At 45.1% G+C, this 144,179-nt stretch overlaps 2 protein-coding genes and 1 long non-coding RNA gene across 4 annotated transcripts in view; 1 reads left to right on the top strand and 2 right to left on the bottom strand.

Moving 5' to 3' along the window:
• LOC147656379 (uncharacterized) overlaps positions 1 to 73,513 on the top strand; it is an 83,820-nt gene extending 10,307 nt beyond the window's left edge. The window contains exon 3 of the long non-coding RNA XR_015294600.1: positions 72,942 to 73,513. This is a non-coding gene — a long non-coding RNA (uncharacterized LOC147656379). The remainder of the gene's footprint in view (positions 1 to 72,941) is intronic.
• Positions 11,278 to 27,415, bottom strand: LOC100872145 (LIM/homeobox protein Lhx9). The gene is made up of 6 exons (XM_003697202.4): positions 27,122 to 27,415; positions 25,703 to 26,013; positions 20,993 to 21,163; positions 19,827 to 20,059; positions 14,821 to 15,056; positions 11,278 to 14,353 (listed from the first exon to the last, which is right to left on the bottom strand). The coding sequence occupies exons 2-6, from the start codon at positions 25,978 to 25,980 to the stop codon at positions 14,099 to 14,101; spliced, it is 1,173 nt and encodes a 390-aa protein (XP_003697250.1). The 5' UTR covers positions 25,981 to 26,013; positions 27,122 to 27,415; the 3' UTR covers positions 11,278 to 14,098.
• A 9,774-nt stretch (positions 73,514 to 83,287) lies between the features above and the next one.
• On the bottom strand, positions 83,288 to 126,673 carry LOC100872023 (LIM/homeobox protein Lhx9-like). Of its 2 annotated transcripts, none has more exons than XM_003697201.4 (6): positions 125,698 to 126,673; positions 111,990 to 112,278; positions 111,352 to 111,736; positions 91,052 to 91,563; positions 86,981 to 87,198; positions 83,288 to 83,635 (listed from the first exon to the last, which is right to left on the bottom strand). In XM_003697201.4, the coding sequence occupies exons 1-6, from the start codon at positions 125,743 to 125,745 to the stop codon at positions 83,420 to 83,422; spliced, it is 1,668 nt and encodes a 555-aa protein (XP_003697249.1). In that variant the 5' UTR covers positions 125,746 to 126,673; the 3' UTR covers positions 83,288 to 83,419. The 2 variants fall into 2 exon arrangements, with proteins under 2 accessions (XP_003697249.1, XP_012346857.1); XM_012491403.3 differs by having other exon boundaries at positions 111,990 to 112,281; positions 125,698 to 125,901.
• Between the last annotated feature and the right edge of the window lie 17,506 nt (positions 126,674 to 144,179).

Raw genomic sequence — 144,179 nt, 5'->3', positions numbered from 1 at the left:
TATTTCAGCGACGATTCCAGCGTGGACCCTAATTTGGTGGCGCGAATAGGGACGTTCCTGGGCCACGGGGGCACCGGTAATGCTCGGTGTTTTTCGGGTTAATGAGAGGACTAGAGAGATTTACGGGCGGATCTTCCGCTCAGAAATATGGGAAGCTCCGACAGCTCTTGGACCGCGGAGGTGGTCGGTCTATAAATGTGCCTCGGGGAACGAGGAGGACCCTTGCGAGAGGATGCGTGTCGTAGATTATTGGATCTCGTTAATAGTCGCCGCGATTTTGGGACAGGTATTCCGCAGGAATTTTATAATTCAATTTTCGGGAACCGTTTGAAACGACGTTTTCTGTTAGTTGAAACGACCGGCTTAGAGGTTAGGTTTATTCGAACTTGTTCCAAATAAGTTACTTCGATCTTCGAAAGTTTTCCTCCAACTATTCTACTCTCTTTCGCGATATTTCACGCCAATTAAACTTATTCGTTCTCGTTGGAAAAAAAAAATCTCGTTTTCTCCGGGAAATATCGCGAATTCGAAGAACGCATCTGTCATAATAAGGATCTCGAGTAGTCGCTTTCTTTGAGATTCGATGATAAAGAGGCAATCAACCGCGATGGATTATCGAGGCCGGCATCATATAAATATACACGCGAAAAAGTATGCTCGTCATGTTTGTCAACAAGCGTCCATGCGATACCGCATCGTTATCGTACCACGAATCCTGAAGAGGTTTCGTTCGAGGCCATCCCCCGGACACGGTCACCGCCGCGATTATTCTTACTTTTCTCTTCGTCGGTATTTCACGCATGGTCGGCGAACGAAACGAGATCTCGCGGAAACTGGGTTGCAAAAAGTACGGGAACGAAAAGAGAAACGATAAATAAGAACGATATCGTTTATATTCTTATATCGAACGCAAATTTCTTCTTCTTATCTTTAATTAATCGCGTAAGATCGTACTTGTAGTTCGTTCAAAAATTTAAGGTAGATAATTCTAGGACCTAGGCAAATAATGTACGAGTTTATTTCTCGAGTTACAAAAGATTCGATCTTTAATAACCGCTCTGAAATCGTCCCATCTTCTTCGTTCACTGCCTCTTCGTCTTCACCCTGAATGTACATCGAAGAAAGTGAAAGGGGCCGCGAAGGGTCGACCTACGAGTCGTCAGACAGCCAATTTCTCTCCACCGCCCACGCAACGAGCCCAATTAAAAAACGTCGATAACTCAAGCTCGGCCGGCCTCGGCTCGAGCCTCTATCCCGGAGGAAACGCTCGTTGGACGCTGACGAGACATTACTTACCCCTCCCCTGAACCAGCCCTGAACGGAACAAATGTTCGTACGTGGCGGAGGACCGGCTAATCCCGCCGCAATAATTACACCCACCACGGAATTTGTTCGCGGTTATCGCGAAACAAATGCGCCATCGGGCCCCCCTCGTCCTTCTAAGCGGCGCTAAAACCGAGGCCCTCGGGCCCGCCAACGTCCAGGACCCGCACCACGAGCGGATGAACCGTGGCTGAACTTATTTCCAGACTCGTCTCTCTCTCTCTCTCCTTCTCCTCCGCGTCGAGGGCCCGGCCTGTTTCGCTAGCGGGCCCGGCAGAGGCGCGAGGAGGTGATAAATCACCGCGCCATAAACAACCGATATTTCTCGTCCAATGTTTACCGAGTACGCTTTAAATGCCTTGTTAAAACAAACCTACGCCCGCGCGCCCTTTTTGCCCTTGTTGGGCCGCACCCCACCCGAACGCCCTTTCGACGACGAGGGCGACGGGTATATATCACGGGGGCCCGGCGTAAACCCCGTGACCTCGCGCGAAACCTCTCGGCGCCGATGGAAAAAGTCGGCGGAGAGTCTGCCCCCTCCCCCCTTCGTGAACGACGACGACGACGACGACGACGACGACTTCGCCCCGTCTCGCTTCCCACGCCCGATTAGGCCGACCGATCTTTTTGCGCGCACCACGTCGAATCGATCTCCCTCCCCACCTCTTCCAAGTATTGAGCAAGAGTTGCAAGAGGTTGGTGAAGAGAATTTTCGATCGATGAAGGGGAATTTTAAGGTTTATGAATTTTTGGATCGAGGTCGATGCGAAAATCGAGCGAAATCTTTTTCTCCTCGTCGGGAATACGTGAGAAATGGCCATTTTTCTTCCATTTCCCGTAATTGTCGACGAATTAATACAGCTGGGATGTCTAATATGCATAATCGGGAAGAGAAGAATGAACGGTATCCTCGGCAATAAATTACTTCCTCGAGTTGTGGTGCCGGCTTCTCCGCGCGTAATAGAATCCTCCTGCGAACGAAATTAATTCCTCGGCGTTCGCCTCGTCCTCCCCTCCCCCCGCCTCGTCCAACGCTATTCCGTATTATCAAGAAAAAAGGATGGAATAATCGAAACCGATTAAGATTGGGAACCGGACGCGCCACTTTGTTCCAAACCGCGACCAGCGCAAGCAATTTGAATGTTAATCGGGCGGCCGGCCTCGTTTACGAGTTGTTGGGAGGGGGGGGGGAGGGTTCAGTGATCGGGGCCCGAGTCCTTCGTGGAAACTTCGAAACTCGTAGGAAAAGAGGAGCCGATACGTGGGCGTAGCTCGTCGTAGATCATCGTTCGATTGAATTATGGCGCGTTAAAAAGCGCGACTGAATTCTCGAATGGTTTTTTCTCTCAATGAAATTCTCTCGACGTTTCGTTCGTTCGAAGCGAGAAGAATCGGGACGACGGAAATTAGCGACGAATCCCTCCTTCCTCGATGACCCCTAATTCGATTGCCGATAATTATTTTTAAAAAAAAATAACGCGAGAGTTTTTATTTGCCGATGAATATTTCGTGAAAGGATCGAAGATGGGATAAGACGAATTTCTCCTTCGCTCTCAAAATAAATTTTCGTTTCAATACGTGTAGATATAAACGTTCCTATAGCTATAAACGACGATTACTTCGACGACGCGATAATACGTCGTAAATTTAGAAACGAGGTTTCGCCCAGGCAGCCAGAAAAATAAAATAAAACTGGTGAATTGGATTCTAGAAAGAGTCGTTCCATTCTCTTGCCACAATTTCCTGACATAATTTCTCCTATACTGTCTCTCTGAATCAGAAACAGAAACAGTCCGTCGCCGTCGAGAAATACGTAGAAAGAGAGCAAAAGTTGTAAAGTGGGAATTCTATCGGCGTTATATCTGATTTTCGATATCCCCGCGGTCGGGGAATAAGCTGGAAGATATCCAGCGTCACGTAGCCGTATAGTTTAATGACGCCCCCGTGATTTATTTCGCGTTTCTCGCGGCAATAAACGGCCGATTAAAAAATGAGAAAGATTTATCAAGCTCGTCTGAAAGCACACGAGACAAAGACCGACCATTCATCGAGGGGAAGGGAAACAGAGAAGGAAAGAGAAAGGGAGAAAGAGAGAGAGAAGTGGCCTAGAGGCACACTCGTGGCCGGCGAGCTTCGAGTCCAGATACAAGTTTGCTTGAAAAACACACTGTAGACACAGCGGACATGGCCACTGGCGGGTTATCAACCGATCAGAAGTAAATCTCCCGACCACTGTCAGGGAGCGTTCGACAGGGCACGATAGTGAATTAACTGCCGGAATAAATGGTGCCTCCTAGGACGAGATTCCATTCACGAAATTTCTCCACCGGCCCCCGAAGGATGAAGAAAAAAAATCCGCCCACTTCTCGGAAAAATCTCACGATCGTCCTTTTTTTCAACCCTCGAAGAAGCCGCGGGATCAATGATCTTGATAAAGCAAAAGGCGGGACTTTGCTCGCTGACTCTCTGCCTCCCCCCCCTCCCCCTCTCCGCACTCTTTCTCGCTTCCTCCTCGATCCTGGGCGATGATTAATTTTATATATAGGTGCGCGTTTGACGAGTTCTCGAGTGGCCTCGTGCCTCTCGAGATAGATGAGAATCCGCCACGATCGCGCGCCACTTCTCGTGGAGTCGCGTGGACGAAGCTGAAGATACGAGGATGAAAATGAAAAGCGTGAAGTTGGAAATACGTATTTGGACGTATGCGATTCCAAATCGAACGCCCCTTTTCTTTTCCTTTTTCTTTCGTGAGTGTGAACGAGAAGGGAGTGATAAATGGAGATATCGAAGCGGGAATTTCTTCTATCGTGCTTAAACTGGAGACACACGGCTACACGGCTATAACGTTGCACGCGTGGATAGAGTCGTCGGTTCGAGATATTCAAAAGCGCGGAAACGGCGCTTAGGATAATCGCAATTTCGTAAGAATAGGATCGTCTTGAAGGTAAGAGAGATTGGAGCGGGATTGATACACGAGCGAGATCACGCGTTGGTGGACGTGGTATCTATTACGGTGGAAAAGCTCCCGTGATCACGGTAGCCACGTACGGAGGGAAGGGGGAGGGGGAGAGAGAGAGAAAAGAAAAAAAAAAAACCTTCAATTTGCATCGGCCGCCATTCTTCAGCTCCTTTGAATTCCGTCGCTATAGCGACCTTTGTCCGGATCGTGCCACAATGGCCACTATCTTCTCCCTCGGCTCTCCGCTTCTTCCTGGAGAAACCGTCGCAAACAAAGAATCCTCCCTGCACCCCCACGAGAAAAAGGGCAAAAAGGCGAAAAAGGTCGATACACGAATAAGCGATGCGCCGCTTGGATAATCCGAGAAAAAAGACCGCGAAACGTGAACTCGCACTGTGCCGCACCAACCAACCCCCTCCTCCTTCCTCCGACCGCTCCTCCTCCTTCTCCTCGCCCCCTTCGATCGTTCCGATACCGACTCAACGTGTGTGTACGTGGTACGAAGGGTGAGTACGAGTGTAACGAGTTTTTGGAAACGTGGCGGCCATCTTCCAATCGGAGGGATTATTATTTATTCTCTTTCAGTTTTGCCAACGAATCGATTAGGTTACGAAATTTTGTGGAAAATTAAAAATCTATCTTCAATGTTCAAATTCGAAGAAACGTCTCGATACACATATTACGAATTTACAAAATTTTTCTTTATCTTTCCTCCTCTCTCCAGTAGTAGTTTGTCCATCCACGTCATCCGTTCTTCGATCTTTCTTTCTTTTTCTTTCTTTCTTTCTAAACGGAAATCATGGATACGGTTCGTCAAAGAAAGAAAGAGAGAGGAAAAAAGAGGGGTTGCTCATGGTCGGGCTACGAGGAGTGCTTCAAAAGCTGGAAAGCTCAAAAGCCCCTGCACGGCTCGAAAGCGCAGCAGATCGTAACGGCAGGGCGTACGAGTGACTCGTTACCCCGAGGGAGGAAAGTCAGCCCGTGGTCCACCCTCGTGTGTGCAATCGTGTGTCGGCCGCGCGATTTACGCGGCCGATAGACCTTCCTTCCCCCTCTGTCGATGGACCTGGTAACTTTTCCCAAATATTCGGCCACGATGGAGAATAAGAGAGAGAGAGAGAGAGAGAGGAGGGTGGTTCAAAACGCGGAAGGAAGAGCAAGAGAGATCGAAAGGGGAGAGCGAGAGAGAGAGAGAGAGAGATAGAGAGAGAATGAGAAAGGAAACAAAGCGAACGGCGTGACTGCGGTGGCCAATGGGAGTCCCGTGCGAGGGGACATCGGGACCGAATCAGTTTATGCGCGACAGGTTCTGGAAAGAGAGAAAAAGAAGCCGAAAGCGGGAGAAAAGGGAGAGGAAGAAGGGAGGGTGGGAGGAGGAAGAAGAAGAAGAAGAAGATAGAGGAAGAGAGCCCAGGGGCCAACCAGATTGTGTATACTTTGCCAACTCTCCAACCTTCTGGTTCGCCGCCATGGAGAGACATTATTTACAACGGAGGCTTTGGTAGACAATGCTTGTGGGGTACCCGCGGCCATCTTTCGTTCCTTTTCTGTTCTCCATATGCAACAGCATCTGCCGTTGCTCCAACCGTCCTATCGGGCTTCTCTCCTCTTCACCGAGAAAAGGGAACAACCGACTCTCTCTACCTCTTCTTCTTCTTCTTCAGCTACACCCTCCGCCATCCGTCGATTCCCTCGTTCTACTACGAATTTCTACTACGAAGAATAAATCGAAATGAACCGTCGAGCTCGTAGCCGATCGCGAAACGCGTGATTTGGAGTATCCAAAGTTTCGAAGTCGAGCCATCCCTTGGAATGGTGCGGGATCTTCTGAAATTTCTTCTTCCTTTCGTTTTTTCCCTCGCCAACCAGTTCAAATAGCGGAGTATAATCTGTTATTGTCCGGCAGACGCGCAAGCTGGAACAGCTTGGGCTCATTCCGATTCAACGGATGCGCTATGATTAGCCGGGACACGGCCGCGCCACGGATGATGATGCTTCCTGCCCTGTATCACGGATCTTATCCACCGATCTATCCTTCAGCGAGACGGTCGTAACGTTCCGTTCAGCAGGTGTTCCGCCATCCCTCTCGACGGTTTTTGCTCCGCTCGGTGAAAGCTCGTCGACGGCGGCGGCCGCGTTTTATTACGATTCCCAAGTAATCACCTGGTCACCGTTCCTTCCACTTCCTTCGTAATTCCTCTCCATTGTGGCTCGTCCCTTCCCCAATTAAAACGCAATTTCTCATCACGGCCACGTGGTGGACGCAACGATCAGAAGGACCCTTGCTCGCCTCCTTCGTTGGTTTTTCTTCTTCCGCCATTTCCACGAGTGGAAGGGAGTGGAGGGGGGGGGGTTGGACTCCCGCAGCAGGTAGGTCCATCTCCTCTGACGACGACACGGAGGAGCACCGAATACTGGTTTTCTTGCGATATACACGGGTAACGCGTGCCTCTGTCACCCTGTCGGCGGCCATCTGCCGCGCCAGCTTCCGGCGAAGCGAGCCAACTCCGAGAGGCAATCGAATCGGCAGCGAAGCTTATCGCGAGGAGAGCAAAGAACGGGGAGAGGAGAAGAGAAGAGAAGAAGAAAAAGCGAGAGAGAGAGAGAGAGAGAGAGAGACGAGGTCCCCTCGGCTATCGGCGGAAGCGTAACATCCAATGCAATGGCGGTGGTTGGTAGCAGCTGGCTCTCTACGTGGCTGCTCTTCTTGCAGTCTGAAAACGAGTCGCGGTCTCCTCTCTTGCGCCAACTCGGTAGACTCATCCTTGTGCCGATCCCTCCGCCGGTGTACACGTACACGTATACGTCACTTATACACGTCCACCGGGCTTCTTCTCCTCTACCCGGAGGAGAGACAGTCGTGTATATATCGAGTTGGCAAGCAAGAGACGATTGCCGGACCCTGGCTCCCGCAAGAGCAGCCGCCCCAATAAAAACTCCGCTCCTCGAGGTCCTCTCTCGTTGCCTCCTCGTGCTCTCTCTCTCTCTCTCTCTTTTTCTTTCTTCTTCTCGTCCTTCGAGGAAGGAGGCGAAGAGGAGAAGAGGATTCTCCGCCTTTCGTTCTCTCCCTCGCCAGGAGGAACCGGGCGCGGTCCACGTTCCGACGTTTGACAGAACAAAAGACTATCGACCGAACACACGAAGTCGAAGAAGGCTTCCTCTTCCCTCGAAACTAGCCTTCTCGAGACTTTCCTCGTCCTGCTCCATTATCGAGCTCATCCTTCTCTTCCATCCGTCTTCCTTGCTTGCCTGTTGTTACTCGCTCTTTGATGTCTTGGAAACAGAGGGGGACACCAGTGCGCTACCGTCCTCCACGCGGTTCAAAGAGGAGAGAAGCGAGTTCGATCGTGTCGGCGGCACGAATACGCGCGCGTACAAATTACTGAAAATTGGTCCACTTTTTAACCCGGTCGGCCGCTTCGACACCGACCGGATACCGAGACCCCTCCACCTTTTCCACCGTTCCATGACAGCCGTCCCTTTCGTTCTTGTCGCACGCTTACCTTCCACGCTTACCTCCGAGAATGCGACGATTTGCGGACAGTTCTCCTGACTTCTCTTTTTCCCATTTTGCCGAATCATTTCGACGATCGAAGCGTAGGGCTGCGTGGACTAATTGGCGGCCTATTCTCTCCTAGACCGATCCTCGTAAGCGGTCGGTGTGGAAAAAAATCGGGCCAAATTCCGAGAACGAGCAGGAAACGGAACGATGGAGGGGGAATACAATTGAGGATTAATCATAGAGTAAGCAGCGTACGGATCATTAGAACGAGGCGAAAGATCGGCCCTCTTTCTTATTCGATGAGTCACGATCGCAAAATTTCATTTGCAACCCACGCGAATAACTACCTCCTCGAAGCATCCTGAGAAACACGGTTGAGAAATGGCGTTCGTCCTCGGTAGCCGGCGAATACAATTCATTCCACGCATAGTACTTTCGTTGCATCGTCACCTTCGTTGCTCTCGCGTGCCACTCAACGACGCTTAACTAATTAACGTAAAATTCGATCGGTCATGGAGAACCGTTCCACCTTCCCTCACTCCTGTCCGTGTGTACATGTATACATATGTACACGTTTGTGCGCGAACAACCCGTTACCTCGTCTCGTCTCGCTCTTTCCCGCGCAAAGAATATCGCCGCGGCGGCGACCGGTGTTAAAGGTCGGCCGATTTCCACGGACAAATGAAGTTGGCTCGAGCGTGTTAAACACCTGTAGAGAGATGGCGCAACCGGCCGCAAATTAACCGTGCACGGGCCATTTTCGCGCGATTCGTCGTTCGATTCGGACAGGGTTCGAGGAAGCATAAATTTTCGCGTGGCTTTCGATGATGGGGCGAGGATCGGATGGATCCAGATAAAAGTGGAAGGTGCTCGAGCCGATTTCGACCGCGTGACACACTCGAGGTTGGGCGAGGAGGGGTTATTAAGAGTTGTAAATCGATCTCGTTGGAATAATTTGCTTGCTTCCGTTCCGACCGGTGTACAGATTGCCGATAATCGCGTGGCTGCCAACGTACTGTGTAATTACGCGGGAAAAATTATTCGAAGATAATGCGAGAGTAATGCAAGGGGGAGGGCCTGACCTAATTAGCGACGCTCTTCTTTCTTTCTTTCTTTCTTTTTTTTATATATACACCTTCGATACGGCGTTTAACGAATAGAGGTGAGGACATTTAGCGGATGAGATACGCGTATGGGTTGTGAAATGAAGTGGAACAGGATGTAGGGAAGGCGATATGCCTCTCCTCTTTTCCTTATCCCTTATTATTTAATATATTAATCGTCGTTGTGGATTTCACCTGGTGAAAAAAAGTGGTGAGGGATGATTTTTTTTTTTCTTCTTTAACGAGAAATATAATGACACGACATTGACGTTGAAAATATGTAGATACTCGATAGCGTCTCGTGTATTTAACAAAATCTTCTATTCGCAATTTGGAGATATACCTATCTCCAGGTGTATTTATTGTATTAAGGAAATGGGACGAGATGTCCGGATCTACGCGAAGAGTTCAAGTTACTCGATATCTCCGGCCGAAAAGAAAGCAAAAAAAGAAAAGAGCGGAGATAAAATATATATCTGTCGGTCGGTGACGTTTCTGGACCACGGCAACCGAAATGTCACCGTTCGAAGCGAAGAGAAAGAGAGAGATTTCTTTTCGGAGGAAGCGATTGGCCGCGTCTCGTGGAATCGGGTTAATCAGCGAAAAAGAGGCACGGATCGAAATCGTATCGGCCGCTGTTTTCGAGGATCGTGTCGCGGAGAGATAAAGCGCGCAAAGGCGGACGTTGGCCGATCATCGGACGAAAGGGGAGGACCAGATTCTGGATGCAGCTGTCGCCTGCTTTAAAAGGCGAGCCAGCGACGACCGCCAGCTTTTCGACAAGACAGAAAATACGCGGAATTCATGGATGCGCGCGTCCCTCCACCACCGAGGAGGAGTTGGGATGGCTTCTTACGTCCGACCGTGTCGTGTCGTCCCCTTCTCGTTAACCGTTTACACATATGCCTCTCCTCGCTGTCGATGGACCCGGCTCGTAAATTAGTTGTAAATAGGGCAGCGCAACAAAAGGGGCACAAATTGGATCCCCTCTTTTCGCGTTTGAAAAGAAAAAAAAAAAAAAAGAAAGAAAGAACGAAACGGTGAACGAATATTAATAATTTTCTCATTGAATTTCTTCGCGGGCGAGAAATCGGTGTTAAAATGTGGCAAAAAGAGACGAGAGAGGGATTATTTCGGATAAATACGAATCCTCTTATGAAAGAAACAAACGAGAACGCACACGTATCTATTCCCGTTGTAATTAAAAATCAAAAGATCGATTCGATTCTCTTCGACTAACTGGTTATTTTTTACCCAGAGAGGTTAATCTTTGGTGAATAAATCATAAATCATCAGGCTTATTATTCATTTCAGGTTTGATATTTTTAAAAATGTAACGAAAAAACGGAACAATTCCTCTCGTTCTCGGTCGGCGAAGAATCGTCGTAAAAGTGCATAAAATAAATCCTCGATCCATTCGCGACGAATCCTTGGAGGTGATATTTCGAAGCCGGCGCGTACGGGCCCCGGCCATTGTATCCTCCTCCTCCTCCTCCTCGCGCTCATTAAATATTAACGAGAGTCTCAATTTCTTCATTTCGTTGATGAGTCGCCGCGCGCCATCCGAGAACCCGCATATAGATTGAAAATTAACTTATATGAGCGGCGGCGAAATATATGTGTATACAGCGCCGTACAGCTCGCTGCACTTATACGACTCCGGGGCCTACAATTTACACGAGAGGTCCCTATGTTGGTATAACCCCTAAGTAGAAGATCCTCGTCTTCTTTTTTCTTCCGCCTCTCGACCTTCCTCCCCCTCCTCCTCCTCCTTCGCCGCTTCTCCAGCCTTCTCCCACCCTCGCATCCTCGGCGGCCCTCCTTCCACGATTCTTTCACGCACGAACGTGAAATCCTTAAATACCTAATTTGATGCTAATTAGAACTCGCACTTGCTCTGAACGGGCGGATCTCGCCGCGTGTGGCGAAAATACGAGGGGAGGAACGATTGAACCGGTTGTCGCTTATTGATATTTCCAGGGAATTCGCGAGCGGGTTTCAAGATTTCACAGGATGTGAACGCGCGCGAATAAAATTTTACGTTTCATGGCGGTGTGCAGCGGCTCGCCTCTATTCGTACGGTTTGCCGGCTTCGAGGAGAGGCTTCGAGAAGGCCTCCTTTCGGGAAGGGATTGGGACTTAATTTGCGATTCAATTAAGAACGAGACTCTCCGGGGATCCTGTGAAACGTTGGATGATTTTGGGGCTACTTTGTGCGAGTCTTGTGAGAGCGGTTCCTTCCTTTCTTCCTTCTTTTCGAAACGATCGTTTCGATTTTGAGATTGAATTTATGGAGGGAAGAGGAATGAATGTAATGGTGATTCGAAGTAAGGAAAATATTAGCACGAGATGAATTTGGGCGGAGAATGGAAGAAAGTGATTAATGCACATTTTCAAAGTCCAGATGCGTACGTAACTATTTATTTATACGATAATAGTCGCACTCGAATGCTGCACATTAATTTTCATCTATACAGTTTTTATAATATAATTGTTCCACCCACGACGCTTTATTATTATTATTATTTTTTTTTCTTTTTTTTTTTTTTTTTCTTTTTTTCTTGTTTCGATTCTTTTTAAGACGCTGACGTACATTAATCGCTATGCTACGCATGCCTAACACGCGACTGACTGCCGCCACCTCGCCGACTGTGTGTGCACACTATTCCCCGCGATTCGACGCGTCGAGCCTCCATCTTCCGGGGGCGGGGAGGGGAAGATTTGTTTGTTTGTGTCGCAAAATGTGGAGAGAAAAGACCCGATCGCGGTAATTGACGAGATGTCGATTTGTCGAATGAGCGTGGAAATTTTCAAAAATTGGGCGAGGATAAATCGCGATATTTTAGAAATTCCAAAAGATCGGGACGATCTTTTTTAATATCTCGAAACGTCTCGTCGCTTAATTCGATAATCGATAAATATCATTTTTTTTTCCTTTTCTTTTCTAATTACGACGGTGTATATATATAAAAATTATAAGTTCTCGATCGCGCGTTACAAATAAATTTTCATCTTCTCGTCATAGGAATCCGCGTTTCTACTTTTTTTTTTTTTTTTTTTTTTCCCCTTTTTTTTTTCATTCTTCCGTTTACGAAAACGCTCAACGAGTGTATCACGAAAGTTCGTGTTTTCTTTTTTTCTTCTTATCTTTTTGTTTTTTCTCCCGATATCCATCACTTTGCTACACGACGATATAGGTCGGGATGATCCCAAGCCTTATTGTTTAACGTCGCTTGCGTCTGGCTAAAAAAAAAAACTTTGCGATCCGTCCGCCTAATTCTCATTGTTTCTAATATACATACTGCGTGTCGTCAGTGGTCGAACGAGTGTATCTCGTGTCGATCGAATCCAAACCCCCTGATTTAGACTTAATAACTCACTTTTCTACCATAACTCTTCCTTCGAATTTCCCCAATTTTTCGATCGAGACGAATAAACGTGTGAGAAACTCAAACATCTATGCGGTTATCGATAATAATAATAATTTCGAAGACATTGAATTCGATCGCCACATCGTACAAAAAAAAAGAATTTCGTGTCTTAGCGCTACTCGTATGTACTCGTTTTTCTTTTTTTTCTTTTTTTTTTTTTTTTTTTTCTTCTTTTTTTGGCACGAGGAGAGGAACGCCGTTTTACCACACCTGTCGCTCGTTCGTTCGCGATTCTCTAGCCCGTAAATCGCCGTTATCAAAAAGTGTCTTCGTGACACGGTACTCGGCTAAAAAGGAGGAGTGAAGCAGCGCGCGTAGTCGGGCCGGTGTGTGTATGCGCAAGATCGAGGTATCGAAGCGATAGGGGCCGTATCGATCCATCATGATCGTACATACTTTTATACTTCCGTCGAATGCGAGTTTAAAAAGGGAAGAGTTATCGTAAAAGGAATTTTTCCTCGATGATAAACATCTATCCTTTCTCCCTTGAAATGGCTCGTTCGTTACGTTCGAGGGAACAGTTAAGAGGCGGGAGAAAAGAGAAGAATAATCGTTCGAATAATCGTGTCTTCGAAATGAAAAAGATAAAAATTTCATTGTCGTGAGAACGGGTTTTGTCCCCGAATATCGATTACCACCCAACGGACCCAACTCGCGCTCTCGCTAGCGAGACAAACTATCGCCTATTAAGTAATTCTTTGGTAATTCGGATGTGCATGGAACTATGATTATTATCACTGATTACTTAAATATAAATCCGATCCAGCCGAAAACGCTGTGGCAAGCGTCTCCCGATCTCTGTCCTCCTGTTGCATTTCCTCATAGTCATAGGACCTCATTGACCGTTTCCTGGCGAGCGAGAAAGAATCGAATTCTTTCCTTCGTTTATCAATTTATCAGAGATTAGATTAGATAGTCTCGCTTTTAAGCTCGTTCACGCGCAAACCAAACGTCCGAAACGTTCGATAGTTGATGGATCGGCCGATCGTTTTTAGCGTTGCTCGCCACGTAAATCGAGCCTGGTGATCGATGAACGCTCGTTTGTTCTTGTTACCTGTAATTGACGTACGCGGATTGTTGTCGAAAGTATACGTACTTATATATGTGTGTGTGTGTGTGTGTGTGTGTGTAATCGCTGAAAGGCGTTTAACAGAATCAGCCTCGCTCAAACGAATGCGATAATTGCTAGGTTTTGACAAGCTCGTAAGGAAGAAACCGTTTCCAAGCTATTAGTAACCGCGAACATCTTCATTCACGTGATCGTCTCTTTCTTATTAATTAAGAAACCTAGGAACGAATTGAAATTGAAATCGCTCGGTGTTCCATCGAACAAACGACGCAATATTCTTTCACGGATCCTCCAAGATCAGGGAGCGATTCTGGGATCATGGTTGCTCGCCAAGAAATTGGTCAGAATGAGGTCTCTCTCTCTCTCTAAAAAATAACGAGTCCCCTTCGCCTGGATTTCGAGTCTCAGCGCCATCTCGGAGGAGGAATATTCGATAAATCGTAAATAGAAACTTGTCCTTCCTCGCGAGTTAACGTGAGGGGGAAAAACGTGGTCCGTTCCCTTCTGGAATCGATCCAGGAGAGGAGAAGAAGAAGAAGAAGAAGAAGAAGAAGAAGCTCCCTGAAAGTGGACGCTTCGAAAAGAGAGAGAAAAAAAAAAGAGAAAAAAAGAAAAAAATCGTGGAGGAAAGGGTGAAGAAAGAGCGAAGATCCTTCATCCAAGATGGCTGGAAAGGCTGCTGTAGCTGTCTTCCTCCATCTCAAGCCGTCGTCAGTAAAGATCGGAGAAGGAGACCTGAGAGGAAACGCCGGAATGTAGGTGATGAAGAGCGTGGAGCTCCTCCATCGAGGTCGACGGCATGCTGTTGCTGTCCCCCAGGATGCTGGCTGCCGGTCCTACGTTCGGCGAGCCGGCCGTGTTCGAGGGCACCGGTGTGCCTGGACACCCCACGTTGCTCGTCGTCGTGTTGCCCTCCTGCCTCATCATGTTCCGCCGCCATTTCGCGCGGGCGTTTTGGAACCAGACCTGAGCGGGGCAACCGAGAATCTTCAGGGCCTCGTTTCTTCTTCCTTCGTTTCGCGACGATTCTCTCTTTTTTTTTCTTTTTCTTTTTTTTTTTTTTTTTTTTTTTTGGCAATGGATCGACGAAGAAGACGCACGAATGAGAATCAAGAATGTGAAACGAGATGATATCGATCGATTCGAATCGAGGGAAGGAAATGTGATTGAAGGGAAATTGGAATATTAAGCGGTCGATTATACTAATTTTTTTCATCTCTCGAGATTACGCGCACAGAGATAGGAATTATCGATACGAACGATGCTCGACATTTTTTTTATTTATCTTATATCTTGATAAAGTAAGAAAAGGAGAAAAGAAAAGAAAAAAACGATCGGTCGGCTAATTATCGTTGGCTCGAGATCCGAGTTCGAACGTTCGATGCATAACTCGGGAATAAGGAAATGGGTGGGTGAAATTTATTTTATCCTACCTGAAGCACCCTCTTCGAAAGCCCCGTCTTCTGCGCCAGTTGCTTGAGGTCCTTCGCGTCCGGATTCTGATTTATAGCAAAATAATTCTTCATCGTCCGCAACTGATGGTGCTTGAAGCTCGTTCTCATCCGCTTGGTTCGTTGGCTCTGGTGCACGGGCCCCGGTGAGCCGACAGACGCTTCGTACGCCGCCAATGATTCCATGGACGAGGACAGTTCGGTCGGGTGGAGAAGCTCTGCAATCGAATTATTATCCCCCTTCGATATTTCGATAAACTTTGGATTTTTAATTGGGAAATGCGTTCCAATTCTTTCTTATAATTCTACGTTTTCTACGTGATTCAAGTTTGGAAGCTTGATCTTGATTTCGTCCGGTATAAGAGAATAATTGTAGCGGAAATAAAAAATTAATCGAGGAATTGAAATTTGAACGGTATATGAAAATATACGAGTGAAAAGAAAAATGAAATTTCTCTTGTTCGCGATAAATAAAGTCAAGATGGTGATTGAACGTGTTATTGGCGAGCATCGAATGACGGAACGAACGATCGATTCGGTTCTGATTTTTCTTAAGAAGGATTAACGAACGGCGAAAATAAAGATGAGAGGAGTGGAATGGAACACATGGACTTTCTCGATCCGATCGGCTTATGAGACACGCAGTTGACGTAAAAAGATGGAACAGCGATCGGGTGAAAAAAGGCAGGCGTCGATCGAACGATAGAAACAAACAAAACGGTGGATGGTAAACGAGAGGATTCCTCTTTGATCGTTGGTGAACGGTGGTGCTCGTGATCCATCAATCGGTACCAATCAACCGACTATCTGACCCATCTATCGAACGATTTGTTCTTCTGTTTGGCGACAATCGTGGAACGGAGATCTTAGAAAATGATCAATGCGAAAGAATTTTTCGATGGCGGATGGCGGCCGAAATTAGATCCTCGAGAGAAACTCGAGGAAGGTTATCTCTCATCGTCCATGCGTCTTTCGTCAAGTAACGTGGGATTTTGTAACAACGGAAAACCAGCTACTATTTATAATTCAATTTTTAAATTAGCATACAAGGCGTGCTCGTCATTTTGAATTCTTGAAAATTGTATCGTGCAGGACAGGTGCAGCGATAAATTAGAGAGAGCAAAAGTTGAGATAGGCATCGAGAGATATAATATTACTCGTATCTCCTCTTCTACCTGCTCCTCAACCCTCCCTTCTCCTAAATTAATTCGTCTCTAATTCGTTTCTATTCGACGATTCGAATGGACGATTAAAAATCAATTTTAATAATCAAAATATAATAAAATTTCCAGCTCTTCCATCATGTCGTCTTACAAGATTCCAACGACAATTAAAATCCTCGAACGAGTACTAGATATTCTTCATGCTTCTTCTTTTTTCAATCGTTAAATAACACAGATTAGAACTTGAAAAAAACTTCGATCGCACACTTTCATTCGATCTCCAGGATCTTCTCGTTCTCCGTCCAAGAAAAATGTAAAATGGGGGGACGAGGCGAATTTCCACGCGCGCAAGAATGGAAATTTCTTCGCGATCGGATAAAAGCGGAGGCTCCCCCCTCCCCGGGAGCGCAGGGGACGACATCGGTGTGCAACGGTTGCGAAGCCGTTGCGCGCCGGCGGAGCGAAGGAACGCATCCAATAAATAAGACGACGAGGGTAACCATTGAATTCAATCGGAGAGAAAGAACGGGTTCCAGGCGACGTTCGTGGACAGCCGCTGCGCGCCAACCGGGGACAGGGGGGCCGAGTGGACCACGACCAGAAGTAAATCCCCGAGCACGTATCCGCCATTACTGTTTATTGTCCCGAACTTCCATTCCCTGCGGACGCGACGTTGGCTCGCGATCCAGAAAAGAGAGGAGAACACCGACGTTGGAATTCGTTTTGTTGGCGAAAGGGTGAACGACACCGATTTTTCTCTCCAGGATCGGACGGAGAGCGAATTTTCATCTTAATTCCCGAGTTTAGAGAATTTTCCCGGATGCTTGGCTCGGAAGACTAGACCAAGATCGTAACCATTATGAAACTTGAAACGTTCGAGTCGTACGTTTCTTCTCTTTTTTTGAAATTTTTCCAATCTTAATATTAACAGTGAAACACGCTGGGTACGGATGAGAATGATGGATCGTTTTAAAGGAGATTACATTTCGAGTTACAGTTTGGGGACAATAAAACGATTCGAAACGATTGGATTTTTACCACCCAGAGGTTGGCCACCACTGTATCGTTCGAGGCAAGAAGCAGTTTATATAACCCGTTTATATCCAATATACGGGAAAAATCGAGCGTTTTCTATACTCTGCTGGAACACCGTGGACAAAAAGCGTCTCGAGTCACGTTCGACCTAATCCGACCGAATGGATGGGAGGGGAAGCCAGTTTCCCCGCGCGCAGGACTACACCCATTCATTGCACGGCCGGCTCGAGAAAAAGCGAAGAAAATCGAACGGCTCCGGCTCGATTCCCAAACGGTTCGCTTTCCCTCCAGAAAACCAGCTCTATCAATAAACGGGGGGCGGACGGAGGCCTGCAAAAGGAATACGCAAGTTTTTTTCATCGAGCTGGCCTGGTTCCCAAGCTCCTCCGAGCACGAAAAAGGAGGGAGGAGGAGGGCGGATGGGAGGGGGTGAGGGGGGGCGAGGGAGGGACGGGGTTGGAGGACGAGGGTTTTCGTTCGGTTCAAGAATGAGATTACAATTTGTCAGGTGCTGGTCCTGAGAGGGCGAAATCACGCGGATGGCACGGACGGAGAAGCGGCGAGGGCCGCCTCTTGGCAAGAAACTCGCGCGGCCGGCATTATAGTGTTCCGCCGGCCATTCTGCTGGCTGCGGCCACGTATTGGCCGCGGCAGCATTCTTTTCCTGCCAGATCGGCCAATCGATGCATCTCGCCACCGATACCCATCTGTCACTGTCCGAGGGGCCTAGCCTTTTCTCCGTTCGCGCGACCGGCGTGCCTCGAATCTCCCCGCTCAAATCCACCGCTTCGTCGTCAATCCTCTCTCTTCCGGTGCTTTCGCCCAACATTTTTCTTTCCTTTCTTTCCTTCCCTCCAATTCTTTTTATCCCGCGTTTAGTTCGAGAGAATCGGGTGTTGCGTTTTAACAGAATTTGCAACGTGCTTTGGAATGTCGCGATGAAAATTCTGTTGAAAATATTTTATCCGCGTGTGTTGTTCGGACGAGAGCAAATATTCCGATCGGAGACAGACGATTTTCAGGAATCAACCACCATCCCTTGGACGAACTTGTCGAGCTCAGCCTGCTGAGAAGGGTAATTTTTCAGGATGGCAAGAACCGTAACAGCGAGGACGAAGGTATTTTCGGAGGCGAAGAAACGTGGACTTATCGCGGTCGCAATTCCAACGATCCATCGAACGCGGCTGCCGACGTCCCGCAGACGAGAATAGTTCGAGGGATCCGGCGGCCCGTCTTGCAAAAAGTGTCCCAATTATATATAAAGACAATAAAACGCGAGGCGGGACCGGCGGATTCCCACCCCGTCCAAGGTTGGACGAGGCTTCGTGCCCCGATTTTATGCCCGTCGATCGTAAATTCCGAAACTGATCCCAGCGCGTCGATTATAAAGAAAGTAAGGGAGGAGGAAGGGAGAGTATCTTATACGCCGGGTATTAAACGAATTTGGCGGAAGGCGGATGATTTTGAGGATAATCGATGGTTTAGAGGGGAGAGTGAGTTTTCTTGTAGATTTTTCTGAACTAACATTATGGAAAATTTGAATCTTTGTGTACGAGGATCGGGTTATTAAAGTGGTTGAAGTATTATGAAATATCTAGGGTTGAATAGCGGATCGTAACGATAATTGTAATCGAAGCATTTGAGATCCGATTACGATCCTCGTTTGATAAGAATTTACGAATGAAGGAGTACAAATCCGAAGCAACGTGAGACATTCGCACAATCCTCATCTTTGTCTGTCCACTCGCCTCGTGTATTTCACCTTTCCCTTCTCTCTCGCGAGTTTTAATGGAAGAAGGAAGGTGGCCACATGTTGCGGCGTATCGAAGCAGGCCAATTTAAGCGGCCGCCAAAAGCGAGGACGCGCGTTGCCTCTCGAAAAGGAAAATGGTTGGAGCGGGTGTCACATGTCCGGCGCGTTGAGCACGAAAGTGCCTCGCCACTTGCGTCCATGGATCAATTAAACGGGCGAAATTTCGCCGAAGAATTGCTCGCGTGTGCGTCGATGAGGGAACACCTAACGATCGCGAACAATCTCTGCTCCGATTCTCGAAAAACCTCGTGCAAATGTTTGCTCACCGAAGGAACCAGCCCATTATACTCATTGCTCGGCAAATAATACAACTACCCCGGCCAACCTGCCCGATTCGAGGGATGGTGGAGAGCGAGAAGAAGAGGTCCAACCTACTCGATTCTCGAGAGATGGAGAATATGGAGAGAGAGAGAGGAAGAGAGAGCCTGCTCGCATCGAGGAGAATGTGAAACGAGAAAGAGATCTAAGAGAGATCTATTCTTTATTCGAAGGATGGAGAATATGAAATGAGAGGGATCTAACCTTCTTCTTTGCTCGAAACAAGACGAGGAGAGGAGAGGAGAATGAGAAAGAGTAATAGGGTTCGACTAGGGGGTGGAAAAGAGAGAAGGGGATGGGGTAGCACGTGTTCCCATGGTTTTAAGACCTACGTTTGAAAGCAAGCACCCCCGTTTACCATCCGGTCCAATTATCCCTCCGGCAACCCTTTCCATCCCTCTCTCGCGTTATTTCACCGCTGCCAATTACACGTATTTGCGTCCTCGACTCGGAGACTCGATTCTTGTGAATTCTTTATTGTTTCGACTACGGGACAAGGAACAAAGGGCGTTTTTCTTCGTCCCTCGCCTAGTTCCACGCCCGCTGCGATTAATCGGATTGTTGGGGTCGCGATCGAGGGCACGGATCGATTTTGCAAAGAATTCTCTCCAGAATTTTACGTCATCGTAGGAAAAAAAAAAAAAAAAAAGAAATCTTACCGAGAGCGCCAGCTGCCAGCCTCATGGTGACAGGTAGGTCGGAGCCGGTGACTTCGGACAGCTTGCGCTTCCTGGGCCGGCCCTTCTGCACGGCGCCGGACGAGGTGATGGGGCTCTGCTCGGCGGCGCTGTAATAAGCCGGAAGCGGCGACACCCCCGGCGAACCGATGTCCTCGATACTCGTTGCTGCGCCCCCGTAATCCCCAGCGCAGCACAGCAACTCGTAGTGGGGTCTTGGGACCGACCAGCTCGTCATTCGTGAACCTTGCTGTCGAGTATTTGAGTGGCGACCCTGCGTTATCCCCCGAGTTCGATGAACGGGCGGACGCGCGCGCGTAACACGCTCGCGAGAGGCGATAGACGAACGGGCCGGCCCGCTTACCGCTCGATCCCCTATTCTTCCCTTCCTTCTTTTTCCACCCAACTATTCACCACTCCTCCCCCCCTATTTTTCACGTTTACCACGAATGATAATGAGAAACAGGGATTCACGTTTCTTGATTTTCTTGACAAATACAGTGGAACTCCAACCGGATCCAGCTCGATCGATCGTTCACGAGGACGTAAAATAATTTTGGATTGCATCGCTCGCAAAATTGTATCTAAATATAATCCGCTATATACTTTGTTTCGATCGTTTATAAACGGAGTTCCATCGTATCTAAGATATTGCTCCTCCGAAAATTTCGAGTTTAAATTCCCTCCTTCGTTTCAACCGGCACGTTACACTCGATCCGTCTCTTCTCTCTCCTCGAAATAGAAATAACGAAGTATCGAAGCGAAGATCGCGTTTATTTCACCCGTCGATCGAATCGCGAGCGGCAAGCGGCACCGCGACGTCTTTCCCTTTACGAGAGCGCGCGTCGAGCTCGATTCTTTCTCTCTCTCTCTCTCTCTCTCTCTCTCTCTCTCTCTTTCTCTCTTCCTTTCTCTCTTTCCGTTCTTCCTCGTCTCGGAGAATCGAAAGAAAAAAAGAAAAAAAAAAAAAAAAGGGAAGGAAAACCGGATTCACCCGCGCCCGAGGGCCTGTCATTATTATTGCGAACGAACGATAATAAGTGTCGCACGTCGACGCGCCTCGTGTTTCTGTCACTCTCGTCATCAAACTCGTTGATAACAAAGAGACGGCCATTTCGAGGATGGTAATTCGGGCTCGTGTTTCTCACCTACAGTAGACCAGGCCGTCCCTCTGCCCGAAATGATCGCCCTTGTTCAGCGGGGTGCCGCATGAGGCGCATGTGAAGCAGGCCACGTGGTACACCAGATCCCTGGCGCGCATCACCAGCTCCGTGGCGGAGATTCCCGCTCGGCATCGGGAACATCTTCCGGCAAACAACCTGGGGAAAGATTGTCGATCCTCTTTCGATTAATGCGGCGCGGCTCGGAAAGGAATATCGTTCGTCCATCGTGTTTTTTAATATATATATATATATACGGTTAATTTAATCTCGAAATGAAAATCTCGGTTAAAAAGAATATATTTGAATCGAAATATAATGGACGGTATATAATATAGGCATTTTACGATGTTGTTAAATCGAGACGAGAGTATATCGTAATAAAGGGGGTGTGAAAGTGAAAAAGTGGATGAAATTTGAGAGTCTCGTGAGGAATAAATTTAAGTTGAACAGTTAAGGTTGAGTATCGTTGGTATTTGCGATTATGGTATTTTACGAAAAATAAGCGCGCCTCGTGATCGAAACGGAAATGATAAAAATGTTAATGGATTTTGGTCGTTGTAACGTTGTTATTGTTATTAAAAGTTACACGTATCGTTAAAACTTTCAAATCCTTTCTTCACTCCGATAACTTTTAACGAGTGTATGATATTTCGCGATATATTATCCTCACGCATGTCTGTTTACACGTTTTCTTCTTTTCTCTCTCTCTCTCTCTTTTTTTTCGCGTTAATCCCGCGCGTATTTACCTTCATTCTCGATATCGTTGTTATTACATCATTTTTGCAAGCAACGTATATAATCCGGCGCAAATACGCAAATAAATAAATAAATCAGAGCGTGGCGCGTACACCGGGCCGATCGAACATTTTTATAATCGAATGAGTTTCAGCATACGATAAACGGACGCCCGGTTAATGCAATTTACGATCGCTTACTTTTTGCCCGATCGCATCCACGGAAATTTCAATCTCGATTATATCGATCCGCGATGAAGTAGAACGATATCAACCGTGCCTGGTCGCCCACTGGTTCACAATAGTTCTCAAGAAACGTCAAAATTTTGTTGTCCAAAAAATTGTCAAAATACGCGAATCGCGTTCCATAGCAATTCTGAAATATCTATATCGATCCTTATTAGAAACTTTGGTTTATAATTTCTCTCGATGCTGTTCGCTTATTTACACCCTACTTTTTCGATCCCAAGAATTCTGAAACTTTCTAAAGCGTCCGCTTGGAGCAAATTTATTTTTATCTCGCCCTCGCGAACGAATAGAAATCCCTTACCTATCCCACATCCAGCCCGACTCAACGACTCAACAACTCTACGTCCTCTATCTGCCCACCAATCAACCCTCTTAATACGAAACCGTTTCGTATCCAGCAATAGAGCAACCGTAGGCGAGGCAGAGCCGAGTTCTCGTTCCGGGTTCTTCCTCGTTCGATCACGCGTTCTTCGTAGAATCCCCTAATTACGAAATCAACGATCCCGATCGTCGCTCGAATTCATCGATCCTCCGCCTTCCCTCCCCCGGTTCGCACGTGACCTCCGTTGTTCGTGACTATCGGCTCGAACCAAAATCGGAGAACAATGCAGCTGCCTGCCTCCGCCTGGGTCCGCGTTTTTCTTCCACCAATACACCATAACGTCCTCGAAGGGAGGCGGAGGGGAGAGGAGGGAGGGAGAGGTGGGATAAGGGTTTCCTTGGTGGCCTGTCTCCCTCTCTCTCTCTCTCTCTCATATCGGCGATCGAGAGGAGGAGGCGAGGTTACAGTTTTCGAAGCGCGAAAACCAAATAGAGACAAAGGGGTTGGCCTGGATATGGATCGTTGCATATTGCATGGGAGCCAAGCCCGGTGTATTCTTCTCTAACGAACCGGCAGCCTCGAGTCCCTGGGCCTTGGGCGTGTTGTGCACCCTCGTCTGGAATCTCGTCTGGATCGAGGATGACGAGGGGGTGGAGGACGGTGGATGCGAGGGATTATTGGTGGAAAACGGGAATTTTACTTAAACGGGAATTAAGGAAACGGTGTCGGTGTCGAGATCGGTTTTTTTGTCCACGCGTGAAAAGAAAAATATTGAACACGAATCAACGTGGAGCATTAAAGAATTTGCAAACATGGATGTAATTTCGTACATTTTTTTACTATACGTGTAGTTCGTCTATTGATTGAAATTTCTCGTGATCGAAGAAAAGAATTATATATAGCCGTTTTATATATATATAATCTTTCATCTTGGTCGTATCGTAGACAATGGTTGATTCGCTGATATCGCGAATGTACAAACACGTCCGCTTCGCGTACGAGGATAGCAGGATCCTTATCTTGCAGGAGAGGGTGGATTCTTTTGACGAGATGCCTTTGTTTGCGCGATATTATATTTCGCTGGGGAAAGCTTCCGTGAAGGAGAGCTTCCGGCTGTAAAGCCGCACGTTACGCTGCATTCGTTATGTCTTTCGTTTCTGGAGAAGAAATTCGTTTCAATTTCCCGGCCGTAACAACCCGGCTTGCTGAAAAATGCTACTCGTCGGACCCGGCTTTGTTCCCTTTAATTATTCCGTTTCATCGAGGCTCGCGCGCAACGCGTACGCATCACTGATTAGCGATGATTACAGGATCCTGGGACGAGGGAACCTCGCGACCTAATCCCTTTTTCCCGTCATTAAAAAGAAAAAAAAAAAAAAAAAAAAGAGAGAAGAGGGCGAAAGAAATAACAAGGAAACCGAGATGCTGCTTCGAGATAATATCGTACGAAGAAAGAGAATTTCATTCTTTTCGCACAATTTTCTCCTCTTCTTTTTTTTCTTCTTGCTCGATTAATTAATTCTCGAAGATATAACGATACAATGTAACGGAAAGGAAAAATTTCGTTTCTTCTCGCACAGTTTTCTTCTTCTTTTTCTTCTCGTTTGACTTCAAGATATGGTGCTTATTTTTATTTTTTTTTTTTTTTTTTTGTCAATTAATTCATACATCGGGAGGAAAGAAATCGGTTATTACTCGGTCGTTGGACAAGGATATACTTTCGCGGTGAATAATTCATAGGGGATTGAATATTTAACGCCGGTTTTCCGGAGGTCCCCGAACCTCGTCAATTTAACAATTTCAATCCGGTTAATGCGAAACGGAAACAAGGAACACCAGGAGGGAAACACGATACGGGAGAGGAGAAGGAACGATTCTCACGCTTTCGAGGAATTATGCAACGCGTGCTCCTCCAGCCGCCGTCCGCTAACTGCTCTCTCTGAATTTCAACGAGAGCGCCGTTTTCATAGGTTGAAAAACACAATAACAGATCCGTCCGCGTGTAATTACCATTTCCACAATGGCCGAGTTTAACGTAATTAATTTCATTCATCGAGATTTTGCATTTTTATATCTTAATCTAAACGGAGGCGCATAAGAGAGCTTTCTCGCATAAGGAGCGCAGGGAAAATTTGTTTCGCTTCGCGCATAACTGATTATCTCTCGTTACATCGGAACGCGAGGTTAACACGCGTTTAAATTTGAAATATAACCCTTTGTCTCCTTGCGAGGGAAAATTCAAACCGATATGAGAATAACACTTTCGTACCATTCTCCTCCCCGGCTCTTCTCTTCTAATAATCCTCTTAAATAATATCTTCTTGAATCTCCGTTCCCTCTCGAGGAAACAGGAAATCGTCAATTTAATCGTATCAATTAAATTATCGTACCTGCTTCCGGGAAGTGAAAATTTTCTCCAAAGACTTCGTTAGGGAGGAAGATTTTTTTTTAAAAATTTTGAAACGAAACGAAACACGGGAGAATTACAATATTTGAGAGTTTTCAATTCCTCGAGTTATTCACTTCTCGCGAGGAAAAGGGATCCTCGGAATGAAAACTCGAAAACTCTCGAGAGAATTCTTTTCGAGACGCGAAATATTAGGGAACGAGATTCGAAAACGCGCGCGTTTGATCGATCGAAATTGCAGCAATGGCGGGTGCTGGAAGAAAAACGGAGTGTCGCCCGGGCAGAGAATGGGGTGACCGCTGGAAATCGTGACCGCTTGTTTTTATCGCGCCGAACGTATCACCGTGGCAAGAATTTCGGGTTAGTCCTAGGACAAGGAACGGCTTAGACCTGGCCATTAGTAGACATTTTGTGTGGTCCTGGGCCGAGTTTTGAGCGGGGCGGACGCTCGTATGCAAATTCGCGGATACCCTAATAAATACTGAAACGGGAAGCCCGGGCCAATCGACGATCTTGCATTAATTTCGCGCGTCATCCCGCGCGTAATTCGACGTAAAACGCCACGATGAATGGCTGGATTCGATTTTGCTTCGAAAAGGAAGGGGTGGTTGTGTAACCACATTTCAACAGTAGGAAAAATTTCGAAAATATCGTAGAAATAATCTCCTATATTATTCAGAATTGCGCGATACGAGTACGTAGAAAACGTGGGATAAAATTTTTCATCGATTCGAAGCCGAGGCTTCAAATCGACGAATTACGTTATGTTACTTAATGTTATCACAAGTTCGTTATGCATCTATAGATGTAAATTCAAATAAAAATTTCGAGAATCGCGTCCAAGACGAAGCCAAGACCGGCCGAATCCCCGAAATAATCGCGAAAACACGAGCGTGTCCTGAACACGCTCCTTAGAAACGGAATTCCGCGCGGTCCAAGTCTAGTCCCCCTCCCCTAATCCTCTTACGACTACTTGCACCAACCTATAATAATCCTCTTTGCAGTAGATGTTGCCGTCCCTGGCGAAGCACGTCAACTCGGCGGCGAGGGGCACGCGGCAGTGGCAGCAACGAAGACAGCCGCAGTGCCACGCGCGGTCCGCAGCCCTTAGGTACCATCGCTCGGCTATCTCCCTGCCGCAACCCCCGCAACCGAGGACCCCGTCGGTGTTGTTGTTCTCGCCGCCTCCGAGCTGCCGGTTGCTGACGGCGCCATCCCCTGGCGGGGGCGTGCTGCTCCCGCACCCGACTTCCTTCAGCATCTCGAAACGGACCGCCGCGGCCACCGGCCCATTCTGCCACAACAGAAATCCCGCCTTCCTCATTTCTTCCTCGAGAAATCTTTCTCCTTACTTTTACTTAACGAAACTTCGCCTCGATCCCTTCGTGTCGTAAAAAAGGGACGATAAAGCGTGAAAGAAAAGAAGAAAAAACGGGTTGACGCTTTAAGCGCAGCCACAGATCCCATCGATTTTCCACGTATTCCACTCTCGAATCCACTCGTCTCCGATTTCACCGTGAAAATTCATCCGACGTGACTTTCTCTCTCTCTCTCTCTTCTCTCTCTCTCTCTCTCTCTCTGGCCATAGTCATCGCGATGACGAGGCTCGGAAACCTCGAAGGACTCCTCCTCCTCCGGAGGCGGCGGCGAAGATGAGGTGGGGGCGGAGGAGGCGGCCCGGCATTCATTCAGGACACTTCTCGGCGGCGGCGCACGCAAGAACCGATGAATGAAAACAATTCGTGACTGCTGTCCCGTTAATGAATGACTCCCGGGGCAGTGGCTCTCTCGGTTTCGAATCGGCCGCGAGCTAATTAGTAGAAGCTTGCGGATCGCCACAATAACTCAACGTCCTTTACGAGCGCGGGCCGCACGTGATTTCCGTAAGTTAAATGGAAGGTGACGTCGGCTGGAATCACCGTACACCTCGTTCCACCCAAGGTGACGCCGTTTTGCTGCCGCTTGTCACCCGCCGTATTAGACCGAACCGTGTGCACGCTGATTTACAACTGTTACTCCACTCTCCTTTCCCTTTTCGCCTCGCCCTTCCCGCTTTTCGATCTCGCTCCACGAGGGTCTCCACGATTCTTTGCTGGGTTTCTTTTTTCTTTTTTTTAAAAAGCGTGCCGATTATTCAGATCGCAGATCGAATTAATATTAATTTGTGCTGTATCGATACGCGATAACTAATAGTAGATTTCGCACGAGACGAGTTTTCGTATTTCGCGTTTTAATTTTTATATGGAATTGAAAAACGAAAGATTGGAGGATAACGACATGGTATAAATCTTGCGAATAATTTTACGTAATTATTACGAACGCTTGGAAAGAGATCGAAGTTGGTTCGATCTTCCCGACATCTCGATTAAACTCGCTAATTTCCGATTTCGATCCCCGCTTACCTGAGTGTTCGTAGTTCGACCAGCTGCGATCCACGCCGGTGGATTTCACCGACGCTACCGACGCCCTCGACGCTTCCTCCGCTCGCTCGCTCGCTGTCTGCCGTCGCTTCCCGTCAACCCGTTCCCACAACCTCGTGAATTTACACCTCGAGCCTGGCTATTTCCATCCGGATGGTAGCGGCGATCTTGAAGCAAACGAGCACCACGATGGTTTTCCAGGCTCGATAGGGGAGGGGGGGATTTGACGACGAAAGAGTGACGACGATCGAGAGTGACGGCGTTTCGATAGACCGTCGGGGGAACAGCGATGGATTGGAAAGTCGAGGCGAAGAGAACGATTGGACGATCGAAGCGCGCTTCGTTTCGAAAGGAAATTTAAAAATTTATTAAGGTTATTCTTTTTTTTTAAGGCTCGAGTTATCTTTAGATTGATTCGTTAATTTTACGTTCGAATCCAATCCTCTCGGAATCGAAATTTTTCCAGAGTATTGAATAATCTTTCGTTCAGAGAAGAAGATTTATCGCGTAATCGCGTAATAGTAATAGGCACGAGCATTGAGCGAAAGGTTAGGTCGTCAAATTTAAAACTCCCAACGAACAAAATCTGCCGCACAATCACCTCCCCTCAACAACCCCACCACGTCACGAGGATTGTACAATACAACTCGCACAATACAGAAAATACATTCCACCGTTATCGCTTAACCACTGATGTCACATCATCCCGAAACCTTGCCAATCTTGCTCCGATCGTCCAACCTTCTCTTCCCTCGACCACCACCATTATTATCCAAATTATCCACCTCTCCTCTTACGCCTCTACCTGTCTTCCCTTATCCTCCTCCTCCTCCTCCTCCTCCTCTTCCTCCTCCTCTTCCTCCTCCTCCTCCTCCTCTTCTCCTCCTCCTCCTCCTCCTCCTCTCCAACCCCTTCGAACTCGCTCTCTATCACCTTCTTCTCCCGCAGAGGATCATCACCAAGGATCGCCAGCTCGTGGAAGCGGCCACGACGTCCTCGCGTGGCGATACGCGGACGGAGCCGTGGCGGAAGACGCCGCGCCTGTTTGGAGCCTCGGCAGCAGCAGACGGCCTCTTTTTTCGCGAGAGGGAAAATCGTGGCGCGGCTCGCGGGTAGAAGGTCGGCGGACGAGTTGGTGGCCGCGAGGGAAGCTCGGCGACAGTAGGATCCTGGGCTGGCCGGCCAGGGCCAGGGGCGGACGTCGGCATGGTAGAACAACAGGGGTTGGCGTGCACCGACGCCACGGGGCCACGGGGTGGGGTCTCGGGTGGATGGGGGGAGGGTAGAGACGTCGGGACGCGCGGCGTTTGCGCCGTGCCGCGCCGCCTCTCCTTCCTCGTCCAACGCGACGCCTACCGCCTCGAGCCGTCCTCGTCGCCCGCTTTCCTCGTCTAGTCGACCACGAACGAAGCCGGATCGCAAGAATCACTCGGAACGACTCGCCTCGCGGGTGTCAATTATGTCATCGGGTTTGTGGGATGTTGCCACCTTCTTGAGCACGCTGCCCGTCAAGCTGGAGGGAGCTGACGACGCTTCTTGTTGCGCTCGTGTTCAGGGATAGGAAGCGAAGGGATGATTCCACGGTGGACTCGATTTCCTTCGGATTCCTGTTCTATATATATATGTATGTATATATATTGTACGTACGACGAGGAGAGGCGATTGAGACGAGGTAAATTAAAATCGACAACGATCATTTCTCGAATATCCGCGTTTGAAATAAATATATATATTCAGATTATTACAATTGATCGGGAGACGTTTTTCTTCGAGAATGGATCTTGGATCCATCGATTGTTCCACTCGATCGAATCGTACTATCCATGCAGGATGGTGGCTGCGAGATTAAAGCGATGGAGAGAAAGCGAGAGGCGCGAGGGATATATCTGGACAAACGGCGTGACAAACGGTCAGCGATATTAAAATGGTTTGCGGGGACACCCGTTTTTCGCCCGCGGCAACGATGGACTCCGAGGAGAGCGCAATTTGTAGCCTGTACGCGTGAGTGACGCGTGACTAACCATTCGCGTGTCACGTCATTTCTCTTTGGCTACCCGCGCCTCTTCCCATTCAGCGGCCCCTCCGCCCCCTCCGCTACCCGCACACGATTACAAATTAATTGAGAGTGAAACGCGAACGCGAGAGGTAAACGCTTTGAAAACGACGTCGACGGCCGGGGGCTGGGGGCGCTAATCATGAATAATGAATGCCGCGGCGGCGGAGGAGCCCGGTTAGAAACGGCCGATACGCGGGGATTTTCGAACGATAATCCACCAAGACGACGTTTCATTTTTCGTGTCGATACGTATCGAATATGGAATTTTCCAACGCGGGGGATTGATCGGCTCGAGAATCGTCATTGCATCGTTCGTTAAAGGATGAGAAGATTTCGGACGATGTCGAGTTTCTCCCGTTCGGTTCGATATATAAAAATGTATATATCTTTCGTATCGTGGGACGAGAAGTTAAATTTATTAACTTAATTCTTCCTTACTTTTGAATCTAACTTTTAAATCTAATTCTTTCAATTGAGCGATTTTTAGAAAAATTGGAGATAAACGAACGTGTACGTATTTTCTTTCTCGTATTGTATAGGATTCTCGAGTAATAGGATTTATCATTATTTATTATTATAATTTTACGTATGTAAAATCCACCGTGTTGTTCGAAACAGGAAGAGGCGGAAGAGAAGAGAATCGAACAGGATCGAATGGAGAACGGTATAAGATATTTCGTGCAGGCGCGCGTGCACCTATTCCACCTGCGCCAGATTTTCTCTTCCCCGTTTAATTGTAATCGAATCGAAGTTAGACGTATCGTAGCCCGCGACCAGTTTCGCGATGGCCTGAAAACGGCCGGCTATATTTGGCCACGAAAACGAGCGGCGGAGGAGGAATACTCGAACCACGGAGGAGGAAATTCATCGTTCACCGACGGAACCGTGCGCGTCGCTCTCCCGCCCTTCCACCCGCCATTAAACTCGTCAACCACGAATCCTTGCCGATTTTCCTTACCTCGACAGCTTCTTCGTGCTTTCACGCCAATTACCCTCGATGACTTTCCTCCACTTCTGCCCGTCTTCGTTTACGGAAGTAGTATGGAACAATGTACAGGGAACACGATCGAAGTCGCGAAGAGATCGATCGTGCGTTTCTTTACAACGATCGAAAATAATGCGAATGAAATTGTTGGAGGGCGCGCGTTAGATTTCGATTCGTATCGAGGATGGAAAGATGGACGTTTTCAATTTTTAAATCTGTTGCGAAATTATTGTATGAAAGAACGTTTCGAAAGATGGATTTTCGAGCAAAAATTACATTGCTCGTGTACAATTTGAAAGATGAGATGAAAATAAACCAAAGATCGAGAGAGTGAGCGGTATTTTTAACGAGGCAATCACGAGTGAAATCATCGTACACAAAATAAATATAGTTGATAACCGTAAACCAGACCGCCTAAAATTCATCCCCCGTTTCCCTCAAGACTTCCTCTCGAGTCTTATCCCAACCTACTTCGAGGATGCGCCGCACTCGAATCGGGGAAGAATCTCTCTCATCCGTGCCATCCGTCTCGAAAAATCTCAATCCCTACTCGAATCGTGACGAAGGGGGTTGCGTTCTCCCCTCCTTCTCGAGGAAACTAAATAGGAAAAAGAAAAAAGAAACGAGAAGAAAGAAGAAAAATCCCACCGATATCCGAGTGCTCTCAATCAACGGCAGCCTGTCGCAATCTTGGAGATTATAGGAGAGGAAACGTAAGACGGCTGAGGAAGCAACCCCGTGCCGCTCTCCGGGGATGCGACGTCATATCGATCAGGGTGGTGTTTCTGCACGGCCTAGCGGAGGGACGACGACGACGACGACGACGACGACGACGACGACGAGGTTGGAAACGGTATTAACGAAGAGGAAGAAGAAGAAGAAGAAGAAGAAGAAGACGAGCACTAGGTCTATCTCCTCTCCCTCCCCTCCTCCAGTTACGTCTCTCTCCCCCTCTTCTACTCCCCCATTCTTCTCTCTCTCTCTCTCTCTCCTTTACTCTCTCCCTGCTCGTCCTCTCCTGGTGTCCTTGTCCGACCTGCTGGAGGGGAAAACGAAGGTGCACTAACCCCAGATCCGAGCCTCTCTCTCCGCTAGGCGCGGCCTTCCGACGCCCGCTCGATAGAAACCCGACCGGTCCCAGCCAATGGGAGGAACGCGAGAGGATAAAGCCGTGGCCCGATTGGTCGGCGTGGCGTTCACACTGACACCGCGGTGATGGGAAACGGGCGAGCCAACGGCGCGTCGTGGAGATGGAAACTGGTCCCACCAGCATCCGCGGATCCGGGGGATATTAACCGTGCCGAGAACGAGAGTCATCTGGCGTATGCCGCTCGAGGCCTCGGCGTGGATCTCTCCGGCTTCCTACCGAGGAGAAAGATAGGGCGAGGAGAAAGATCGGCCAAGATCTCGAGACTTGGAAAGGACAATTCTCCTTCTTCTTTACAGGGGTGGACGAGGCTTCGTCCTTGATCTTTGGCTCGTTTTTCGTTTCTCTTCGAATTTGCTACGTGTTTGCAATCGAGAAGAGGAGAATCCTTGGAGAGGGGAGTCTGTCGATGATTTAAATTTGGCGCGCGATGGATAAGACTGGAGAGAGCACGACTCGAGTAACGATAAATCTTGGAACAAGAAAGATATTTGATCGACTGATTCTGATCTATTTAGCGATGCATTCTTTGCAAGTTTGACAGAATATCGAAACTCGAATCCGATTCGCCTTGAAACTCGTTCCATTAATCGCAACAAAAGAAGCGTTTAATCAACGTTGTAATTGAATCGTGGTGTAATTGTTCGAGGACTTTGTTAACACTTTCTTCGTGCTAATTCGAAAACACATGTCCCTTAACCTCGTACTCGTTGAGTAACTCCAAACTCGTAACTTCGAATTTCAAGGTGGTAATAATCCAGGATTAACCAGGATTTATTTCCTACGCAAACTGATCCTTTTAAAATCAATATATTTATACAGTATCAAAATTATATACCCTATTCGTCATTTCTCTCGCGATATCGTCGCATATAATAACTTATCCAAACAACGTACCGATCGAAAACCAGGTGCACCTCGCTTACAACAGGACAATGGCGCGTAAGCGTCGTTGTATAAGAATACTCGAGCCACCCCACTCTCGTAATCGTACTTGCACGCTGTTGTTCTTAAGAGTTGCGTAGAATAACATTCGGAATTAATAGCGACGATCGAAAGAGATTTTCGAGAATATAAATTGGATCGAAAGTAAAGTCTGTGGTAAACCGTACGGGAAGGAAAAAGAATGGGGAAAAGGTTCCAGAGTCGGTCCCTCGGAATCTCTGAGTAAAAGGTCCGGGCCCGAGGGCAGGTTTAGCCTCGTTCCGATCCGCATTATGTAAAATACGGTTCCCCGACTAGGTTATCTCCCCCGTGTAAGAGTAAATAAGTGCAAAGATATAACGGTTAATTTCCGTGTTAACCGCGTTTTATCGCGACGTCTATCCGCGGCGAGCCGCCCAAGCAGCAGGATGCCGCCGCTCTTTCCACGTGTGTCCCTCTCTCTCTCTCTCTCTCTCTCTTTCTCTACACACGCACAATGCATGCGCCCATCCCTCAAGGATAGCGTTCCCCCCCTCGTGTGTATGTGCACGTACACACCTGTCCACCTCGCCTATCCCCCTCCCTTCCTTCGATCGCGAAACATGTGTGTTCCACGCGGTCTCGCGTGTTACCATGCGCTCGAGCTTGCATCTCGCCGCGGCGAGAAGAGCGGGGAGGGAAAAGGAGGGCGGCGGTCGAAACGACCAGGACCACGGAGGAGGAGGAGGAGGAAGAGGAGGAGGAGGAGGAGGAGGAGGAGGGAAAACGGCCGGTGCGTGCGCGCGTGCATCGAGTGTATTTATGTGCGGCACACACCGTCACGTGGGGGGGAGGGGAGGAGGAGAAGGATCGTAGATTGCGGCCGGGACACGCCGGTGTTGGTGAATGAGGCTGACGTGGATAAATGGTGCGTTTCCCCGCGGGAGACGTATAACCGGTGATCTTCCGGGCCTCTTCGTGGACTCTTCGTGCAACGGCCGATCGGTGTGCACGAAGAGAAGGAGGTGGAGGAGGAGGAAGAGGAGGAAGCGAGTCGCCACCACGCTCCGACCGTGACGCCGCGCCGTGGTACCGGCTGCTCGCCCATGGAAGCCCGGTACCACGCGGATTGAATCGTTAATAACGGGGGAGGGGAGGGGGGATGGGTCGATGATAGCGTCTCCCGATGCTCGTGGGAGAGCTCGAGATCGAAGAGGTTCGGAGCCCGAGTCGATATAGGTGGCCGCGTCATAAGTGACGTGGGATCGTTTCTTTCTTGTCGCGATCCGCCTTGCTTCGTTGCCACGACTTGCGTTGCGGAGCTGTGAGAGAGAAGGAAAAATTTGTAAATAGGCTAAATCTTGCGAGCTCTGTTTCTCCTTCGTAATCGTTGTGTCGTCTCGCCTCGGAAGGAGATAAAGAGAACCAGGTTCCTCGAACCAGGCCGGGTAGCAGCGAGAAGAGATCCGAATCTCCTTTGCTCGTCCACCATAAAAATTACCGTCCTTCCCGAATCGCCCGAGCACTCGCAGCCGGTGCATCGACCGTCCACCTCGGCTACGCGCACCGCCTCGCGTGTTACCGCCTTAAATCACAATTAAAAGGCAGGGCGAGGCGAGGAAGCGATGCGTGCCACAACGCGCACCGTTAAGGCGCGTACACAGGAAAGGGCCTCTCGAAGCCACAGTTCTCGGGTTTCATTCAACTCGGCGCAAACTTTCACCGTGGCTGTGATACGAAATCTAATTAATCGATCCCCCGATTTCTTTGAAAAGGGAAATGGCGAGGAGCCGCTTCGTATAAAACGGAGGAAATTTCGCGCGGATCGAGGAGATAGGGATCGTGAGTTAGTTTCCGATTTTTTCCCCTCCCAGGATCGAAACTCGTCGTCTCATTGTTCCCGGCCTGATACGGGGCGTCCTGTCGGGCGAAACGGGGGCCGACGCCTGTGGCAACGATCGGAGGCGGAGGAGACGCGCGGTAGGAGGAATAAGAAAGCGAGGCAGGTCAGGCGAAGGCAGTGCAGGGTTATCTGATCGCGAGCGCGCGAATATCTTCTCGGCTTCCGGCGCCCAACCCGTGATTACCGCGCGTCGATTGTCTGCAAATGGAAGCTGAAAAAAATGCATCTCACAGTGCGCGGAAAGGAAAAAGCGTGTTTCGCGCCGGAGATATCTCCCCTGGAATCGTCCCAATCGTATCGAAGAATCGATGTCGAATTATTATTCTCGAATTCCTCCGCTTCCGAGTTCCTCCGAGATTCTTTTCCACGCTGCGTACGTTCGATACTAATTGAACTTTGATTTTTCCTTTTTCCTCTTTTGCGTGTGCGTGATCGATCCTAGTGCGTGGCGACGTGAAAAACGTTGAATCGTTGAAGGATATTGTTTCTCGAAGGGGCGTTCGGCGACGAGAGCAAGTTGCAAGCGATGAAATATCAACGGAATCTAAGGAAGGTTTGAAAAAGAAGGCGCATGCACGTCAGAAAAGTGGAATCTAGATGCATAAATCCGTGCTTCGAATAAACCGCGTTCTCCTATTGCATAAATATAGATTAGTCTCGGCCGATATCAGAGTTACAGTCTGTGAGCATGTCGAGTTTCAGTAAGAACGGGGCCTTCCAGAGAAAGAGAGAGAGAGAGAGAGGAAGAAAAAGGATATACGGGAAAAAAATACTAAAATGAAATAAAATAAAAAGGAGAATGAAATTATCTTATATAGCTATCTATATAGCTTCGATTAATTTCGATTCGAACGAAATAACGCTGCTCATTAGCAACAAAACGAAATTCTTGTCTCGTTATTTACATTCAAAGTGTCTGATCTATTCCGCCTCGAATTTTCGAAATAGTGCAATTATACAACCGGTAATAATTCGCCTGGATTATACGCCTGGAAATCTTCCTATCCAAAACCGTTTCGATGCTCCCTGCCTATGTTTTACCAAAATTTGTGAAAATATCGGGAGGCAAACTCCCGCCGTTCGTTTCTTCTCGTCGCTCGTTAGTCACGCTAGAAATTCCGGCAAATTTCGACAGGTTAATGATTATGGAGGGAAATCGAGCGTGCACGATTAATTATGCGAAAATTCGAGTCGTTGGAACGTCTAATATTTCTCTTTCGCGAGCCATTAAACTCGCCAAACACTTTGAAATCGATCCTCGTTTCGGCCAAAAATATCCGTCATCCATAATTTTGTTCGTTTTATCGCTCGAGGGAAAAAACGAAAAAAGAAATCTTCCATCTTATCTACCATCGTTCCATCGAATCACGAGTTCCTTTCGTTCGCTCCTATTATCTCCCTACCTACGAATGGAGGAAACGCAAGATCATCGAGTAACCACAGCTCTGAAACCATTGTCGAGCTGCGAACAGATTATATATTTTCTTCCTTTTTTCAACAGCGTACATCACTCGACCCAAGTGCGACCACAACGCGCGCCATTTATCACACTGAGACGTTTACTCGATGATCCGCGCGAGGAAATCGATCAACCAACCCTTTCCTTTTCCTTTCATCGCCCGAATCCAACCCAATTTTTCCCCCAATTTTTCCCCCGTGAAAATAAACCCCCGAGAAAGAAGAAGAAATCGAAGAAAAAAGAAAAAGAAGGAAAGGAAAGGATCGTGATACAACCAATAAATACTCGTTTTCTCGTTTCGACCAGCTTTTCGCCATATTTATGACTGCGAAACGACTCGATCCACGTATTCTCTAGGCGCGGGTGTAGCCCCGAAGGAATGAAATCCTCGTTACGTTCTCGGTGTCTAGCATCCGGCGGCCGCGCGATTTATTTGAGCTTCCGTCTTTATCGTTGGCCAGGATCACCGGGTGAAAGAGGATATAGACCATAACCACTTGGCGCGTTGGCTGCCTTCCTTCGCCGGCCTGTGGATACTTCCCGTATCCTATTATATTGTGCGCGAAAACCGACTTGGCAAAAGTTGGAGGGGAGGGCTTGGAACAGTGGGGAGAGGAAGGGATAAAATAAAAAGAGAGAGAGAGAGAGAGAGAAAGAGGGGACGAAAAGGGGATATAAACTGTGAAGACTCATTAAGAGGCTCGATGATAAAGTGAGTTATGGCACACCCGGGGAATCGCGCCATTCCGCCACAAGTGTGATTGTAACAGTGTTTCTGGCTTGCTGCACCCGCACCTTCGTTATTTATGTAAGCTCGCGCCCCGCGAAAATCTAACCGGCTGGAAATGGGAACGCGTATACGTGTTATCGGCATAATAACGTGATTCGTGTTTCTTTGACTCGTCCTAGTTAGCGATGAACGGAATTGTTTTGCAAGTGTGATTTACGAGGCTCGTGTTACTTCCTCGCCGCGATAGCCTCGAATGGTTATGCTTTAACTCTTCGGTTCTTTCCTTTTTTTCGTTTTTACCAACCTCGTGAATCGCTCATTAATGCCTCTAACACTGTGCTTTGAGATTAGTAATTAGCGAAAATATATTGTTTCTTCTTTTTCTTCGCACTGAAAGAATGGAAAAGAGGAAGTTTCAGGTACCGGGCTACCTGTTAATGGACTCATCAGTAACGCCACCTAGCAGGATATTCGAGATTAGATTCGAGGACGCGCTCTTGGAAGAAGAAGAGCTTATATCTTCTAGTTGTAAATTCGATTTCTCTCTCTCTCTCTTTTAAAAGAAAAAACACTTTAGAAGAAAAATTCTATCGCGAGTCAAAATCAGTTTCTAGTTTCTGTCTCAAGATTCGAAATTTCGCATGGACGATTCACTCCTCTTCCTCCTTCTCCCCCTCTAATCGAAAGCATATCCCTTCTATCGTCCCTCTGTTTTGTTCACCTGGCCGTCCCCACTAGGAAGTCGAAGAGGTCGTCGTGAAACGGGTGACGTCTTTCGACGTCAGACGATCGGAGAGGGAGGGAAGGAAGGCTTGGATAAACAAAGTCGAACCAGCACCCCATTCGGCGGGTTGTCAAAGAGGACAAACGAGGCGAATGCCGCGTGGCGAAGGAAAGTTGATGCGAGGCAGCGCGAGTGGCGGCTTCCCTCTGATGTCCTTAGCCAAACAATATCGTCGTTTGTATTTTTGGTTGTTCCACAAGGGAGGAAGGGGGTGGAGAGGTGGCTCGTGTTATTTTTCGTCGCGGCTGGTCCCATCGGCCCCGATTGTCTTGCAATTACGGTTTAATTGCAACGTTTGTTATAAGGGGCGGGGTTTTGGCCAGGTGAGTGCAATTAAAAAGTGACCGGGTACGTACGTATTAATGATTTTATTAAACTTTCGCCCAAGAGTTTATGCAATTTGTTATCGCGCGTTAATCGTGTTTACCGTGATTTCGTTCCAATCGCGACGAATCCACGCGGACTTTATCCACGCTTGGTAGGTGGATTTATTTTTTCGAAATTTTTTCTCCGCTCTTCTAAATGAATTTTAACAAAGTTTGCCGTTTCGATTAGTTTCGTTTGTTATCCGCTAAAAACGAGTTAATCGACTCCGAAAAAACGAGCTATCTGTGTCTTATTTTCTTATTCGATCGCCAAATTGATCGAATCGGATGAATTTATTGTCTTATTGTCACCGTTAGATTCAACGTTAATTCCAGACTTCAGTGCAACTTCTATCTATTTCTTATCGTCGAAGTGTATTCAGACGGTTTCCATCGTCTTTTGTACCATTCGCGTGTTTTCTATAATATTTTTCCTCGAATAATTCCTCGGCCACTTTTTTCGCCCTCTTTCCTCGCCAAGACTCGCGAAGGCTCGTTCGTCGATGCACGCTTGGCCATTTCGCGGCCGCAGAATCCAGAAAGGTTTTACCTTTGTGCGAGTTGGCTGGATCCTCGTGCATAATCGTGAGCCGTGGAATGGTTCCGGAGCGTCATATCCTTCGGCACGATTAAAGGACCGACGGCTTTAATCCCGGACGAGAGCGTCCACGGGGAACGGTGGGAATACGATTCCAGCATAAAGCGATGACTTTATGGTTATTCGACGTACGATTCGCTGACGGGTTCACTTTGTGGAAGACAACGGGAGAGACGGTGGAGCAGGGAGGAAGGGGAGGAAGACGATGACGAGGAGGAGAACGAGGACGACTCACGAAGGACGACAAAACGCAGCAGCCGCGCCGGTTTTGCTACCTGAACGCTTGCTCCCTGAACGAGCTTTCTTTCATGTAACGGGTGACGCGATGTGAATTGAAACATTTTATATATATATATATGTATATATATATATATATTTTTATACGTACGTATAATACAAATATGTTTATATCACTGGGTTCGCAACATTTTGTTCAATTTTTTGGAATTTTTATTATTCGATGAGATTAATTCGACGAGATAGAAGATTTTTATATTTCGTAATGGCGGGAGTCGATTAATTTTATCGCTATTTTGGAATAATTGAATTAAACAAGTTGTGCTGTTATTTCGTTAGTTGTAGCTTTTAGTGTTATTAATTAAGATATTACACGATAAAATTGCAAATTTTGTTTAGATATAATCCGTACCGTGGATAGATTTCTCTTCTCATCAATTTTTATGTTATTTAAAGATATACGTAAGATACATATTTTATATCCGTTATTAAGATATATGGGATAGTCGGATCTAGAAATCTGTTACAGCAGGATAGTTTCCGTGAAATCCTTCTCCGGCTGCGTAAACTGACTGTTAACTGTACTGCAACGTTTTGCAACGGAGGAATATTTCAGAAATAAACTGCGAACTTCACCGTCAGATGTAGCCATGAATCAAGTCAAACTTCGCCGTTTCTCATTCCTAAAACGAACTTCGCCGCCACACCAATGATCCGATCGTTTCCTCTCGCCCTACCTGACATCACAACCTACCTCTCCTTAAGGTGAGGTTTTTTTATATATCTCCTGATTTCATTTCGCACACGATATACAACGAGCGGATAAAAAATTCATGTGAATTTAAATTTTTTGTTAAATTTAATCGATATCGGGTAAAAAATGTTTACAACTTTCACCGCGTTTCCAATTCAGCTCCACGCAGGATTTTTGAAACGGGGGGATCTGCTTTCACTACTTTTTATTCCCTTACTTAAAAACTTCTCTTCTCTCGACGCGCAAGAAAATTGACCCGTATGATCCAATCTTAATCTCTGAGATACGAATTTAATAAGAAACTTCAAAATTTCAAATTCATCGTTTATCATCATCTCTCGTCAGAAAGAAATCATCCTTCTCTTTCAAGAAATTTCTCCTCTCTACGTTATTCCTCTCATCTCCTTTCGCGATCCTTTTTTTTTTTTTTTTCGTACAAATCCCAAGATTCACTAACTTTATACCCTAAGAACCAAAGGATCTCCGTAAAACGGGCCTTAAATCAGCATCAAACGATCCACGAACGATCCTCGATCGCCGTCCCTTTCCGCGCCAACCCTGCCGAAAAAACGAAAACACCCTGTATAAAGGCAAGAGGGGGGTGGAAGGAGGGGTAGAGGCGCGCGTAGAGGCGTAGGCAACGAAGAAAAACTCCGTGCTGGGAGTTGATGTGTGGCCATTGTGACGGAATTTTGATAACGACAGGGGACGCCACGGGGTATCCCGCGGCGCTACCCGCGATTTCGACGTCGGACATAATTCTCGTAAAATTCTCGGCTTTATGGTAATGTCCGCCGTCCCCTGGTATTGCCGTGGCAGGCCGTCAGCTTCGAATTTTCTCCACGGACCGGCTCGATGATTTTTTTCTTATCACGATCGGCCCGGCTGCCTCTCATCCTCATCGCTCCACGATAATGCCCTCTGCCATCGGCCCCCTCCAATCGTTTTATCGAATCGACCAACATTGAGATTTCAACTTCTCCTTCCCCAAACAGCAGATATCTCTTGTAGCTTCTTGAATTTTTATCGCCTCGAAATTTTGTTTGTTACGCGTTGCGAAGAATTGTTTTACGATTATACGGTGTAATGTATAGTAATAAAAAAATGTCTCGCTTGTTCCAATCCAATTGAAAAATTGAAATATAAATCGTAATAAAATATATCTGATTAATCTATCTTTTTTTTTTTTTTTTTTTTTAATGTTTTGATTTCATCATCGCGTCGTTTTACACGATTAAAACTACGGAATAATTTCAAATCAAACTTTTTTCGCTCTCGAAGAACGAAATTTTCTTCTCTCCTCTCCAATTGGCAAGAACGAAATAACTTGGTCGCTTGGATCATCGATCGACGATCGAAAAAAAAGAAAAGTTCATCGAGTAGCATTCAGACGTTTCGCTAACAACTTCACCAATGTAAAACCTCGTTTTCACACGCCGCGGCGCACACCGATTTACCGAATTTCTCACAAGGTCCCGGCTGTGGCCGGGGCCGTAACAGATAAGATCTCGCCAGGGTTACACGTAACACTGGAAAGTCCGCGTTCCTAGCCTCCTTCTCATCCCTCCCTCGTTTCTAACCGCGGAGTATCAACTTCATCTTTATCATCTTTGTTATGGCGTCGCCGCGGGATGTCGACCCTTTCGGGTTTCTAACCTCAACCTGGGAGAAACTAGGAACACAGATAAGCGGGCGCCAAGATTAAAGATCGCGCCACTGTTGCCTTTTGGACGCGGTTCCATTTTCTCCTGGAATGGAGAAGGATCGATGGAAGCTGTTTTGTTTCCGCCGTTCACGCATCTTTTAAATGGAGGTGATAAGGCAAAGTTGAAGCAAACGTGTCGCGAATTCGTGGTGAAGATTAATGGCGAATTTGGTTCTAGTTTCTTTTCATCGCTAGTTGGAATAATAATTGAAGATTTTCTATGGTATGTATTTTTTTTTCTTTTTCTCGTGATTATATATTGTTCAAGGGGGGGGGGGGTTAAAGATTGATGTTTAATCCTAGAATTATTAAAGTAGCTCTACTGAAGATATAGGGATGCAGAAAGGAATAATTATTTGTTATTTTTAATTTTATTCCGGGATTCTTTGTGTTTTGAAACGCACGTATCTCTCGAAATCACGGATTATGGATCACCAACTAGAAGCTTTTAATTTCACTTATGATGAGTGGAAGGTTGAAAAGAACGTCTCTAAATTCCAGATGGAATTTGAATAAGAGATTACACACCATCACGCGTATCTCTCGATGCCTAGAAGATATCTTTCTCTATATATTCTTATTAAGTTTCTTCTCTCTTGGAAAAATATTATTCTTTGGTCTCTTGAGTATTTTCATCCTCAAATTACATTCCTTGCTACGCTTTCCTTGTTAATCCGTCGACCACCTTTGTCGAGACAACGCTTCGTCTTCTAACGTCCTTCCTCCTAACATCTCGTTCGTTTCTTTCGAATAATTCCATACGTTCTGTCGTAACGCTCGTTCCCATCCACAAAAGTACATCCCTTTCGAATTTTCCTCGAACTTGCTCCGATCAAATGCCCGATTCTACGTACGTACGAAAGTATCTCGAAGCGAATCGATTTTCAATGAAGACGTTTAAACGATAATCCCGTGCAATTTCTTGCTTCTTAAACCCCCGACTTGCCTCTCCTCCTCCCCACCCCTTTCCCCGGTTCACGTGTATCCCTGCTTTTCCTTTTCTTCCTTCCCTTTGTAAGGGAAAAATCGCAGGGCTGATTAAAAGGCCGCTTAGTATGCTCGAGGCAGGGCCACTGATAAATAGCTCCGCTTCTTTCGCGTTGGCAAAAAGCTGGGTAGCGCCACGACCCCATTCATGCCGCATACGAAACCATATGTGGCGTTGTCCTCGCCACGTTACACTTACACGGGATTCCAGACCCGCAGGAGTCTGTTCTGCAGAATTTACATTCCCGCTCTCTGATACTCTCTCCTCGGTTTCTCCGGAGTTAAATTCCGGATTTTGTTTCGGATTCCTCGCAACTCCCGATTTAATGTAAAATTAAATCGTTATTTTCTTTTTTAAAATTCGCGTCGATTGTCTTCACCCTATTCGCATCTTCTTGTTCTCTCCACGGTGGAAGTGATCCAAATGTATCGATTACGTTATAGTATTGTTAATACAATGTAATTAACGCATGGAACGTGTTGATTGACCATTTTTACCATGAATGTTAATTTTCCAGAGAGAAAGGAAAACTTGAAATCAAAGTCGGTTTGATGATTCTTTGACGCAATATACGATTGAAATAAATTAGGGAAGTAAATTTTTGCTCGTACTTGGGAGGGGAATGTAAAAGGATTAAAACGTTTTCTCTCTCGCGAAATAATCGAGAGACTGGTCTAATAATAACCAGTTTAATTTTTCAGTTTAATATTTGTTTCTTTTTTAGTAAGAGATATCTTTTCTATAATTATTATTTATAGAATTGGATATATGGAATTTAATTTTGTTTTTAATTTCAATATATATATATATATATATATATATATTAATTATTCTCAGACCAAGTATATTATCGATTATCTTAAGATGGGATGGGTTAGGTTTAATTTCTTATTGTTTAGCAATTTATTATATGAAAATGAAATCTTTTAGATCAGATTAGATAGTAATTATTATTATTTTAAATCGAATTGGTGATTCGGTTTTATTAACAATGATATGTTTCGTAACTTGTTTTGGAAGTTAGTGAAATTTAATCTTAATATAATATAGCTTTCACAAAAAGAGCTCAAATATTTTGTTTTCCACACTTTTTACCAATAGCAATAATAATAATAAAACTTTCATCAAGATTCGTGATGCCACTGAAAAATTTTCTCCCGAATCGCAACGCGAAACTCTTCTTCGAAGCGTTAATTTGCACCGATCTCAAAAAAAAAAAAAAAAAAAAAAAAGAAAAAGAAAAAAAAGAGAGAAAAAACGAGCAGAAAAAGCAAGCGGGGGAAAAAAACGTATCTCGGTTCTCGTTTCTTGCAACCAGCACTCATCCCCGACCGTGTGGTATCAGAAAACAAAACGCGGGGTACAGAAATAGTGCGTTTGCCGTGTGTCCGCGTTGAAAGCCGCGCGAGCGTTTGATGCGTGGAAGCGGAGAGGGTTTGAAAAGCGGCACGGGAAAAGGCGGGTGAAAAGTTGAAACCGGGCTGAAAAATTCATAGGATTCAGTGTGGCAACAAAGAGGGCGAAGAAAGAGGAAACCACCACCGCCTTTCGTTCGTTCATCCGCCAAATTGAAACGCGAAATGTCCGAAATGTCGCGTTTTTATTTCTTCTCCTTCTTCTTTCTCTCCGGCCGAGCCTCGACCGTCCACCCCTGCCCTCCCCTCGTCGTGGACATCGCGACGGGGAAATAAAAAGAACGAGAGGTCGGATGAGAAATATGATAAAAAAAAAAAAAAAAGGGAGGAGGAGAAGAGAAATAGGGAAACACGAATATGGAACGCAGACGATCGTTTCGAAACGAACGTTGGATTTTACGCGCGCGTTTAGCCGGGGTCCAATAATTAAAACGCGTCCACCCAAAGAGTTGCAAAGCTGTTTAACGACGTGCGTGCGCGAATAATTTTTTGCTGCCGCTGTCCCCTTTGCGATTCGCTGCTTATTTAATTTCACGCTACGTCGATTTAAGATGTTGTTCGATTCTGGTGTTTGGACGAAAGGATTACTCCTCGATGAGAGTAAAATTGTAATACGCGATCAACACTCGATGAAACTTTTTGATTTAGAAATTGTAATATTGTTTTTTTTGTGTATAATCGAAGCGAGAAATGGAGGGGGGGAGGGGGGGAATGACGAATCGAAGAAGAGGACAACAATTAGATATCTTTTTCTCTCTACAGCGAAACGGTGGAAAGATTTAAAATTATTATACAAACGATCAACAACAACAACAACATCCTTCTCTCTCGACGAAAAACAATGCAACAACGGGAAAATTCCCAAGAGGATCTCACGAAACCGGATAAACCACATAACATAAGAATCTCGTGTTCCCTTACTTTGTAATAATTGGAAAACGCACGAAACGAAACAAGGCGAAAAAAGAAGAAGAAGAAGAAGAAGAAAGAAGAAGAAGAGGAAGAGTTTACGTGGCACAACAATGCTTATCTTCCCCCATGCAGACTCTCCTCCTCCTCCTTTTCCACCGTTCTTTGCAAAATATCCCCCTTTGCAAAATGCGATTACGATTCCCTGGACAAAAAGAATGGGCGGCCAACGGTAACGCGTTTGCGCGGGATATTTGAAATTCCTCGACGAGGCGGATCGCCTCTCCCCCCATCCACGCGCGATTTCTTAGTTAAACGACAAGGGGATAATTCGTTCCGCGTAGAGATAAAAGTTTAGCGAAATTGTTGGCTGTTCCAGCAGGAAGGACAGATTTCCAATAACGCGGAGAAGCACGATGGTCGATAATCTCGTTCGGCCAGTCGTCTTCCCCCCCGCACTCTCGTTCCTCTCGCCGATTTCTTAGATCTTAGACGGATGCCTGTCTCTACACACAGATACGATAAATCATCTCGTTTCTCGAGACGACGTTCGGGACGAGCATTTTTATTTGACAGCGGCAGCCATGCACTTTCCAAAGGTTCTACGTGCACGGTGAATTAAGTATCGGTGCCCGGCCTCGGAGAAGAGGTTGTCAGAGGTGTCCCCGATAGAAACGACGAGCTTATTAAAAAGCTGTCCTCGGGAGTGGGGGACGAGATTCGTGGGAAGAGTTTTTCTCGCGTGGAAATTTCGTGAGAAACGCGCTCGCATTTTTTTTTTCTTTTTTTTTTTTTTTTTTTCGTTTTATCGGCTCGCGATGGAAAATGTTATCTGCTCTTTCGAGACACGTGGAAATTACGTTTACGACTCGATCGTGATCGATATTTTTTTTTTTTTTTTTTTTTTTGAAATATCGAAGCGAAGAAGTGAAAAATAGCTTGTGAAAAATCTACGTGAGAGATACTTTCTATCCAAAGTATCCAGAAATTTTGTAAAAGTGGAGAAATCAGTCCAGCTTCTCTGATTCAGCCTGAAATTTCTTGCCACGTCTCGAGGCGAATTCTAAACTTTCTTCCCAGGCAAAAACACGCCTCTGCCTGTAAAAACGTATCGTGGAAAACGTGGGCAACAAATCACTCCATCATCACGAGTCTCTCCAATAGTCTATCCACTCCGTCGATGTCATCGAGAGATCGATTCTCCGTCTTTCTCTCAAAAAAAGAAGAAGAAAAGAAAAGGAAGAAAATAAAAAAGAATCAATAAGAAAGAATCAATAAAAAAAGAAAAAGAGAGAGAGAGAGAGAAATCAGCGTCCAAGCTACAGACGCGTTTCCGTACCGAGTTCTCGCCCTTTAATTAAACGACCCGAGAGCGCGATGAGGAGGAGAAAGAGGGCGCTAGAAAGGTGGATAAAAGGAAGAAAAGAAAGAAAGGAGGTAAAAAAGAAAGAAAAAAAAGAGGGGGAAAAGAAAAGGAAGGAAAAAGAGAAAGAAAGAAAAGAAAGAAAGAAAGGAGAAGACGGAGAGAGGGTGGGGAGGCGCGAGGAAGGAAAAGGAGCGGAAGGAAAAAAAGAGTAGAAGGAAGAGGAGGGGCAGAGCAATAATTACTACCGGGCTCACAGTTTCCAGGCCCGATGCCGGCGAGCAGTCGTGTAAAAAGAGAGAGAGAGAGAGAGAGGGGAGGGGGGAAAGAAAAAAGAAAAAAGAAAAAAAAATTTCCAACGCCACCCACACCGCGAGTCGAGGGGCCAGAGGTTAGTTATTCATGCGTCAAGGCGCCACCGCCACGAGTTATTCGAACCAGACCGTGCGTCTCTAACGCGCTGCTACGAAATTCTAAGCCGTCCTACTCTCTTTCTCTCTTTTTATTCTTGACTCCTTACCCTCCTTTCGACTCTATCTCCACTTGGACGAGAAATAACACCGATAACTCTGTTCCGACCAGCCGGAACTTTCCTCATCTTTTGTCGGGGTTGCGATTTCTTGATTTCGACCGAGTTCTTGCCTCGTTTCGAACAGTTCGTATTTTTTTCTCTCCTTTTCTCCTCTCCCCCCTCCTTCCCTTTGGATTTTTTTTTTTATTCTTGGATTTTCTGAATCGTTCGAAACGCGAGATGATGATTCAAAGCGTGGGAAGATAAGAATCGAGCACGTAGAGAATTGTTGAGAATTGCGAATAGAACTTGATTTGCATAGTGTGTTTTTCGTTTCGAAATACGAAGGATTTAATAACTCGATGAATTATTAAGAATTAATATAATATATGGATGGATGGAAATGGTAAAAAGATATATAATGCAAAACGAATAACTTAATCGATTCAAATTAATTCAAAGTTGTACATTGCCGATTCGTAAAATTGTACAATCATACAAAGAAATATATATAATCCGAAAGCATTAAGTATCGTGATAATCCTTGAAATTCCACGATTACATTTACATCGTGCAAAAATTATCGAGTTATCATAACGTTGAATTATTATCTACAAATTAAATACGACGAGCAACATTTCCACGTTTTTCGCACGATCAAAAACTTTACCTCACGCAATTACATTCGTCTATTATTCTATTTCCACATTTACCAGATCGTAGAATCCAGAATCTAATCATCGAACCGTTAACGACTCTTTCCTTCGCACGTACGCCGTTCAAAAGTAAACGAGTCGAGAGAACGTTCCATATCGTTCCATGTCGATTCGAGAAACAATCATCGTCTCGTTGAGCAAGGAAATTCGTTGCGATATCGAAATTGTGACCACGAACGATAAAGCATTGGCCACGACGTATCGCGTGAAGCTGTGGTAATAGACGCGTCTTCATAAATCTCTCTCTTTTCGACGCGTTCGAGAAGAAGAAGAAGAAGAAGAAGAAGAAGAAGAAGAAGAAGAAGAAGAAAAGGATTCGAAGGATGGTGAAAAGGGAGAAAAAAGGGGAAGAGGGAGGGAGGGGGACACGCGTGGTATAGGATAGTAAATTGAAATAATTCTCGGCCAAAAGAGAATAGCCTTTGGCCAGGCGAGGTGGAATCAGGGGTGCACCGGGCTGGAAGCCATCGTGCAGGGGCATCCGAGGAGGAAAACGATCCCGTGGCTCGCCTCGAATAGGCCTCGTGACGATGTAGCCGTAAATCGAGGCGAGTTGATGGCGCATTGATTGCCTCGCATCTCATCACGCTCGAAACGTTTCCCGACGATTCCTATTTAACCGTCCCCGCGCTACTTTTACGACGCGATCCTGCCCGCGACTTGCCCACACCAAGAGATCTCTACTACGAAAGAGGGCCTTTCGAGAGGGAGTTAAGGGTCTTTAACGCTGGATCAATTTAGAGTCGGCCCGCCTTCCGCTTTATTTCTCTTATTAAAACAACGTACCATTTTCTAAAAATCGAATACGTTTGGAAAATACGAGCGAGAGATAAGACAGATCTGCAATCTTGACTTCGAAAAATTTCAAACGAATTTCAGTAACAGTCAGAAAATGAGACGACAAAATCCTAACGAGTCGCTGATTCGCGAAAGCTAGCCGTTAAACCGCCAGAATTAAAAGCCAACCAACAAGGCGATCTCCCGGTGGATCACCGCGATTCACTCGTCAAGACCTCCCCCTTTTTCTCGATTCCTCGTGCCCCGTTCTCTCCCCGTGGCGCGGCGCGTTTAACTGGATCGGGCGGTTCGATACTCCGTGGCCATTAGCCCCGGCCCGTAATTTACGTATTTGTTCTTCGGCTTGTAAATCTTGCTCCTCTCGGCCCGATCCTTCCGTCCTCCCGGTTCGAGGCGCCAACGAGCTTGGCCGGGCCAGCCAATATGGATAGGAATGCGTTACTATAATATTAATAGTTTATTTACCGGTGCCCATACGTCACTGTGTCCCACGGCCGGCTTCGTGTATTAGTTAACGTCCGTTGCTCCGGGCGACCATCACTAAATATTCCCTGGCTCGCGAAGATGCTGACAAGGGGGTCGAGAAACGTGTGTACGCGCGTCGTATCCACCTTCGTACATTCGGTTTCATACACGAATGCGCGTGTGTGTATACCCTTTCGTTTGTCGGGAATAGTCGTGTGGAAACGGTGAGGACGTGTGCACGTTGCAAGGTTCTAGTGTTCGACGGGTAATATTGATGGCGGGACGCGGGCACGGTTAAACGATCCGGAGAAGAATCGGCATGGTAAATAACCTGTTCGGCCTCGTAGGCGATTATTTATGCCCGCTGCGGTGGTAATTCTGATCGGGTTTTCGTGCGGCGAACTTCAATGTTGGTCCGGACCTCGTCAACGAGGCTACCGGAGTAGCGGCTCGAACAAGCGATATACCGTGTTTCTGTACAAAAGTTCTGAACGCGTTTGTGTTGTGTGCGAAATCCAAGGAGGGAAATCCATTACAATCCATTTAGGATTGTAAAATTCTGAACAGAGGAGATGGCTATTGAGGAGAGAAACAAATCTCGAGGACGATTGTTTTAAGCGAGAATGATTTCACTTCTATCGTTTATTCTCGAAATTTTTCTTTAAGAACACCAGTTCTATTGTGCATCGAAATAACATCACGAGTAAGGGAAACGCAAGGATCAAAAATATATATATATATCCCGAAGGCAGAGTCTTTTTCGAACGACAAAAGAAACCGTGACCCATATTACCGCCGCTAGAGGGCAGCGTGGAGTTGCACACGGTGGTGGTAATTCGGTCTCGTCAATTTCACAGCCTTAACCTGTTCTTATCCCGCCGACATTGTTGCAATCTTTTGCTCTTCTACGCGATTCGTTTCGCCGCTCGAAGGCGAACCACCAGCTCGATGCTTCGTATTTTTGTTTAGCTATCGTAGCCGTGCAAAGGCCCGAAGCGAATGGGCTCGAAATCGTCGTTGCGTGCTTCTCGAATAAAATGGCGGCCGGTTTCCCGAAAACCCTTTGCCGGCTGTAGGTCCATTCCCTGCCGTGCAGTTTCCCGGAATACGCGATTGATAATTGACCGCCGCCTAGGTGGGGAAGAAACGGTCCTTCGATAATGATACACGCCGATACGTTCAATTACAGTGCGGTGCATCGCGTGTGCACGTCTAATGTGTCGCTTGTGTCGGTGTAGGTACGCGGTGCACGATTCCGGTTAGAGTAAACGCGTGATTTCTAATCGCAGACAGACAAAGCCCGTGACGACTTTTAAAATTTCAAACTCGAGTGTATATACATATATATATATATGGATTTTGAAATTTCTTTATTTTATAACGTGATTGAAGGATCGAACGATTATCGATATATATGGATAAATATCATTTCACGAATTTCGGTTTCTGTTAACAAAATTGATAAAAATTGACAAATAATCGATGGACATTTCCAAAAAGAAAATTAGAACGATTACGCAGATTATCCATTAAGTAGTAAAGTTAAGAATCGAAACTAAGCAACAATGAATGGCTCGTGTTCCACGAATATTGGGAAACAAATTACACTCTTACCGGACGTCATCGAGTTTTCGATCCGTCGAGAGAAGATATCGTCGCAGAGTGGATACGCTCTGACAGTGGCAGGACGGTAGGACATACCGATGACTGTTGACCGATTGTCGAGGTCCAGAGGAACCCGGACCAGAGGATGGAATTTGCCGAGTAATAGCTTCGAGCCTCCGACTATTAAACCGCCCGTTTACCGTCGACTTCCCCCTCCTGCTCCTCTCCTTTCACACGGGCAAAGCCATGCTAGGATTGTCGTTGCCACGAAGCGCCACGAAGAGCAGGTAGTCGTGGCCACAATCGGTGCCCTCTCACCTCCTTTCGTGTCACCACGGATTCGAGTGGAGATATTAAAAGGCAGTTTAAGAATGACTGGACGATGACTCATGACACTTGTGCCGTAGACGTGGATCTTTCGAGAGAGAGAGAGAGAGAGAGAGAGGGAGGAGTGCAACAGAAGGAACAAGAGGAGGAGGAGGAGGAGGAGGAGGATCTGTACGGGACTCGTTGACATCCTCGAAGGATTTGCCAGTCACCCTCGGTCGGATCTGGACGATGACTAGGACGATTCGAGCGAGGGAGAATGCTTCGTGAGAGAGGAATCCTGCGTACGGAAGCTCGATCGCCGATTTTCGGCCGCTTAGGGGAAGGTTCTTATCGAAGGTCGAGCCTCTTCGCCTGGACAAGAGGAAGGTAATAATTTATGTTTGCCCGAGGATGGGATAAATGCTTCAATCCATTGCGCCGTCACTGTCGCGTCTTCGGATGAAGTTGCAGGAATATTTTTACGTAACCACTCGAGATGGAAGAAAGCGAAGTGGAGAGACGTGAAGCGAAATTAACTTCGAGCCATTGAAATCTGAAAATCGGCAACCGTATAATTCAGAGAGAAGTGTATATATATATATATATATTCGACGGGGTGAAAGGATCGAGCGGATGATTATCCGCAATAAGCTCCCTCCTCCTCTTCTCCACGTCACGCAAAATCTGCTCTTTCCCGAATTGCCAATTCACAGTTCACAACGATTCCGAACGATAAAACGAAGCGTCCTCCCGGAGAATCGAAGGGAGATTCGGTCGAAGATGGGGCTATCGCCGGCTCGAATCAGTATCAGTACCAAGTGTCCATGCTGCGGTAAATGACCGAATCGAAATGGTCCATTTGTAACTCGGCCCGATCGCCTTCGACCCCCTCCCTTCTGATCCGCATCGCGGCACCCCTTTTTCTCTCCGCCGCTCGAATCAAAGGGAGCCGACCGTTTCTTATCTCGCTGCGGGGTCAAAACGTCTTGGGTGGATCTCGGACGAGCCACGGAACAATGACGAACTATCCGCGCTGGCCACCGTGCGCCATTGTTCTTTGTTGCGACCACCGGATCGAATCGACGATCCTCCGATCTGCGTCTAGGATTTCTTTTCTTTCCTTTTCTTTTCTTTTTGATTCTTGTCGCGGTTGATCGTGATCGAGAGACGCGGATCCATAATCTTCGATGTTTAATTTTTTTCTTTTTGGGACTCGAGATCCTGATTCTTTAATTCGCGACAATTTTTTGTTTCTTCAGGATTAACGATTCGATTCCTTTAATGAAATCTAATAACTTCGACTAACTAGCCCTCCAACAAATTTCCAAGATGACAATTGTATAAAAGCCCAGAAAAAAAGACACAGAATATCCAACGCGTTATTCTTCTTATATCTCGCAGGAAAATATCGTCACGAGCTCTTCCATTTTCATCTCTGGGAGAACGATTTCAGACAAAAGAATCTCCCTTCACCGGTCGACCCGGCTATTCCTATTCCAGCAACTCCATTTTGCCCCTCAGAGCGACAGCTCGTGGACCGAACTCGCTGCGTGGACCATATTCGGCGGCAACAATCGTGGACAGAAAGTGACACCCTCGGTTGGAAGCGAATCGGGTCGCGCGCTCCTCTCACCGACGACGCTGCCTGCCGCCTTTCATCCGAGCGAATCGACCACCACTCCCCCCCCCCTACTCGATCGTCGCGCTTGTCGTCCTATCGTGATCGGATATTGGCCCCTCTCGATCGATCGATCACGAATGCCGCGCGCGCGTTCTCTCCTCGATCCAGTTTCCTCGAAGTCGCGCCGATTCGTTCGAAATCGCGCGCCAGGGGAGACTCGTCCTCTTTCTCTTCCTTTTCGTCTTTCTCGCTCGTCTTTCACTCGCGAAATTGTATTATTTGGAGCGGTTACTACCGGACGCTTAGACGAGCGAGTGGCACGGTTTGTTGAAGTGGAAACGTACGGTTTTATCGTTGAATTCGAGTAAGCAATTAATCTGGTTGTATTCCAAGTGTGTTTTAAATTTCTTAATCGATCGTATATACGTGAGTTTCGAGAATTTTAAGTAAGAATAATTTGTTCAAATCGTTGTACGCACGTTGGAGAAAGAGCTATTATATCTTTATTTGGAGTTATTTAATAGTTATATAATATTTGGAATATAATCCGTGTGAACGAAGAAAGAAAATTAGAGATCGTAATCATAAACTCGTAAACACGCTTGAATAATTGAAAAACTGTTACGAGTCATCCCGAGTCATCCGGATGAGAAAACCGAAAAACTTCATGAAAAAGAAGAGAAAGAAAAGAAGCATCGCGAAGAGAGATGGAGGAGCAAAAATTAAAAAGAGAGAACGGCGACAGTAGTCGGTGAGGAGGCGAAAGCGCCAAAGCGTCGAAAACTCGATCGACAAAAGGTGTCTAACGAACGACACGCCTCCGCTTTCTCTCGTCGCCACGACGCCGTCGAATCGTTAAGGCCATTATGTCGCGGAATTAAGACGTGAGCGCGGATCCACCGCGCCAACATTAATCATTTCGAGGATTCCGTTGGAGAGGCGCGGTGGCATCCGCCATTGTGCCATCTCGTACAATCTCAATGGCGTGTGATTACCCGCCGCGGGAGGAGCTGAACACGCTCGATGTTATTATCGAGGGAGAAATCGGCCGTTCGAGGTTGCGCAACCAGCAGGTGGTGGCGCGTAACCAAGAAAGTGAAGGCGTGTTCGATCGATACCGAGAAAGGGTGTACAAAGGGCGAGCAATATCGGGACTAATCTGTACTCGAACTCGAGGATTTTTTCGGGGAAGAGACGATTTTTCTGAGATAAAATCTTAATGGAAATTACGCAAGTAGATGGTAGACAATCGTTTCGTCTGGTATTTCGCAAAGTTTCCCTTAAAAGGGAGGAGGAGGAGGAAGAAATCTCGCAGAGGGAATATCTTCTTAAAAAAAGAAGTTTGCTCTTTGGGGTATCAAAGGATTAACTAGGAGGAGTAAAAAGAAGGATAAAAAGAAGGGACGCTTCCCCGTTGAAGAAGAAAAGGAACGAAACAAGGTTTCTTTGAAACTCATAGAAATTCAGTATTCTTCCCGTAACTTTTGTCCCTTTGTGCGCCGGGCATTATTCCGAAGGAATCTTTGAATTTTTCATAGCAAGAAATAAGAAAGCTTTCTCTCCAACCGATTACGTATCCTTCTCGCATCCCAATCTATTTATCCATCCTTCTATCGATCACTTCGTCCAACACTCTACGATCTACCTCGTCTACGTCTTTCCAATTTCAATCTACCATCTGACGAATTCGTAAAATCGTAAAGCTCGTTACCAACCCTGCTATAACGAGATCCACGAGGGGGATCTACGATGACCTAACGATTTATTATTACTTCCTTTTCTTTCTTCTTCCTCTCCCCCCTTCCCCTTCTCTTCCCTTTTCACCGTTGCGTTAACACGATTGTCACTGTAATAAATTACACGAGAGTTGCACGAGATCGAAACAGCGCGGGTTCGACGCGAAAAACGAACGAGCCGAAATCGCCTCGAGACACAACGAGATCCGTTAATTAGCCGTTCATGAAGCGTCGAACAACAATATTGTTATTGGAACGAAACGAGTGGCGTAAGATGGACGTGGACGAAAGGTGTTGGTGGAACGAGGGGAGGGAAGAAATGGTTATGCCCTCTCTAGCCGGGATCTGCTTAGACTGATTTATAGCGAAGGAATGATGAGGCATTGCGTGATGTTAAACGCTGCCTTTATGACCCGCTCCTGATCCTCTCACGCTGACTTTGATCGCGCATCATTAATCAGCTGGGTCGCTTCCTCGCTCACCTGCTTTCGACCCTCCGTCGAAATCGTCCCAGCTCGAGAGATCCAGTTGCGCCACTTTTCGATCGGCCGACCGATTTCTTCGCATAGAAATCGATGAAGATTGCGTACGCAGAGTTCGCGCCGTACCATTTTCTTTCGTGAAATCGTGATTCTGCAATTTGTCTGGAGGTGGCGCATGTTATTTACACAGATATCGTATTTCAATCACATCGTATTTCTTCAATTAATTATAATATACTGTTATTACGTTAAATACAATTATCAACGTAATAGGCCTAAATAGAGATACGCGCGCGTTTAGAATCGCGTGTAATTAAACTTTAATGCGGCGCGAGGTGTTGCTGTTGTTGTTGAACAACTCTTCTCGTTACAATTACTACAAGTTTATTACGATTTAAAAGTACGCGTTAACGTGTGTTAATTGATCGAGATTACTCCTCGCGCTATTATTTTTCCGTTCCCCGTGAAACGCAATCGTTCGATCAACAATTCTATAAATCAACGTTGAAAAAAGAAGAAGAAAAGGAAGAGCGTCGTAATTATCGCCAAATTTGATATACGAATTAAAAAAAAAAAAAAAAAAAAAAAAGATTACAGCGGAACAACAACGCGAAACCAGTCGCGCAACCTCCTTGATCGCTCAATCCGCGCAGAAAAAATGAAAAATCCGTTTAATTAAAATGTAAAGTTTGCGCCAACAAGCGCAAAATTCGCCGTGCACACGAGCGGCCGGAGAGTGTACGTGATCGACAATTAACACGGCAACCACCACGGTTATATCGTGCACGCAGCGCACAGGCTATCGGCCACACCTGATCGCAACCTGCGCGTTAAGTATCGCGAGTGTTATAACTCGGCGTGGCCGACACCTTGCCAACCGTTCGCTCGGAGGTAGCGACGATTATCTCGATTACCACGGCGCCCGCTCCTTAAACAAGCAACCCCTTAGGCCTGTTTGCAAGCCGGATTAAAACGTGTGTTTGGCCAAATACTTAGTCGCGGCCGAGCAGTCGTAGACTTGTTTGCCATGCTTGTAAGCCACGCGTATATCGCTCGTCGATCTCGTTCAACCGTGGCCCGATTTATCAATGAGGAATCGTGGACTAACTCGCCTCGTTGTCGGCTTTTCGAGATCGCGTTCGATTTGAGGGGGGGAGGAGGATTCGAATATATATATATATATATATTTATTCCAAGGTTTTTCGTTAAGCTAAGTTTATCTTGCGATTCGTGGAAATTTGCTCGATCCTTTAATATCGTATATAATGTTATTCGTGTTACATATATTTTGCAAATTTTTATAAGAAGACAGATTTTATTTGTCTCAAGATTAAATTTCGAGAGAAAGGATTCTTAAATTAATCCTTTTTACATTTCGTTCTCTCGATTATATTATATATTTACCAGAGTCGGTGGACGAAGGAAGAACTGGAAAAACATGTAGAACCAATTTTGGAAGATATGAGTAGCCTAGACTAGAAGATTCCAATGGAGAAAACTGGTTCGAGAGAAGAACGAGTTGAGAGAAGGAAGATTTATCGTCGAGGAAAGAATCAACGTCTCGGCGATGATAGGTTTCGCGGAAACAAATGGAGGAGGGGTGGGTTTGCACGGTTAGGGTTGCAGCGATTCGTCACAGATATTATTTGAAGGGGATGTCTCTTTCTTCCCTCCTCCTCGTCTCGAGGCAGCGGAACAATACAAGTCAACACGGCTGCCTGCGTAATGAAGTACTTTCTGGAGGGGCCGATCCCGCCTAACAGGCCAGAGAAAGAGGCCGGGGCCGGTAATTGGGGGGGTAGCCCACTCTACCCGCAACCCCCACGAGGGACCAGAAACCCCTAACATATGCTACCCTCGATCACGACCCATCCTCGCTCCCCACCCCTCTGCTCCGTCCCACGTTGGCGCTTCGTCTTAATCCTTCGTCCTGATCTCGATGATCCCGTTCCAATCCTGTGTGTGTGTGTGTGTGTGTGTAATAGATAAATAAAGGAGCGAACGAACGGCCGAAATCTGTTTCGTGTCGAGTGGGGAGACGAAGTGAGCAGCGAATGGTGTCAAGGGTTTTCGAGATTTCTAGTGGGTTTTCAGCGGGGATTCGAGGTGGATTCGTTGAAATTCCGGATGCGGATATTCAGGATGACGAGCAAGGATGCTTTCTTTCTTTCGTTTAACGTTTGTTCTTGCTTTAACTTTGCAAATCTCGAATGTGATCGAATCGAGCAATTTTTGAACTGTGTATTCAATTGTCCGAATCTCCGTATGAAAATAATGAATAATAATAATAATAATAATAGAAAAGAATACGGAGGAAATTCTCAATAATAGGAATTAATTGAAAAAAAAAGGGTCGTCGAAGTGAAATGAGCGAGAGAACAGTCTAGACTCGATTGTATCTGAATTTCATTCGCAGAGAGTAAGCGTAATATCCATTCACCTATAGATACAAATCTCTACTCCTTTAATATTCTTAACGATCTTAACGAACCGATTACCGATCCTTCAATCAGGGAAATCTCAGCCAGGCCGGAAGCCTGGTGGACTTTCAGAAATCATTCATCTTCGTTAACGCCGGCCGTGCCGTTTCTTCCCAACAAGTCTATCCGCGTCTCATCTTTTTCTCGCAATTATCCTTTCCCTCTACGAAATACTATTTCGAAATAAAATTTTCCATAAAATTGACGTCTCTCTAACGAACGATATATGTCCGCCCGTTGGAAAAGCCATCGGCAAACACATCGGGAAGAGGTAAATCGGGGAGGAACACAAAGGGTTTGTTTATTTTTCCGTATCGACTCGTAGAATCTCGAATTCAACCCCTGGCAATTTATCGCGCGCCCCAACCCTTCCCTGATCGCCGCCATATGAAGACATCAAGGGAATTTATGCGCACCGCAATCAATTGTCGCCCCCCGTGTTTTTTTTTTCTTTCTTTCTTTTTTTTTTTCCCCCCTCCGCGTGATTTCACCACGCCGTATGTCGCGCCTCGTGATCCTCGACTTCGTCAATTATCGTCCATTGTGTAATCCGGTTTCACGGTTAATCGGTGTGAAAGGATTTGTTTTTCCGGTGGTGGAGCGTTTATTTTTAAACGGTTACTTTTTTTTCTTTCGTCTACAATTTTCTCTCTCTCTCTTTCTTGTGAATTAACTTCGTTTATAATTTTTTGCCAAAGTTAGCCTCTTAACTTCAACTTAAAAATCCACTTTTCCCGAGAATCGAAAATTTCTTCAAAATAGGAAAGAAAGAAAAAAGAATGTCTTTCAATCGATCCAGGAAGCAGCCCCATTATCCCGAAAACGTGTACACAAGTTTCTCACCTGTCAGATCCACGTGACCGTCACGGCTTTTTTCACGCAGCCCTTTCCATCCCCCTTTCCATTTTCCCTCCTGGCTACGTCCACGTCGTATTTCCACGTGACTTCCATGTGCTCGTTAGCGTCGGCTTTGGGTGAAATCGAGAGCGTCGACGTCACCGTCGCCAGAGAACGGAAAGAGAGGAAACCCCCTCCCTTCGAAGGGACGAGGATCGAGAGATCGCGAGCAAGGGTCGCGTGGGTGGCGAAGAGAGAGAGAGGGGAGGGTGAAAAGAGAAAAGAGGGCGAACGTCGGCAAAGTTCCACCCTAATTGGGGTGGAACAACGACGACGACGACGACGACGAGGACGATGACGACTGGTGCCCGGGGATAAAATCGGAGCTCTGCCGTCCTCTTCAACCGCCTCTCCTTCGTGACCGATTGCGCGGATTTTCAATTCTCTCCGCGACTCCTGGCCACGGAAGAGCCACTTCGATCTGCGCGAGGAACGGAACGCTTGTCCCCCAAGATCTTCCTCTCGAGGATTCCCCGCTTTTTCGACTCGGAGCCGAAGGAGTTGCCCCGGCGACAAAGAATGGCTGTGCGACGAATATGAACGAGAGTTTTGATGACTGTCGATTCTCGATTTTCGTCGAAAAGGAAGGGATTGCGCTTGGACAATTTGTGACGATGAGAGAATCGATGGTTTGATTCTTAATTTTTTTTTCGTTTATTTTCTTTTTTTTTTTTTGAAATTGTGTGAAAAGTTTTCGAGTCAACGATGGCGTAAAGCGATTGATAGGATCGATGATCATAGGTAACACTTTTCCTGAAAGAAATAAGAAAGAAGTGTTTTTTAAGGTTTTCTTTTTTTTTTTTTACGAAATATCTATAAAGATACATCTGCTTTTATCGCTCGCTTGAAGTAATAGGTTAAAAAAAAGTGCAACGTTAGATTTGAAAGGGTTGGAAAATAGAAATTTATTTCAACATTCTAACCCTTGTTTTAATACATTTGTATTTACAATTATATAACTCGTTTTAAGTATTGAAAATTTGTTCAACAATCAGCAAATTGTTAAAATCAGAAATCGAATAATATGGAAAATATTCCCTCTTCCGATGCGAGGATTAAACGGTTTGTCAATTTACATCACGTAAAAAACACGCAAAAAAAAAAAATCTTCGTCCAAAATTGTTCATCCCCTTCGTTTTTTATCCGTGTTAAAAAAATCTCGATGAAGAATCTCCGCAAAGTGGAACGGACGTTCGTTATCGACTTGCACGAGTACGATTTGTTTGCTTGCAACCGTGTTTGCACGCCTCGTCTGCAAGGGAATAGAGAGAGAGAGAGAGAGAGAGAGAGAAGTAATAACGAGCAATTCGAAAAACAGTGATTTTTGGTTGCACCGGAAGCTGCAAAGCGGCACAGCACAAAGTCGCTACCGATTTACGCTTTCGAGTGAAATGTTTGCACGGCTTGCCAAGCCAGCCGTCACGGAAATGAGCATAATATTTGGCCGCGTAATCAATCAATTAGCGCGGGCAACGAGCATCACTGGCGCGCATTAGTTTACCGCTGACTGGCCACCGCCCCCCGGTTGCGATCAATCGAATAAACAACCCCTCATACGATTCGCTCCACCGCTGCTTCGAGAATCGTGCAAACACTTTGGAGACTGTGTTGCCGCTGGAAACCGCGCCGATCATATCCCAGAATTGTTCCCGAATTGTTTCGCCAAGCGGGGCGAAATTTTCTAACCTCAATTCGAATTCGAAAATAAATTATTTATTTATGTAGATTTTCCAAATTTAACGATATTTGATTTTTATTAAAGGAATAGGAAATCGAAATTATTTTCATTTAAAAAAAGATCAATCGAATTTAAATCCTCGGAATAAAAAAAGATCCTCGGATCAATTAACTTTGAGAATTTGATCTTTGATTCTCTGACAAAGCTCGGAGCTTTGAATCGTTGAAAGAAAATTGTCGAATAACAATGAGAGAATCTTTTTCTGTTGATGTTGCAGCTTCTTCAAAGTCCCAGCTTTTTTTACCGCTCCCCGGGTAAAGAGAAATCGATAAAGTCATCGAGATCGTTCATCATCTCGTAGTTCATCGTTTTTGTCCAATGTCAACGTGTTTACTCTCGGCTGTCGGTTCGATGATCGAGCAATAATTGCGACCGATTCGAGGCGCAAATCGTCACGGATGACGGAATACGTACGATCCCTCCCCTAAATTCGGCCTACGTTACAATCCATCGTAAACCAGGGTAGTATTTGCTCTCAAGAGAATTACTTTTGCTCTTGATATCAAATTTGTACTCTCGAGAGTAAAGATCCAATTTGTAATTTGTTTCCACTATTTATGATAAACAAATTTCGTGAATAACAGTGGCTAATTCCTTTCCAAGATTTCGAAAACGAATTGCAAAGATATCTCAATAGGAGATGTCAAAGTCGGATGTCTGCTTTTTTCACTCGCGATTCGAAAACGAACGAATGACGAGCTCCCCATTGAAAAGTAATTGCGTTTGGGACAGAAATACTTGTTTGGTATTCCTGTAATATTGGTTTCGTTCCTTTATTTCTTCGCTTAAGTGCGAAGTGAATATTTATAGAATACGAATACGAATACTCGATCTAAATCATTTCCAGCGAATGTCAATAAAATATCGTATTTATACGATATATACGTTTGAAGACTGGTTTGGATTAGGTAATTTTTTAAGTTTGCAAATTTTTCGATTGGAAAGAAATGAATGGAAGAATACTCGAGAAGTGGTGTCAATATTCAATGATTGACTCGTACTACTATTTGCATACGTATCTTCAAACGTACAAGTATTCGCTGTTGTCTTTTTATTATTCACTTTTCTACCTCTCGAGTATTATATTCTTCATCAATCCTCAACTATCTACACATTCTATCGCACTAACCCAATTCGCAAGCGTATCGAAACCATACTCCATCTCTTCGTTAACAAACAATTAAACCTCTTTCCCCTATCTTTCGCGAATCATTCCAGCAGCAACAATATTTAAAATACTTCTCCAAAGAATCGCAACGAGCGTCCAACCCTCCGCAAGTATACCAGCTCCTCCAACCCCTTCGTCATCTCCCTCTTCCTTTCTCTCTCTCTCTCTCTCTTTTCTCCAAAACGTTAATTCACGCACGTTTGTTTCTCACGGAGCCGAGGCCTCGCCAAGTCCCTACGCTTTGAAATCCTCCAGTTCGGTGTCCCGCTGGGACATAATAACGCGCACATCCATTCTTTCGCACGGCCGATAACCCAGCCAACCATCCACGAAGAGAAAACCTTGGGCGAATCGTGGACGCCCAAGTTGTGCCGCCTGTTACACCCCCGCCTCCCCCGCAAGGCTTTTCCCTTCCCATTTCCCTCGGCAGTTTGTTATTCCGAAAAGTCTCTTTTTAGCCGTAGAAACTCGACACAGCCGGGGCCGCCGCCGCCGTCGCCACCTCCTCCTCTTCCTCCTCCGCCTTCTCTCACCCCTTCGAGTAACCTCTTTTCTCCGCCTCCCTCTCTCTCGCCTCCTCCCCCTTCTTCCATACCTCTCTCGCCTTGTCGCTTTCTCCTCTCCACCCTCTGCCACCCTGCCTCTTCAGATCCACTCACCCCTTTTTCCTGTGTAGATTTCTACTACCCCGCTTCTACCCTCGCCCGGTTCTCACCCTTCGCTTCCATACAGGCTAACCTTCCTTACGAAGAATGAAATTACCTTCGTTACGCGAAACTCGGTTCGACCCAACCCTCCGATTCTTCTCTCTCTCTCTCTCTCTCTCTCTCGCTCTCGCTCGCTCGCTCGCTCTCTCGCTTCCTCCTTCGCTCCGTGCCACCCCTTCGACCGTGCCTCCTTCCAGAGAGAAACGTATGTACGCGTGTTGTATACAGCGTACCACCCACACGTAGGAGATTCTTATGTGTACACGGATGCCGTGTACACGTCGGAGGGACGATTTTATTGCGCCATTTTTCCCACCCCGAACACACGACCGCTCCTCGGGGATGGCACGAAAGTAATGGCTCCTTCAGAGACCCGCAACTCAACGCCACGTGACACTTGGGATTTATGGTCAGTCGTGTGATGTTTCTCTCCTTTCTTTCTCTTCTTCTCTTTTACTTTATTTTCTTTTACGCGGTTTTTCACCGTTTGATTCATTCCATTCGCGATTCTCCGGGTTTATTTGGATACACTTTGCTCGTCAAAGATTTTATTTTGTAGAATCGTAGCCATGTTTCTTTTGGAATTTGTCGAGGTTTTCCCGAAGGAGGAATATAGAATATTCTTTTACGAAGAAATATCGAAATATTCTTTCAAAATTGTTACCGATTATGTCGTTAATTATAATTCAGAAAATATAATCCCCAAGCAATATAAATCCTAGAAATCGATTGCCTCGATTTCACAGCCGAGTCGTGTTCCCTTCTCGAGATGCGCGCGATGAATTATCACGAAATAAACGTGACCCACGTGTTGGATACACCTGGGCCGAAGTATCATGTGCCGGAAAGAGAATTATTATCCGAGAGGATGAATAGAGTTCAGTTGATAGAAGATCAATTGTGATGGCTAGGGGGATCCTCATTGTCCGACGGAAAGTACCACGTCAAATCTGAGATTTGCTACACGATGCTTCTCTCTCGCATGCTGGGGTGAAGTAACGAACCTTCGAGGGGATGATAATCGTTTCCTACCAGCCGAGGTGTATCGATTCACCTCCTCTCTTCCTTCCCTTACTCGACCATTCGTTATTTATTTCTATATTTATTATTACAGGTTGGTTGCGTTACAAATCTGCATAGTGTCTTTTATCTCTATAAACAGACGTTCAAGCGAATATTGATATCGTTGTATTTGTAATTGTTGTACCATCGTATGATTCTTATTCAGAAAAATAATAAAACGAAAGTAAAGTATATTGATACAGAAGAATGCGTTGAGTTTATAGCAATTTTCTCTAAATAGCGATTACTCTAAGAACATTTTGAAGTAGATATTAAAACGCTAATAAAAAAAAATAAATTGCGTTAGAATTTCGTAAGCACCGATTAATATAGCTATAATTTCAGAATTGTCAAATCGCTCTGTCACGAATCAGAATGATATGGACCGAGCCAGTCCAAAAATAACCGCGTACACATCGCGTGAACCTTCAGAAGGGAAGGAAGTTCAGATCGCGGGGTTGTTCTGCAGTCGTTTTTGAAAATAGCTTTTGAATTCCGCAACGAGGCCTTTCCTTCCCCCACGCGTCATTAACCTATGGAAGGAATAGAGAGAATACGAAGAAGGAAGGAAGGAAGGAGTCGACAGGGTGGAACTCGTGTGCTCCAAGTTGGCGCGGTTCACACCCCGTGGCAGACGGATCACGTGTCAACCACGCAACGACGTGGCGCCAGGGCTCATCCCGGCTCCCTTTTTCGGCGACCTTTGAGGCCGACCGCAAAAATCATCGACTCTGTGAAACCCTAAGCAAGGCCTAAGAGCGTGCGGAACGATCGCACACGTGCTCCTCCTCGCCTCTCCTCCTTCCTTTCCTCGATCGGCGTCGACTTTCATTGTTACCAGAGGAGACGAGACAGAGGGAAAAAAGGCGGTGGAACACAGGGTTTCGTGTTAATGTTGGCTGCGAAACGAGATCTCGAGGTCGGCTTACGAGAATGACGAATGGAGCTTTCTGGGCTTTCTTATATACAACTTCCAACTTCACTCTGTTTTAGTTCCTTCTGATCTATTGTGGATTTTTCCTCCGTGTATCTCTTAATATTTATCCGTCGGTGAGTAGTATTTTTTGAAGATTAATTTTAACGTTCCTTGGAAGATTAGCACGTCGAACGAGAAAAATCGTCGAAAATCAAAATCTCCTTAACCATCCTCATTGATCTCAAGGATACATCAATATTCTTGATGAAACAAATACACACACATACACTGACGCGTACATCCTGAACCACACGAAGCATGAACGTATGGTGAGAGGGTATGAGACGAAATATCCGTGATCGGTAAAAAAGTAATGTGGGTCGGTGGTGTAAAAAGGCAAATAGAGAAAGATGGTGGAGGGGGCGAAAGAAAGGGGGACGTAGGAAGAAAACGCAGTATAAACGGCGCGGAGATATCCAGCATTTTATGAATAATGGTCGCAAGAAACGTTGCTCGGCGCAAGCCGAGCACGGTGGGCGTTTCTTCGTTTTTTTTACGTTTCACTTTTACGATCCATTCGCTGCCGACCAGCCCTACAGCCACCACGTCCGCCGGGCATCAAGTGAACCGACACGACATCGATCCCTCCGCGTCCGGGTTCTAATGATTTCCTGCGATGAAATATTTATTCTAATGCAAAACGGACGGCCCATTACATCCTTTCGTTTCCACTCTAGGTGTACACCTTTCTTCCTCGTCTTTTTCTTTCCTCCGTTATGATTGGTACGGTGTAAAACCGAGTATGGCGATCTTCCTTTGGACGAAGATGTAACTCGTTTATCCGCAACAGAAGATTTATCGTTGCTTTTAATCGCAGGCATGGAAAAAAGTATCATTTTAAAAGTTAATCAACTCCTCCTCTTTCCCTTTCTTGCTATTGTTACACTCACTGCTAAGAAAGAATTTTCTTTCTTTCTTCATTCTTTAACTTTCTTTAAGATCTAAATCGCAACACGGTTTAAAAATCATTCCACGAAATTTCCGTGAAAAATTCTTAAAACAGCTCGAAACTCATCGGTGACTCGAAATTTTAGAAGGAATCCTAGAAACATGAGGGGCATCAAAGGGCAAGGTGACCGATCGAGGAGGGCCCAGCAGGTGTTCCAGTGCCGATTTTACGGCAACCCTTGACCCCCGGCTAAGCCGATCGGAATAAGTTTTCCGGCCAGGTTCGCAATATATCGCCTCGTATCCTATTCCGGGCCACCGATTTATGCGTGGTCCCGATCGGACGAGTAACGATCTGTAAAGAGGTTTGTAAAGTTGGCGGGTAGCGAGAACCCCGTGGCGTGGCCCTCCCTGTGTGAGATCGGCCGGTCATCGACGAGGCTCGCGCCTCCTCTGAAACTTTGTTCGGGTACCCGCCGATTTATTCCTCGCGTTATACTCGACACACCTGGGATCGAATAGTTTCGCGGTGTCTTCTTTTTTTTTCTTCTCTTTTTATTTGCAATTTGTTTCGGTTTGTGGAGGTTATACAGGTTTCGAAGAGATCGTTATTTATTGACTTCCTGTTCCGAGTATGTTGGTTTTTGGGAAGGTTCTGATAAAATTGAGTGGATAATTTCAAGTGGACAGGCAATTATCATCGATGTAAGTTTCAACAGGAGAATTCATTTTGTAATCATGATGTTGATAATAATCATTCCCGCGTTCAGACAGGATATAGTTGTGGCCCCCAGCTAATAACGATCTTAAAACTCGTTTCGTTAGAATTACATAGAATCGAAGAAAAAACATTTTATTTTTATACCCGCGAGCATCCTGTCCAATTACAAGCATCGTCGAATTCTTTTTCTCTCTCCGAATCCCTCCACCCACTCGATGGATCGGACACGAGGGGCTCGTGTGGGCAGCACACGAGGGATGATAAGGAGCAGATCGGGTACGATAGCGCTTTGTGTCGCCGGGAAGCGACGGAAGATCATCGATCACGGGCCGGTGAATATGAATGGTGGCCGGGCAGTAACCGAGCCGGCGCTACTCTCCTACGGAGAGAAATTTGCAAGAAAGAGACGGGGACCACACGCAACCCAAGCATTCGATTCGACCGGGCTCCCTCGATTCCGGGTTGGTTCGTTTTCAAAGGGCGCTTAACAAACGCTGAGCTTGATTTTATTAAGGGAGACGCGAGTTTTGGAGAATCGTGTAATGATGCGAATTATGGGCTTTATTTTGACAGAAAAATACGCGAGAAACGACGATATCGTTGGATCGGTAGATTTAAAAGATTGAATGTTTGAAGGGAATGATCAATCATTTCGAATCTTTCAATTTCGATCCCTCCGTAGACGAGTGAAATCGCCGCTAGATCGCGAAAAGACGTTCCCTCCATGATCGAGAGCGGCGTGGAGGCCGTGTTTGGGGATCATTACGGCGCGAGTCGGCCGATTCCTCTTCGTCTCGGTTTAATTAATTGGCCATAACTCAGGAAAACCGTAAATCTTCGATCTCTCGCGTATGCGGGCCCACGGCGAGAGAATGGGCCTCGTAGGTGGCGATTGTCTCGGGGCCCACGCTTCGCGACGAGTGGGTGTGCAGAAATGGCCCGCCACTTTTTTCCAACTTTCTCGGGGGTACCGCCGACTTTTCGCCACGGATCTCGCAAATTTCGTAAAGGAATTCGATCGAAACGCCTTCCCCGTCATCGCCTCGATCAGGCTGCGCTCCGATTCCGTTCTCGTGTAGTGGATTATGAAACCACTGAACATCGATTCATTTTGGATGTATTGATAGGAAATGTATTGATATTTACATTTAGCTGTTATTCTTTCCTTAAGTATACTTTTTTTTTTTTCAAGTGTTCAATCAAAACGTATCATCAGATCATATTATATTAGAGAAGGAAAATTCCGAATTTTTTGACAGGTCTGTTGAAAAAACAACGCTATTAATTTCGATACACCATCTTGAAAATCGAGAAAATTAATTTACTTCGGTATTAATTCGTTTATTCATCCGCGCGATATACACGATGGATCAATTTTTTCAACAAAAATAAAGAGAATAAAAAAGAAGATAGTATTTGCACGATGGTAAAATTGAATCTCGTCCTAAATCACGAGAGACACTCTATCCGCCCCCTTGTGGCCTGATTATCGGGCAACCGACACGATCGAGCGAAGCCGAGTATCGAACTGGGTGGTCCCCAGAACGCGGGTATTCCTGTAACTTCCTCCTGAATGGAGCGGGGCACGTCGCGTTTTCGGGGCCATCGTCGGATTTCGGATGTAGGCGCGACCGCGTCTCTGAGAGCGAAGTGCGAAGGTCCGGTGACGAGCTAATGAGCAACCAACTGCCGCTGCCATGTGGCCACCAGGCATCGCCTACGACGCTGCCGTTGCTCGTGCTTACGGGAAATTAATGTACCTCGAGAATTAATGATCCGGCCCGCTTCCTGGAACGGGAGCACCGGCCCAGATTCGGCCCCGCCGACGTTTCGTTCGACCGATCATCCGGCGCATAGCAGTTTTCGGGCGGGAAAGCGTCGAGAGGGTTGAACAGGTTAGGGGATTGGAGACGAAGTTAAGGAGAATACTTCATTGAGGATTTTCAGACCGATTTCTTTCGATTTTTCCCATTTGTTGTAGGTGGAAAAACGTCGAAGGGGTTGAACAGGTTAGGGAATGGAAGACGAAGTCAAGAAGTGAAGTTAAAGGTAAATTAGTGACAAGCTGAATTTAGTTTCATCGACGTTTCGTTCGATGACAGACCGATTTCTTTGTAGCTTTCGATTTTTGTTATACATGGAAAGGCGTCCAAAAGATTGAACAGGTTAGGGGATGGGAGATGAAGTTACGAAGAATGTTTCATTGACGTTTCGTTCGACGATAGATCGATTTTTTTGTAGCTTTCGATTTGGGAATGGGAACGAAAGTCAAGAAGTAAAGTTAATTAAAGGTAATTAGTGACAAGCTGAATTCGGTTTCGTTAGACCGATTTCTTTGTACTTTTTTCGTTTGTTGTACGTGAAGGCGAAGAGATTGAACAGGTTAGGGGATGGGAGACGAAGTTAAAGAGAATGTTTCATTGATGATAGACCAATTTTTTTGTAACTTTCGATTTTTATCGTTTGTTGTACATGAGAAAGGGATTGACCAGATTAGGAAGTGAGAGAGGAAGTTAAGAAGTATAATATTGATATCGAGGATAGTTAATGGCAAGGTGAAAGCAAAGAAAGGCAGATCATTCTCAAATCGTATTTATTGATTATTTATGATAAAATAAGTATATAATGTTTTTCTTATATATAGATAAATAAAAATATAGCGACTAGAGGGTATATCGTACTATCAAATAGACGTAACGATTATATTCTTTTAAAATTTTAATAAAACAAGGAAAATCTGTTATTCAAACAACAATTTATTACCGGTAAATAAAACGTCATGAAACGTCGTGCCTCGAAGACACGAGAATCTACGTTCGTTTACCGCAATACCGAGCTCGAACCGCAAACAATCGTCGCGTGCTGAGGATGGAAAAGAAACGAGGGCAAAGGGGAGAGTGTTAAAACGGAGGGAGGGGGGCGAGGGAGAATGGGTTAAAACGGCTGTCAGTTCAGAACGAAACAATAAACGCGCGAGCCGGGTTAAGGCAATAATTCCGTGGGTTTTGTTCGATTTTCAAGGATCTTCCATGCGGTCGGTTCCTCGGACAACAAATCGAGCGGCTGACCCGTTTGCATATGTATGCAACGTGTGTAACGAGTTTCGCGATGATTTACGTCCTCCACGGTCCCGTGGAACTAATCTGTATTTGTTTATTTAGCCAAACACTCTCCCGAGACGATCACGAGCCTCCTCTCTCTCTCTCTTCGCAGAATCCTTCGCCGCTTCTCCAACCATTTCCTTCTTCCCTCTTTTCCTCTCTTTTTCTTTCTCTCTCTCTCTCTCTCTCTTTCTTTCTTTTTTTCCTCTTCTTTTCCTTTTTCTTTCTTTTTTGGTTGCAGATCTACGCCGTGATTTAGGGTTTCGGGTTTCGATGCACTCGCCGGTCTGTTGTGTTTACCATTCCGTTGAATTTATTGCCGGAACACGAAGAAGATAGCCGGGGAACGAGCGAGAAAGCAATTGGATTTGCACTCCGATTCCGCGAGCCTACGGCCGAGCCGAACACGCTTCGTTTTCTTAAATTAAACATTCCCGATAGGCATTCGTGACCCCCGGTGAACCGCAGTAGATGTTTTTTTGGGGGTAGGGGGGTGGGGGGGGGGGAGAACAACGCATGACGAGATATCGACGCGGCTGCGTTGTTCTTTCTAATTTTCGAGGCTATTTTGAAACGGAGAAAAACGTATTTTTTTTTCTCTATTTTTCTCTGTTTCTCGGACACCTCTTTGTCTAGGATTCGTATCATAAGGATTTTTTCTCATCTTTGACAGAGGAGGAGATTCATTGGTTGAATTGAAAATTTACTTTCGCTCGTTCGAACGAATCGCATTTCGGATCACTATTTGGACACGATTAAATTATTATTATTCGTGGTGTATTTTATTTATTTATTCCGATCGAAGGAATTCGAAGTGAATAACAAAGTGTAGCTTCGTTACGATAATTGTAAAGGTATTCGCGGTTGAACGGTTGTATCGATTGTATCATTCAGATTTGTCCTAAAATGCGTATAATTACCAAATAATCAAAGTGCTCGTGTCTCGTGGTAAACAACTCTCGACACGGTTCCGTGTAACGCAGACGATACTTGTTAATACTCGAAGTGATAGAATATCGGTGAAATAGCGCAGAATATTATAGGCTCGATGGTACTTGAGATACAAATTATCCTCGCTACGTACGTGCACTTCATTATTTAAACTTCGTCTAAATATAAACAAGGACTCGAAAAAAAGTAGAGCGTACGCAGCATCGAGCCGCCAATTTTCATTCTCACTTTATCGCTCGAGCACGATGATCCTCCTCTCTGGAAAAAAAGAAAATAATAATAACGACTTTTGAAACTGTTACTTCGTCAACCTGTCTCCTCAATTTCCTCAAAATTCATGAAACGAACGGTTCGAGGATCAAAGAAGAAGAAGAAGAAGAAGAAGAAGAGAAACGAGAAAACAACCTGATCAACGATCTCTCAATCACGAGGGATCCCTGGCAAAGTGGAAAAGGGGGCCACGAGGCGAGGGAGGGAGGATGGCGGGTGGGATTATGTCATTAAAGCGGTCACGGTTCACCGAACTGTCATCGAGAATCGGGCGCAGCTCGTGTGTACGCGACGCGTGACACCCGGTAGTTGCACCTGTGTCATCGTTGTTATCCCCGCTTTGTCGATCCGTGTACCCCGTCCGCCTGAAATAACACGCATCCGAAAACACACCACGTGCGGCCGCGCACGCACACGATCCGCGTGCGCCCGCGTCGCTAACGAGCCTCCGCTCATCTATAAGCTGCCAATTAACAGGCTATGAGTCGCGGACGAGATTGGCTATCAATTAATTTACATTCCGCTCTCCTTCTCTCTCTCTCTCTTTCCTTTTGCTCTCTCTCGATTCGTCCACCCTCTTTGAAACGTCCAACAACCGGCGTTGTACCCCCTGTGTCGATCGAAGGACAGGACTCGCAGGTGGCCGTGCATTTAGGCTCACTTAGGGAGGAGAGGGGGGGATTGGTCGATGAGTATCGTTGGTTGCTTAGATTGTTCGATATGCGAGGGTACAGGTGGTTGTGTGAGAGAGGGAACTCGGCTCGGTTCGATCGATGATTCTGATGGCTCTCGGTTGGGGATGTTTGTTTGATTGGATCCGAATGGAATAATTGTAGCTGTGAAAATTTGCAATACAATTTGGAGATTCGGTGCTGGTTATTCGAAGTAGGCCGAAGAATTGTTTTTCAAACGTGGTCGAACATCGTCGAATACTTTTTACAATTATTTATTTATTCCTCGATATCGGAGGAAGAAGTAAGTATGATAGAAAGAGTATAGTAGTAAATTTTCAATTTCTTCAATTTTACTCGAGAGAAGAATCTTAGGGGAATTGCATAGTATAAATTTCCGTTCTTCCTTCACGCGAGAGAAGGATGATGTTCAAAAAAATAGTGCGAGGGGGGAGAAAATATTTACAATTAATAAAAAAAGAAGAGAAAGACAAGAGAATCATCCCCTTGAAAAAGAGTGGCACGAGTTGCTTAAAAGGCCGTTTATTTCTCAACTTACTTTACCACCCATCAATCATCGGCGAAGAAAACAGGCGTCCGCCATTCCTCGACGTCGCCCACGATCCCCCGACGGGATTATATCGCGGAACGAGATGGAATATTTGAACGGTTACGTCGGCTGAATTATCGGGAGGTCACCGTTGTCTTGGTCACGCGTGAACGAAAGAAAAGAACGGTCTCGCCTTGCCGGCGACAGTCGGGCCAATATAATGCGTTTCAATTAATTAGCTAATAAGCCGCCTCGTTAGAGATAAATGGCCGCGGCGTTGGTGGCGCTCGATCGCGTCCTATGCATCCATCTTCCCTGGTCCCGGATCGGAAAGGCAACGGTACACCATATACTTAACAATATCCCGTTATTTTAAGCTTTCTAAATTACACGTGTAATTTACCATTTGATCCGAATTTCTTTCTATTACATGGATATATATTGTTTAACATTTGTAACACCCTTTTCTACTTTGTTACTCGATATTTATTTTTCTGAACGAAATAGCACACATAGCAAAATTGAAAATGCAACAAATTAGAACTTTCGAGTGATAAATATTCTTTCAAATGACGAACAAACGATATTCGAAAATTTCTATCCTAGGAGAGCGAACATACATATATATATATATATATTACTCGACTCTCGTACAATATAATTTATAAGTAAACAATCCCGAAGCGGAATGTCGTAGCGCGTTGTGTTACCACTCCATTTTCTCCCTTTGCCGCAATTAACACGTTAATTTGACTGGCAGAGGCGTGCCGAATCCCGGCACCGTGATAAAGGAGAAACGAACGAGAACCGACCGCCCCGCTTTCTTGCGTTCCTGTTATAATCCCCGTTACGATATCTCGGTATCCACCGACCGGTTTTTCTCCACGGAACCATTTCGATTTTCATACGTTTCTATTGCCCCGCGCTTATCGCCGAGGACCAGCGAGCACTCGTAAAACGCCGTATTTACGTAACGTCCGGCGAATATTATTAATCGTTAATTAAACCGGTACAAAGCGGCTCGATAAGATATCGTTTGAACAGTGGTGCACTCAGAGGGGGCTCCCTCTTTCGACGGGGCTTTGCGCAAAACAATTAAATTAACGTGATCGTGGTGTGTCGATGGGGGTAGGATAGTGAAATTTTTTTTTCTTCTCTCCCTTTTTTTCTCTCGATGGAATAATGATTTTTGCTCGTTCTAGGCGAAAGTTTAGCAAGCGTCCAAGAGTGTTTTGGTGTTGGTTCGTATTTTTTTCGAAAGAGTGGAGTTCCGTCGATGGATGGAAGACGAGAGTTATTTTTTTTTTAGAGAGAGTATCTTTTATCCGCATCTTGTCAAGTAATTGACGATTAAACCTTGTTCGATTACCTGTTTGTACTTCAAAGCAAATTTATTTTCTAGTAACGTTCGTCCGGAAAGAAAAGAGTGGATTTGATAGAGAGGGAATGGAATAATCGTGAATGGTGGACATGGATGGACAAGCAAATTCTTCGCATACAGAACAAAGCTAGTATTAGCCAATTATCGAAAGAATTTCAATAATTGTTGTCAAGAAAGTTGGAAAAATATAGTCTTATAGTTACTAAACTTTCGAAGTAATAAATCAAACATCGTATCATCGAAAGTAACTTTTAAAAATTAGAAAGTGGCTTAAACCTTTAACAAGAAGACTACCTTTCGATCTTTTCAAAGGCTACTTCTAATAAATCAGTGATGGGAAAAATTTAACGGTTATAAATAAATTTACCTCGATATTTCATTGTTCGAAACACAATAATAATCGGAAATAATTGTGATGCAAACGTTACACAAAAAACGGATTAATTGTAATAAATACTCGAACATTTTAATACTTTTTAAGCGATTACTTAAAAACTAACTTTATTCGAAATCTTTAACCTCAGTTTCAATTTCAACCTTCAAAATTCCTCTCCTCTTCGAAACCTGCAACGTCTCAATCCCCACCTCATCATCTCTCACCAATCTCTCTAACGTGACGCGCGTGTTCGATCAAACGCCAGCCCCGATCTCGAGCGTAATAATTTGCGAATTCGAAATCCCCTTCCCTCCACGTGGAAACGAAGGCACAAATCATTCGAGAGACAGCGAGGAAGACATCCCCATACTCGTCCACCCGCCCTAAGTCGCGACGCAACTCATCCAACTAATCGTCCATCCGGCTCGCGACGCGACGCCGAGCCAAGGCGAAGAAAAAGAGGAGGAAGGCGTGCACGAATTTCGCTCGCACATGTACCGTGGCGTGACATCTCGCAGCTATTACGCTGACTCGAGGAGGCAGGTGCAACATCGCTCACTGTCCCCCGCCGATATATTCAAATGGGCCGCGATCCTCCCCCCTCGCCTCCTCCCACGTCTACGCGCGCACCAGACGCGCTCCTCCTCTCGCTCGGTTTTTACTTTCCATTCCTTTCTTTCCCTCCTCCTTCGACCTCCTCTGTCCGCACAGGCGTTCGTCGCGCCTCGCCTCTTTTTCGGCACGCTCGTGAACCGCTAATTAGCGCGGACTTTGCGCGCCGCGTGGATCCGTGGAATCCGTGCAGTTGTTTGTCACCCGCGCCAGCTTCCCGTGCAGGAAGCTCCTTCCACCCCTCTTCCTCCCTCTTTCCTTCTCCGTCCCCTTCTTCTTCGCTTTCTTCTCCCTTCGTTTCCAACTAGATGCAAGCTTTTTCGCGGTTACCGTGCGTTACTCTTCCAAGAGTCAGGGGAGAGGATTTCTTTTCTTCTCTTTTTTTTATACAAAATATGTTGTAGTACAAATTTTTAAGAGTAAATTTTAAGAGATGAGTAAAGAGGATTGATCGGACGATTTGTATTTCGTTGGATTTCGTTTCGTGTTTTATGGGGAATATTGGAATGTAAACAAATTAAATGTACAATCTATTTATTCGCATTTTAAAAAGACATGGATATTTATAATATCTGCATACATCGTCGAACTTTGGAAATATTTTGTCCATTAAGTGTCTAAAGAAAAATTCCATTTTTGGTATTCAATTAACTTTCATGGATCCATTTATTTCTCTTAAAAAAATTTAAAATAAATTATTTCTGTACAGGAACCGTTTTTCGTGACGACAAGTTCCATGGAATATTGTTCCTTGCTCGTCCGGCTTCCCCTAAAGGACGAAGAACGACCTCTTTGAGATGGAAGGAGGAACGGAAGACGCGAAGGGGAAACGGGAAGCGCGCCACACCAGCTTTTGATATTCCTTTAGACCGATCTTCACGCCCGCGCCTTGAAGTTTGAATTATTGGCCGCGAAGAGCGGCACCCCTTGTCGAATGGTATCCGAGCGTGATGCGGGGCGTCGAAAGTGCGGCAAAGAGAGCTTTCGGTGACTCGGTAGAAGTAACGCGGAGACCACGGATGGTTTCGCATCCTCAGAAGAGAGGCTCGACGACGACGAACTCTTGGAAATTGTTCAAGCCAGTAACGTTTATTAGTTGTGTAACTCGATAGTTATTCTTGAGGTTTCGAATAATTGGGATGATTGAATAGTGGATGAAGAAAAGAAGAATAAAAAAGAGGGATTAAACTTAGGTTAAGAATTAGTTTTATTATTAGATTGTGCATAAGTTTAAGTAAAAATATTATATATTGATACGAATATTTATAAGAAAAGATATACACAAATAAATACTTAAACTTATACACATACATATATATATGTATAAAATTAAAACATAAAATATATATATATTATATATATATATATATATATATATATATTATGTTTTAATTTATTTTTCTATTTGTATTTCATGAATACGTTTATATTTCTATGTATTTTATATATTTTGTAAATTGTACAATCACCAATTTTCAAAAATAAAATTATTATTACAAAATAATGTTTATTTTATTTAACATGTTTAAATATCCTTACATATATTTTACATACGCATACTTCTCTGATCTCATATATCGTAAGTTCGAGTAGTTCTAAAAGATGCAGCTTAAAAAGAGTAAAAACAATAAAAAAGGTATGTATAGGTAAGTATATACTTTAACTATATAAAATTAAATAAAATGATCAAAGAAATATCTGCTTCTTAAGAAAAAATCTTAAAAACGTAAGTATAAAAAAAGGTAAGAATAAAAGAGGTAAGTAAATTATAGATTTCAAAGTGATACCTCTTTTCAACTTATATTCTCCTGTTACAAAATCGGCAATTTGGACAAAAATTTTATTCATACAAAATTTCGACTTTTCATTAGGAGAATATAATTCCATAAGAGGTGGCACGCGAAATTTTTCCCGAAAGACTGAGGCTAAAAATTTTTGCCAAAAATTCCGACTTTTCATTAGGAGAATATAATTCCACAGGAGGTGGCACGCAAAATTTTTCCCGAAAGTCTGAGGCTAAAAATTTTTGCCAAAAATTCCGACTTTTCATTAGGAGAATATAATTCCACAGGAGGTGGCACGCGAAATTTTTCCCGAAAGACTGAGGCTAAAAATTTTTGCCAAAAATTCCGACTTTTCATTAGGAGAATATAATTCCACAGGAGGTGGCACGCGAAATTTTTCCCGAAAGACTGAGGCTAAAAATTTTTGCCAAAAATTCCGACTTTTCATTAGGAGAATATAATTCCACAGGAGGTGGCACGCGAAATTTTTCCCGAAAGACTGAGGCTAAAAATTTTTGCCAAAAATTCCGACTTTTCATTAGGAGAATATAATTCCACAGGAGGTGGCACGCGAAATTTTTCCCGAAAGACTGAGGCTAAAAATTTTTGCCAAAAATTCCGACTTTTCATTAGGAGAATATAATTCGAAAGGAGGTGGCACGCGAAATTTTTCCCGAAAGACTGAGGCTAAAAATTTTTGCCAAAAATTCCGACTTTTCATTAGGAGAATATAATTCCACAGGAGGTGGCACGCGAAATTTTTCCCGAAAGACTGAGGCTAAAAATTTTTGCCAAAAATTCCGACTTTTCATTAGGAGAATATAATTCCACAGGAGGTGGCACGCGAAATTTTTCCCGAAAGACTGAGGCTAAAAATTTTTGCCAAAAATTCCGACTTTTCATTAGGAGAATATAATTCCACAGGAGGTGGCACGCGAAATTTTTCCCGAAAGACTGAGGCTAAAAATTTTTGCCAAAAATTCCGACTTTTCATTAGGAGAATATAATTCCATAGGAGGTGGCACGCGAAATTTTTCCCGAAAGACTGAGGCTAAAAATTTTTGCCAAAAATTCCGACTTTTCATTAGGAGAATATAATTCCATAGGAGGTGGCACGCGAAATTTTTCCCGAAAGACTGAGGCTAAAAATTTTTGCCAAAAATTCCGACTTTTCATTAGGAGAATATAATTCCATAGGAGGTGGCACGCGAAATTTTTCCCGAAAGACTGAGGCTAAAAATTTTTGCCAAAAATTCCGACTTTTCATTAGGAGAATATAATTCCATAAGGAGGTGGCACGCGAAATTTTTCCCGAAAGACTGAGGCTAAAAATTTTTGCCAAAAATTCCGACTTTTTATTAGGAGAATATAATTCGAAAGGAGGTGGCACGCGAAATTTTTACTAAAAATGTTAGTTTGTCAATTTCTGCCAAAAATTTCAACTTTTTATTAAAATGTAATTTAAAATATGATATATACTTACCTTACATACTTACATTTTTGTACTTATCTTTTTACAGCTTCTATTTTTTGTCATATTATTTTTTTTTCAGTTTTTTTTTATCAGTTTCCGTAGAATTAGATATACTTACCTTTTTCCGTTTTTTTAATTTTCCCTTATATCTATTAATTTTCGGAATAGAGGGATTGGAGGAATATCTCGGTTTTTTTATTATTATTAAAAAATATTATAGATAAATGTTGAATGATTTCTAAAGATGTGATATTTGGATATCATTAATTTTTTTGCGATTGGAAGTGTAACTGTCATATATAGTTTGACATAATTTTTTTGACTAAAACTATATATTTTTTATTCTGGAATTGATACAATTTAATATTTCTTAAATAAAACTACTAATCACTTATTGCTAAAAATCCTTAGTTTAAAAGATATTTAATTATTTTTAATTATCTTATAAACTAATGTTTTTTTCTATAAGTGGCCTAGTAGTTTTTTTTCTAGGAAATGACATGTTACATCTTCCAATATATCAGAAAGTATAGATTACGATTTAAAAAAATAAAATTTATGTTCCTATTTTCTTTATCCGTTCTTAATAATATTAATATTATTAATAATATTGTTATATATATTATTAATAATATATATTATTAATAATATATTATTATAAATAATATTAATAATATTAATATTAAAATTAATAATTTCAAGATATACTTTATTCGAAATCATTCAACTTTTATCTAAAACATTTTTTAATCCTCTCAAAGGTAAGCGTTATATTTCAAATCACTATACTACATACAAAATAAATTAACACGTACATTGAAATCAACTAATTTTTATTTTTCTTAATTTACAAAACGTTTACAAAATTACAATTCAATCATATACAATATCCCAACTTCGAATTAACACCAACTACGTACCCAAGCATCAAACGTAACTCTATCTAGACCACTTCTCCTCCTCAACATCCCACCACTCGTTCGCCAAACTTCATCCACCAACTTTCTCTACTTGCGCGGCCACGTATCTTCTCCTCGTCGCGAACCGAGAAAAAAAAAAAGAAAAAAGATAAATAAAGAGAAAGAAAGAAAGAAAGAAAGAAAGAAAAAATACAAACCTACGCAGGAGAGATGAAACGAGGGCAAAGAGAGTGGAAACGAGCGAAGGAAAGAGCGGGAGCGGCGGAAGAAGCGGGGGGAAAAAAACTTCGTCGCCTCCCGAATCCTCTTGTCGAACGGTATTCGAGCGTGTCGCAGGGCGTCAAAAGTCCTCCTCCAAGCAAAGGGTTGCTGCGGTGCTCGCCGCGTTCAGAGGAAGCCTTCCTCGAAGAGAGGAACACGTACAACACGAACACGAGTGACTCCTCGCGGTAGATCCGCGCGTGTATGCGATGAAGTCGGGATTCAACGAGACGTTTGGAGAGGACAGGGAAGAGGGTGGCAGGAAGGGAGGTGGATATGCATCGGGGCGTGGACAAGGAGACTCCGGAGACCCGCGTAGGCACTAAAAAAATCAAGGAGAGGAGTTTAATGAGCGGGTAGCGGCGAGAAATAATAACGTGACGAGGTTTATATACAAAAAAAAAAAAAAAAAAAAAAAGGAAAGAAAGAAAAAAGGAAAGAGAGAGAGAGAGAGAGAAAGAGACGTGGCTGCGTTGTCGCGCTTCGTATTTTCGTTTTTACGGTGAAATAAGGCCTCGATAAATTGGGAGCAGACTACTCTCCTCGTTTCGTTACGTTTCGCACCGGCGCAACTGGAAATAGTAGAGTGCACGTCGTTGGAATTGCCGTCGTCGAGAGCCTCCTTGCGGATCTTCAAACCAACGGCGCGGCTAGGTACGAGTGACTTGAAATGGGAATTGTCGATAGTTTTCGTTGGCTGGCTCTTTCGGGTGTCGTATTTACGTGCGTCGATGTGGATGTTGAACCGTGGTGGTGGTAGTGGTGGCGAAAGAGTGCATTTTGAATTGGAGACAGTCGGCTTGTTCAGAGATCTTTTCTTTCACGCTGCTGAGCTATTTTTTTTTCTTTTTTTTTTTTTTTTTTTTTGCGGGTATAATTATTATTACCGAGGATTACGCGTTTTGTGTATAATGTTTTGAGAGATTGGATTTGTCGAGGCTTGGCTCGAGTTATACGTTAATTGGTGTTTCTTTTTTTTTTTTCTTTTTAAATGAAAGTTTAATGAAATATATAAGTCTAATCAACAAAAATTGTACGTCGATGTTTCGGATAATTAATTATTTAACAGGATTTAAGAGTAAGAATAAAATTAATAAAACGAATGATAGAACGAGTGATATTTTTTTTTGTAATATATGGTATATTTTGAAAAAAAGGTTGATACAAATTTGAGACGAAAAATAAAATCTTTAAATCTAAATATGATATAATTTGTGATTTAAAGCAATCGTTATTAAAAAAAAAAAAAAAAAAAATCGAAAAGCATCGAGTCCAGGATAATTCGATGTTCGAATCATGTGAACTTTTAACACCTCGATGCAATTATTCATGTAACATGTAAATGTATCTTTGCCTATATATCACATTATCCCACGTGTTCACGATCATTATTCCCCTCTAACCTATAGTTACGCATAATTTACATCCAAACATGTGCAACTTGTTACTTGCAATTGGTTCCCTCATCCGGACAAAGTGCATGCAAATCTCGAGACAAGGATGGAAACGATCCACGTAACCATGTTTCAATCACGGTACACGAGCTAATAAAGCAGTCTTCCTCACCTTTTTCCTCCCCTCCCACTCTTTTAATGGATCCCAATGACAGGACGATCCTGCAACTTACTCGTACATTCCCGACCGACTCCTCGTCCACGTATCACGCGTCGAAGGAACGTGTTTATTATCACTGATAAACACGTGAGCAATCTTCCATCGAAAGAAAAAAAAAAAAAAAAAAAAAAGAAGGAAAAAACAAAAAGTGGCACGACAAACGACATATAATAATAAATGTATCCCCCTTTTAATTTCGATATCGATATCGGTCTTCACAAATTCCCCCGAACTCACGAACTCGTATTTTTAGAAATCGAGCTCTTCTCTCTCTCTCTCTTCCTCTCTCGAGCCGCCCGCAGCAAGGTAAATCGAAAACCTGCTCGATCCTCGACTCACGACAAATCGTTTCGAAAGCGAGAGGAATCCCTTGTATCGAGGCGAAACAATCACCACCGGTATTTAATATCTCAACTACCCGATATTATTTATTCTGGGAGTGGAGGGGTGAAGGGGAGGGGGGCCGTATAAACGTCAGAGAAACGTTCCATTCAGGTTGCATTAATTAAAAAGCATCCGAGATGGCCGAGACGTGTGAATTACAAGGCGCCGTTGCTTGCGGCCCATTGACGGGCCCAAGGTTAACGTGGAACAGAGGCCTGCTCCGAGGGTTCTCACATTTTCTTCTCACGTTGGAAACAATGGGCGTCGCCACGTCGTCGTCGAAAACGGTGCACAGAGATGGAACAGAGTGGACGCGTTTCGCCTCGTATTCGGGGACCGTTCGTTCTCGTATCCGATCAGCCGTGATCGAGGGACGAACGAGAGATTCCTAGATCCCTGGGCCCGATCCCGGGCGTGTCCTCTGACCGGTTCGAAGATGTCGATAAGACGCGAATGATCGATGCCGGGCAGCGACAGGGGACAGCGAAAGGGGGCCCGGGGTTGACAGTGGTTCGAGCCACACTGTGCTCGGCTACGTCTCATTTAGTTCGTTAAACGTATCGTGACTTCTTCGTAAGCTCTGGCCGAATCCCCAACATCTTTTACCGGTTCACCGGTGGGCAAACGTCCAACGTGTCCTCGGATCGTTTGTTAAACGAGCGCTCGCTTTCCGGTATTTTTGGATATTCTTGAAACGTTCCCATAAACGGCCCATTGGAAGGGGATATTTTGGGTGGAGGGAATTCGGTGTTTGTCGCAATTTTCGAATTTCTTACATATCGGACGATACTCCGTCGAATAGGAAGAAGCGTTTCTTTGCGGGACAGAATATCGTTATAAATATAAAGCTTTTTCTTGCAAAAAATGAGAATGTAATGTGTGTGTGTGTGTGTGTGTGTGGCTGTTTTGTAACATTCTGTAGTATATTAATTCGTGAAAAAAGTTTTTTACGATTACAAATCAATTACGATTACTTCTTCTCGAAATTTTAACTCGTATGGCTCGATCGCTTGCTCAGCGGCTGCGTAATGCATGCGCGTTGCGCTCTCCTATTATATGCCTTAGTTTTTTGCATTTCCGTTATCCTTGCAACTTCTTGATGCACGAATAATTAATATTCTTTTCCGACTGTTGAGGAAACGAGCGCTTTTGAATTATTGAAATTCTACTAATTCGGAATGTTGGCAAAAAGATTTTAAAGAAAGAATATTTTCAACGTTTTCTTTTATTCGCATAAAAGTGAAGCAAATGAAACGTGTTAATATTTCCACGTGTAAAACACGTGAAAAGAGATTGAAAATTTTCTCTTCGAAACACGCTCGGAAAATAGAGGAAATGCCACGCAATCCAAATCCCTTCTTGTTTCATCCCAATATCTCGATCGGTTGCCGAGATACAAGGATTCAAAGTTTCGACGATGTAAAAATTATGAATGGAGACCTACATGTTTTCGTGGAAACGCGTACTACGTTTTTCCAAGAATCGCGTCTGTCGCTTGTCTCGACTTTGGGACAGGTCGGTGAGGCGAAGTGCAAGCGAGAGGTCCGAGTAAGAGAGAAGGATGAAAATAGTAACCGAATAAAAATTATCCTTTCCTTTGCACGACGATATCTCGGGAACCGAAAGTCGTATCGGGATGAGTGAAAAAGCGTTTTAAAGAGAAAGCTTGCGCGCTTCTAATGATCGTCGATTCGTAGATTGAAAGTCGTTATCTTCCGAGTTATAGCGGTTCAAAGATTTTCTTGTTTTCAATAGGGTTTAATTAAGATTCAACGTAAACGATGAAAAATCCTTCTTCTCTTCATACGACGATATCTCGAAAACCGGAAGTGGTATCTGGATTTAAAACGAAAAAGCGTTTTAAAGGGCAAGGTTATGCGTCTCTAATCGGATCGTTCATCCGTTGCCCAGAAGTTTTTATCTTCGGAGTTATTTTGCTCGAGAATTTGCTCGTGCCTCAGGAGTATTAGTCGATTTTTAATTTTAACCAAAAAAAAAAAAAAAAAAAAAAAAACTAATGACAAATTTGCATCGCACAATTTTTATTTTTTAACATCTGCATAAAAATCCAATCTATCTATAACTCCATTCTTATGTCAAGTTTTATATTCCTTTCGGATACTCGAACAATAATAACGATCCTTTTGAATATAAAATTTATTTTTACGATAACTTAATTCATCGATGATTAACATTAATTAACATAACTCGATTATACTCGTCCAACTAATTGTTTCGTAATAATCTTTCCAATAATCTGATAAACATTTATAACCAATCCATGAAATTAACGATAAAACGGACAATAAAAGTTTTTTGTCCGAATCAGGTTAAAAATGATGCACCAACATCAATTTCTTTCACCTTACGAAAGAATAAGTTCTTTAATTTCAAAAAATTCACTTTTTTAAATTAAATTTAATACTTGGTCGATAGAACAAAAGATCTTGTTCGATTTTAAAATTTATTCTTCCTCGAAATTCGGCTCGAACCAATTTAAACAATCACAAAATATTGTGAAAGAATATTTCAAAAAGTCTTCATCGTCCCACAGATCTCAAACAAGCGAAAGGAAAAACTGTGACACGCGCGTTCAAAGCACAACCCATCGTGGCCGCCATTAGAATTCCCGTTAGAAAGTCGGCGAATTGAAAAGAAAAAAAAAAAAGAAAAAGGAAAATGAGAAAGAAGTATGCTCGTTGCGCGCATAAAGTTAACGAGAAATTTCTTTTAGCTTCAGTTCAGACACGAGTCGAAGATAATTTGCGCGCAACGATGATCCATGAGCCTTGCGTAATTCGGATTGGCGTGCAACGTGTAATTTTAATTTTAATGTCCGCCACTCACGGGATGCGCGTTGCTCCTCTAGTTACGCGTAACAGGGTCGTTAAATCGGCCGCCAACCTTGTAAAACCTCGCCCCTATCTCCGGCTGCGTGGCTCAACAGCGGGAGACGATGGTGTGTCGTCGTTGCTTTCGTGGCTCACTGTTTCCTGCTTTTCCCTCGCTTTCCATATTATTCTGCGTACGTTCCAAACAAGCGTGTGTATATACCATGAAATCGTGTATACACTTGTTAAAAGAAAAAAAAAAAAAAAAAAAAAGAAGAAGAACGTTCGTTTACACATAGCTTGAATCACGTTTACAGGCAAGATTTGAAAAAGTAATTTTTTTTATTTTTTCAACCGAGGTTGCGACGCGTACGCGCCTTCTTTTAAATTTGCATTTCGTCGCAAAGATTTCAATCTCGCAACGAATTGAAAATATGTAAAAATTGTAAGATCGATCGTCCAGGATAGACAGATAGATAAGCGTGGAGAAGGAGTAGGAACGTTTTTTTTTTTTTTTTTTTTTTTCTTTCAATGAAAAAAGTCGAGAGAGGCAGCGTGTATATTGTCAAAATATATTCAATGAAAAAATCATCTTGTAAAATTAGACAATCGTTCCATTCGTTACAATGATAATAATAGGAGTGATAATAATAATAATCGTCGTCATCATTATTACCTTGCCTAACACAGAACCGCTACCGAATGCAATTAGAATCCCTACAACCTATAGCGGTGCCTTAAGAAACTCGAGGAACGTCCTTTATTTACAACAATTACGTGAAACTTTTTTTATCCGCTGGAGGATTCGCGGATCGACGACGAGCTTTTGTTCTTCAAATTCCTTTTTCCTTCCTATTCTTTCCTTCGTCTTTTCTTGAGCAATAATTATTATTGTAACACTCGCACACTCGTTGTTCGATCAAGCTCCGCGCCCCCGAATTTATTTATATATATATATATATATATATATATATATATATATATATATATATCGTATTTACTCGACGTTAAAACCCAACGTTTCGCGCGAAGCACCAGCTCGCTCTTTTTTTTCTTTTTTCTTCTTTAACCCCGACTCAACAACTTTCTCCCGTGTTTCAACGTCACCCACGAGCCGATAGCTCGTCGTCGATGGATCGAATCTTCGATCGACAAAATTTCACTTAACGATACGATACAATTCACTGATCATCGGAATTATTTAAATCATAATAATAAACGCAAATGTAATTATATTTCTCTCCGTCGATTATCGTGATGGAAACGTTGGATTTTCACACAGCACAGGTAAAGTTCGTAACACTTAACTTAGGCTTATCTCAAAAATACGCTTATAATAAATAGACATCGATAACTAATTACAAACGCTTCCGAGTTGAGTCTTCGAGGCGTTCCGATCGAGCTGTGCGTCCCGCAGAGCGAGGTTCACGTAAATCGTGCGTGCGCAATCGAAGCGGTTCGACGATTATATCCATAGAACGGAATACTTGTCCCTCAAAATCAAAAACTGTCCTCGCCTTGCAATAAATACACCGCTTTCGCGATCGATCCCTCGCCTCGAATGCCGCTCGATCCGCATGGACAACATTCTTATCGAAGGAGAAACGTTATTTTCGGGTACCTTCCTCATCTCTCTCTCTCTCTCTCTCTCTCTTCTGCAAACATGTCATCAATCTCAACGTTGCTCAGAAAATCGCCTCGATGGAATAATATCTTCGATTGTCTCTCCTCTCTCTCTCTCTCTCTCTCTCTCTCGCTTACTTGGACGAATAAATTATTCGCAACGTGGTCTCGTCGTTGACACCGACAGCCGTGTTGTACTAGTGCATCGTGTCGGCGTGGGTTCTCGTCCACGAAGAGGAGGGGATCGAAGAGTGGATCGCGAATCGTTCGATCTGGCGGAAACGGAATTTCGGGGATCACGCGCAGTCCAAGGACGCCAAGGACGCGGGGCTGTGGGGGCCGCCGAGCATGAATGGGGGGCTCATCGGCGGTCCACCGCTTCCTGTGCTGTTCCCATAAAGCTCAAGGTCGCCGAGGGAACCGCTGTCCACGCTCCCGTCGCACTTGTCCGACTTCCCCTCCTGCTTCAACACCATGCGCCGCCATTTTGCGCGGGCGTTCTGGAACCAGACCTGCCAACAACACGTATTCAATGTATGCTCCTGAAACTCCATCTGATTATTCATCCGGATTATTATATTTATTTTATTTGTTCAAGAGGGGTCCATTTTTGTCGATTACTTCAACTTTTATATTCATCTCGAATCAAAGTTTTAACGTACCGTGATTCTTCGATAACAATTCGACAACTTTCAAAATCGCATTGGGGGAAAGAAAAGGTTGAAGTTTCGAATTCACGAAGCAAAAAGAAAATACTCGTTTCATTTCCATCCGCCGAATTCTCTTCTCTTCTTTTTACCAACTCAAGGAACCAATCCCCCAGAAGGGGAGGAGGAGGGACCGCGTCATTGCGCCTGACGTCCGAAAAGAAACGCGGAACAAAAGGAGGAGGAGGAGGAGGAGGAGGAGGCCGAAAAGCTCTCGATATATCTTCATCTTGGGGGCCAGGGGAGAAGGAGGGGAGGGGGGAACGCAATTTAAATGGAAGCACGGCCGCGAAGGTGGGGCCCCGGCTAGGATAGCTACACATCCTCGACACAATGCAACAATATATAATGGCACGACACAGCGCCTCGAGGGCCCCCTGTTTCGCCTTCGCCACGCCACCGCACACCCTCCCGATAGATAAAGGACGGCGGCCTCGATCCACCGCGCTTGCCATCGCCTGCCACGTCGCCATTTTCAAGATAGTCTCCTCCCCCGCGGACTGAAAACCGACGGCGGAGAAACTTGCAACAACGAGCTGGCAGGGCCTCCCCTTCGAGCGAGCTTCGAACCGCGCCGACACTCTACCGACCGTTCCTCTTCCTGCGCTCTCCCAGCTCTTCCTCTCTCTGCACGCGTGTACAGCCCGCGTGTGTGCGTGCATCGGTGTGCATAGAGACGGAGAGGAGAGCGGAGAGGAGAGGAGAGCGGCGACGAACGCAGCCGCGGCGAATGAGCGAGTATTCGTGCGTTTCGCGATCAATATCAAGCAAGATGGCGACCAAGAACCCTACGCCGCACCGAATACAATAGGCCGGCTCTCGCGCCTCCTCCCCTAACCCACCCGGCCTTTTCTCTTTCTCTAGATCTTCTGCCGGCTGCTGTGCCGGCGCCATCGGTCGCTTCTCCTCTCTCTCTCTCTCTCTCTTCTTTCACGTGGATAGATATCCCGCGTGAAGTGGCTGCTTCACGTGGGTGTGTAGAGATGCATTTTCGAGTGTCTCGTTTCTTTCTGTTGTGGAGAATGGAGAAGTCGGGGAGAAAGATGGAGGAGAAAGTTGGGTCGGCTTTGGGTTGAACGAAGTCAATCTCGATGGAAGGTGGCGAAGAATTGGTCGGCAAGCGTTTGTTTGTTCGTTCGTTCGTTCGTTCGTTTGTGACGATGGAGATTTTGAAAGAAATTGGAGTAGGCGGTAGTGAATACGAGTCTTTCTCCATCCCTTTGTCGTTTTTCTCATATCCTTCGATACGATATAATAACACTCATCGTATCCAAGTCTTATTATTATAAAACTCTACTAAAAAGAAAGAAATACTTTTGTAAAATAAAATCTTTAAAAAATCTTCCATCCGAGAGTCACTCCATTCCTCCAAATTAATTAATTCCCCAAACGGAAAAACTCTTGGAATCTATAATCTCGCGTCCGTGTCCCATATAACGGCCAGAAGCGAACGGGTCGAAAATTATCCAGTAGCCGACAATTTCCCGTCCCTGCTGCTAGATCACAACGGCTGGATCGAATCCTTCGAGCACCTCTTCACAGTAAACTCGCGGCCTCGTACGCGGCCGCCCCCGAGGAGATAGATTTTTGGCCCGTGTAATTTAACGGTAGTGGGTTAACGAGGGCAGCGCGGCGCTCGTTACGACAAAACTTGGCCGGCCGGGGGATTTTGAGTAGCGGCGGATTGACGGAGGGCCATAATTACGGGGAAAGGCCAGAGAGGCCTGGTCGTCGACGGAAATATCACCGTGGCCCATGCGGTTCTTTTACCTCAACGCGCCGCCGGCAGCACGCACTAATTGGGAGAAGCGCGCCGTCTCCGGCGCGCGCGCGCGGCTCGCCCGCGCGTGAATATTTTTATAGGAGAGGCGGGAAGGAAAGGGAAGGGAAAAAAGGAGGAAAAACGATCGAACCACCGGCTATCCATCTTCCAACCGCGCGTTTTTCCTCTCTCCATTTTTCTTTCCCCCCTTTCTTTTTCTCTCTCCTTTCCTTTTGCACGGAAATCTCTCCCGCTCGAGGATGGGGGAGCCACCGACGCGATGGATATCTGTCGAGGGTGAACGTCGGTCGCGAGACTCGTTTAAAAATTAAAACCTCCTCGAGCCCCGCTTTTACGGCGATTTGGAAAAGCGAGGAGGGGAGGTTTTCTGAGGAGGAAAGTGAGGGTGAAAGGCGTTTTGGTTGGCGAGATCGTGAAAGTTCGATCTTTTTATCCCGAATCGAAACTCGATACCTAATTTGAACTGTCTCGACTTAACAACTTACTTGAAACCCTGAAAACTTATATTCCAATTATTGTTACTCGCGCAACGATCTAGCGGGAAATCTTATTCTCGAATTGTTCGAATTTTCAAGAAAGTTGGCGAAACGAGAGATCCCTTCGAGAGACCGATGTTGAGAAAACAATCGGCCTGTTTATCTTCACGCGGCGCAAAAAAATGAATCACCGAATCGAGGCGTGGGATCTCGAGGTAGACGTCTTCAACGATTTTCCTTCGTCGTCCCTCTTTTCGCGTTACCAACAATCTCTTCTATCTTTAACCTACCGCCGCGTGTTCCACGTTTTCGAGCGCCGCCGAAATAAACGTAACACGGTCGCATAAATTCCAAAGACACCGCGCACGGATCGAACAACACGAGAGGAGGCGCGGTGGCAACGATACAATCTGTCCGGAACGGCTGTAACCCGAAAAAGGTCCCCGGGGACGGTTTTAGCTGGCCTATGAAGGGCGTCATGCGTCATTGACTGTGCGCACTAATTGGAGGAGGCCTGTGCACAACCCGCCGCGAATACTTTCACCGCGAGCCGACCCTCTAAATTTCCTTTTAATTGCGCATCGAGACGATTCCACGCCTCCTGAATCTTTCGTCCGCTCCTCGATCAACCATGGATCGTCTCTCCTCCCCAACGCGATTTATTCCATTGTCGCTCGATCGATCTCTCGTCTTTCCTCCAATCATTCGACGAATGTCTTAAACGCGTTACTGTCAGGACAAATAGAACCTACATCGAACGTAGAAGCAGACTTTTAAAAGATATTTAAACCGAATAAAAATTATACTTTGAACACTCTCTCAGATTTTGAATGTACGAGAGAACGAGATAAAAATCGGGGAGTAAAAAACAAGAAGGAATCGCGAGCTTACCTGCAACACCCTTTTCGGCAAGCCAGTTTTCTGCGAAAGCTGCTTCAGATCCTTCGCGTCCGGATTGTGATTGATCGCGAAGTAACTCTTCATCGTCCTCAACTGGTGGTGTTTGAAACTCGTTCTCATCCTTTTTGTTCGGCTGTTGGAACCAGGTATGCCGGGAGTAGCAGGCCCCCCCCTACCGAACGGCATATCTATGTAGTCCGCGTTCAAATCTGAAACATAAATCCCCAACATCCGGATTATGCGTCTTAATTAAACACCGGTGTCGCGGGCTATTTTTTGAAGCCGCCCGTATCGGCCGCTATCGGCCAGGGGGATCTTTTTCCGCCGCGACGGAACGCGCGGCCAAGGGTTGGGACCCGGGGCCCATGGATTTATGTCCCGGCACAGGCGCCGTTCGTCTCGCCGATACCGCTGTCAATATCGCTCCTCACTTCGCCACAGATCGTTTATCGCGCCACGAGTAATTGTTCTCGCGGTTCGAGACCAAAGAGGAGAGTTGATTGGATCGCTCGATGGGAATCATTACTTTCCTTGTTACGTTTGCCGAAGAAAAATTCTATCGAATTATATTTGGTGAAATATCATATCGGTGGAAACCTCTTCGAAACTGTTTCACCTTCGATTATACGTGTGACGTCTTCGTGATAATTCCATCTATCTTATCTCCTAAGAGAAACGGGTGGGAATAAAGTCGAGGAATAAAGTTATCGTGGCAACAATTGCCCCGGCCGGCAATACGAAGAACCGTCGGAAGCGGCAACGCGGCTGGTCGCGACTCTAGCGCTGTTTGATGTGTATCACAGCTCATTAGCTCCTCGAGTGCAAACAAGAAGGGTGATAGCGTATGCGAAAGACCAGTGGATACACGGCCAATTACAACTCTATGCAGCAAATAGTTTGCAGGCACGATACCTCATTCCGGTATATCTATCCTGTCCCCGAGCCGTCCACACGAGAATAAAGCGACAGTCGTCCGGCCAGATGCCGGATCGATAAGATCGAGATCGATCCTCTATCGCGTGGAAATCTGCGAAACCGTTCACCTCTCGTCGAGAAACGGCCAGCGTCTCCGTCGTTTCTTTCTTCTTCCCCCCTCCCCTCCCCCCTCCTTTCTCCTCCCTTACGTTGGACTCGTTCCACGAAACCATCGCGCACTTGATCTCGGATCTCGCTAGGAGACGATCCTCCTAGGAGAATTTCTGATTACTTCTAATTCTTCTCGCTTCGAATAATTAGCCGTTTCTCAATTTTCAACCGAAGTTTCAGAAGATTCTGATTCCGCGGAATCGGATGGAGAAAAATGTTATTTTCAAAACGGTGGAAATTAATTTCAAGCTCTAATCCGGGAGAAGGCGACCGAGTGCAGGCAAAAAAAAGAGGTCCTTTCGAGCGTTCCCTCTATCAAATTATTTTATTCCCGTCGATAAATTCTCCACCGAGATATCCGAACGGACGAAACAAATAATTCCCAGTCATCCGTGGGTCCCCGGCGTGTCGAGGCATCATCGTCCGAGCCAACCTGGAGAGGAGATCTTTTTCACTGAAAACGGCCGAGAACCCCCCTCTCGCCCCGAAAAAAAAGAAAAGTGGAATAAAAAATAAGAGGAGAAGAAAATGAAGGACGGAAAGGAAAGAGGATGGTGGAACTGGTCCCACCAGGGTAAAGGCCGGTGGTTCGAGCGCCTTCTCTCCACTTCTTCTTCTTCTTCTTCTTCTTCGTCTTGGTCCAGTCGTTGTTCCCACGGTCGGTCAACAATCGAAATTAAGTTCTCCGAAGGCGGAGAAGGAAGCTGCCGCGGCGAGCTGCCCACGCGCGACACGTACACGCTTTGTTGGGATTGGATTCGTGAATTTATGTCGCGGCGACAAATTTTATCAGGGTTCGGTGGCAAACACCACGCGCCCACGCGGGGCCGTAAATCACGGCGACGAGAGGCACACACCTCCGAAGGAGGAGGAGGAGGAGGAGGAGTTCGTCGTCGTGTTACGTGCGCGATCTCTGACCGCGCGCCTCGTACTCGAGCGTGGACCGACCCCCGAGGATGGACCCCTTGTAAAGAATTTTCGTGCACGCGATCGCGATTCAAATTGTTTTGTTCTTTGTGATCTAGCTACACCTCTTTGGAAATTGTTCTTGGAGGATGGATGAGAGGGGAATTGGCTCGAGTTGATCTACGTTTAATCGCGCCGATGATTTAGGTTTTCTTTTTTTTTTTTTTTTGGAAATGGTTCTTAGAACGTGGATGGAATTATTCCAATTGTAGATTGATTGGAAGAGGGGAAGATTGAATAGAATTGGTCAGAATGGACGAGTTTTAAGTCTCGGGGATTTTCGCGATCTAGCTATACTTCTTGAAAAATTGTTAAAAGATGAAAGAGGATGAAATTGATTATCGGAGTTATTATTCGAATTTGATGTACGTCAATGATTTTTCTTTTGGAAATGGTTCTCAGAACATGGAGACGGAATGGAATTATTCCAATTGCAACGAGTTGTCTCCGTTGAGAGGATTAAGAATTTTCGTGCACGCGATCCTTGCCTCGACGCGACGAGATTGAAATTGTTTCGTTGGCGAAGGTTGTTCCTCTTCTTGTTCTTGAATGAAATGGTTGGAAGGACAGAGTAATTGGGGTGTGTGTTTATTCCGAAGCGATTAGAAGAGGTTAGGTGGACAACTTGTCTCGCTGTTAATTAGGAGAGATGTCGGTGAAGTGGAATGAAATGAGAGTAGATAACGTTTCTGGTAGTCGGTCTTGGTTTAGATGGGGGAATTAGATTCGCTTTAGTTCTCGGATAGAGAACGGAGAACGTGTCTTAAGGAATTTATTTGATAATTTTTTTGGAAATGGGCAAAGAATGGATCACATCGTGGACGAAAAGAGTTCGAACGTTCGATAGAGATGGATAGGAAGAAAGGATTATTCAAAAATTAGGGATGCAAGGAATGTTTATCGTTTTAAGATTAATGCAGAGTTCATTAAATTGAACGAGTTATCGATGATACCCTTTTTCTTCTGCGCTAACAAAGTAATTTTCCTATTAAGCAAAATTGCTCGTTCGAGCAATTCACGGTCCAAAAATCGTACGGCGAATTGGCGGAGTTACACGTCTGGTGCTTTCTAATTGCGATTATTGCGTGATACATTCTAGTATAATACACGCGCAACGTGTTTCCATTCCGATTTGCATATGTTCTATCGGAACGTTTCACCTTCAATCACGATCGAATGCACTGGAACGAATGCCAGAATATTAATTCGCGCGTGAAGAATTTTTTTCTAAAATAACTTTTTGAATCGTCGCACGACAATGCGTGCAACGCTTTTTATAAATCTGGCACGCGCAACAACGCACGAGAAAGCAAATGAATCACTTCGCAGCCAGAACGAAGTGTTCAGAAATCGTGCAAATCGTTTGTACGAGTATCATATATACCAAGGGGCTTAAGATTTTTCAATTTACCTTACGTCCCTGAAATACAAACGCAAGAAACAACGTAACAACGTAAACTTTCTTTCTTTTTCTTCGCAAATTAAACAATTATATCCATCATCCTCGATCCTTCCCCACCACTTTTTCTCATAAGTCTGACTCAAAGTTAACCCTTTGCAACAAACCAACGACTCCACACGATTTCTCGCAGCACCCGAATTTCTTAGCTAACTTGAAATGATTTCGCACACAATCAAACTTTTACATTTTAACATTTTATCCATCTTTACGTATAAAGAAAGAAGAATCGTGCGATATTTTAATAACATTTTAGTATCTCACATTCGTTATCTATTATTCTTATTTCTCACCTTCTCTTACTGCATCTCAATTTTCATCCCTATTTTCCTTCTCTCTGTCGTCGATCTCTCAACGAATAGAAATAATTTCGTTATAATATCCTAACTAAATAAAACCGAAAATATAACAAAAAAAAAAAAATCTAACCACAAATATAAAGATTACACGCGAAGAGTTCAAAAATCAAACGTTAAATAAATATCGTCGCCTCTCGAGTTACTTCGGAGGACAAAGAACTTAACACTTCGAATCGAAATCCTGTCGCTCACCTATATTGGCGGTCATAGCTTCGAGATCCTTGGGCTTCCTCTTCCTGGGCCTGCCCTTTTGTCTAGGCGGCGGGACGACAGCGGCCCCGTTGAAGTAGGGGACCTTGGGCGGGGAGCCCGCGTCCGGGACGGACGGCGTGGACGGCTGGAGCGGTACCGGGCTCACGTGGCTGTGGGGGTGTTGGGGGTGCATGGAGTGGTGCGGGTGGTGATGGTGATGGTGGAGGAATTCGGGCGAGGGGAAGGGTTGGCCGGGGTAATGGGGGCCGGGGGGGTAAACCGGGACCGGAGGGCTCTGGGAGGGGTGGAGCTCGGCGCCCATCTCGTAGTGCAGCCGACAGAGCACAGCGCCGTCCCTCATCCCGAAGTGATCGCCCTTGGTGAGCGGGACCGCGCAAGCGGCGCACGAGAAGCAACGCACGTGGAACACCAGCTCCCTGGCCCGCATCACCAACTCCGAGGCGAGGATCGCCGCGTGGCAGCGGGCGCATCGCTTCATGCTGCCGAACATCCTGGAAAAAAGAACGAAACGTGAATTGGAGAGGGAAAGAAGGTCGAGAAGTCGTTTTCAAACAAAGTTTATATATATATATATAAATATTGATCTGCAGCGAGATTCGATTTTACTCAAGCGGCCCATCCAAAAAACTCCAATTTACGAGGCGATCGTGGAAATCGAACGGTTCGCAAGAAAACGAATCAAACGGTGGGTGATTCCTCCTGGAGGAGCAGGGCGGACCAATTAAGAAGGAATCGGGCGAAGGATCATCGTGCAAAACGATGATACGCTTGAAATCGGTCGATCGAGGCCATAACAAAAATAACCAAGAAATTATCGTAACTGCGGGGCGCAGGCGGCGCCCATTTTTTCCCCCATTCGGTTTAAACGATACAAACGCGGAGGGACGTATCCCCCTTTCAGATATCCGCCGTGTCCCCGTAGATAGGGTTCCGTTAAAACGGAACGGACGGGGGGGGAAAGGAAAAGGAGGAGGCGGCCGCTCGGCAGCCACCGGCGGAGGGGAAGCGTGCACGAAAACGGTGGATCGAGGTTGGAACGACACCGCATGCGAGCGGACGCACGGTGAGAAGAGAATTCTCCGGTTGATATCGCCGAGGCGTGCGTGGAGGTGAAACCGCGGAGGAGCAAAAGGGCGGAAAGGGAGGAGGAAGGGATATATACCGATGCAACGGGCGCCGTGACATCGCTACTGCATTAGCGGCACCCTGCAGTCTCCATTACCGAAGCCGGCCGACTATCTACCCGACATCCACCACGGCTACCTACCTACCTAAACCACCTATCTCACTCTCCACCTCCTCCTCCCAAATATATTACGTCCCCCGTACTAAACAACCTAGATAGAGACGTGGCCGATCTTATAACCCCGATCCCGCTTCGGATCCACAACTTGTACTTTAACAAACGCGCGACCACGTTCTCCTCTTCTTTCTTTTCTTTTTTCACCGAGATTTCACGAAATATTCGAAAAATAGGGATAATTGTGAATAAGAAGATCGATGGTTTGAGGATGTTTTCTTTTTCTTTTAGATTTGCTCGAAAAATTGGATCGCGACAGTTTTGAAAATGAAAATTTATAAAAGGGAAAAAAAAACGACTTTTCCTGTATTTTTCTCCTTTGAATCAATAGTTGTACGATGGACGGGGAAATTCAGGAGGAAAACAAAAGGAGGATGTGGCCGCGCGAAATCGCGCAACGTGGAGCAACGATCTAGGCAATTGGAAAACGAAAAAAAAAAAAAAAAAAAAAATGGGGAATAACGATCAGATATCGTGTATAACGGAAAAGCAAGCAACGAACCCCGCGTAATGAGTTTCGTTGTTTCTCCGTGAAACACACGACTCGGTATTCTGGAGTACCAGAAACGGAGCATTATACATATCCTGGTCTTATTCGTATAAAACAATGAAACGAAATTAAACGATACGTTAAACGATGAGTTTAATGGAACTCGTCTTTACATCCTCAAATTTTTTTCAATTTTTTCTTAGTTTTCAAAAAGAGAGAGAAAAAAAAACTTCGTTTCTCTTTCTCCTGCCTGGAATTATTCAGATTTCTTTAAATTAAAATCATTAAAAAATTCGTTTCGACGATCAACATGTTGGAAATTCCACTTATTATATACGATTACCCAAGAATACATCGTTAATTGTTCTCAGCGCACGTCACGAATCCATCAAACCAATTAACCCCTCCCCCACCCCCCCCCTCCGATCTTTCTCTTTGACCCCTTGACAAAACAAACTCGCGAAAACATCGTTCTAGACCTCTGCCCTTGGGCAGCCAAATTAATCCTCTTCCTCGATTTCACATCCAACTGAACAGGCTCCTCGAATCGAGTTAGAAAAATATTGGGTCCCGGAACGAGGCCGACAAGTAGACTCGATTCAAAGTCCCATTCATACGTCGACGGGAGTTAGCGTGAAGCCGTGTCAACACCTCTTCACAGGGACACGAGGCTGAACGAGGCTCGTGACGAAAGTAGCCAGTCATTCGGCACCCAGTCTCGATGGGTGCCAAACGAATTCCAACGAATGGCGTTCGCGTCCCTTCGAGGGATTCGATCTCGAGTCCCCTGCTAAACGCCTAAACCTAATCTAATGGATTAGCCACGACGAGAATCCACGGATCTTCGAGGGTCTCTTGACTCGAGACACATTGTTATCGTTCCTGATCCTATTGACAGGCCCCAATCCCTGCTACACAACGAAGGACAATGGCTGTGTGTGTAGTCTGGTTTTCGCCCAGCAGGCGAGCTATGCGTATTTCCGACTAATCGGATCCGTTCGAGCGGTAATCGACTGGTCTTCTTTCGAATTCGTACGCAACAACGTTCTCGCCCGTAAGTAAACCGAACCAAGCTGTTTCCCTCTCCCTTTCTTCTCGAGCTTTTGTTGTCCAAGAAGAACGCTTTGTTGCGTAGAGTTTATAATATATGTCAATTCTCTAAAAATCTAAATAATCTCCTTTTCGATACGTATATTTTTCTCTACCATTTAATTTTAATCATCCAACTCGCTCGTTTACTCAGCTATTCACGTGCACTGTTTCCCGAAAATTTTTCCTACTGTTTACTCCACGTCTCGACCACTCCGTCTCAACGAACCCATGATCCAGAAGAACGCAACTAGCCGGAAAACCAAGGTTTCAGCATCGTTAACCCCATTAGCCCCTCGCCCCTTGGGGTCCCATACATCTTTGCCAGGTCCAAACACCTCGGCGCAAAAGCGTCGAGAAGCCGGCTGTGATGTTCACACACCGAGGATAAAAATTCCCCGGGGCAGGAAGCAAGGATGTTTCGCCGATTCCTTGTCTTCACCACCTCCCCACAGCTCACCGCCTCCCCACGAGGGCTGGCCCACCGATCGATGGATGGATGGATGGATGAATGAATGAAGAACGAAACGAGCTCCGCGACCGGGAATAACCTCATTCATCCGTCCTTCTTCCACGGGCCACGGTGGACGCCCGCAGAGTTTTACAAGATGCGCCATATGCGATACATTATTGCACAATGCCGCGTTATTCTAAGCGTGGCCTAAACGGATCCGCCACAAAGAGTCGGAAATCTTTTATGAAGCGCGACGGACCGCTCGCCGCGCGTTCGCACACTCGCTTCATCCTTCGCCGATACTCTCCTCTCTCCCTCTCTCTTTTCCACAAGTTTTCTTTTTCTCTGTCTCACGTTTCTTTTTCTTTTGCGTTCTTCCCTTGCCTGGCGAATCCTGGCGAACTGCTTTCTTTTCGACCCGTTTTCTTCCCTCCCCTTCTCATCCTCTTCGAGATCGTGGACACGAGCCCCCGAAACAGAGAGGATTTCTCACGTGCCGAAATCCACGCGTCTTCGTCCTCCTTGCACCCCGCGGTGTTTATTCCTCTAAGGATGATTCTTCGTAGCGTGTAAAATTCCGCGCTTTCCTTTCTTTCTCTCCTTTTCCCTTCTCTTTTTCAAACGTGAGGATTTTGTTTATCGAAGAATTGTATTTGGAATGCTCGCACGTCAGACGAGAGACAAATTACACGACTTGGAGGAGGAATTATTCAATCGTTGTCCACAATTCTCTCGCGTTGAAATTGATCGAAGATTAGATCGATTCGTAAAAGAGGCGAAATTTTTCGTTTCGAAAACCTTTGCTCGAGATTCTTGTGGCATTTGTCGAGCTTCAAAAAGAAGGAGAGGGAGAGAAAAAGAAAGGTGCAGTCAAGCTTCTATCCGTCCTCGTATATTATAAGGCGGCGGCCGGTGACAAGCCGCGGCTGGATTAAGCGGAGCCGCGATGCTGTAAATTATTATTTCGAGCAGATAAAAGCTTGTCCTCCCCGACTGGAATCCCCGACTGGTGTAATTAATGAGTCCACCGATAAACGATCCGCTTCTGTCCTCCCTGCGAATCTAATCGGCAAGATTCGACGATCGCCGGCTACCGTCCCCGCGAGAAACGTGACTTGGGTCGTTGAAAGGGAAAACGGCGACGAATTGCTACGTTTATCTGCGGATATTGGCGGTTTCTTTTAATTTTGTTCGCTTTGGTTTAATTATTTCCAGGGCGAGATAATCTCGTTCGTTCTCCGTTCGCTCGATAAGTGTTATTAATGTTCTAAATATTTTTAAAAATATATTTCTCGAAAAATTTATTCGAAAGTGTAACGAGTTTTTTCCCCGATCGAGTTTATTCGAAAGGAGTGAGTCACCGAGGAAGCTGGACTTAATTAAAATATAACATTCGAGCTATCATTTTCTTCATCCTCATCGTCGAAGAGAAATAGATTATAACCTTTCTTATTATTATGTATCGTACCGTCTCGTTGTATGGTACAACAAAAAAATACTAATTAAATTTTCAGGATGAGAAACATTGTTACTCGGCTCGAAGCGTCGTATTACGGTATCCCTAATCTCACCGTCGAAAATCTTATTCCCTTCTTTTCCAATTTTACGCGATCGACCTGTTCGAACTTCATCTATCTGCATTCGTCCATCAATTTCCTTCCTTATATAAAAAAAGAAAAAATCCCGTTTTCGAGCGCGTCTCGTTAACATCGGAAGGCTGACAAGCAGCGTGTATCACTTTATTACGGGAGGAGGTTGAAGCGGAAGTGGCGGCTACGGCCGCTGAATGATCTGCTGAATAATCTTCTCGTAACAGCGGCTCAAGCCCGCCTCGGCTCGCTGCATTTTCTCGCTGATTTTCTCGCCCGCTTTTATTTTTATGAATAATGTAGCAACGCGAGGATATACATCGTCGTGGATCTCCACTTCCCACGCAAGTGGACGGCTCGCCTCGATCCTCCACCATTGGGACACGACTCGATCGATATTATCGATGATTTTATTTTGAGAAATAGGATAATAACAACGTGTTCGACTCTACGAATAATTAACATTATTTTCTCTTTTCTCTTTTTTCGACTGACGTCAAATCGATGATAAGCTTCGACAACAGTTGCAAATTTAATTTCACGATTTTAGAAATTTTAAAAATTTCACACGAATCGTCTTGCTTGCTCCAACTAACCGACACTTTGATCTTCGAAGGAACGAGGCTTTGTGTATTCCATTGGATCTATTCGGAAATTTCGAGAGAAAAAAAATAAGAGAATCCGAGAAACTCGTTGAAAATTGTACGAGAGGGGGAACAATGTCGAGGAGATACACATGGAAATCCGGATCGGCAGCTATTGTGCGGGGACGCGAAAACACGCGACTTCTCGTAGATGGAATATCTTCTTCCATTTGCGACAGGAAACGCGGAGGAGCTGGAACCAGCGCCTGTATCGTAACAAGCTCTCGATAAGAAAATTTCCAACGGCGCGCAGAAATTTCTTCTCCAAGGGCGATCGGCATCGTCACGATGGCGAAGATCGTTTGCCGGATTAGACGTAAACATGTCATACACTCGACGATATCACCGCCAATAATGCTACAAAGCGAACAAGTCGGCCCCGTATCGCCGCTTCCGATCGTGCCCTCCCCCGAGCAACAAAGCAACAAAGAAATCAAAAAGGAAAACAGTGTTTGTACTCGTGCACCGTGAAAACTTCGCTGTGATGTATGCGATAAAAGCGTTGGCAACGTTAATCAAGCAGCCAGATATATGGATATTTTTTACGAAACAATCGTTGAGAAAACGGTGCGGATTGCATAATATGTAATAAAACTATATATAATTGCCATCCGTGTATTGAATAACTACAATGTGTTAATGTGTAATATTTATTATTTATTTCTTCGGTGTGCAGATTCATCTCGCAGATTCGAGTTGCATTGAAATTTTTATTTCTCGAGAACTGATTTTAATATCTTTTATCTATTTTAACGTAAAACGCGATTTTATTCCGTGAGAGCTGACTGTAACTATCAATTGTTGTGCAATCGTACGATATTTTATATCTCCCATCTAAACTCCAACTAAATTCCAAATTCATCCCTCGAAGCATCGACGTTTCTGAATTGTATCGTAATAAAAAAAAAAAAAAAAGAGGAGAGAGGAGGGCAGAAATTCACCATTGATGGAGAATTTGTATCCGGATTGTCGTTTCGCAGCCTTTCGCGGCTACCGTCCATTACATTCGCCTAACGAACGTGAATCGAGCGCGAGAACCACACGGCCGTTAGTTACTCTAAGGGTACAAGTGGAACAAGAGCGAATTACGAATTGATCCTGGCCGAAAATGGTCAGTGTTATCCATTTAAGATATATCCAACGCCCTATGGGGAAAATTTATGTCCACCGTTTCTTCTCGTTTTAGGAAATATTAGCCTCGAGAGTTGGGCTAGCCTCGGCTGAGGGCTATGCGCTTCGATTTTTACCATTAGTCTCGAGTCGAAGCAGCCTTGATTAACCGTCCAGGCATCCATCATCGACTGGCACGAAGTCACCAGTTGTGGTGTGCCAACAAAAGAAAGGGAAGCTAGAGAAATTATTTATTTATTCTTTCATATTTCCCCGTCTTCGAGATGAATTCTCTTCTTCTTTATCTCTATATTGACTCTTCTAAAAATTTGTTACCCTTATCAACCCTTCGAAGAAATTCGATGTAATATTCGTTTCTTTATTCGAGTCGAAATTCGGCCTCTCCTTCCTCTTGGCAACCGTTGCCAACCCTTGACCATCGAGCATAAAATCTCGCTCGCCACCACCATGTAATAATCACGCGATTATTACCCGCGAACCGGTGCCTATCTCCCGAACAGTCTAATCGGTTATATTGATCTACGAAGGACGCAGGAAAAAGGACGCAAGAGAGGGGGCGGGGAGGAAATATAAAGTTGGCGCGGGAAGACGCCTCGGCTGATACCACGGCGCGGGGTATCTAGCCGGAGGGTACGTAGCTCATCTCCGCCGGTGCAATAAATACGTACGATTACAATGTTATGCGGCTGTAACTCAACCGCGCCTCCGCTTCGCTAGCGGTGAGCGCAGCAATTTACGACCACCGTTCTCGCACGCCTCAAAACATCCACGGCCTTTTCAAATACATATTTTCGAATATTCTCGTATTCTTCTTATTCGCCAAGATTTTAACCGCGTCGCGACCAAAATAACGCGTTAAATTTCTCGCCTTGTTTCCGCCCGCCGAACTCGTTATAAAATTTATCGAGAATCGATCGAATTTTAAATCGAACTTTGAATTTTAATAACAAAAGCAGCTCGAAATTTTCCCGATTCCGATTAAAATTTATCGAACCCTTGTCGAAGGAAATTACGAGGAAATCGGCGTAACGGCCGGTTACTAGACCTCGGGCAGGGACAAGAGGCAATCTTCATCTGAACACGTCCAGGCGGGACGCCACACACAGGGAACAGGAAGAAGAAGGAGGGTAAGTCGTCGTGGGGGCCCCGGGTATCGCGGTAACCCGATACTTTTGCTTGGGGATGGTTTATGTGGTGACACTCGCAATTCCGTGGTGGACACACGACTCGTGGTGACCTTGCCGGCCCCCGCAAGACGGACCCCCTGCCGGGCTACGCCGAATCCTCTTACGGAGTAACGATGAGCAACGGCCGCGCCACTCGTAAAAACGAGCCGTGTGCAGAGCCGAGTTTATACGAAGGCGAATGCGTGTACGAATCAAGAAGGGCCACCTCGCCCCCGAGGGTATCGACGAGGGAACAACGACACTGAAATCGTACACTCTGGATTCCCTCCAACGACACTTTTGCCGAAGATTTTCCAATCGAGAGAAATTTTTCTAAATCGCTTGGAACGTTCTCATTGTCGATTGGAATTGGAAAGAATCGTTAAGAGAGTTATTCCATAAATTCTCTTCCAGGAGAAGAGATGAGAGGAGAGCTCGAGAAGGAATTCGAATTCGATATTTTAGTTTACGCGGAAATTTAAACAGGGAGGACGATCGGTGTGCGGAGGAGATATGAAAAAATTAATACCCGGACGGCAAAGGACAGGTGAAAAAAATCGACGTGACGGTAGTTGTAACACGAACGGCCAAGTGACTCTTAGCGGGGCGCCATTGCTGGCGAATCTGATAATGGCGAGAAGGTATATCGTCGCTCGGAGAAGCTATCATTCGTGTTCTCGCTGCGTCCGTTCGCATCCCGCGGCTGATACATGAAGTGTCCTGCGTGCAGGTGTCGCTGGACAAATACCGGCTGGTCTCGGCTATCTCGTGCGGGATCTACGACATCGAGATATCGTGGCGGTCTCTTTTTTCAAACCGTCTCGCCAATGATCTATTTGTATCGTGCGTATGCTCGCATCGACTTGGATATCTTTATCCTTATCGATATCTCGATCCGTTTCGCTGATTTGCCGGATGAAATCTTTCCTTCTTTTTTTCATTTTTTTCTTTCTCTTTAGTTGTCCTCTCTCGAGATCCTAAACGTTTATCACGTATCCGATGAATTGAAAACGAGGAGTTAATCGAAAATTGATTCCATGTTAAAACTTATTCGAGCTCTTCCAAAAGTTTCGAAACGAAAAAGAGACCAAGAACAAGAGATTTTAGATTTAGACGGATAAAAGAGATAAGATTTCGAAGCGAGCACTAATTATCGAATTGGTTATCTTCGAGATCCTAAACGTCTACAAATCTCTCGACACCCAATATCTCGGATCGAAAGTTGACAAATATATAGATACGAAAAAATATTCGTACGGAAATATCTCGATCGTGACTCAACGTCCCCGCGAATAATACGTTTTTTTAATCAGCGTCATTCGTTCTTTCCATCTCCCTTCAACCACCGTTCGTACGTTATCCTCGACTCGAACAGAGGGCGCGCAACGAGGATCTCCCGTTCCAACCTCCTCCACGCCACGATACCTCGAAATCTTGTCCAACCAAAAAATCGATCGCGCGACGATCCCTCCGCTACCAGGAGAAGAAAACGTCGTTTAACGAGCGAGGCAAGCCGATAAACTCGGCGAGAGAAGTGAGGCCAGCTGCCATTACCGCCGTTGGAATGCGGTGGTCCCGAGGATATCTTCGAAATCGGGCCTTCGAGCACGCCGAGGCGGCATCCGTTCCTTTCTTCCTAATATCGCCTCCCCGTTCTTACGTACTTGGCCGAGGGAGGACTGATTAGGCATCACATCAGGGAGGAGATAACCGAACGTCCATCGAAGATCTTCCCTTATCTGGGCCCAGCATCTAACCGTCCCCCGGAATTTCGACGTCTCTTGGTTACGGCGGGAGAGAACGGCCGGCCAGGGACATAAATATGATAGAGTCACGACCTGGACGCACGTAGCGGCGGACGAGAATGGTGGTGGTGTGTCGCGGCGGGTAACATAATACGCTTGCACAGCCTCTCTTGCCCACTTCTGGGGCATGCATCATCGGTAGCCGTCCCGGTGTCGCAGTATTTCTCGGCCCCTTTCTTAGATCGTAACACGGTGGACGCACCGAGTTATGTCCCCCTGCCTCGTTATCGTCGCGCATGCCCCTCTCTCGCCTGATTAAACGCAACGCGTTTTTTCCCCGAGCTTTGCAAACGCGCTCGCTTCCTCCTTCCTCCTCGAGCGTGCATCGATTGTGCTCCTCATAGGTGGAGGAGCATACGTTGTCACGTTACGTTTTGGTTTATTGTGACACCGGGAAACGTGTTTTCAGTTTTACTCCCTAAAGGGAGCGCCGTGTTTGAGGGATCGATCGACGGTGTTTGCTGTTCGAGGTTCAAACATCATAGGCTAGGTATATTGCAGCTGGTCGGGAAAATAATCGACGAATTATTATGTTGTTGGATCAAATTATTCCGGTTGGAGATATTTTTTTAACGGCGATACTCAGTTTTCTATCGCGAATAATAACGCGAAAAATAGATATTCGAGGTATTTTTAAATGAACCGAGGGTGTATATAAATTTTCGAAAAAGAAGTGTCTCGAGTCTGGTAGGCCGTTTCTTATCGAAAGAAATTGAATCGAACGATAAAAACTTGTCGAGCCCGTGGCGTGTCGGTTTCCGAAAGAGAGTGGTTTTCGTCGTATCTATTTTCGTGAGGATGTTCTCGCGCTCCTCCTTTTTCGAGCAAGGATTCTCGCGCGTACGACGACGCGAGCAGGGGGTTCGAACGGGTCCGCAGTCTGCGCGGCGCATCTTAATTATGAGGGGCTAAATTATGAGCGAGCTCCCGGCGCTGAAATATTTGTGTGTTCGCCGGCCGAGGGTTATGGCTCAATTACCACTCGCTATTTCCTTTGCGAGCCGTTGATTTAAGGCGACCACTTCCTGCGCCCTCCAGAAATCTCAACGACACCCCATCCTTTCACTCGCTCCCCAATATTTTTCGAACAACCGCTTTCTCGAATAAATTGTGGATCGATGAGAAAAAATTCTCCTGTTACGGAAAAAAATATTATTATTGCAACAATAGAGTTTTTTTTTTCAAATTATATATACACATATTCGAATTGCAATTATCATCCCCTGTAATCGTTTCGAGCAGACGTATTATTTATCGGTTATAGATAGCTTTCCGGCTTTCCGCACAGGTTAAAAACACAACGATATTAATCTTACCAACGAATCGCTCGTTACTTAGATAAGAATTATGAAGGATTTCTAAATTATCGTCCGGGGGGAAAAATCAGCGGAATGCGCGTCTAATTTACGAGTACGTAGCTTTACGGTTATGCAAATCGCGAACATACCTCCTAGAACACACCTTAATCACGTCGCGCGTGTCCGAGTTTCTATTCGTGGAACGAAAATTCGCCGGTGGAAATTGGCTGAAAACAATGTTGCAACGTGGAGACAGACGAGTGCAACAGCCGCCGAATTGCGGCGGCTTCACGCGAGCGCATCATCGAAGGATTGAGACGTTTAAACGCGAGATCGTAATCGAAATTTAATGCGATCAGATAAGGGGTTAATTGCAGCCAGGCCACTTCGGTAGTCCCATCGAGAGGAAATCGTAAAGCATAGTCGAGAGAGCCTGCACGCACTCTCTCTCTCTCTCTCTCTCTCTCTCTCGTCCTTGCGTCGTAATCTAAACCACGCGATCTTGTCCTCGCTCCAACCTTCGCCCAAAATCGTCGAAAGAATTTTTGACGGGCGAGGAAAGACGCTGTGAATTATTATTACGCGCGTGCGTTCTCGGTGAAAAAGAGTCGTAATTGGAAAAGTATTGGGAACGGATCTCTATCTCGAAAATTCTATTCTCTCTCGTATAATTAATTTTTTAATGTTAGTGCGGTTGTTAACGATGATAGATGGGTGCGATTTATCTCAATTATATTTTATTTTAAACAGCGATAATTTAATTTAACTCTGAAAGTATCCGCTCGTATGGATATTTTAATTTATCACGAAACAATCCGAGAAATGCCGGACCTGTCGATTCGAAATATATTTCGATTAATTATTAAATACGAACACTTATTTTCCTTATGAATTCCGAAGAGAATCTTTGGCCGATATTATTTTTTACATTTTGCATATATTTCTTTCACGATAAATTTCCCACAAATGCACCAACATGCCCAATTAGTCGACTAATTACATCTCCCTAGACCTCTAACTAAATCTCCAACAAACATTGAAAGAGTCGTAAAAGCTCATTTTCCAAAGATTCCCAGGATCTCGGAGTTCACGAGAAAAAGAAGTTCACAAAAAAGAATGAAAATGATCCGGGGGAAAAGAGAGAGAGAGAGAGAGAGAGAGAGAGAGATTTGTTAATTAGAGAATCGAGGAGAGAAGACAATGTCTGAGCGTGGACAAGAATTCACCGAATTCGCGAAATGGTTGGCGCGCACGCGACCCCCCTCCTCCTCCTCCACCACGACCACATTTGTTAATATACTCGACGCGCGGAGATGCGCTTTGAATCGCGCCTGCGAGAATGAATCCTTGCTTACATGCGAGCCGTGGCCACGATGCATGACCACCACCACCAGCCTCCAGAAAATCCAGGAAGTCGAGCTCACCAACCTTCATTCCGCGATGATTTCCTTAACCCTCTCTTTGTTTTCTTTTTTTTTTTCTCTCCCCATTTTTTTCCTTTTTTTTTTCCTTTTTTTTTTCTTCTTCTCGTTTTTTTTTCCCCTCTCTTCAGTTCCTCTCTTTTTTGCGCGCGTGATAATTAGGAACGTTGTAATGCTTGCCCCTTATCCAAGCTGATCTGGAATAACGTCATTTAGAGGAGGCAAATTTTATAAGAGTTTTGAGGCGATGTTGCGGTAGATATGCAGATTTTATGATGGATGGATTCTTCTTGCGAAGAAGAATAGATTATGAAGTTTGAATAAAATTATTTTAAACAAGAGTTAGAAGTTAGTCCAAGAGGGTAAAAAAATAACGTCCTTCCTTTAAATCGGTTATCGAAGAAACGGTTTTGCAACAATCGCGATTCGATCCTTACGTTTATTTTTATTATCGTTTCCTTTTTTTTTTTTGGATTGAACATCTAAAATTGAAGAAAAATCGTTAATAATAATAATATCGGCGATCCAATTAAAGAAAATTTCGAAAATTCGACGTTAAGCGAAAAAGAGTATCTCGATAACGTTTACGGAATACAGAGAATGTTTACATCCTTCAACTTTCCGATTTCGATAATTCGAAGAGAGAAGGATATCGAAATAAATCGAGAGAAATAATCGGGTCGCGAGCGGAAGATTAAAATTAATAAAATACAGGGTACTCGAAAGCGTCCAAGTATGATAAAATGAGAAGGTTGAGAGGTAAATGACATTAAATCGTTCGAGTCCCGAGGAAACGGAATTCATCGACAACTGGTCACAGAATACTCCTCTGAACCGGTTCAAATATATATCTCGTCGTTGTACGACGAATAAGTGAATTTTATACGATCGTGTTATCATCTTTCATCGTGAAAAATATACGAGTCATCGAGCCGTCTTATTTAACATTTTAATACAAGTATCGATACGTTAACGACGGAAAGGCTTTTAAATCGATCTCGCTCCGACTTATTAACTCGTGTTAATAAAATATATTCGTTCGAATTTCTCACGAATGCTCGCTCGGCCGAGAGAGAGAAAGAGAGAGAGAGAAATATATATACACGCAATTAACGAAACAAATTATTCGTATAAATTCGAAAATTCCGGACAAAGTATTTATAAACACGCGTATTTATAAACTATACAATTTTTCAATGATCGTGGTTGAATTTGAAAAATTCGTGCCTCGAAAATTCGTCCGATTCGCGGAACACGTTCGCGTGGCCGCTCGTCGAAGTTCATACGTTCCGCTGTATGCAAAGAGGTTGGCAATAAATTATGCGTGTCCCAGCATCCCACGTGGCGGTGCTACGAGTTTGCTTGATAAATAACGAGTCGCCTGGTCCTGGACACCTTGCTTGACCCCTCTCTCTCTCTCTCTCTCTCTCGCAAAAAAATATTCATAGGAAGAGAAATGGAAATACCGAGTGGATGATAAATACCGAATTATTTTGCGAAGATATCTCTCCTTCCGAAAAACGCGAACAAATTTTATCCAAGTTAAAAATTGCTATCTCCTCCTGATCTCCTTCCTTCCTTTTTCCTCTACTTTCACCCCTCCTCGCAAAAGCGAAAGAGACGGAATTTCAAGAAAAATTTCAAATCGATCGATTTCCATCCATCCACCGAATTTTCTCCATCGAGAAAACTGGCCACTCCTCGTTAATCCCTCCACGTTTTCCTATCGATCGCCCACGTAACCGATCTGCACGGCTCCCGGACGAATTCTCGTCGGCGTGGGCAACGAAATTCCAAACGGTCCCCGAAGCGAGACGGGGGCCCCCCGAATTAATTACCATCCGGCATTGAACTTGGCCGTGAACAGGCGCGCGTGCTGCGGGGAGCAATCATCGAAGGATGGCCGGCCGGCTGGCTGGAAAGGATCCATGCTCGCGTCTGAATCTTGTTGCGGGTAGTTCATTAGTCGCATTAGAGCAATTTATCAACGATCAGGGGGCTGGACACGCTTCGATTACCGGCTCGTTCCTCGTATTAACGGCTCGGACAACGGGGCCCCTCGACAAAGATGGTGGCCGAGAATAGGAACAGGGGAGGAGGGGGGGGGAGAGCCGCCGTGGAGTAATTTCAGAAGGAGGAAGGAGAGAGAGAGAGAGAGAGAGAGAAAGGAAGGATCCAGGAAGCTCTTAGAGCAACGATCTCTTTACGCGCAAGCAATTTTTACGACGAAGCCACCGGGCCGGGCCGAGCTAACACGCGAGGTGACCAACCACTTTCGACCGCGTTCTACCACGTCTGGCGTTGCGCTCATATTCCGCTCGAAAGTGGCTCGTTAAGACACTTGGCTCGTCCAAAAACGGAGGAAGGAATAAGATGGATACGTTTGGGATACACCTGTGCTTTCCTAACTCCGTGTTGACGATCCTTTTCCTCTTTATTTCTTTTTCTTTTTTCACTTTGCTAATTATATCCTTTCGTTTGACGTCGAAATATCAAGATCTGGTTAACCGTGGACGTTTTTTTTTTTTTTTTGAAAGAATCGTTGGCAAAGCAGTGGTGAGAGAAGGGAATATATCTTTTAACTAAAATCTTTCAACCAATCCTTGGAATGTATTCGCGATAAGAATCACTTCTTGACTCGTTTCGATCGGACAATTTTATTAAAACTTCTCAACTCTTAACTCATCTCGATCGACAGAATCGATTGTCGAACACTTCCTACGACCAAAAATAATAACAACTGTTTGGCTCGTTCGGCTTCGAAGAAACTCTGAAACTCTTCAACGTCGTTCGAAAGTCAGCGACCACCAATTTCGTTCCAACCGCACTTGGACTCCGTCCGTCACCTCGGTTCAACGGTTCGAGCCGATCGGTTGCATCGAGGCGACAAAACCTGTAACCCGATCCTAGGAGGAGAGCGTTTCGTAGCGTGGCGAAACGAACGATTGGAGCGTGTTAGACGGTCCCGAAGCCGGTCGAAGAACGAGTCCGGGCCCCGCTGCTGGAAATAATTCCTTCCGATCTCGGGCAGAGCTCGCGGTGTTGCGAAAGGGTGTCACGCGCCGGGTAAAGCCGGGTTCACTGGACGGACACGCGAACGCGCGTCGCCTAATAACAGCAACGACAGGCCGGCGACAACGGGAGATCGTGCATGCGAGCCACCGAGATAACAGAGTTTCGGGCCCGGAGTGTCGTGACGGGATGTCCGCGCTATTCCATCTTGCCTGTCGCTCGCGTATGAAAGGAAAACGGTCGCCCTTCCTCGTCTCTCTCTCGCATCTTTGCTTTCGAGAGATTTTGACGAGTCGAATGGATTTGTGCGTCCGGGGAAGCAGCGTGTCAGGGGTTGTTCGATGTTTATTGGAAATTTCGGCGAAGATTGTTTAAGATTGTTTCTTGGTTTTTCGAGAATTGAGAAGAGAAAATTAAAAGTTCGGTTGGAGTCAAATTTCCGTCCGAGTATTTAACAACGATTATCCATTTTACACGTAATAATAACGATTGGAAGCGATTAAACAAGAGATTGGCGGAATTCATAGCAATTTAACCTTATAATTATTGTTATTACTTCTTCCGCGTAACAACAACAATTACCGTAATTCAAATTACCAACAATTCCAGCAATCATCTCTTTATCGTAAAATTAACTACGAAATTTCGCAACCATTGAAAAAAAAAATTTGAATTCGAGAAACTTCGCATTGAACACCCTGATTTTCTAATTATCAAACGATCCCCCTTTTTAAAAATTATCAACGAACGGATAGATCCTCGATCCTTTCTCCTGAAAATCCCACTTTCCTTCGCTCGATCGAAAGCGGCCGATCTCGAACAGTTTCTCCAGTTTGGAAAAGAGCAAGGCAACTCTGACTCGTCAGAGGGTCGATCGATCTTCCTTCGCTGAGGCGAGTGCTCGCGTAATCGAGTTATTTGCATCTCGGGCACGAAACGACTCGGTGATCCAACGCGATGATCCGAGCGCGTGCAAAAAGAGAGAGATAAAAAGCGGCTGGCTCTCGTCTTACACAATCGCATCAACGGGAAATCTACGTTCTCAAATTTCAAGGCTTAATTTACGAGTGCCGCGGGAGTAAATCACGGGGAAGGGGGGAATCGCTAGCATCGCGCCAGCGACAAATTTATTCCTTTTCCTCGCTGGATATCGCGTAACGCCGACACACTATCCCCGAGGAAACAACGTTCTTATACAGGCTGACAATGGAAAAGTTACGTTGCCAGGATAATTGTTGTAACCGTTGGTACCGGCTCGAGGACGCGTTAATACGTGTATTAATTACGAATGCACGCCATATGCTGCGTGGTCAATGAGAGAGAAATTCTTTTACAAAAATTCAATCGAACGGATAAGATAAATTGATTTCGAGAAATATTCGATAAGAGAAGAGAGAGCGATGTAAACCGGTTTTGAAAATTTTCAAAAGAGAAACGAATACGTAAGAAACAAATGTAAATCGAAGTAAACGATTGCTACGAATGATCAGCGTGCGGATTTCAATATTTATTTCTAAAGTAAACTCTAAAATAATTATCGGATTAAAAGAAGAGTCGAAAATTAAAAATTCGACTTCATCGATAATTATTACCTCGCCCGACTCTTCTCCAACATTTCTTCGAAAACTTTAAATATTCCCGTCGAGATCGCGACTTCTCCCTCTCCTCTCCCCTTCGTTCTAATCTCGTCGCTGTGTCCTCGAGGTCCGCGCGATAAAACCAGCCCCCTTATCCCGGAGGATCTCGAGCGTGGCCTGCGAGATCGGTCGGCGTGATTTTCGAGGCATACCACCGCGTCCACGAGCGGGCAGCAGAAAGCGTGCACGCCGGGGACGAGAGCGTAAGAGGGGCTCGGCTGGGTGTCTCGGCTACCGAAATTGCAACACCGGCCTCCGCCGCTTTCAACTTGTGTCGGGCGTTTAATGATTTATGTAATAATGAATCACGCTTATCCAACATCTTCGCGGTCATGCGTTGAACCGTGGACAACTGTCTGAAACTCAACCGGCTTAGAACGTATTTAGAACGCGAGCCCGGAATTAAATTATCCCGTGATTTCGCTTTGAATCGATTGAAATTTCAATTGCGGATTCGATAAATCAGAGAAGAGGAGACGAGATAATAAAAACGTACGATATAATAAGGAATATTGGGAGGATTGGGACGTGCGAAAAGTTAGGGAAAGAGAAGCTTCTCGGGTAATCGAAGGAAACGAGAAAAGGGGGTGACCGTGGTGGCGTATACCACGTGTATATATCGTCCGTCGCTCGTGAAATGTAGATCGGCGGTGATTTACTTATCAAGAATCGACGCTTCGCCGGAGGTAAATGGTCGAGTCGTGACCATTAGTCGAGTGTAGTCGAGGACTGGCCGAGTCCGCACGTAGAGGACAGCGCGAATCGAGGCGAGCGAGGGAGTAGGCTAATATCCGCGCCGTGTGAGGCCTCCGCCACGGCCCAACACGATGTTCCCTGTCCCTCGATCCTCCTCCTCCTCCTCCTCCCCATATTCCCTCCCGTGAACCTTTAAATTATTTTCGATCGCGATACCGCGTCCCTTAACTCGCTTGATATTTTCATTTCTGATGCATTTCTTTCCCCCAAATGATTTATGGACTGCTCGATTCGTGGTTGGATTCGTGGCCAACCAGAAGGTGATAACTCCGTGATCGGTGTTCCTTTCTTTTTTTTCTTTTTTTAGAAAGATCTCGTTTTTGGGGTCGTCGTGTCGGTGCTCGAAGAGCTTGGCGATGATGGATTGGCGAAAGTCGAGCTGAATTATTTTCGTGGACGAAACATCGAGATATTCTTCTTTATCGTCGTCCGTGCTCCAATTCGACGACGTACGCCTGTTTCACCGTTTTCTTTATTACCGCGTGCTACGTATGGCAAAGTATGGAGTTCCTGGTTCGAACATATTTTCTTTCTTCTCCGCATCGGGAAATCTGCCGCTTTCCCAAATGTATCGCGAACACGGAAGCGCGATTGGAAAAGGCTGGCGAACAATTTTTCATTCCGAAAGATCACCTCCCCGCTGAGGATCTGAAACCGGCGCGAAACAGGTGGCAAGACAGGTGATTTCCGCGAGCGCGAACGTCGAGGGCGCAATTGTTTCTCGGAAATGGGAAATCATCGAGGACGTGAAAGAATTCGTGGCCAACTTCGTCTTTTCTCGCGCGTCTTGGATGCCAATCTCGGGAGGGGGGGAGATTCTCGTGAGAATGTATCAAAATTCGAATGATTAACCGATGACGTTATATCTACTTTTTTTCGTAGATAGAAATCGCCTAGATTGCGTAACTTGTTACACAGATTTGCATTCGTCGCTTATAACCACGATAGAGAATAGAGAAAGTCGACTAATTGAGGAACCATACGAGGATAGAAATCTAAGGGAAAGGACTCGTGCGCTCGAGAAGAGGATGATCGCGCGAACAAGCGTTTTCCTGGTTCGAACACCGTTTCGGGATATTATAGATGTTAGATAAGACGTATAGGCTTGCACAATTTATTGCCATCATCCTTCACGATCGATTAATCGTCTACACGTATTCTTCGATATTCTTCTACTTTTTTTTTTTTTTTTCAAACTAACAAATTTCACGTTTCACAATTTTTTCACAATTCCACAAGGGAATAATATCTTCTTCGATTAGTTTATTTCTTTATGACGGATGAAATAGCCTCGAATCCAACTTTTCAAAGGTTGGAAAGTCAAGCGCGGTTATCAGAAATTGTTTTGTACGATGATAAAAATCACAACACGAAACCGCTCTTCCCCGGAATCCAGGTTCTCGAAATGGCGTGCGATTTCGAAGGAAGGCAAGCTCGGCTTACATGAACGCTCGCTAATATCTCATTGTTTTCCACGAGCCGCTGTGTCGCGATAATTTTTTATTGCTCGGTGCGTGATTCGTCTCCGAGCCACTCCGAGTGCAAAGGTAATTCACTGTCAATCGCGTGCACGTCGATAAAAATACAAACGCCCTTATCGTCGCGGCGTTAAACAGATCCTTCCATCTCGTTGCGCAAGCGCGGTTGCTTCATTTTCAAATCACTCGATGGCCTCTCCTCGAACGGCCAATTTCGAATTATCTATCAGAAATTGCCGCTTCGCGGTCGACTTGCCCCGAGTGACTCGAGGCATATTCTTCGTAACGCGTCTTATCGAAGGTCCAGCTTAGGAAACTTATCTTTAATTTTTGTAAATAATATCACGATTGTGAATTCGATGAGAAAACGAAGAGAAATTGAAACATCGTGCGTTCGAACATCGTGAAATGAAACGATATGAAACTCGACCACGGAATTTCCTTGCAGAAGCAATGTTGATAAATATACAGAGACAATGTACTTTGCGTACGTTTCGTTTAATTGCTTGGAGGAGAATATCTTCATCGATGTGACACGCGTAATTTATTTAATCGAGTTTGGATCGAGCAAAAGCGTTAGAAAACTCTCTCGACTGTCCTTTATAAATCCTTTACGGGAATTTTATTTTCCGAATAATCCATTAGAATCCTCGTTTAATTTCAAAATCAAAGATTTAACGAGATTCTCCTCCATCGAGTCATTTCTGAACACTTTTCTCAAGAATCCTCAAAATCAAATTGAATTTGTCCCAAAATTGAATTAAACCAAAAAAAATCCTACACATCAACTGTCGACAAATATCACCTAATATAAATCTCTACCGTCACGTATATCAACCTAAAAAAAAAAAAAAAAAAAAGCAAAAAAGAATCACTTATCAATCACAATCCCCAGATATTATTCTCGAGCATCGTTTCAAATCGGCCTCGACCGGTTACGTAATCGTGCCACGATCGGGCCACCAGTCGAGGGTTAATCACCGTGACGAATGTCTGCAATTCGACTCACCGATAATAGTCCTTCTTGCAGTAAATGTTTCCGTCCCTGCTGAAACAGGTGACTTCGCCGTCGAGGCCCTGGCGGCAGTGGGAGCACTGAAGGCAGGCCGCGTGCCACCGCCTGTCCACCGCCTGCAGGTAAAACCTGTCGGATATCCGGAGGCCGCATCCGGCGCAAACCACCCCCGGGACATCGTCCGACTGGGCGGGCGGGGTGGGCGGAGGCTCCAGTTTCGGGATAGCGTGCAAGTGTTCGGTGGTCTGTTGTTCCTGCGAGTGAGTCTGCGGATGCAGATGCGAGTGATGGTGGTGATGGTGGTGGTGGGTCGTTTGCGGGGGCATGCTCAGGTCGCTCGGGTTCTCGAAGTTGCTGCTGTTCCTGTACTCTTGCCCACCTGATTTCCATACATAGATTGATGTAATATCTCTCGTAATTTCTGCGTTAATTAACAAATTAATTTTCTCTTTAACTCTCTAACTCTATTGCAAAATCGAAATCGAAAAATTGAACCGAGCAATAAATAATAACAAACGATCTGAAAAATCTTATAATTACGAGATATAATTATAATTAATAATTAAATATGTATTAATAAATAATAATATTCTAAAAGGCAAAAAAAAAAAAGGAAAATAGAAAACACTAACCTCCAGGGGAATCGTAGTCTCTAGAGTCGTAGGGGGTAGTGGGTCCGTCGTAGCAATTGTTGTTGGTTCCACAGTGGGTCTGATGTAGGGGTGTATGATGGGGCCCGTGATGGTGGGCGGCAGGAGGACTGCACGGTAAGGTGGTAGGTCGTGCAGCGTCGCCCATAGACGCAGGGAGGCAGGGACTTAGGTCCCTCGCCTGGTCCACTGCTCCGGGCCCCCCCGCACTGCCGGGCCCCCCTTGACGCCCCACAGCCAAGCCGCTGCCACGCTCCTGCGAGCTGGCCGGCTGCTGAAACAAATCACGTCCACAATGTTAGAAAATTTCGATTCAATCCGCTTCATTCAATAAATTCTGAAAAAATGAAAGGAAGGGAAACAACAGGATCGAGCGAAATATATTTTCTCCTCAAAATCAGATCTGATACGTTCATCGATCCATAATATCCATATTGTTCCACTCGCATCTATTTCGTAATCTCGCGTTTCAACAACAAGCATCGACGGGTGTTTCACTGTTCATGGTTAAATAATCGTATCGAAAAACCAAAAGAAGAAACTGAAATCCAATCTTAACCGCAATCGCGTTGAAAAGAAGCATGGTCGATTCGCTCGAGTGAAATTTTCACACCTCCATCGAACCAGACGACTGTTCACGAAAAAAAAAAAAATTGTGTCACTTTAGACAAAAAAACCAGCGAGAGAGAAAGAGATAGACACGAATATAGATAGAAAAGTAAAAAAGAAAGAGAGAGAGAGAGAGAGAGACGCGCACAGTGAAAGTAAGGAAGGAAGGAAGATAGCCGCGGGGATAAAAGATTCGTAGAGCAAACGAATCGATCGTTGAATCGTGAAGAAAGAAGAGTTCGAAAAACGCCGCGTCAACGCGCACGCCATCGACGGTTCCTCCCCCCAGGAAAAAAAAACCGTATAATTCCCAACGACAGACGGAGAAAAGAAGCAGCTCATCGATAAAAGTAACCGACCTAACGCATATCCGAAGATGGCGAAGACACTTTCCACCCAAGTGAACGAGGAGGGACCGTAAAGGACATCGGTCGGAAAGACAGTCGCGTAGTCAGTGGAATAGGCCTCTCCTGTTTGTGCCGTCAGGCAGCGACAACCGGAATAGGCGAAATAGGACAACAACCTAACAGGCACGAAGAGCAAGACGGCTACCGGGGGAAACTGTGTATCCAAAGTGACAGCGGATTACGGCTCGGTTGACATCGGCAAAGGGCAAGGGGGCCTAGAGAAAAGGAGAAAGATAAAGAGTGGCATGCTGACGGCAGTAGCCGGTCGCCTCTGATGGATGTCGTAAGCCGGTGTGCGCATGCGCGCGACCCTATAAGGCGCCCGGAGCCGACCAATCCGAGCCGCCGCCGTGTTTCAACTGTCAACGCGGTTGCGGCGTACCGCGGTAAGCTCGAGACATAAATTACGTGGCCGAGCTGCCCTGGTCCTCTCCTCCTTGTCCCTCTCTCTCCCTCTCTCCGCCTCCCTTTTTCCCTCTCTCTTTCTCTCCCTCTTTTTGATCCCTTTCGACAAACTCCTCGTCCGTCCTTCTCCTACTTTCCGTCCCAAGAACCCTTTCTTCCCTCATTTCCTTCTCCTTCCCTTCAGAGAGGTCAAAGAGAGAGAGAGAGAGAGAGAGAGAGAGCACTCTTCTTCAGGCTCTCTCCTCCTTGTGGAAAACCGATGCCGCATTTTACGACACCAGATACCGGTATTTACTGCATCTCCGCCGAAGCGGCGCGTTTGCGATCGCAGCCCAAAGGGAGGTTAACTTCTGCGCGTATAGAACGTCGTAAAGATCCATTGCTCCGCGAATAACGATGCCCTCTGGTGACGAAAATTTAAGCCTCGTCGATACGTTCGTGAATGTACGCCGGCTTGTTAAACGTCTAGGGAATTTTTCTTAATCTCCGCCTGATTCAGGGAATATACCCTATATATTCCTCAATCTAATTTCTCTCTTCTTCCGCGTAAAAAAAAAAAAAAAAAAAAAAATTGAGAATTGTTGCACCTCGATCGAATTTGAACGATAACACACAACAATCCGGCTTTTCTTTTCTAATAAATGCGCGTGATGTTATTTAGAAAACAAGTCTAGTAGCGGAGGAAACAAGTTATCTCCGTGATCTTTTTATTAAATTCGCGTTTCGTAGTTACGACACAGATTCCGATTCTTCGGATCGGCTTCTTTTCTATTTTTTTTTTTTCTTCCTTTCTTTCTTTTTTATCATCGATCGTTCTCGTTCGATCATCGAACGATAATGATTGCAGGGGGCAGGGAAGAGAGATCGATCGGTTAACACGCGCATGCGCGCGTTCCCTAGGCAAGGGAAAACTAATAGAAATTGGCACGTTCGTTTGTTCCACGGCGGATTTTCACCGTGGAACGTAACGATTACGGCCGTTGTTTCTTATGTAATAAACCGGGTCGCGGAAAGAATTCGTGGAACGCGAGTTTCCAAGTGTCTCACAAAGCGCTTCTGGCGTGCAACTTATCGAGAATCGTGGCTCGTTTCCTTCGAAGATCATTGATCAAGCTCCGATTGGAACTTTGATTGGGGCAACGAATTTCTTGCCGTGCTGCCTCGAACTCGATTCGGCGATTTCGATGAATTCACCGTACAATTAGCTGAATATTAGCAGAGGATGGGACACGTGTATCGATCGATTTTCTTCTCCATTACTTTCATACAGGGATGTAATCATTCGATCTAGAAAAATAAATCAAACTTCAATTATAATTGGAAATGAAGAATCGAGACAAGTTATAGATCCGACGCTGTCGCATCGAGCTCCTATAACAATAAATTTCGCCAAGAAGCAACGCTATACGATTCTCGGCCAAGTATTGTTATTTATTTACCGGTCAATCAACTGATGGAAGCGTTCTCGGGAAGGAGTTACAACGTAGGCCGACATCGTATCATCAAGATTATTCCTTCGATTATCCCTTTCTGCCTATCCAACAACGTGTGTAACGTGTCCACGTGATAACACAAGTGCAAGAAGTCAACCAGGTTTTCCTATACGCTGTTCGTTTCCCCCCTTAATGTCATTATTAAACCTCGGCTCGAACAATGAGAACGTTTTTTTCCCTTCTTCTTCTTCTTCTTCTTCTTCTTCTTCACCGTCGAGCCGCGTTTCTTAACACTCCATTGTGCCGCTCGAAATGTTCCTCGCCATTATACGAAGGCATAGGTCGCCGTTTTTCTCCTCGAATGCGGTTCGTTTCCCAACCATGCATCATAGGGGCATTCGCGATGGCGGCGAAAGAAGCGGCAACCGCGAATGCAAATAAAGATATTTCCACGGGGAAACTCGTTTTTCCAAACGTCGACACGCGAGCATGCTCGCCAAACTTCTGTTTTGGAATGCGGCTGTTCCTTGGGATATAATACGAGCGAGGATCTTTCGATAATACAATAAGAGAGAACTAGTTGTTATAGTTGTTATGAAGCGGATTGGGGAGAATAGGTGAACAGGAAGGTGAACCGTGTTCTCGTTCTTGGACGGAATACGAAAGATTTATGGATTAACGATTGTGCGAAAGAAGACGGTTACGGAGAATAAAGAAACAGAAGAAAGAAACGTGTAACGTGTTATTAACATTAATGACGATCCATTCGTGAGAGAGTTAACTCGAGGAGAATTAATTAAGAGCGATTTTAGTCCTTTAGCCAATCCACTAATCCAGATTATTGGCTGCTCCGCTCTCGAGCAATGATCCATCCGTGTCAACAAAATAATTTTCTGTATTCCGTGTTTAATTAAATTCCGTATTTAATTATATTTACATTTTTTTCTTTTTTCTTATTACATTTCTATCAACGCGTTTTGGTATTTATAGGATATTATTGGAACGAAATGAATTCTTTTTCTCAGTTTCATATTATAAAGTTCTATTCCAAATGATACGGAATTTAATATACTCGAATTATACAATTAATTAACATTTAAATGCCACGACGAATACAACGATATGCAAATATTTTTTTTTCTATACCCGGCCACGATGCACGTTGCGAAATTTTATTATTCAAACGTATAATTCTTCTTTTTTCTCTTTAACCGTATATAAACTATTACGAAATCCTTTTTTCACGATCGCCATATTCCGCCATATTCGTTCGAGTTCAAATTGAAACGTTAGTTAGAAAGCCCTGCGTAAATGAATCTAAAGAAACCAAAAAAAAAAAAAAAAAAAAAAGAAAATAACGAAACTCGAATATTTCTTCTCTCGAATATATCTCGATAAATAAGCCGAACGATAATAAGCGAAAAAGTTGAACAACATCCCATCGTGCGTCCCGTTTCCGTATTTTTCGCCACACGGAAAGAAGCCGTGATGATCGAGAGAGCAGCCAAGAGTTGGAAGATTTCCTCGAACCGGTGGAACTCCCCTGGCGGAGGCTGGACGAGTTCCATTTGTAGAATTTTCCACCGATTTCGTAAGAGATCGTACGAGACGGGAGAGATCGATACGGGCATCCTATAAATTTCCCACGAAACGGCACGACCGGTCGATCGATCTTCACCCGGAGAGGAGAGATCCTTATCCATCTCGGAGAGTGGACCTGCCACGAGCGGAGGCCGGTGCCACAGACTTTCACCCGTGGCTTCCACTTGCACAAGACTCCGCCTTTTTCATTTTCACGAAACGTGAAGTAAATAACGAGCGCGGAATCCGTCGGGATGCCGGCACGGAAACCCGGTAGAATGCCTATCCAGAGAAATGCCGCCGATTCTCTGCGACACAACCGGCCATTATCGATCATTCTTTCATTTCGCGTCTCTTCTCCTTTTCTATCGCGTTTCTCTTCCGCCTCTCTCTCCTTTTTGATTTCGTTCCACTTTTTTCCCCCCAGGACGAAGGCGGCGATCTCTAGCTCGGCTCGAGAGATAAGAAAGAAGTGATTTATAAAGCTCGCGGCGCGACTTTGGGATTGATAAGTGATATCGATGATTCATCTCGAGCTCTGCCGACGGGAAAAACAGTGTTCGCGTGGAACAGTTAACGGAGGAGGAGGAGAGATACGATTGGATGCTAGAATGCGGGCAAGTGAAATGGAAGTTTTTCTTATCGGGAGGATGCGTATAAGTGGTCGAGTAGAGAAGTTTTGAAATTTTAAATCAGAAGGGGAAGAAGCTCGAAACGAATTTGTTGAATCGCAATCGATTCATTTATATTATTTTTTGCAAGTAATTTAATATATACCATTATTCAACTCTAAAGTATAACGTAAATTTCCTAAAAAAGAAAAAAAAAGAAGTTATCTATCAAAGTTTCTCCACTTTATTTTTATCGATATGCAAAATCATATTTATTTCACCGTAATCTCAATTCTAAAACGGAGAAGAATGCTGCGAATTCCGGCTCGAAAAATATCATCTGCCATATCAGTGAAACCGTGTCCAACTTTTATTTCACGGTTGTTTATCTCGCAACAAAGTCGAATCGCGGAGCGCGACGCTTTTTCCCAAGCCTCGGCTTTTTCCTTGTTTTCGCGAGGGACGAGGAATCGGGGTAATTGGAGCGCGATTCTTTTTCTCTTTTTCTTTCTTTCTTTTTTTTTTTTGTCGCGCGACACGATCTCGCACACGATTTACAAGAAGGCATCGGTATGAATCGGGAACGATGGCGTGGAGCGGAGAATTTTTCTTACGGCCGTTTCCATGGGAAAAATCGAATCGAGTCGCGTCAACGAGGATGAGAAACGAGGGGGAGAGAGAGAGAGAGAGAGGCGGGAAAAGTCGCATTGGAGGAGTGGTAAAATTTATTCGGAACGGATTTCGCTTCGAGTCGAACATTCGATTATTTTATTGGAGCAAAAAAAAAAAAAAAATGAAACGTTTCTCGAGCGAGGAGGGATTGCGAAATAATCCGAAGGGAAGCTTAGGAGTAACGAAGGAGGTCGTCGTCTCGAGACGGGGGGAGGAGGGGGGGAGGAAAGAAGAAGTGTAAAAAAAAAAAAGGAAAAAAAAGAATGTAGAGAACCAGCCTTGATCTTATTTAACTTATAAAGTTCGCTTTCATGAAAAATTCTTCTCAGAGCAGCCTCCCGTTATTATGAAATTCTTCTCGAGTGTTATCCAATTCGTAGCGTAGTTCGAAGAAATAGGAGGATATATCATTGTCATTGTAGCGAGTCTACGCGTCTCCATACCTTTTCACGGAAAAAGGTGAAGATAATTCGTAACGATAATTCGATAAATTGAACGATTTACACACATACATTGTATACGAATAAAAAAGAAAAAAGACGCAAGGAGAACAAAGAAAAATACAATTCACATATCCAATATTTACCAGTACACTGGGTTGTTAAGTTGAAACACGGTTGATTCAAATATTTAAAATCGATCGAAGCACAAAGTACGCGGTCCTATCTGATTTTTTCTTCACCGAAAAAAGAGAAAAGAAAAGAAAAGAAAAATTGCCCTCCCCTCTTCTCGACAAACGCATCCTGTGAAATTAAAAGAAAAAAGAAAAAAAAAATCACGGCAGGCAGGCAGGCAGGCTGCACGCGTAGATGGCACGAATCCCAACGACTCTCGGCATTTCAGGGACCATCGATGCTAAAACTGTGAGACCGCAAGAAATCAACCAGGAAATTCGCCCGAGACCGATCCAACCGTCTCTCTCTCTCTCTCTCTCTCTCCCACTCCCTCCCTTCCCTCGTCGCCGATTCTATAAACACGCGCGTCCCGTGTTGCCGCGTATCAGCTTCCCTTGGCCGGCCATGATAGTGATAACAATAAACAGCCTCGTCCACTCGGGCTGCAGCAGCACCAGCAGCCTGTGGTTTCTCTCTTAAAACGCGTGGGCGACGCTTAACACCGCAGAGAAACGATAAACCGCTCGCTATCTGCACTTCTCAGCGGCGACCGGCTACCAACCGGCCGGACCCGAATGCCGGACTCTCGCGACACGAGGGGAAAAAAATATTAGAACGTGGCTGCTCGTGTGTGCTACTGTGCCACCACGTTTATTCGGCCCGGAGAAGAGAAGAGAGGAGAGGAGAGAAGAAGAAAAAAAAAAAAAAATGCCGAGAGAAACGAGTCACCGGTCCACCTCCTAAATATAGATTCCAACCCCTTCGAGAGGTTTTGGTTTGAGAGGCGAAGAAATAAATCGGCAAATATTTAAATGTAACGTGATCGGTAAATTTTTATCGATACGTTCGTCGCGTAAAAGTTATACCTAATGTTTCGAGCGGTGGAGAAAAATTATTTGTGCGAAAGATAATAAGATAAGTTTCGTTTGTAGAGAGGATGATTCCGAAAGAGGGTATAAATGTGTGTTTGTAAATTTATTGAATAATTTATAGAATATAAGTGTTAAAAATGTAAGATACTTTTTTATATATACGATTGATATCTATTATTATTTTTTTAGATCGCGTCGCGCGTTTTAGATTATTAAAAAGAAAAGGAAAAAGAAAAATAACCAATTTCAAGCGAGATAAATCGATCCCTGTGTCCAGCGAAACTTAAACCGACCCATCATCATCAATCTTCGACCTCCCACGTTATCGTGCAGAAAACAGTATTTTCATTCAACCCGTACAACGAATTATCATTTCCGACTTTTAATCTACGTTACGAAACACAACCACGACCGTCAATCTGGCTCGAATTTTCACGCATTTCTGGCGCGCGGCCTTTCCATCATGCCGATTTCGATCGCGCGGCGAATATTAATTCGTGATACGAATAATATTGCGCTTTTCGAATTGCGACATCCAACAATTTTGCAATTTCGACGAATCACCTTGTATTTTCGATCTTCGATCATCGTGTCGTAGAGAATCGAAATTTCTCGTCGATCGAGAAACGTTTCCCCCTGCGAATTAAATTATTCTGCGTGTATAAAATATTCTAAATGAAAAAAAAGAAAAAATGACGATGGAATATTATATTTCGTTGCCTATAAATACGACAATGTCGTCCTTGCGTCGCATCCGGTGCATCGTTGCACAATCGTATCGATTCGTGCAACACGTAATTGAGAAATTGCGAATATTTGGACGATTTTCCTCTCTAGAAAATCGGTAATCTTTGCAAAATATTTTTTTTTTCTTTTTTTTTTTATTATGCCCAATTCTGATACGACGAATAATTTTCAAAAGAAGTATTCGAGTTAATCGTTATATATATTTTTCACGTTATACATTAAAGAAACTTAAGCGTAAAATTATCGTTCAAACGATAATACGTATTCCAGTGTGAAAATTACTTTCAAACTTATTCTCAACATTACTATAATTCGATTTCCCCTTACGAGAAATAAAGTTGTACTCTCGAATAATTATATAATAGAAGAGAGAGAGAGAGAGAGAGAGAGAGAGAGAGAAAACCTTGACTGTGCGAAATGTATAATAAACCTAGCGCGAAGGATGAAAACACGAGAGGGAAATGGAGGAGAAAAAATTGGCGGAGACGGAGAGACGCGTCTTCTTCTGGACTGAGAGTCCATGTCATAAATGAGATACACGTCGAGGAGGCCAAGAATCGCGACCTGACCCCGAGATACCGTTTTCTTTCTCTCGGCGTTCCGCGAAAATTCAGATCGCGTATTCCCTGCCAACGGCGCGCGATCCAACCGCAATTAATCACGTCGAAAACCGTGATCGGGCCGCTGAAAGCATGAGTAAACGTTGCGACGTGCCGTGACGAGTCTCGAAAATTTCGCGACACAATGATGCATTTTCGACTCGAAATTCAATTTTCTCGCGCGGACATTTGTGACGCGTGTCCTCCTCAGCAGAAATTCTCTTCGAAAAATATCTTGCTCGAAGAAAATCGAGGAAAATGTAACACGCAGTACACTTTTATTTTCTTCGAAAGATAAAAAAGTGAAAACGCGGGGAGAAATTTTTTTCACCTCCCCTGCCCCCGAAAGGAGGTGAGGAACGAAAATTTCCTGTCCCCCCTGTTCGATATAATAAATTTATCGCGAGGGAAAGAGGAGGGAATTCGTTTAGGAAGCCCTATTAAGGATTAAAAAGATCTATTGTGCTCGGCCAGATATTTTTTATCCCGAGAATGTTCGGTGAACAGGCTCTTGGAGGATTGACAAGTGCGATAAATTGGGCCGAGCCAACTTTTCGCGAAATTTTCGCCCGTCACAAAGATCTCGTGGGAAAATTGAATGATCCCGATTGAAAAAAAAAAAGTTTCTTCTTCTTGTATTAGAAAAAAAACGAGAGGAAGAGAAAAGAGAAAAAGATGTATCGCTCGATCCGTGCAAAAACGAGGAAAGAAAGAGAGAAAGGAGGAGAAAAATTGGTAGAATTCCGAAAAGCGAAAGCGAAAGGGAGGCGGGAGAAAGACAATGGCGAGTCGGTTCGAGACGGGCGTCTGGTGGACAGTTTCGCGAAAGTATGTGTACACATTCGGTTGGTGCACCGTAAATAAACAACAAAAGATCGATCGCGCACTTATTAAACATTCGGGCCGCGATGACCGCCGTGGCGCGGCGGATATATCTCGGCCGGGCCGGCTAATAAATTACGCCCGACACAAACGGACCACTATCACGGGCAGACACGTTCGTGCCACGTCGCTCTTATCTCATCGAAGTTACAATAATCACACTCTCTTCGTCCGGCTCCACGCTGACGCACGCGTCCGGCCGCGTGCATTGAAAAAGATCGAACGCGTCCTGAGACCAAACGACGCCGAATAAGCGCCGCGACGGCGATCGCGAAATATAATTCCGCGAAAATCGGCAGGGGCCTCGAGTCGCGTTATCGAGGATAAAAGTCGACAACTTTTGTTTTTTTCTTTTTTTTTTTTTTTGATTGAAAGGACTTTTTCTTTTTTTTCTTTAATTATTAGAGGAAACAGAGATTGGTTTGAGAAGAGGTTTGAAGAGGAAGTTGAAAGAGGAGTTGAATATTTCTGGGAAAAGAAGAGGGAGACAATTGTGATTTGACGAGAATGGAACGATTTCGAAAAAATTGGAAAGAAAAGAGTAAAAGGTGAAAAGCGGTGAAAAGTAATTTGGGTGTTGGTTTGGAACGGATTAAGAAGCGGTTCGAAGAAGCTCGAGTATTTTTGAAAAAATTTGAAAAAGAGAAAAGAGAAAGCGAGATAAGTGGTCATTTCTGTGGCAGGATTGAAGGAGAGAAGTTCGAAGCGAAGTTTGAACAGCTCGTCGGGGAAATTTCGAAGCTTGTTGAATTATTGTCGAAATATCGAAATTGTGTAACACGGACAGGAATGGCCCTGATATTTTTCCATACTCTCTTGTTCGCATAAAAAAAAAAAAAAACCCTCAAACTGTTCTAACTTACGCCAATAATAAATAAGCGAGAAATATTAAAGACCATCTGTATCACGCTCTATAACACGCTCTCAAATTCCTCGAAACCGACTCGCGTCAACCTATCAAAGAGAACGTCGTGTAACCTGCAAAACTCTGTCCAACTCTTTCAATCACGTTCCAATCCAATGATATACCTCGCGGCCACCTCGATCAACCGCTAAACGTCGACGCGCTAACAAGAATATTCGCCCGGCCCGACGTGTATAATTCTGTTACGCCTGCCTGCCTGCCTGTTACGCGCCTGAAAAATCCACCCGTAATTCACGCGGTTGTCCCGGAAATTGTTATTTATTTTCGCCGATCGAGATCGAATCGTTCTCGAAAGAGGGAGGAAAACCGGGCGAGAAACGCTGCGCCATTCGCGGCGATAAAGTAATCCTCGTCGCGAGGGGATCGGGGACGGTTAAACGCGATAGAGCTTTTAATCGGGCCCCGATTCCTCGGCGAACAAAATATTTACGTTCCCTCCAGCTACGTCCATCTCTGTTCTCGGAAATTTCGGAAGGAAGATCGGAAAGATGAAGTTGGACGAACGTGGCGAAGAAGGGATCTTGTCTTGTTTCGAGGAAGGAGACGAGAGGTCGGTGGAATTTTCGAGGATGGAGCACATTTTTGCGAGATGAGTTTTTGCAAGAAGAAGAAGGTATTGTAGAAGAAGGCTCGTTAAAATTGAGTGGAGCAGGGGGAAAAAATTCGTGTTACGAAGTTAAGAAATTCGTATCGTGTAATATATTTTCTGAGACTATGGACGAATATATATATATATATATGTATTTATAGATGGAATTAACATAATGTTTACCACGAAAATTGAAAAAGAAGAAGATTGGTGGAACAACGAGTTGATAAAATTCGATCGAAAAATAAATCCCTTCCTCGTTAACGATTCGCAGTGAAAATAATTTACGCGCAACTGCGTTGCGAACTGTCTGGTAAAATAAATCTGGTAAAATATATCTATTCCTCGCGATATGAATTTCGCGGGTCAATTCCTTTCTTTGAACGGTGGATAATCGGAGTTGAGAAAATAATCGATTCGGAAAGGAGATTCGAGAATGGATGAAAGTCGTTCGGGAATCTTGTTGGTGATCGGTTTTGTATCGGTTTCGATTAAAGCTCAATTTCGTTGGGAAAAAATAAGAGGGGCGGGGGAGGAGGGAGGGGACGGGAAATAAGGAAAGGACGTGGCGTGCGTTTTACATCCACCTCGAGTTGCCCACGAGTTAATGCATCGGTTCAATTAGCGACCATCGCGGTGACACGGAACAATCAATTACGTTTGTTTACAAGGTGTACCCGTTAACGGCGCACCCATTCACCAGTCGTTTAAAACGGAATTAACATTCCTCGAAGATGAACGCCGGTTTCGCTGATCGTACATTTTGCTCGACACAGCTTCGAACCGTAAGTCGTAAGTCGGCGGGACGAAATCGTTCCTCCTCGAAATCACCTCGAAGTCCCTCCACCACCACATTTCGCGTGGAAGAGAACGAAATTTCGATTCTTTGTTCGAAAAATTACGATTAGGTAATATTTTCCCTATCGTCGTACGAGATACGAATGTATGCGTGTGTATACGACTCGATAACCCGTGGAAATTTATTAAACGTGAAGTGTAAGAAGATAATTTTGAGATACGAGATATTTGCTCCGGCGTTCAACTTCACTTCTGTGGAACATCGTTTTATCGTTTTCTTTTTTTTTTTTTTTTTTCTTTTTCATTCGAAGTAAACAATATAAAGACGTTCATTCATATTTTTTTACTTGGAAAAAGAATTTGCATATTCGTGTTTCTGGCACGAAAGAAGAAATATATATATATATATATATATATATATATATATATAAGAACTTCACGAAAAATCATGGTCGGAACACGCAGCGCGATAATTTTTTTCATCGAAACCAATCTCGAGCAACGCGATAATGATTTCTTCTTGAAAAAAAAAAAAAAGAAAAAAATAATTAATTCTGACGATTCAACTTCTCGAAGAATTTCCAAAAACGAGCAAACCGTATCTTAACTCTATTCGTCTTAACCAATTTGCTAATTCTACCAAATCTACACTCATCCACCTTTACATCTATCTTACATTGAGATATTCACACGTATACCTTCGAAATTTATGTCATCCGTGGCGATCGCGCGATAAAATCTCGCCTCTGAATCGAAGAAAAAAATTCGCGTATCAAAATACTCGTGCGTTTCGACGGCCTCTCGACGGGCAAAAGAAAAATGCACGATCCTTTTAGCCGATCAGAATCTCCAACCCCTTTCACAGGGGAATCAATTAAACGAGCCAGGGGCGCGACTCGGTTTCGCGTGTCGCGATCCATTACGCGGGTGACACCCGAAAAATTCACCTCGGTTTCGCGGCGATCCGTCAAACAGCACGGCGTGTACGCGAGCAGACTTGTCTGTCGTCGAAACCGGGTTTTTCTCTTTTCTTTTTCTTTTTTTTCTTCTTCTTCTTCTTCTTCTGTTCGTGCGACGATCTACAACGTCGCATGAAATCCATGGAACCCGTTCCACGCTCGGCCGACGAATATATCAGCCGGCTGTTGCCGATAAGCGTCGGACTCGTCCACGACTCGCCAATATTCCAATTACGGAATCCAAGGCAATAAAATCGTTGGATCGAATTATCCGGCTAGGATTTGTACCCATTAACGGCTACAAGGTACCGAGAACCGCCATCGGGCGGCACCCTTATCCCCTGCGACGCGAGATTTTAATTAGAGAGGATTTAAAACTGAAGGAAGGCTGAATGAAACCACGGGCGAACGTGGTGGATCGATCTATTGGTTCGAGCAGAGCAGTAAGTAAGAGTGAGTGAAAAAGGGAAAGTTTGTTATAGTTTGTTTCGAATTGAATTGAGGGAAAGGTTTAAATTAAGGGGCATGGTGGAAGTTGGATATTTAGATTAGGAGTGATTTTCGAAGTGATGGACCGATTAATCTTTTCTACGAAGAGGATTGAAATGAAAATAGCGGCGATATTTGGACGAGTAAAAACGTAATGGATGGTGTATACTGTTGTACGTTATAGAATTTCGAAGAATCTTCCTGGTAAACAAAATATCGAAAAATACGAGACTCGATAAGTAAATATTTTGCTCGGCTTATTATCGTGGCCACGATCTTCAAATTTCAGCAACTGTCCAAAAATTATCTCTACGAAATTGTGAAAAAACTCTCGAGGCGTAAGTGTCAAGTTGCGAGAGCGGAGGAGAGATGAGAGGATCGAAAGGGCAAGGATCGCGATGGAATGGAGGAGGACCAGCGTGACAAAGGACCCCTCTCGATGATGCGTACACGGCCAATAAGCAAAGAACGGAGAAGGAACAGAGGGATGACACTCACCCAGTGCATGCCGGTGGTAGGAGGGGTGCGCTCCTCATACACTCCCATCAGGGTGGCTGCTGTCACGGGGTAGCTCCCGCCGAGGGTGCGCGACGCCGAAGCTGCTTGGGGGGGAGTCCCGGGGGATCCGCTTGCCGATAACGCGGAGATGGCGTCCGCTGCGCAAGTTCCCTTCTTCTGCCTCCTCTTCTTCTTCCTCCACCACCACCCTCAGCTCGGTTCACCCTCTCCTTCTTTCCTCGGCTCGAGGAACTTTTCAACACTCAACAACGTCACTGCCAACTCCGCCACTCTTTTGCTTACTCGAGTTTTGCTTACTTACTACTCGTAATTACGATCGCTGTTGTGTTATATGGTATTTCCAAGGTATATAGGTGTACAGTCAGAGAGAGGATCCGGGACAGAACTGATTATTATCGATGTCGTCCGGTTGAGGAGAGGTTAAGTAAGCACGCCCTCACGGGCACATCTCGATGGAAATCGTATAACTTGGGGCCAACAGCTTACTCAGTCTCGGTCTTCTTGACGATGGAATGGCGCAAAACGCGGTATAACAGTCACGTTATCCGTAATAGTGTAAAAGTTACACCCCTCACTGTGTTACACAATCACTAAGGAAGAAGGTTCATCGACGCGGCGAGTCGGGGCGATTGGACGCAGTCCTGGAACGATCCTTCTTGATCCCTGGCTCCATCGTGAGATCACAAAAAGCACTAGGGCAATCGGACGAACGAAGCAGCAACACCCGGCTAGTTCGCGCACCTGCACTCGATTACTATCACCGTGTGTCCTGGTGTCCTTGGAGCATCGACAGCGCGAAGATCGATCTCCAGCTCGTGCTCTCCTTTTCTCGACGGGACGAAAAGGACGCGCGTCAGACCCGTTTCATGGCGCATGTGCCTCCGTGTGACGTTCCGGGACCGAGATACGACGATGACTACGACGACGACGAGGCAACGACGACGACTACGACGACAACGACGACGACGACGACACGTCGGGAAGGACGATGCCAGAAAACGAGGTACGCGCGAGCACGATGCGCCACGGTAAATACAGACCCGTTTACCGTGTCGAAGCCGCGATGCGGAGTGAGGGAACCGGCACAGCTACAACTGGTTCCAGCCATAGGCAGCGCCGCATCGCGGTGGAACCGTGAAAACTACGTCGTCACAAGGTGGGGCGGACACGGTTCCACGAAGGACCGCCCATCGGCACCCCTTCCCACGTTCACGGTGGAACGACAAGCCCCGCCCCGACACGAAACTCGATACCGTTCCTCCTTGTCTGTTCCTCGCCCTTCCCTCGTCCCTCCTTGTCTCGAGCACAGCGCTACTTTGCCGCACGCCTCTGCTCCAGAGAACCGTCTGCGCGAGAGAACAGAGCGACTCTGGCGCGGCACACAGTGGCGTAGGCAGCTATGTATACGCGGCTTTCGTAGAACGGAGACACTTTAAATTGGTGGCTCGGACGGCCGCGTTCTTTGGCGTTTTGTTATGTCACCGCGGAAATGAATGTATCGGGGATGTCGGAACGGGTAATGCCGAACGTTGCTCGCCCCGATCCGATCATTGTTCTTTCAAGGAGAGGTAATAATGTTAGATCGTAGAGAATGATACGGTTAGATATTCCAATGTTTTATATGCTCTTATAATTTCCTCCTCTCGTACACCTGTAATCGATCAAAGCGAAGCGTAAAAAGTAAGTTCTCGTTGTCAACGAGCCCATTAACCTCGTGGTAGGAAAGTGAACGAGATCAAAGTGTCAGGAGTACCTTGAACATGCCGAAACAGACACCTCGTTTCCGCGTCAAAATTGAAAGTCGACTGTCCGCACTGGGCCATTACCCTCGTTTTGCGCGTATTTCGGGAGAAAAAAAGGTGGCAGTAACCATTCGGCCAACGATCCACTCAACCATCTGGCATTTGCATGAACAACCAATTTGCACGTTCAACCTCTCGTCACGCGACGTTTATACCGGTGATCGTCGCTTAACCGTGATTTCTTTTTTTTTTTTTTTGTCACGAGAACATCGCGTTGCAATAGGAAGTCGAAGATAGATGGAGCTTAATTCGATCGAAGAATCCGAGAGGGATTCCAAAGTCAACGAGGCGGTCGTATCCGATTTTCTATAGTCTTTAGCGGATCTGAGCTTTTCTTATTTTGTCGATTCGACGAAACAATGACGGCCTTCGTCTTTTTACCCGCGTTCAGACTTTTCTGCGTAACACAGAGTTGGCTCGTCACTCTATTCGACGTTTTTCCACCAAAATTTTCTTATTCTTACCCTTAATATTTGCCCTTCGTGTCCATGATGACTACTGAAGCAACGGTGCACTGGACGATCAAAATACGGCTTCTTTTGTATTTGGCGAATCAACCCCTTTTAAATTCCAGAATATTGAATATATTTGAGAAGATGGTGAATAATCTGGAAGCAAAGATATGGAAAGTTAAAATTATAGGAGGTATATAATGGTGATAACTTGAATATTGATGAAGTTGAATTGAATACATACCTGTTGTCATAAATCTAAAAAATGAGGAACCGGATATCAATATGATCGAACAAAATGGAATACGTATTTCATTCATCATCGAAGGAGAATAAATGGGAGAAGACAGGTGTGAATATTGTCAAGACTCAACATTGTAGATGTATCATGCCGTAAGATTAATTACTAAAATATTCCGACGGTATGAATAAGTATAGAGCATATTTCTTCTCTCTTTTTTTTTTCTTTCTTTCTTATAAATTAGATCGTAGACAAGAATCGAATCATTTTTGTCCTCGATAATAATTAAATTGCTTCCTTCCTTCGAATTTTAACGAAAGCATTTTGAATAAATTTTGTATGTCGTTTTAAACGTTCCTTTAAAAGAAAAAAAAAAAAAAATCATAATTCCCTTTCTGATTTTCTACGTAGATTAAATACAATGTCCTACTAGAAAGTGACAGAAACTGAATTCGGACAAACCGTGAAAGTTTCGTGACTTTTCACCTCCAAAACCAGAAATGAGTTATATATCATAACACAAAAGCGAAACTACGTGTAATTACAGAACGTAGAAAAAGAAAAGTAAAGAAGTGAAAACTTTCAATTCAAGACGACATTCAACCTCCAATAATACGCCTCACCTAATTTTCCTCGCCTTCCTTCGCAATTATCGATTCGAATTCTCTCGTAATCCGAATTCTCTCTCGAATAAGGGATCGATACATCGAAAATCGATATAACAAAAAGTTTCCGCTTCTCCTCGTTTTTCCTCCTCGTTGGCCAAGGTATAGCGCTTCCTTGGTCCGGTGTTGCGTGTTGGTGAAAAAACGACAGGTTTCAAGGAAGGAGCAGGGCGACATAGAGGCGGTCGGTGGACAGGAGAGGAGAGAGAAAGAGAAGGAAAGAAGAGAGGAGTGACCAGCTGAAACCGAACGACGACCGCCCGTCCGATATTCCGTCATAAAAAGGAACCGGTTTCATTTGCAACGTAGACGGAAACCGCTGCCAACGTCGTTCGGTGATGGAATTCGCGAATACGTCGATGATGGCCCCGTGTCGACGATTTTTACTACGATCTTACGGATAATCGAAGAGACGCGCATCTCTTGGAAAATCTCGTAGTAGAAAGAGTTATTAATCGTTAAATGCGGTATCGTCGCATTTGGACGGATAGATTCTGCTTGGAAATCTCTTTCCAACAAAAATTTTAACGTCCGGTGATAAATCGTGAGTTTAAAATAAAGCGTGTTTAATTACCAAAATTAACGATAAAATTAATATTTAAACAGTTCGCATTTTTAGATCGAAGAACGAATTTTCATGCGGCGTTGACACGCAATTGAAGGACAGATGAAAATGGCAAAGAATGGAATGGAAAAGTAGCAACGACAAGTTTGAATTCTGACAACCCAGCCTTTTCCCTCAAACATTAATAGAACAGACTAACGAGACCTTGTTCCCGTGGAAAGTGGCGAGCATAAAACGAGAAGTGTTTCTTAAACAGCTCATTAGTTTCAACAATTCGCCAAACCATAAAAATTCTTATTTTTAACTATTTTCAACCGACTGCCTGCCCCCACCCTGCCGCCCCGAAAAGAATCGAAAAATTTTTCACTGTCGCCACCACCAGTGAAATTATACATTTAACAATATATACGCGTATATACCATAAAGAAACAGTTGGCGACTATTGGCGAGAAACTCGTCGTCGTCGTCGTGGTCGTCGACGTTGCAACAGAGAGCACGAGGTCGAAAGGGATACGTGGAAAGAAGATGGTCGATGGAAAAATAGAAACGGAGGAGGAGGAGAGCGGAGGGAAAAAAGGTGAGAGAAGGGGAGGGACGCTGTTAAGTTGACGCGTGAGTACTAAACACGCAGTGACGGTACAATGAAGAGCGGCGCCCCGCGGGGAATGGGGCCCCGCCCGTGGAGAAGAACCCCTCGAGAGTGTGGGGGTCTCGGCCAGACCGATGAAAGAGCCCATAGAGAAGGCCTGGAAACCTTGCGTTTCGGGGGTCACCGCGTGAAACCGCTTATACCTTCGGGATCAACGTAACCGGATGAACTGTTAAAATTTGTGTTCGTTCATTGATAGGTTGACAATACCGTCTTCCTAGGACCGTTCCTACCCCTCCCGCCAGTCCCCTACCGATTCTATTTGTTACGTTTCGCGTATAAATTGACCGATCACCACCCGTCCAAAATGTAACGCGAAACGTAATAAGTGTTTGTTATTGATATTCCGAAACGAAGGGATAACGAACGATGCTCGTGTTTAATAACCGTTATTCCCTTCCCGGCAATTTGTTGTTTCCTATTCTTTTCAGCGGCGATGGTGGAGGGTAGTACAAGTTTGCGGACTACCGTTTCAACGCTTTCGACGAAATTTGGCTTCGTTGTCGAAACAGTGATCGTTTGGAATTCGGCCGATTTGATCGTGATCAAAGTTCTTTTTTCACCGATGTAACAAACTGAACGCGAGCACGGTTCAGTTTTCCTCGCAGGGAAACTCGTTTCGAGAAGAAAGGATGAGAGAAAAAAAAAAAAAAGGAACGAGTCGGTAACGATCCCTTATATATCCCGCCTATTGTTAACGGCCGTTAAAAAACGGAACAGAATCAAAGAGGTACGTCGAACCTTGACCAACTTTTGCGCTCGCCTGTTCCCTCTCTCTCTCTCTCTCTCTCTGGATCATGGGGAACAGTTTCGCCCGCGATTCGAAATTATATTGAAGCGAGCAGAAAAGCTGGCGAGTGGCGTAATCGTGGGGAAACGAGCGAGGCGCAACGAAAATCTCGCCATGAAAAATCCGCTCGCGACTTCTGTTCTTTCCGCGTGTGCTCGACGAGAAACCATGCTCGAAGAAAAACGGGCGAGGCTTGAAACGAAGAAGGAGGGAATTAAGCGAGAGAGAGAGAGAGAGATTGAAAACGAGTGCTCGAAACACAGGAACAGCCGAGCTGTTTCCTTCATCTCCCCAGCTCCGTGAAAGTGCATTTTCCAGTGAAAACAACGTGCAACGTCGGCACGCGAGCCGCAAATAGAAAAGCTTTCCACCCTTTGACCCGGAATCCGCGTTTTCCCAGCCCGCGGACGACGCCGCGCTTCCACCCTTCCGCTTCCTCTTCTGCCGCGTCGTCATTTTCTTCCGGGAGAGAGAGAGAGAGAGAGAGAGTCAAAGGCCACGGCGCTCCAAACGAACGGCCCCTTCAACCTTCTCCTTTCCCTCCCCCCCGTTCCTCTTTTTCTTTCTTTCCTTCTCTTTTTTTTTCTCAGTTCCAACCGGAGCTTTGCGAAGAGGGAACGGCATTGTGTCCTCGCTTTTCACCGGCCTTGTTTCGAATTCCAAAGGGAAATACGGGGCGAAGGGGGGGGGATGGAGGGGAGGAGGTGGAAATAGGGAACGAAATTAGAAATAAACGGGATTGGAAAATCGAAATTCACCAGCGAATACTAATTCCCGCGATTTCTAAATTTGAAAAGTTTCCAAGATTTCTCGAAATTTCTATCGTTTCTGACCTACGCGATATACAATAAATTTCCAATTGAGTTGATAAAAATTACGACGATACTCGTCAAAATCACCTCTCCTTGTTTCTCCATCTCGGAAGGGGGAAAAAAAAAAAACCTTCGGAGGAGAATCGAATGGAGAGAAAACGAGAGTTGAACGAGACCGGGTGAGGGCAGCACTAGCGCGCGAGGAGAGTTATAGGGTGGATAGAGAGATCACGAAGAGGAGAGAGAGAGAGAGAGAGAGGGCCGAGAAATGCGGCAATTCCGATTCGGGGGCGTCCGTTTTTCACAAAGGTCCCAGGGTGCACTCCCTAAACGGTCCACCCCGCGCTCATTGTGCCCATTGTCGGGGATCGTGTCTCGCCCACAAGCACGCGTCCAGGCCGGAGTCAGCCGATGAATGAGCGAAACCGGGCCGGTTACAAGCGCACGCTCGACAACCGTGCCACAATGAAGAGGGGCCCGCTCCTTCTGATTCTTCGCCCTCTCCCTCCGACCTCTTCGTTGGAAAATGTTTCTCCATTGTTGCTCCACCTCGGCGGAAATTCGTGTCGTTCCACACAGAGGTGGATGGGAAACGCGTGCTGATCAATGGACATCGCGAGGATTACGGGATTTATCGCCGTATTTCTCTCCAAAGTGGTCAGTCGGCCGCTGAAAAATGGAAAACGGCCTTTGTCCGCCAGAGGTTTTCCAGTTGTGTGAATTCGATCGTAGGCGTACAGACTGGTCTTAATCCGTTTGGACAAACAAACAGATGGATCGTTTTCTTATATATATCCTGTGTAATTAGCACACACCACTCGCCAAACTTTTCCAAATTTATCGATTCTCCAAACCTCCGACGTGAAAACATCAAACTCAAACGGATCGTAATACGCCTCCTTCGTCTCCAGTCTTCAACTTCCTCCCGCTTCCTCCTCGCCTCTCGAGAAATCAATCAGCTGGAAGATCGAGCGAAATAACAGCGGTGGTGCGTGCAAACGCAAGGCCAGCGAAGCGACACACGAGTGGCTCCCTTTCCTTTTATTTTTCGGCCGAGGATTACACGGTGCGCGCACGAAGAAGGCGAGGAAGGAAGAAGGCAGAAGAGGAGGCACCTGAAACCAGCAGCATCAGCCAGTGCCCCCTCGTTCCATCTTTCTCCCTTGAAGGCGGCCGCTTAGGGTAGCACCGACGGATATCCTCTTACCGACACGTGGCCTGCACGTGCCCCCTTTGCCGACCAGTCCTGCGAGCCGCGCGGAGAGGGGCAACCCGCCGACCCTCTCGCTCCTATAAGGCTATTAATTAAGCGAGATTCGGGACACGTCAGATTTTTCGAGTCTCCACTTGCGCGATGCGAGGACGGCTTTGAAATTCGGCACGGGGGGATTATTTGCTCGGCCGAGTAGTAGTAGCGGATCACTGCTTGCCCGGCCTCGTCCAATTGCAGTTCGAGTGCACTTTGCTTTGGATTACCGATTTCCAATCGATATCCCCTTCGATTCGTTTCACGACACGTATTTTTCTTCTCTTTTGTTCTCGCGGTGGTATTGTAAAGATTCTCGAGCAAATCGCGGAAGTGTTTCGCTTCTGTGTTCCTTGCTTGCTCTTCTCAGTTCATATTCGAGAGACAGAGACCTCGAGAAATTGTTGTTCCAGGGACTCGTAATCGGGGATTTATATCCAGGGGTTGGATAAATATTCCCTCCCGTGAAATATTATTATATACCAGTTTGGTGGTCGGTTAGAAAAGTTGGGTCTAAACAAACCGTTTAATCCCGACAAGTGGCAATTAAACCCTCCGCACGAGATTTTTTAATCATTCGCCGATCCCGATTTCTTTTTGCGCGCGAGATCAGAGAGGGAAGTGGAACGTCGAAAAATGCGACGTGCGAGCGGAATCTGGTCAAAGTCGGTCGTCGACAGTTTAATCCTCCGTGTAGGGAAATACACGGGGAGGTTGACGAGAGTCGATCTGACGTGTGTAAGGGATACCCCGTAAAAAAAAAAGCTATCCGTGCCCCACCATGTTCACGTGTGCCCTTTTTTATTGTGGGAAACACTTCGAAAAATCTACTCTGGCCGCCCATTATTATCCCTTGCTCCTTCTGAAAGGGAAAAGAATCAATTTGTCACGGTGGGGAATAAAGGAAAGAGATTTGCGTTCGAAGGCAATGTAAGAAATATGATCGCGCAATTTATAACGAGTAACGAAACAAAGTTCGTTATTAGAAGAATTCGTGTTATTACGAATGAATTATTACGAGATGAAATCGAATTCGAAGCGAAGTCGAGCGATACGAACGAGAAGTTTTATCTCGACTGAAAAGAAAATCCGGCCTATCGTTCGATGTACAAAATAATCCTACGAGCGCAGTTGTTAAATCTTATTAATTATCCAACGCGGCAATTAAACACTCGACTGTTTAAGCTCCTTAATAGAGATCATAAATACTTCTACTAATTGCGACTACCTTTCAAAAGTATTAGAGAAAAACGATGCTATCAAATGCGCTCCACAAACTTGCACACCACCGTTCATAATTATAACGCCAAGTATCATCGCGTGTATCTAATACGACGAATTAATTCGCGAAAAAAACCTATTCACTATTAATCTTTGAAGATCACCTTTTATTCCACGGATACACATAAATTAAGGAAACGAGCGAGAAGAGAATTAATAACACATCTATGGAACCGTATCTAACTTAAAAAAAAAGAAAAAAACACGTGTGATACGAGCAAATTCAACAGGTTCGCGGAAAAAAGATGATTTATCATCGACGATCCAACTCGAGGGAGAGAAAGAGAGTCCACTAATTATGAAGCTGCCAAAAGAGAAAAGAAGAACGAGAGAGAGAGAGAGAGAGAGAAATCAAGATTAGGTGATTGGTCGACATTTTATTATCCGATTTATCACGAGAGGGGGCTCGTGTTTTCCCATACGTACACGCGGAAAACGCTTCGTCTCCATAAAAATCTCATAAACAACGCGATCAGCCCTCATGCGCGGAGTGACGCAGCCCCTTTCCACCACGGTCTCGTGTTACACACTTCCAGGATTCATCCATCAAGCCAGAAAAAGCCGCGTTAGCTTGTGGCCTAATGAAAGCGACAGCGGTGGCAGCTCGTGATTGATAAAACGTCAAAGTGGTTGGGCAAAATCCGATGACGATTCCGGACTGGTATTCGGGTACGGTGATTTTTCAACAGTCGAACAGGAGAAAATAAACGTTTATTCTCAATTCGTACGTAAAAAATGGATCGACAAAATATTATTTATATCCCTTCGTTATTTTATCTCCCCGTTTAAAGAGCTATGGTAAACTACAGATGGATAGAGGGGAATATATATATATATATATCTCTACTTGGTTTGGAATTGCAACGATTTGCTTTCATTCGAAGAAACGTTTAAAAGGAAGGAAGGTGGACGATACAAATCACGAGCGACAAATTGTAAGGAGGAGAAATTCGGCTCGATGATCGGCCGTTCTCGGTAAATCCTATTTAACAGCGTCTATTAGCCGCTAATGACGCGACATTGTGTCGAGCCGGGGCTCGAGGAATGCTCTTTTGACGAGAAAACAGCCGCATTCGATGAGGGCGCTTAAGGGCAGGGATTTAACAAATTTTCCAAGAGTTTAAGCCGTGGACGACACCTGGATCGTTGGATCGCAGGTGTCCTCGGTGCGGAGGACCTCCTAGAGATCGTGGTGGATCGAACGGTGGCGAGGGCACAAAAGGGCGTGACGGCATCATACCGAGCGCGTCAAAGGTAAACGGCTGATTTCACACAAATTAACCAAAGAAGCGTGCTCACCGAATCGCTTCTGGCCTCGTTGGGTAATTTTAAAACGACGACGACCTGCAACGAACGGCTATCGAACGCGTTTAAACGCATCTTTTCCCTCTTTTCTTCTTCTTCTGCGCGTGGTGGGTTGAAAATTGAAACGATTTACTTTGCATTCCCTAATATGATTCGAGAATTATTATAAAATTACGACCACCGTAAACAAAACTTTGTATAAAACGAAAACTTCGATAATAATGATCGCGAAGAAAATTTCTTTTTTTTTTTTTTTTTTTTGACTCAACGAAAAGCTAGATACGTTGAAAAAACACTACGATCCGTCGTCGTAAAAACATTCTTTCAAAGGAACGGATGGACCAAACTTGGAACGATCACACTTCATATTTCAATATCTCGGGATAATCATGGTCGATTAGAAAAGAATTTTTCGTAATTGAAAACAAGTTGGCAACGTCGAAATGCCATCAAATCATTCAAGTAAATGTCATCGTTTCATGTTTGAAATTTCCTTTCGAACATGAAAAAAAAAAAAAAAAGAAAGAAAGAAAGAAAGAAAAACCACAGCGTACAACTATTTTCCATTTCAATATCCGCAAGAAGAATTTTCTTGGATGATTCAGAACAGGTTATCGACATCTCGAACATCGTCATCCATCGAAAAAACGGACTTCTGGTCAACGTCTCACCTCTAGGGGCAGCTCGCGAATCAGCCTCGTTCCCTCTTCAACCTCATGGCGGGGTTCGTGCCGCGTGCAGGCTTCGAAGTGGCCGGTTATTTATGGCTGGATGTATTAGAGGTGGATATAAACGTCGGTTATTGCAAACACTTAACAGTCCGTATATCAATCAGACGCCGGCTACGGCTACAGCCCCTCGAGAGAGTGAAGAGGGTTAGGTCGCGACTCCTCTCTCTCTCATTTCTCCTCTTTTCTATCGGTGTACAACGTCACACGTGGTGGAGGAGTAGCGTGGCGCGCTTTTGCCCGACAATGTAAAACGTATGGACGGTTGCATTAACGGTGACGTGAGGTGGTGCATCGATGCAAAAGTGATAAATAATCTAGGCCCGGGACGAATAAACCTCGGACACCGATACGCACTCTCTACTCGCTTGATTTATGGATCGTGTTCCTCCAGGAGGAGGTTCCTTTTTCGGACGATGAGCACCGAGAACTCGCGGCCGAGGCCGCTTGATGGCCCATGAACCTCGAAACGAGCGTGTAAAGGGGAATTGAATTTCAATAAAGTAGCCATTGTTTGTTAAATTGTCGGCCACGGAAACCGAGAAAACTCGATTTTCGAGTTCCCTTCGCAATTCACCCACGCAAATTCGAATTCGAGCAATTTAAAAAAGAGGGGGAGAGGGGGAGGGGGAGATGTTATCGAGTCGGAATTATCTAGATCCAGGAGAAGAAGAGAGAGGGAACTATCCCCCGAACTACCGAATATAAACTGTTTAAAAACACTTACATCGACGAATCTTGCGTACGAATTAGAATCACGCTTGATAGAAAAAAGAAAGAAAGAAAGAAAAAAAAAATCGGCAAGGAACGTTTCGTTTAGGATCTAGCTAGATCGAAGAAAGAAAGAAGAAAACGATGGTTTCCCGGCTGGCCCGGACCCCCTCTCCTCCGCGCCCATCTCCTCCTCGGTGATGCTCGTAAATAACACGGTCGACGGAACGAGGAACGGGGCGAAAGAGGAAAGGAATATGGCTGGAAGCACGACAAGGGAGAGGGCATCGAGTTGGCCAGAGTCACATCACTACCGGCCGTTTGATAAGGCCGATAAGACGCATAAAGAATGCTTGTCCCTCGTGTCCCTCTCTTCGAAAGGCCGCGCCTTTCCCCCGTCACTGCTGCCAGCTAGTGTCGGTATCTTAATGTTCCTCTCTCCCTCTCCCTCCCCTTCCACTTCTTCCCTGCCTCATTCTCTTTCTCATCTCTCACTCTCTCTCTCTCTCTCTCTCTGTTTCTTTCGTGCGTCTCGTCGGCACACCAGAGACCCGCGTTCTCTCTCTCTCCTCCACGTTCGTTCCCTCTCTCTCTCTCTCTGTTCACCACACACACGCGTAATTTTACTCGTGTGGTTACGCCGGTGTGTTCGGCGTCTCTCTCCGTGGCATCACGGGAGAGACAACCGATGCCATAAATTATGCGACCGCATCGCGAGCACAGCTGCGACGACGGCTTGTCCTGATCATCTCTCCTTTCGGCGGCCCCTTGGAGATCTTCGCCAACAGTCGGCCAGCCGGTGATACCATGGAAATTCTTCGTTGTCGACCGGCTCGATATGATCGATCGAGAGGGAAGCGGGAGTCACGTCTCGGGAGTTACCCGAACGTGGTTTTGTACCATTGATACCCGGCACGATTGGAACTCGATCTTCTGTGGAACGCTTCTGTGGCCAGGGAGGCGGCCACAATTCGATTCCTCGAGCTCGTTTTGTTAAAACGTGTTGCGCCCCGCTTCGTCTCGCTTTTATTGCAACCCGTCCCGCGTGACAAGTGCTGGTTGATTTGTAACAGGATAATTGAATATTTTACGCTTCTCATTCTCTTTTTAACAAAGTTTACTCCTTTCCTTCGAGATGTCGAGAGAGGGGGGGGGGAGGAGGAGGAGGGGATACCTTGCTCGTTTAAAACCATTCAAAATTTCGTTATCTGTCTCTTCGAGAGAGAAATTCTGTTGAAATTCGGCAACGAAGACATTCTTTCTTTTTTCACTTTTCTTTCGCTCGAAGTCGAAGTCCCGAGGTGTGAAGTCTTTCGCGTTAACGAGATAGATGGCTAATCGATCCTCCATCGCTCGATACGATCGATCATCGTTTATCTAAATCTCCACGTGATAATCTCATCCACGTGGGGATCGTGGAACTTCACTTCATCTTCGTGGAAGCGTCGCGCTCTTAAATGTTTTTAATGGTTTTCAGGGAAGCCGAAACGTTATAAAAGAGACGGTCGTTAAAAAGGATTTCCCTACGATATATCTTCATTTACGCGCAGTAAATAACTTGGGTGTCGCGGTGTCGTGTGCGTGTGCTGGTTGAACGACGAGAAAATTGTGTCAGTGTGATAGGCGTTGGGTTACTTTTTTGCCTCTCGAAAAATTTCCGAACCGGGGAAGCCGTGCTCTCCCCGTGTACGTACACCGTGCTCTCCTCGCTTCACGACGTTTACGATCCAGTAAATTAAGCTTGGAGAAAGCACGATGAACCGCGCCACGCCGCGGATTCGGATCCTTGAAGAGCGGGGAGGGAGGGGGGGGGGGGAGAAGAGTTTGAGGTTATCGCGGTGACATCGTGTTCGAGGACCGCGCTCTTCACCGACACACACTGATTATTCCCACTTTATCGTTCTAGACGCTCTTGACAAATTTCGTGAACCGAATTGTCCTTTCTTCTTTTTTTCTTTTCTCACACGCCATTGATAAAACGTTGGTCGGTTCTTCGTTCAAAAACCAGTAACAGTAGGTTTTTTTTTTTTTTTCACAATGATCCTAATCTTCCGATATCCTCGACACAGAAAGATCGTCAGCTTTGATGATGGAAACAAATTATCGATTTCCAGAGAAAGACACTCGATGCGCGATATAATTCCAATCATACGACTATATGGTAGTAGCGAAAGGGTTAAGATTTTTACACGAGAAAATAATTCGATAATTTTTGCCTCCGCTTTAGCAACGCTGTCGATATTTCTCTGGTGAAGATCCCGTCCAGGCAAGCCTGTGGAAGCGAACGAAACTGGCAAAACGGTTTGAAAAGGGGCAGAGATCGTCTTATCGTCTTATCGGCGGGATCTTAGAAAAACAAGCGGGAAAACGGTGGGTTTTTTTCCCTCGATTCGGCAGCGTCATCCACTCCTCGCGCCTTTCTTCGCCCGTGGTTGGAGAAATTAGTAGGGCGGGTCGTAGATTCGAGCAAGTCTAAAATATTTTCTTAGGTCACGTCCCCTCGTTCGAGTGAGGGAGACAATGACCGAGCAAACATCCGAATTATCCTTTGCCTTTCGGATTTTCACGGTTCAACCGCGAAATCTAACCATCGATCGGGTCGAAGGAACGGATCTTTTCTCGAAACGGCGTGAAAGGCCGGCTCGATCGATGACATTTTCTTCTTCTTCTTTTTCTTCTTCTTGAAAACGTTCAATTACTCTGCGGCTATGGAATTCTATGAAATCTGGCCAAAATTTCGCCATCGTTGAGAAAAATACGACGAGTACAATGCTCCGTTAATACACCGATCAATTTGTTTCACGGTTTTAAATTCCATTTCACGTCTCGTGAGCGCGAAATAAGTTTCCTCCCCCTGCTCCCCGTAAAAAAGATCTCGACGCACGCGGGAGTGCAACGAGACCAACGTTCGACGAGGTAAAGTAACACGAAATGAGATCGGTCGTCACGCTTTTTCGTTACGCGGTTGGCAACGTATCGTTTCGATGGATTTGCAATTCCACGTTCGTTGTTCAGACAATTTCAATGTAACAATGATTAAATTATCCAGCAAACGTTCAGGAGTTACGGGAAGCAGAGCAGAAACGAGAGATAATCGTGCAAGATTCCCGGTTGAAGCCCGGTTAACGATATCATAGAAGCGTAATGGAAGAATTCGCGAAGAATCGGAGCGTATGTGGGTTGAATTAAAATTTTCGATGTTCGCTCGCACCCTTCGATGAGTACGATCTTAATTTTCCTTCGGTATTCGCGGGGAAGGGAAGGGTTATCTCGGAGGCGAATCACTGTTAACGCTTATCTCGGCCGTATCCCGATTCACGGCCCATTGAACGAACGACTCCCGAACATCTGGACCGTACAGATACGCTTTGGCCGAATTCTGACTCTGCTCCGTTTCCGGGAAGCATCTATCTTGCGACACGGAACAGGAGAGAAGTGAAAAATTGAAGCGAGGGAAGGGGGAGCGAATGAATTTGGGTTATTTTAACGCACGTCTGCTTCGTCGCAAGACGAATAAATAATCGATAATCCGTTGCGTCGATCCGTACGAATTGATACGAAACACGTATCCGTTCGACGTCAAAATTGTTTTGAACGTGTAATGATACCGCGGCAATGCGGCCGAACTGCAATTTACGAGAGGTCCAGGCGCCTGACTGCTCTTCAACGACCGATTAAAGTCGTTAAGTTGGGAAAGAATGATAGAGCGAGACGAGTGTCGGATATTTTAGCCGCGCCGGAAATGATTCGGTGATTTTTGGCGAAAAACGGTGGAACAACGACCGACACGACCACCATCTGTCGTTCCTCGGGCACCTCTCTCAACTCTCTTCTTTACGACAATTAACTCTTTCGAAATAAATACAACGCGAATAAGATTTTCTCGAAAGATTCTTTCCCCCCCCCCTCCTCCCCCCCCTTTTTAAACGTATCGAGGATGAAAAATAATCAAACGACGACGAAAAGTAGAAAAAAGGAGGGAAGGAGAAAGAAAAACCTTACGAAACGTGTCACGACCGTGAGAGCGAAGCGTAGCGCGAGCGGACAGGTGTAAAAAAAGATTTCTGAAACAGAGCGAGGGGAGGGGAGAGGGGAAAATGTCTCGAAAACAGGCCCGATATCGCATGGGTCCGCGGGATAGCTCGAGGGAACAGGTAAAACGGGGCATCAAACTCGCTTGGTCCTCCTCATCGGGCCCTCCACAGGGGGTCCAGTCACGCTGACATGTTTATCACGCTCGTTCCCGAGTCTCGTGCCATGCGTTACACGCAAACCGCTTCTCGGTGTTGCGCTCGAGAGCGCGAGCTTCGTACGGTTTCACGTTACTGGCGACACAATGCCGCGCTACGTGCCTCTATGTTTTCTCATTTCCATCTCGAGTTCCAGGCCAAGTTCTCGCGGACTCGTGCCTTCCACGAATGCTGCGTTTCCTCGAAGCGTGCGGATCTCGAGCGCGATCGTAAAACCAGGTGACGTACGGCCAGTCTCCTCGATCGGCGATCTCCTCAATCCCCCGATAAAAATCGTTCTTGGTCGCGGCGATCGAAGCTTTGTGATCATCGCTACGAATAAATCGCGCCAGTTGCGCAACCTCGGCCTCGAGAGAGGGCCAGGATTTTTATAGGGATTATTTGTGCGAGAGGCGTTGGTTTCTGTGAAGAAGGTGTTCCTTCCGTGGGATAGACGACTTTTTCGCGATTAATTAAGGCAAAACTGACTAGATATGCGAGAGAAAAGTTTTTAAAAGTTTGCAATATGCTAAGCGGTAGCAGGAAACCCTAGAAATTCTAGGGAACCCTATACGTGCGAATCGATATTTTCTTTATTTCGTTTTAACGTTAATTCGGGCTTCGTGGAGAGATACGCGAAATTGATTAATATCGATAGGGGAAAGTGTTGAAATTCGACGTATCAAAATTCCCATTAAATCATATAAAGTCCTAGAGAGAAGCCTGGATGCATAAATCGACGATAATCTGAAAATGAGATCCATTTCACACGGAATCACCATATAATAATACCGCTACGGTACTTAACATCAGCCACTTAAAAATAAATGGATTTTACAAAGACGAAGTACCTTACGAAACGTTCTCAACTTAACGTCAAGATCCTTTCAATACGCTTTCGCATCCAAGATGTCGGCATAAAATTTCGTTCTCGTATTCGCGCCGCTAGACCAATCCATAACAACGGATTTCGCCGCATAAATTACCCACCGGTACGTTATACGTTCATTTGCGTCATTTTATGGGATCGTATATCTGTTTCCTTCGAGACTGCATCGTCTCCCTCTTATATCCCGACGAATAAACGTATTCGTCACCCTCTCCTCTCCTATAAACATCTTTCCTCCGCGTTTCTTCCGTTGCACAACTAGTTTCTCGATTACAATAATCTTGTAACGCTCGCTTCGTTTCTTTCTTTTTTTTTCTTCCATTTTTATTATCATCTCCATCAACCTCCAAAGGGAATCTTTCCTCGGTTTTTCTAATTTCTGTGAACGGGCGCGGCTCGATCAGTTTGATCGCGACGAGGAATGGAACAACGCCATTCGAACCGTTATAAAAAATCTTCGAAATTGCTCCTTCGAAGGCGTGTTTCCTTCGTTGTTAATCTTTTGTAAAAGAAAGAAAGAAAGAAAGAAAGAAAGAAAGAAAGAAAAAATATCCAGTTCCATGGAATCAAGGCAACGGAACAACGCTATTCGAACCGTTATAAAATCCTCCAACTCGCCCTTCATGGCCGCCATATTCCTTCGTCGTTAAACCGTTTCGAAAAAATATTCGACGAGGAAGCATGGATCGTGTTAGGTCCTTTCCTATAATCGTTAATCGATGCTTATGGTAGCATTTTACGACGGGATTATGACAAGGCTCGCGGTTTACGATGGTGTCGCTAGTAGTTACGATTTCCTCGAGTGATACTCGCCGAGTCCCTACAATGCCCTCTTTTATGACTTCTCGTTACTTGTTGCTCGCACTCGAGGGATGCAACAATAACGTTAATTTATAATATCGTAATATCAGGGGGGACGATTGTATATTCCATTGGTTTGTTATTGCTTATATCATAATGAAAATAAATTTTTCGTATCAGCAATGCGTATAAATTCGTAGAGTTATTGAAAAAGAGTTATAGAAATAATATGCTTGAGAAAAGTCCGACTTGTAAATAACTGTTAAACCATAAATCCGATTCAACTTTTCTCACGACACCAATATAACAAGTGTTGATCTCTCCATCCTAAAATTCCATTTATCCAAAACATCCTTTTACGACAATTTTACGATCCCCGTTTCTTAAATGGATCTCTCCTAAGATCGTGTCACCGTTAAAAATCGATCGACTTCGATCGCTGCCATCCAACGTCGAGACGAACGACGACCAAACGAAAAGCTCAAAAATAAAATAAAAAACACAGAGGAAAACAACCCCGTTCGAACGAAAACAAGCGACCTCAAGTTACCTCATCCACTTTCTACTCGACGAATCTCGATATCGTTGGTATCGCGTAACACTGGAAAGACAGTACGAGGGGGAGACGTTAAGCGCGCAGGCTAATACGCGATATATCTCGGCCAATATCGACGTGGATACCTCGTTCCCTGTGTATCCAACTTCACCGCCGCCCGATAACGCCTCTTATTAAGTATCCTATAAAGCGCGTTTTCCCCGGCGCGAAACTTTCGCCGTCGTTTAAGGACCGGTGGTGGATCGGCGGTGGTGATCAGAGCGATCGGTGATCGACGTGCAAGGCCCATAAACGCGGCACCGGTGCCGCGCAAGGGAATCGGAATCGGTGGCAGTGCAACAAATCAGCGATTTTATTCGGCATAACTGCCTCCGTCCCGGACCGACAGCTCTTCATATAGGTTATCTCTTTGCATTACGTGGCCGCTCCAAATGCAGTCCTCAAACGTTGCTGCGGTTTCCAGCCGGGAATGCGGTCCCGATCGTCCAGTGATACTCAAACTCCTCCGATCTTTACGATTGCACCCTTTTTTAAAACCTCGATCGTTCCGTCCGAACATCATTGGATCCACGACATAGTGAAAAATGGGTTGAATTTGCCTCTACCAAGCAGACGAAACACTATTAGATTCGCGTTTTGGAGTATCGATACGCAGTTTTAACGTCTCTCTTGATTATTGAGAATCGGTATAAAAATCGAGTTTCCAAAAGGAATCCTTGTCCTCGTCGCTTCTTATTTA

The sequence above is a fragment of the Apis florea genome, unplaced genomic scaffold (genome assembly GCF_048593485.1).
Source record: "Apis florea isolate Af1SG1 unplaced genomic scaffold, ASM4859348v1 contig_3793_pilon, whole genome shotgun sequence".
In the NCBI taxonomy this organism is placed as follows: Eukaryota; Metazoa; Arthropoda; class Insecta; order Hymenoptera; family Apidae; genus Apis; species Apis florea.
This window is presented reverse-complemented; position numbering and strand designations above follow the sequence as displayed.

Excerpts from the sequence above, each read along its gene's own strand:
- LOC100872023 (XM_012491403.3), bottom strand. The coding sequence starts at position 125,745 with ATGGGAGTGTATGAGGAGCGCACCCCTCCTACCACCGGCATGCACTGG. Across the intron at positions 87,199-91,051 it reads AGCTATGACCGCCAATATAG|ATTTGAACGCGGACTACATA; the intron begins GTGAGCGACAGG and ends TTTATGTTTCAG. Across the intron at positions 83,636-86,980 it reads TGCCGAAAAGGGTGTTGCAG|GTCTGGTTCCAGAACGCCCG; the intron begins GTAAGCTCGCGA and ends TGTTGTTGGCAG.
- LOC100872145 (XM_003697202.4), bottom strand. The coding sequence starts at position 25,980 with ATGCTGAAGGAAGTCGGGTGCGGGAGCAGCACGCCCCCGCCAGGGGAT. Across the intron at positions 20,060-20,992 it reads GACGGCCTGGTCTACTGTAG|ACCCCACTACGAGTTGCTGT; the intron begins GTGAGAAACACG and ends GTCGGTCCCAAG. Across the intron at positions 14,354-14,820 it reads TTTCGAAGAGGGTGCTTCAG|GTCTGGTTCCAAAACGCCCG; the intron begins GTAGGATAAAAT and ends TGCCCCGCTCAG.